The sequence below is a fragment of the Dromiciops gliroides genome, chromosome 4, assembly GCF_019393635.1.
Source record: "Dromiciops gliroides isolate mDroGli1 chromosome 4, mDroGli1.pri, whole genome shotgun sequence".
Lineage (NCBI taxonomy): Eukaryota > Metazoa > Chordata > Mammalia > Microbiotheria > Microbiotheriidae > Dromiciops > Dromiciops gliroides.
In genome coordinates, this window is record NC_057864.1 from 126668239 (window position 1) to 126812417 (window position 144179).

The 144179-nt window shown below is 38.9% G+C and overlaps 2 protein-coding genes and 1 pseudogene across 3 annotated transcripts; 2 read left to right on the forward strand and 1 right to left on the reverse strand.

Annotated features, from left to right (window-relative positions):
• Window positions 1-16458: 16458 nt before the first annotated feature.
• On the forward strand, window positions 16459-82320 carry FBXO28 (F-box protein 28). Of its 2 annotated transcripts, XM_044001152.1 has the most exons (5): window positions 16459-16743; window positions 37463-37572; window positions 54430-54568; window positions 69878-70073; window positions 76530-82320. In XM_044001152.1, exons 1-5 carry the CDS (start codon window positions 16477-16479, stop codon window positions 76922-76924), a joined length of 1107 nt encoding a protein of 368 aa, XP_043857087.1. In that variant the 5' UTR covers window positions 16459-16476; the 3' UTR covers window positions 76925-82320. The 2 variants fall into 2 exon arrangements, with proteins under 2 accessions (XP_043857087.1, XP_043857088.1); XM_044001153.1 differs by lacking the exon at window positions 69878-70073 and having other exon boundaries at window positions 76530-76691.
• Window positions 29622-30628, reverse strand: LOC122753625 (annotated as a pseudogene).
• A 10749-nt stretch (window positions 82321-93069) lies between the features above and the next one.
• On the forward strand, window positions 93070-104262 carry DEGS1 (delta 4-desaturase, sphingolipid 1). Its single transcript, XM_043962898.1, has 3 exons — window positions 93070-93404; window positions 97756-98498; window positions 103654-104262. The coding sequence occupies exons 1-3, from the start codon at window positions 93323-93325 to the stop codon at window positions 103798-103800; spliced, it is 972 nt and encodes a 323-aa protein (XP_043818833.1). The 5' UTR covers window positions 93070-93322; the 3' UTR covers window positions 103801-104262.
• The last annotated feature ends 39917 nt before the right edge of the window (window positions 104263-144179 follow it).

Genomic DNA, 144179 nt, shown 5'->3' on the forward strand with positions numbered 1-144179 from the left:
CATGTTCACAGAAGAAATGAGTCCCTCAGCAAGGCTACATCTCTCTCCTCAGGGGTATAAAGGAACACCTGCAGGGTCAAGTGATTCTTCTGTAATGCTATCAGCTGGATCCCCCATTCCTGTGTGTTTCCAAAATGTTAATCCCCCAGTGATTAGTGTCCCAGATTCACTTAACCAATTAAAACCTATTAGTTTTTTTAAAAGGAACATTGATTGTAAAGATATAGCAAGAACAGAAGTTACAAAGCATTTCCCTCCCAATAACCTGGGGTCCATTCTCCCCCTAAGACCTTAAGCCCTGGGAAGAGAGGGCTCAAATTTAATGCAGTTTCTAAAATACATTTGTCCTTATCCAGTTCACTTCCAAATGTGGCACAGTCAACAAATGAATCACTATCACTCCCTCTTGTCTTTCTTCACTATATATGAAGGCAAATAGGTTGCTCAGCACTTCTTTCCTTGTGACTGGCTGCAAAATCTTTCATGAACTCAGGTTCCCAGACTTCTGGGACTCTCTGACCTTTCAAAATCTCACATGGTTGTAGCTGTCTCCAATACTCCACCTTAAATACAGGAAGAATAGCTGCAACAGAGACAGAAACAACAGCAGACCTGTGTTTCATAAGTCACATGGTAGCAGCCCTAGTGGGAAGATAAGGGCAATAAGACTTTTACAAGGGCTTACAGCAATCCTTGCCTCCTTACCTAAACAGAGCTAGTGCCATTTTGAATGCATCCCAGTTCCGGCTTAGTGGCTGACCATCAAAACTATCTCTTCCCTATCTGGTTACAGATTGGAACCAAAGTTCCAAATTGGGGAGCAAGGCCCTTCCATCATACCTCACTGTGCATTTCTGGAAGCAGGATTGCCAGCTGGCAGCAGTCCAAGCACACTGAGCACCAACTGGGCATGGAGCTCCATTACCAGACCCTATTATATATATAAATCATCCTATAGTTTTCGAAGCTGTACTACTTGCCTGTGGTTCTTCCTATTATCTCCTGTACATAAAAAATGTTCCGATGACCTTTTCTTTTTCTTTTTTTGGCGGGGCAATGAGGGTTAAGTGATTTGCCCAGGGTCACACAGTTAGTGAGTGTCAAGTGTCTGAGGCAGGTGCTTTATCCACTGAACCACCTAGCTGCCCCCCCCCATGACTTTTTCTTTGCTATCCTGTCCCTCTGTCTTCTGTACTTTTTTTCTATTTAATCTCTTCCACCAACCACTCCTCATTGGGAAAAAAATACTTATAACAAATATACACAGTCAGTCAAATCAAATATGTTCATTGGCCATGCTGAAAAATGTATGTTTTACCCTGTATCTTGAGTTTAACATCTCTTTGTCAAGAGATGGATAGCATGCTTCCTTAGTCTTCTGGAATTGCATTGATTGGATTTCTCAAAATTTTCAAAGTTGTTTTTCTTTTTATAATGTGTTAAGTATTCACATGTTTCACCCACTTTGCTTCAATAGCTCATATAAGTCTTCCCAGGTTTCTCCCTTTCATCATTTCTTATGGCACTCAATATGATTCCATTACATTCATAGTACCATGATTTGCTTAGCCATTCTCCAATTAATAGGCAGTCCCTTAGTTTCTAGTTCTTTGCTATCACACACACACACACACACACACACACACACTCACACAAGCTGCTATAAATATTTTTGCACATATGGTCTTTTTTATCTTTCTTTGATCTCCTTGGAATATATATATAGTAGAGGTATCTCTTAGTCAAAGAATATGTATGGATTTATGACTTTAGGGCATTGTTTTAAATTGCTTTCCAGAATGAATTCACAACTAACCTCCATTTTAATAAGGGGAACGACATACACACATATATAGTTATATACAAAATACATATAATGTAACCTCAGATAGAAAAACATTCATAGCTGGGGGGTGGAGTACAGGAAATGCTTCCTGCTGCAAAAGGTCACTCGAACTGAGTCTTGAAAGAAACAAGGGATTCCAAGAGATGGTGATAAGGAGAAAGGGCTTTTCAAACATGGGGCACTGCCAGCACAAAGGCATGAGGAGTTAAATGAATTACCATTTGTGAGGAATAGCAAGAACACAATTGTGGCTTGACCACAGAATACATAGAAGAGAATAAAGTATAAGAAGATTGGAAAGATAGAAAGGAGCCAGGTTGTAAAGAACTATACATACCAAATAGAAGAGTTTATATTTGATCCTAGATGTAGCAGGGATGCCTCTACAGCTTATTAAATAAGGATGGGGGTAGGAGAGGACAGCTACAACCTTGTAAGATTTGAAAGGTTAGAGTGATGAAATCTGGGAGCCCAAGTTCATGCAGGATTTTGCAGCTAGCCACAAGCTTAATGAAGAGACTGGTGATATGGTTAGACTTGTACTTTAGGAAAATCACTTTGTTGGCTATGTAGAGAATGGATTTGAGAGCATAGAGATTAGAATTCAGGAGACCAATTAGAAAGCTATTGAAATGGTCCAGGTGAGAGATGATGAAGGCCTAAGCTAATGTGATGGTCATGTGGGTGGAGAGAGAGAACTGATGTAAGAGATGTTGTAGAGGTAGAAGTTACAAGATTTAGCAATGATTTGATATGTGGGGAGAATGAGGAATCAAAGATGACACCAAGGGTATGGCCCCTGTTTTTGCTGTTCAGTTATTTCAGTCCTGTCCAACTTTTTGTGACTCCTTTTTGGGTGTTTTCTTGGCAGAGATACTGCAATGATTTGCCATTTCCTTTTCTAGCTCATTTTACAGATGAGGAAACTGAGGCAAACAGGATAAATTGACTTGCCTAGGGTCACATAGCTAGTAAGTGTCTGAGACCAGATTTGAACTCCCAAAGATAATCTGACTCCAGGCCCAGCACTCTATCCATAGTGCCACTGACTCTGGGTGACTAGAAAGGTGGTGGTGCCCTGAGTAGTAATAGGGAAGTTAAGAAGAGGGGTGTGATTCAGGATAGGGAATAATGAATTCTCTTTTGGACACGATGAGTATGAGGTGCCTATGAAACATTCAGTTTGAAATAAAAAGTTTTTGATTGAGGGAGTTCAGAGTTCAGTTCAAAAGAGACATTGGTCTGGGAGCCAAGATGGTGGATAGAAGCCAGGAAGTTGCCTGAGCTCTCTCAAATTTCCCTAAGAAACAACATTAAAATAAGAATCTAAACATATTCTGGAGCTGCATAACCTACAGAAAGACAGAATGAAACAATCTTCTGGTTTAAGATAACCTAGAAGGTCTTCAGGAAAGGTCTGTCTAATCTGGGTAAAAAGAGAATGCAGCTCAGCACAGAGGATATCTGGGCAAACCAGTAGAAAGCTTTCAGCCACAGTACACATCAGTAGCTGAGGACCTTCAGTGCTAGCTTAGCAATCTAGTGGCACAGTAGGCCAGTTGTGAGGCCTCCCCAGCTTCAATGAAGGAGGCAATCTGTCAACTGGGGTATCCACTACCCAATTGACCCAACTAAGCTGAGCCACTCCAGTACAGTGAGCAAGCTGTAAGCTGTTGAGACCTCAGAGCAGAAAGCTAGTAACTGGGTCCCTGGTCCCAGCAAAAGAAACTTGGGATAGAGCATGCTGTACCCCAGAAGCATAGCTCAACTTTAAAAGGCATTAAATAGGCTAAAATATGAATAAGAAACAGAAAAGAACCCTCGCCACTGAAAATTACTTTGGTGACAGGGAGAACCAAAATATAAACTCAGAGGAGGACAACAATGTCAAAATGCCTACATGTGAAGCCTTAAAGGGGAAGAGTAATTGGTCTCAAGACCAAAAAGCCCTCTTGGAAGAGCTCAAAAAGGATTTTATAAACCAAATAAGAGAGGTAGAAGAAAGATTGAGAAAAGAAAGAGAGTTACACAAGAGAGAGTCAATAGCTTGGGAAAAGAAAATAACACCTTAAAAAATACAATTGGACAAATGGAAAAGGAGGCACAAAGGCTGACTGGGGGAAATAATTCCTTAAGAATCAGAATTGGGCAGTTGGAAGCAAATGACTCAATGAGACAACAGGAAAAAGCAAAGCAAAATCAAAAGAATATAAAAGTAGAAGAAAATATAAAATACCTCTTCAGAAAAACAACAGACCTGGAAAATAGATCCAGGAGGGACAATTTAAGAATAATTGGATTGCCTGAGGACCTTGATCAAAAAGAGAGCCTGGACAACATATTTCATGACATTATCAAAGAGAACTGCCCCAATGTCTAAGAACCAGAGGAAAAAGTAGCCATTGAAATACTCCACCAGTCACCTCCTGAAAGAGACCCCAAAAAGAAAATTCCAAGTAATATTGTAGCCAAATTCCAAAAGTATCAAGTAAAAGAGAAAATACTGCAAGCAGCCAGAAAGAAATGATTTAAATATCAAGGAGCAACAATCAGGATTACACAGGACCTCTCAGCTTTAACATTAAAGGATTGAAGGGCTTGGAATATGATATTATGGAGGGCAAAGGAACTTGGACTGCAACAAAGAATGTACTACCCCCCAAAATTAATCATAATCTTTAAGGGGAAATGATGGGCATTCAACAAAATAGGAGACTTTAAAACCTTCCTAATGAAAACTGAACTGCACTGAATAGAATATTCAAGCTACAAATACAAGACTCAAGAGAAACATAAAAAGGTAAAATACAGGGGGGGAAAGAACCACTTTATTCAATAAGGTTAAAATGTGTGTATCCTGGGGGGCAGCTAGATGGTGCAGTGGTTAAAGTGCTGGCCCTGGATTCAGGAGTACCTGAGTTCAAATCCGGCCTCAGACACTTGACACTTACTAGCTGTGTGACCCTGGGCAAGTCACTTAACCCCCATTGCCCTGCCAAAAAACCCAAACACACACACACACACACACACACACACACACAATGTTTATATCCCTATACGGGAAGAAGATACTTGTAACTCTTGAGAACTGCATCTGTATTAAGGCAGATAAGAGGAGTACACATAGAGGGTGTGGGCATACTTTGATTTTGATGTGATGATATTTTTTTAAAAACTTAATTAAGGGGTAACAAAAAGGATTATAATCTGAGAAGAGGAAAGGGAAGGCAGAATGGGATAAATCACATCACATGAAGAGGAACAAAAGACCTATTAGAGTAGAGCGAAAGAAGAGAGAGGTGAGCGTTGTTTCAACCTTCCTCTCATCAGATTTGGCTCAAAGAGGGAATAACATCAAAAGAGACATTGCCTAATCAGTCAGTAAGCATTTATTAATCACCTACACTACATGCCAAGCATTGTACCTAATGCTTTCTCTGGCTAGCTGCCCCCCTGAATTTGGATAACAAAGAGCTGAAATAAACCCTTATGTTATAGAATTAAAAAAAAAAAAAAGGCAATCTGACATTCCCAGGGAAATGGCTGCACAACAACTGAACACCTGCAGATGGCAACAGAGAGGAATTCAACAGATACCAGAAGAGAAGAGCACAAAAAATATCCCCCTTCAGTGAAGAAAGGATCTTGCACTCTAAGGATATGGGCAAGGTGGCACAATGGATAGAGCACTGGGCTGACTAGCTATGTGACTCTGAGCAAGTCCCTTAACCCTGTTTGCCTCAGTTTCCTTATCTATAAAATGATCTGAAGAAGGAAATGGCAAACTACTCCAATATCTTTTGCCAAGAAAACCCCAAATGGGTTCAAGAAGAGTTGGACATGACTGAAACAATTCAACAACAACAAATGGTATCATCTGAGGATACCAACAGTCCAGAGACTCTACCTCACCAAGCTGCCCCCTGAGCACTGGCCAATCCTGGGTTTATAACCAATCTACTTGCCCAGGAAGGCTGCCTTCATTCCCCTTTTGGTCCCTTGTTTCCTCTAGCTTGCACAAGACTGCCTCGAGTGTTGGTGCCAGCATGTACTTTACCTTTGGTGGTTAGAAATTAAGCTAAAGTAATTTCTGGAAAGAAATTTGTCCAACATATCAGGCAAGAAGGCTGAAGTGTAACAGTGAGTGACATTAGGCAACAAAAGCCCCATCTAAGTGTGGTCCTAGCTGTAATTAGTCATTTCTTTACATCATTCATTTTGAACAAGACAATGCTATAGCACCTGAATGTGGGATCAAAGGACTTGGGTTTGAATCCCATTCTGGCCCCAGTTTCATCACTTAAAAAGGTGGGGGGTGGGGCCACTGGGGAGATAGTGGTGTCACACTCAACTAGAAAGGGATACCTGATACCATATTTTGACTAAGAAAACCTCAAATTAACATTATTATGTTTCATTGTGTTTTTAATTATTTTGTTAAAAATTTCTCAATTACATTTTTTGGGGGATTGTTTTTTTTGCAGGACAATGGGGGTTATTTGACTTGCCCAGGGTCACACAGCTAGTAAGTGTCAAGTGTCTGAGGCTGGATTTGAACTCAGGTACTCCTGAATCCAGGGCCAGTGCTTTATCCATTGTGCCACCTAGCTGCCCCTCTCAATTATATTTTAATCTGGTTTGGGCCTCACTGAAGTTTTTCTGGCCTAGGCCCTGAGTTTGACATCTTTGTCCCTTCCAGTCTAAATCTCTGATTCTGAGATGGAGGTCACAGGAACGAAACAATCCTGAAGCCTGACTCTATTTCTGAGGAACAGCTATTGGACAATCAGAAAATGATGATGATAATGTAGATGGCCTTCATTGTTCTTGGGTTTTGTCTAGTTTAGTGAAAGGCTACGCCTAGATAATAGACTTTGCCTTGAGCAAAGTGAGTGAGGGTCTTCCTCTGATGTCATCTGTAGAGTCCATTTTAATGTGTACCACCTTCAAATCGTGTCAACCAATGGAATTGAATGATGCTAACCAATTAGCTTTGATCAATGTGTAAACCCACCTCTATCAAAAGAGAAGAAAAACTCTTGAAAAAGACCAGGAGCTCTCTCTGCATGTACCCTCCGCTGTTGACTCTCCCTGTTAGGACAGTGTGGGTTTTCTAGGTCTTCTAGTAGGTCTCCCTGAGACCACATACTGTCTCTCTGAGAGATAGCATGGGTCTTTTGGGCTTTTCTCCTGCTCTCACTATCTGTCATGCTAAAGCTCTCTCCCTGCTTTCTCTACGATGTGGTCAATCCTTTAGTGGTGTATATATAATATTAATTAATGTAAAGAATTAATTGTTATTTGAGGTTTTTATGCCTCAGTGTGCACTGGCCTGGGGCTCCTCAAACCACACAGTGCTCCACCCACTGGTTGTAGCCGTTGCCATGGCGCTGGCACCTCATGTCATCACCACTCACCAATGCCTACATGGGCCTGGCAAAATTATAATGATTGGAAGCCTAGTGAGGGCAGTCATGTGACTGTCAGAGCGGCCATCCCATTGGCTGGGGACTGTGGGGGGGGTGCTGGGAGAAGGGAGGTGGGTTTTTTTTGGTTTGGCATTCTAGCTGGAAGCTGGAAGGCAACAGGAGCAGGGCTGTGTATTCTCAGCTGATTCCTGGGCGGTGGTATTTTTTCAGGTTGTATAATTTCCCTTTCCCCATTTTATTTCTTTTCCCTTGATCCTACTGATCCTGGTTGTGTGGTGTGTTTTTTTAAGTTCGTTCTTGTTAAAATAAATCCTGTTCTGTTTTGATGGAGGCTGCCGGTCAGAGGTTCATTTTGGAGACAAGACAGCCAGGACCAAGTTTTATGTTATAGGCTGAGCCGAGATTTCAATTCTACGTGGATTCCAAGTGTATTCCTTGGACTATGATTCCCAGGATCCAAGTTTCTCCAGATTTTCTGCTTCTTTATGCAGTGAGTCAAGCATTAAATGGGTACATCTTTGCTCACTTAACTACAACAAATTCACAAGAAGATGAGGTTTTGCCAGTAGAGAGACTCAGAGCTCATCTTAATTGGGCAGATCTGCAAATCTACTTGACAACAAATAGGTGGACTTGCAAGAAGGGGTAAAATCCAAGATGCTTCCTGACTCTCTGGTAACCATAGGAAATACAGCACTTAGCACTCCCACCCAGTAGGACATGTGCAAACTTTTTAGGTAAGAGTGGCTCTTCCTAATGAATGGCTATTAGCACTGACTGGTCCTCAAAACATGTGTTTCATATGAGCAGTAATTACCAGAGGCCTATGGCTACTAATACAATCCCCTTTTCCTCCCTCATTTCTCATAACTCAAATTTCAGGATCTTTCCCCTTTCCTCTGCCTCTGCCCCCTCCCTTATCAGGGGGTACTTAGCCTTGCTGTATCATGGACCCTTTTGGCAATCAATGAAGCCTATGAACCCCTTGTTAGGGTAATGTTGTTGTTTTTTTCATGTAAAGGATAGGATTACAAAGGTAACCAATTATATTGAAATATAACTATCAAAATATTTTTAAGGACCAAGTTGATAGACCCAGGTTAAGAACCTCTACTCTGTATTTTCTCACATCTTTCATTCTACTGTAATAGATTGATATCTAGATTTACCTAATTACATGAACTGAAGTGCTACTTCCCTCATTAGATTAAATCTCTTCCATGGGTTTCTGATCTATAATTGCCCATCACTTATCCTTTAATACTCCAGGACTTCAATTCTTCAGGGCATCTGTGATTACATTAACATGGTTATTCCCTCAATCGGTACAATCATTCATTATCATTTCTTTATGTATATTTTTCCCATTTTCCCATTTATATTTTTCCCAACTAACATGCAGGAACTGTTCTAGGTCTTTTTCTATTTCAGGGATGTCAATGCAACACTTGAAATGTCCTCGTGTCACTTCCCCAACTCTTGTTACTTATCTAATTTTCCAAAAATTTATATATTCAATGTTATCTCTTGAGTAACTTCTTGCAGGTGGCATGGAATTGTTTTTTCCTTAGCACCTAACACATGGTAGGTACATGATAAATGCTTATTGGTTTGGACTGGAAATAAATTACAGCCTACTCCGGTTAGTTCTCAAAGTGTATGAATCTTTCTTTTGTCCCACTGCTTAAAAATCAGGATATTGGAAAACATTAGGTTTCAACCATTTGATCACCCTTGTGTTTTCTCATTTTCAAACATAACAATTTTCAGTCTGCCTTTGCAATGAAACCTAAATCCTTGAACACTAAATTCAGAAGCAAAACTGGAAAACATTATGCCTTATCTAGCTGTATCATTGATGAAGGATCACTGGCTAGCCTGTGTGAATACTAATGACTTATTAAGATTCCAATGACTTTATAAATGAAGTCATTCTACCATGATGATGGAAGCAGTATTTAAAATAATGTTTAGAAGCCAAGAGACATGAAACAAAGGCCCCAGTAATTGCCTTGTTTTCAAATTGTTAAATCTTTGGTATCTGTATTAGGCCAAGAGGACTAAGATGAAGCAACATGCTATCCTCCTTTCTTGGTACATCTTAAAATCATATAGGTATCATTAACCCCTATGGATTAAACCATTCACTTCCCTAATTTTCTAACTGAAGTGATCCAGAAACCATTTTGCTTCTTTTTTTCTCATTTCAATTGTTTTTCTTTTTGGGGGGGTGGGGGGAGGTTGGGGCAATGAGAGTTAAGTGACTTGCCCAGGGTCACACAGCTAGTAAGTATCAAGTGTCTGAGGCTGGATTTAAACTCAGGCCCTCCTGAATCCAGGGCTGATGTTTTATCCACTGTGCCACATAGCTACCCCCATTTCAATTGTTTTTAAATTTTTGTTGTATAGCATAAACTTTTCAACATTAAGGAGATAATACACTTTCAAATATAGGGATAAGAATTAGACCTGATATTTCTTTTCTATTAGGAAATTCCTACCAGTGTAGGTCAGCACCTTCTCTGCAACTAGAGCACTGAGGATAAGGAAGAAGATAAGTGACTTGTCCAGAGTCAAACAATATGTATTAGGGGCAGGATTTAAATCCAGATTTGTCTGGTCTATCCCACCATACTGCTTCTGACCACTTGAAATATATGGGGATTGGGGCAGCTAGGTGGCACAGAGCTAGGTGGATAGAGAACTGGCCTTGGAGTCAGGAGGACCTGAGTTCAAATCCAGCCTCAGACACTTGACACTTACTAGTTGTGTGACCCTGGGCAAGTCACTTAACCCCAACTGCCTCATCCAAAAACCAAAAAAGAAAGAAAGAAAGAAAGAAAGAAAGAAAGAAAGAAAGAAAGAAAGAAAGAAAGAAAGAAAGAAAGAAAGAAAGAAAGAAATAGGGATTAAGAAGATGACTTTGAATATGCTATGTATTTTTACACAAGACTAGTTTATTCAACAAGCATTTATTATTGTACCATAATAAAAAAATGAAAATGAAGATTTTAGAGAGGTATGGGAAAACCTGTATGAACTGATGCAGAATGAAGTAAGCAAACCAGTAGAACAATACATCCAATGACTATAATATCATAAATGAAAACACAGAAAGGTAGTCAGATGGATTGATTGTGATCACCAATCTTGGGTCCAGAGGACAGAGGATGAAACATATTTTCTTCCTCTGGTTAGAGAGATGAAAGGCTACAAGTCAGCTAATAAGCATTTATTAAGCATTTATCACCACTTAGCACTCTCCTAAGCACGGAAATACAAAGAAAGGCAAAATAGTCTCTGCCTTCAAGGAGTTCACATTCAAACAGAGGAGAAAACATGCAATTTTGTATATACAAGATATATACAGGATAGCTTGGAAATAATCTCATTGGGAAGTCACTAGCATTAAGGTGAAACCAGAAAGGCTTCTCAAAGAAAGTGGGAAGCTAGGCAGTAGAAATAAATATTCTCTGGAACCCAGAACTGCTAAAACTACATATTTTGTTTTGTCAACCAATTTCCAAAATAAGCATTGGTTTCAACTGTTGAAAAAAAAAAAGTAGGGGCAGCTAGGTGGCGCAGTAGACAAAGCACCTGACCTGGATTCAGGAGGACCTGAGTTCAAATGCAGCCTCAGACACTTAACACTTACTAGCTGTGTGACTCTGGGCAAGTCACTTAACCCCAATTGCCTCACAAAAAAAAAAAAAGTATAACATGGGGGGGGGGAGGTGGGATTAAAATCTCTTTGAGAAATAGAAAGCTCATATCCTTTTAGCCTAGAATGTGGTTAAAAGACAGAACAGCTGAAGAGACTGAATTGTAGGAAGTAATTCAAATTGTTGAGTTTTTCAAGTTACATTGTTTAGAGCAGCTAGATGCTAACTAATGGAAAATGTTGCTTTCTGCAGAGAAGAGTTAAGGGTTAAGAAAGGACACTCATTCAAGGCAATCTCCACTCCCTATTTTTAACAAACTCAATACTACATACCAAAATCTGGATTTACAAAATAAAGAAATTAAGTTGTGATTTATTCACCCTACAAAAGTATTCTCTAAGGGACTCCATATGGCAAATTCCACTGGTTCATATAAAGCATGATTCTCTTTGTAAAAATTTAATTTAGCTGTTGTGAGTTGTTTCAGTCACGTCCAACTCTCTCTGACCCCATTTGGTGTTTTTTTGGCAATGATACTGGAGTGGTTTGCCATTTCCTTCCCAGATCATTTTATTGATGAGTAAATGGAAGTAAACAGGGGTGACTTGCCCCAGATCACACAAATAGTAAGTGTCTGAGGCCAGATTTAAACTCATGAAGATAAATCTTCCTGATTCCAAGCCCAGGGCTCTATCCACTGTGCCACCTAGCTGCCCCAATTTACCTACAACTTCTAAATTTGCAATTACATCCAGAACTGCTCAGAACAGTTGAATTTTACAAATCCTACTGGAAAAACAAAGTAGACAAAGAATACACATTAAGCAGATCATGGCATGCTGGTTGATGGGCAGCACTGAGTCAGTCTATCAGTATATATATTACAAGATCATAGATTTAGAGATAGAATGAACCTCGGAGGCCATCTAGTCCAATCCTCATGTTATAGATGGGGAAATTGAGGCCCAGTTAGAATTATAAATCTAGAGTTAGAAGAGACCGCAAGAGCTAGGTAGTCCAACTTCATCTTTTTATAGTTGAGAAAACTGAAATTTGGCGATGTTATGATTTGTTTAAGATCAAAGAGGTAGTAAGTGGCATAAGAGGTGGCATATCATTCCAAGACCTCTAACTCCAAAACCAATGGTCTTTCCATCACACTGCCTCTTAGTGCTTCCCTTAAATGGGTACTGCGGATGAACAATGAGTTGAACCCAAAAGTGACTAATAGGAAGAAAAGAGAGCTAGATTGTCTTTGAAAAATGATGGATGGGGCAGCTAGGTGGTACAGTGGATAAAGCACCAGCCCTGGATTCAGGAAGACCTGAGTTCAAATCTAGCCTAAAACACTTGCCACTTACTAGCTGTGTGACCCTGGGCAAGTCACTTAACCCTCATTGCCCCACCAAAAACAAACAAATGAAAAATGATGGAGCATCTTCAATGACCTGAAGTTTTATCCCAGACACAAAAACCATTTTTTAAAACACTGGTGTTCTGATGAAGAAAGGCAACAAGACATAGTGAAGAGAATACTGAATTTGTGGTCAGGAAGACTTGCACTCAGATCCTTCCTTAAGCTGTGTGTCCCTGGTGGTAAATTGCTTTAACAATTCTCTAAGATTACAAATTACAGAGGAGTTGTAAATCTGCATTGGTGAGGTAGTTTCCACACTGGGATTGGGGGGGGGGAGGGGTCTCCTACACCAATAAAATCACATCTAAGCAAAAAAATTCTCCTGATGATGTTATGTGGCGATGAATTATGAAATACCACAGTCTCTGAAGAATCAAAATTGAAAATGACTTAATGGGCAATGGAGAAAAGCATGGTGGGTATAAGTAAACTTTTACCAGTATATTTATCAATGAAATGCACATAAGAATAAATAATCAAGGTAGAAAGCTTAATACAGATTTTTGCCATAGTCCAGGGTGATGTAGCTAATAAGTGTCTGAGGCTGGATTTGGACTCAGGTCTTCCTGACTCCAGGCCTGGCATTCTATCCACTGTACTACCTAACTGTCCCCCATCAGTGGAGAAAGAATGCCAAATCTCTGAACCTAATCTTAATAAGTCCTGACCCTCTATCACCTTGTCATCTCAAATTAATCTTCTCTGCTTGTTTTTTCACATACTCTTTTCCCCCATAAGCATTTCAATGCTCTATTACACACACACACACACACACACACACACACACACACACACACACACACTACTTTTATAGCTTTTTGCTCACTTCTTTTGTGAGCCTTCAGACACTGCACTTTTCTGACACTACTCCAGGACTCCAAAATGAACACCCTACAAGCAAAAGCTTATGCTCTCTTCCCAGAGGAGGAACCAATTGTATCTAATTGTATTTTGTTATTGTTTCAGGAACTTTGTTTTATAATAGGATACAAAGAAGCAAAATGGTTGAAAACACTTAGCAAAATAATTAAAACTCAATACATACCTGAAATATCATCATTGAATATTTGTTGACAAGATGCTCAGTAGGAATAGTTAAGAGGGAATTATGCCTGACCTCAAGGGATTTTAATCTAAAAACCAAGGACTTTGCAATTTACAGCCTCCTGGTCTAGAGGCTAACACAAAAGGAAATACAACACACAATTTTTACACAAGTGTACAACCTTCTTAACAAAAATTCTCTTCTTCATGATATGGAGTCATTTCTTTTGTGATAAATCTAATGGGGGGGCAGTTGGGCGGTGCAGTGGGCAAGTCACTTAACCTTCATTGCCTGCCCCCACCCCAAAATCTAATCAGGTATTGAAGTAAGGGCCAAAAGCCTTCAATGGACATACAGCCAATGTCTTTGTCCCTGTTCTGTTCCAAGTTTGGAAAAAGTAATACATGATGATCTTCAGTTTAGTTTACTTTTCATAAGTTAGGGAGATTTAGCTATTGTCTTTCATTCATTTGCCATGGGGGCAAGGTCAAATGGTTTACCCTTGTGTGTGTGTGTGAGAGAGAGAGAGAGAGAGAGAGAGAGAGAGAGAGAGAGGGAGGGAGGGAGATAATGAGTTCAGTTTTGAACCTATTGAGTTTAAGATGTCTATGGGATATCTAGGTCAAGATGTCTAATAGGCAGCTGAAGATGTGAATCTGGACATCAGAAAAGGTTAGGGCTGGACAAATTCTGAGTTATCTGTATAGAGATAATTGAAACTAGATGACAGTACATTAACTATGAAAGATATGTTTTGCATGTAATTGAATGTATTCATTGATGAACATGGTAATTGCTACATATTTACGTACCTTAATTTTCCGGTTATCCATGCATAATTTTACTGCTTGCATATTTGATTACATGTGTTATTTATGCATATCCTTTTATTATGTGGGCTTATTGATATTATTATGTTTTGTTTTACTGATTATATGTATTTCCCCCTCTCCGGGCAATGAGGGTTAAGTGACTTGCCCAGGGTCACACAGCTAGTAAGTGTCAAGTGTCTGAGGCCGGATTTGAACTCAGGTCCTCCTGAATCCAGGGCTGGTGCTCTATCCACTGTGCCACCTAGCTGCCCCGATTATATGTGGTTTTGATGGCTATGAATGTACTATTGTGGTATGTTCATGTGAAATGTCCTGTGTATCATTTAGATCTTCAATCACTAGAGCTATCCAGGGTTTAGTACTATATACAAATATGTCCAAATGTATCCCAAATGATTTGCAAATATGTAACTAGGGAGAGTTAAAGGAGTTAGTGTTTAAAAGCTCCAGACTTAACAACATAAAAAGGAGCTGAGCATGAAATATTTAACTTTAACTAGGTGGCCACTTCAGAACTTACTTTTATTAGGGGATTACTTCAGTCCCTGGAGTGAATTAGAAAGTAATGTCATTGGACAAATGATGATTAGCCACACCCCTAGGTGACCCTTAAGAGATGATCCAATCCAAGAATCAATCAGTTCCAGGGTTTGTAGGCAGAAGCAAGACTTGAGGAACCCATTTCCTGACGAGATGCGTGATAGATGTATGGAGCTAGAGGAGGGAAGGCACCAAGAAGCAGAGAAAGCAGAAATATAGGTAAAGCAGCCTCCACAGGGAATGGGTCCAAGACGCCTGGAGAAAGGCTGTGAAAACCAAATAGTCATGAACACGACCTCCACCACCACCACCACGGTTCCCAAAGTGGTTATTCTGATTCTTCTTTCCCTTCCCAGGCTTCCTCATGGGACTCTGAAGTTTTTCACTATTAAGTTACTTTGTTACTTTGTCTTTATCAACAGTTATCCACAGACATTTGCTATTCTGAGGACACTTATTAGAAAAAGGCAGTTGAGAGGGGCAGCTAGGTGGCACAGTGGCTAAAGCACTGGCCCTGGATTCAGGAGGACCTGAGTTCAAATGTGACCTCAGATACTTGATACTTACTAGCTGTGTGACCCTGGGCAAGTCACTTCAACCCTCATTGCCCTGCCAAAAAAAGGAAGAAAAAGGCAGTTGAGAGAAGAGACATTTAATCAAGAAGTGTTTTGCCCCAGCATATCTCCGTTTGGGGGCTAAAAAAAAATTGGGGGGAGGGGGAGAATTGCATATTCTTTTATATCACCTCCCTAACAGAAAAGTGGCATATATACTAGGAAATCCATCCAGGCAATGACTCAGTAGTAGGATGGGGGGAGCACAAAAAAGAGTGGCTGAACACCCCCACTTACCACCCCATCTCTCCTAGAACTATCCTTAGAGAATTGCCTGGGTGATTGTGAGGGAGGAAGTGGCTTGCCCATGGATACACAGCTGGGGTACATTAGCCAGGACTTGCACTCAGGTCTTTCTAACTCTACTGCCAGGCCCTTATCCACACTCTCTCAAAGATGATAGGCCATTTAATAAATGTTTGTTCCGTGAATGAGAGGCCTCACATTTTAATGTCCCCCAAGCCTGGCACCTTCTCCCTCCTCCTGACTACTGATCTCCCTGGCTTCCTTTAAGTCCCAACTAAAACCCCACCTCACAGAAAGGCTTCCCCAGCCCCACTTAATTCCAGGGCTTTCTTTCTATTAATTATTTTGTATTTATCTCGTATGTAGTTTGGTATGCATTTGTTTTCAGGTTGTCTCTCCCTTTAGATTGTAAGCTCCTTGAGGGCAGGGCCTGCCTTTTGCCTCTTTTTGGATCCCAGGCGCTTAGTAATTCTTCTGAATTGAACCGAAGCTGGAGGCTAAGGACCTAGGTTCAAATCCTGACTCTGCCCTTTACTATTCGGGTGGGCTAGGGCTCTTGTTCTCCATGCAGAGCTTCTCCTGTCAAATGAAAGGAGTGCTTCGGCCTTGGAAGTTCCCTTCCATCCCGAAGCCCCTGAGCCCCAGGACGAGCCCCACCCACCTAAAGTGACCTCGCCTTTTGGGGGAACCCCACTTTTCTGGGCTCCTCTCTCTCTCACTGCGGTATGCCCCCACCCCTCGGAGGAGAGCGGGGGGGGGGAGGAGGAGGAGGAGGAAATGACGTACAGGAAGTGTCCCTTTTCCCCTTGCAGCAGGGGGAAGGCATCAAACCCTCCCCCCCAAGATGGCGGCGGTGACGGAGGAGTGGATGGCGGAGGAAGGAGGCGGTGGCAGCAGCGGCGGCGGCTCTTCCCTGGCCGCGGGGGCCTCCCAGCGCCTGTCGCCGCTGCCCCCGCCGCAGCCAGCGCTGCTGGGACCCCAGTCTCCGGCCTCCCCGTCCTCGGCCTTGGACCAGCTGCCTCACAACAACACCCTGGTGGCGCTGCCCATCGTGGCCATCGAGAACATCCTCAGCTTCATGTCCTACGACGAGATCAGCCAGCTCCGTCTGGTGAGGTTCCCCCCTCCCCCTAAGCCCCCTCCCCCAACCCTGGCCTCGGCTCCTCGGGGCAGGCTGGGGGGGGGGGAGAGGGACTCCAACCCCCCACACACCCCCGGCCCAGCGTCCAACCACCGAGAGAAGGGAGGGAGGGGCGTGCCCGGCTCCCCCTCCCCTCCCCTCGATTCTCGGCCCACCCCTACCTGGGGAGATGGCGAACCCCTCCTGGACGGGGACAGCCTTCTCACCCCCACCCCGCTTTCCCGGCCCACTGCGAGAGCATCGCTAAGGGGAGACCTAGTCTTCCGCACCCCGCACTCCTGCACTCTAGTCCCCGCCACGTCTTGGGGGTCCAGGCTTGAAGACTCTCCCCCTCATTTTCATCCGTAAGGTTGCTTGGTAAAAAGAGGTACTGGGATTGGACGGCTTTATCTTGCGAGAAGGCGAGGTATTGTTCCCCACCCCAGTTCCCTGTCCCCAATACTCTAGTGAGAGTGGGCTAAACCGTCTCTGTCATTTCCCAAGAACCCTGTGAAGGGGTCAGGACACGACCGAGCCACTCGGTTCTGTTTTCTTACCCCAACACCTAGTGCCCTCTTGATGCAGAAAAACATCCCTGGAAAATGGGCTTTCAGACATCTGCTGTCACCCTCGACACTTTCTCCTTACCCACAACCAATTTGCCATTTGTCTGTCTTGCTCTCCTATGCAATATCTTCTAACTACAGTCATTTATTTTTAAAACCCCCCCCCCCGGTTTTAGAATCTTTTCTATCCCATGATTGTGTCTAGCTTCCGTCCATGAGTTTCATAAATAGAATCTGTCATTGGAACTTGACTTCACCTAAGGGGTTTGGCTCGGTATTTGACAATGATTCAGTTCACCCGTGTTTTGCTTCTTTTCGGTGATTTTCTCTTTGAATGGGATTAAGGAGATTAAAGAAGGTTGGGCATTTTGATGTGTGGTGTGAAAAACCACAGATGAGTAGAAGCTAAAACTAAGCCGTTTGTTTTCAAGAGGACAAAGAAATCACACTTGAGTGTGCGTAGTGCTTTCTCTTTTGCAGAAATAGGATAGCTTGTTGTATATGGATATTTAGAATTTTACTAGAATCTTGTCTTTATGGAAATCATACCAATTTGCAGAAGAAATCTCCTGAAATCACAAGAGAAATGCTAATCTGAAATAATAACCAGCTTTCTAATCAGCACAGTTATCAAGCTGTGTCGATCTCTGCAGGATACAAAATTCTTCAAAAAATATTCTTCAAAAATTAAAAAAAAAATAGGTTGGCCCTGTATTTCAAGTAAATTTCTCTGTAAATTTATGGTATTTAAGTATTCCTTAATTTCCCCCTCAAAATGGAAATTATTGCCTGAGATCATGTACCTTTGTGATTTCTGGAAATATACATAACAGTACTTTTGGCCAGTGGCTTTGAAAATTTGTATTGCTGTCAATTTTCAATCTTTTTTTTTTTGGTGAAGGGGGGGATTTTTAAAGTTTAGAATGTTTTTAAGACTTCTTTAGAGGGGAAAAAAGAGTTTGTCTTGATGTTAATATCAAAATATCTCATAATCACTGGAAGTGAGCAGTCTGATATAAAAACTCTAGCTTTCTTAATTTTTTAATTGACAAGTTTAGTCTTTACTTCAGACATTAATACACAGGTCTGCATGTAAGGATTTCCTTCCACCCACCCCCCAATCCCTTAATATTCTGCATCCAGTTTCTCTCATCTATCTTCAAAAGTGATTCCCCCACCCCCACCCCCCAGATCTTCACATCGCACATTCTCATTCTTCTATGTAAAACATGACATAGTGCTCATGTTGTTTGATTTATCCTTTTGGGGGGAGTTGAGGTGAATCCTTAGGTACAGGCCTTTAGTTTGGAGCCTCTAGTATAGCATACCATGATCCCATATCATTTTCAAAGGAGGGTTTTTTTCCCTTGCCAGTAGATGTCAGCACTACCTTGATTATTATCTTTCTTTTTGTGGAAATTGACAGGAAAAACACCTAGTGTAGCTTTATTTGCCTTTTCAGCTAAAGTAACATTTTATACAATAAGCTTAGTTTACAACCCCCCCACCCCCAATTCAGTATATGTATTGGCACATAGGTTTCCTTGTATTATAAATTAGGGGGTTTTGAGGGGAATTATGTCTATCTAAACTATGTAATATTTGGCCTGGTTTGAATAGCTTCCTTATAATTATTGTTCTGTCACTTTAACAACTAGTAGTCTTTTCTGGGTTATTATGGCACCTTTCTCCTGTTGCCACTTTTTGAAAATTTTACTTAGGTTAGCATCTTAATGAGATGGTAGTCAGACCTAGGTAACAAGGGACACATTCAAATTATTATTCATGCCATCTTCCTTTAGAAGATCTAATGGAAGAGGTTGAAATAGCTAAAATGAGGGGTTTGCATTATTTGTATAATTTAACAAGTTGACAGACTTTCTTTGTTTTTCCATATGATGGATTATTTGAGATTTGACTGTTTATACGATGGATTCCAAAAACATTGTTAACTCTTTAGTTATATTGAGATTTTGTTGTAATCCCCCCATTTGTGTGTTTGTTCTCCCCTCCTCTAGAACCTTGCTCTAGTAATCATGCTTTCTCACATATTTTCAATCTCTCCCTTTCTGGCTTTTTATCTGCCTGTAACATGTCCATGATTCCCTAATCCTAAAAAACATTTGCTTAACTCTTCTGACCTATTAAGCTACCATCCTGGCTCTCCTCCCTTTCAATATCAAGCTTCTTGGGGAAAACTATCTATACTAGATACATTATTGCTCTTTTACCACTCCCACTTTACTGAAACTATTCTCTCAAATGTCAGCAATGGCCTGCTTGTTGCCAAACCGAAAAGTTTTTTTCCCTCTTCCCTTTGCACTCTGCAGGTTTTGACTCTATTGACCAACTATTTCCTCAGATAATGTCCTTTTCCCTTGGATTTTGATACATTACACACTTCTGGTTCTCCTATCTCTGTAACCATTCTGTCTCCACTAACTCTTCTTCCCTCCCTTTAGTCTTGGTATTCCCCCAAAGTTTTGTGCTCAGTCTTCTTTATCTCTATCTCCCATTCACTTTCATTGCTTTCCAGGTCTCTCTAGCCCTGACTTTTCTGTCAATGATATCACCATTCACCCACTTGCCTATGTTTGAAACTCGTATAATTATTGATTTTGCCCTTTCCCTCAGATGGGCCTCCATGCACTGTCAAGTCCTGTTGATTTTCTCTCTACATCTCTCAAGTCTTTCTTATCCGTATTCCCAGTGCTAACACCCCAGTACTGGCCCCCATTACCCAACACATCAACCACAGTTCTAAGCTTCCCAGTTCTACTCTTCCCTCCAACATATCCTGCTGCCAGCTTAATTTTCCTTATGGACATATCTGATCACATTACTCTTCTGCTGAAAACAGTCCATTGGCTCCTTGCTATATAGTAAATAAATTTCAAACTATTTAAACTGCTATTCAAAGCCTCCCATAATACTTTTTGAGCCTTATCTCATACTATTCCAAGTATGCCAAACTGAAGTACTCACTGTCCTCCATTTTTGTCCTTTATCCATGCTATTATTTTGCCTGAAATGCCTTCCCCTGCCTCTTTATTTGAAATCTGAACCTTCCTTTAAGACTCAGCTCAAAAGCTTCTTTCTCTCTTTTCTTTCTCCTCCATTCCCATTAGTAACAATTCTTCCTCCCTTTGGACTTCAAATAGCACTATTTCGAACCTCTCTTTTGTTACTTGCATCTATCATTTTCTAAGGGATGGGGGAACAAGTGTTTATTAAGCACCTTCTGTGTGACAGCCACTGTGCTACTGTGTGTACCTACACTGTGCCAGGCACATGGTCTCCCTTGAGATAACATTTGTATTACAATTGCTTATGAACCTTTACTACTCTACGAAATTAGAAATACTGTGAGGACTAGTACTGCTTTATTTGAGCTTTGTACCTTCCCCAGCTCAGTGTTCTGTACATAGTAAGCACTGAATAAATGTTTATTGATGTTAAGCTATAATGAATATTGCTTCATTAAGTGCACATAGCCCTTGGAAATCTTGGCTATACAAATATTTTATTAATTGCCATAAGGATATCCCTTGCTCAAAACATACCCTGTTATATATAGAAATCCAGATTTATTCAAAGTGTTCCTCATAACATTCTTGGTGGGGGGGGGGGCAATGAGGGTTAAGTGACTTGTCCAGGGTCACACAGCTAGTAAGTGTCAAGTGTCTGAGGCCGAATTTAAACTTGGGTCCTCCTGAATCCAGGGCCAGTGCTTTATCCACTGTGCCACCTAGCTGCCCCCATAGCATTATTTTAAATAGTATTTCTCTACCCCCACCTTCCCACTCTCGATGCATTTAATGCTATTTGCTTTACACAGATTTTTTGGATGACCCACTATCAGTTGGGCATGTACTTTGAATTGCTTTTCTAATAGAGCTAATTGGTTTTGTGCTGACCAATATTCTTTATCTATTGGGATGGGAGACAGAAGAGGTCCATGAAGGCTACACAGAATCTCTTAGTTAAAAGTGACCTTAGAAGCAATGTAGTCCAACCTGAAACTGAACGGAATCCCTGACAAGTGGTTGGTCATCCATTTTTTGAAATAATTGGCTCATTGACATAGAAAAGATGGAAATTAATTTTGAATCTAATCATGGATCCAAATGTACCATGCTTTGACTTAGTTAAGAACATGGGAAATGTGGAAAGTTTACTTCTTAGAAATATGCTATAGAGAATTTCTTCTAGACCTGTATTTTTTAGTGTAGTCTTTTTTGGTTTTGTTTATGGAGAAATGAGCAGGCATAGAATAAAGCACTGAGGAATATAAAGATAATTTGTTTGTCTTTGAAAAACACAGACAGCTTTATGCTTTATTCCCTGAAGTTGACTTCAAAGTGTTAGCTTGGGGTATCTATTGGTGGCCTAAAATCCAGTTAAATGAATATTTGGGGTAGCAGATTTCAAATTGCTGTAGATAATAATTCAACAGTTGTATGTGTGTGTCTGCACATACTCGAGCACTCTCACATGCTTTCCATATGAATGGCACTGTGTTAGAATTTGGAAGATATTTGAAGGTTGACTGTACTTTGCTATTATAAAAATTTTTTTCTTTTAAGTTGAATAAACATAATTAGATCAGGCCCGCTTTTTTATTATGGTCTTTAAGAACTTTAATTCTGAAGTAAAGATATTATTCAAGTATATTTCATGTAATAAAAATTTGAAGTCCAGACTTCTTGCTTCTTACTTGTGAGTTTAGGTCAGTATCTGAACATCTTCTATAGCAAAGCTTCTTAAACTGTGGGTCTCAACCCCATATGGGGTCGTGTAACAATGTGGGGGTTATAAAAAATTTGGCAGTAAATGTTTGATTTGTATATCTATTTTATATAACTATATACCCAGGTCATGTAAAAATTTCTTGGGCGAAAAGGGGTCACAAGTAGAAAAAGTGTAAGAAGCCCTATTCTATTTGAATTGTTTTTTTTTTTAATTGGAATTGATTTTGACCACATTCAGTGCAGTTCAACAAAAAAGTCCATACTTGAAACCTTTCCAGCTTGGTAAAGCAGAGTTCATGCTCTTGAGAATTCACCGCCACCTGTACTGCACAGTAGTTTCTGGGTAGAACTTTAGTGAAGGCTCTTATTAATAGCATTATTTTTATGCAAATAACATACTCAGCAGACATTCTCCATGTTATGCTTTTTTACAATATTAATTGATAGTGTTTTTATATTTGGTCTTTTTTTTGCATTAATTATATATCAATTAAAAGCATTCATATTTGATAAACATACCGGCATTTGTTTAAAAGTGAAAATATATGAGGAATAAGTCTACTTGTAACTCCATATCAGTATTTCTATTTACCAATTCTGGTCATTTGCAAAGTATGATTAAATGAGCAGCTTTAACTCATTCCACATTATTGAGAGTATTTTTCTTTAAAAGTTACTATGTAGGGGCAGCTAGGTGGCGCAGTGGATAGAGCACTGACCCTGGATTCAGGAGGACCTAAGTTCAAATCCAGCCTCAGACACTTAACACTTACTAGCTGTGTGACCCTGGGCAAGTCACTTAACCCCAATTGCCTCACACACACACACACCCAAAAATAAAGTTACTATGTCAAATACGGCCTCAGATACTTGACGCATACTAGCTGTGTGACCCTGGGCAAGTCACTTAACCCTCATTACCCTGCAAAAAAAAAAAAGAAAAAAAAGTTACTATGTACAGAGTAAGACAATACATGTAAAATAATTTAAGCATATTTAGAAAGTATCATGTCAGCAAATGGAAAAGAATAAAGTGGGCAGTTAGGTGGCACAGTGGATAAAGCATTGGCCCTGGATTCAGGAGGACCTGAGTTCAAATGCGGCCTCAGACTCTTGACACTTACTAGCTGTGTGACCCTGGACAAGTCACTTAACCCTCATTGCCCCACCAAAAATTTTTTTAAAAAGAACAAAGTGAGTTAGGCAAGTGCTAGGGAAAGTCATTTGGGGTTAATTATGGAAAGGTTCTTTTAGAAAGTGAGTTTTTACCCAGATTTTTAAGCATAGGCTTATGAATTAGTAGAGTAGCAAAAATTCTAGGTAGAAATGTCCCATATAGGGACAGATTAGCTTGTTTTTACAGATAGGGAAACTGAGACCCAGAGAAGTAAAATGACTTTTTTTTAACTTTTAAGTCTCAGCTAAAATACCACTTTCTTCAAAAACTTTTTCCTAGTCTCTCAGTACTAGTGCCTTCCTTCTGAGATCACTTCCAAAGTTATTCTGTACCTATCTTGTATGTAGTCTGAATGTAGTATATAGTATGTTTGTATGTAGTCTCTCTCATTAAATTGTGAGCTCCTTGAGGGGAAGGGCTATTTCTTGCCTTTCTTTTCATCCTCAGTGCTTAGCATGGTGTCTAGCACATAGTAAGCAGTTAAGAAATGCTTATTGATTTGACTTGTTCAGTCACAGCTAGTGACAAAACCAGGACTAGGTGTCCTAACTCCTGATCTTATACTTTTTCCTAGTATTTTTGGTGCCAATGTTAACAGCACTTAGGTTAGAGAAATACATACTTATCTTTTCAGTAATAAAACAATTCTTATTCTAATCTTTGAAAAATATAAAGAACATAGAATGAGTTTGACTAACTAGTTGAGAGTTAGTTGGAGATTTTACAAAGGTGTCACTAAATTCTTGAATAGGAAAAGAGAATATAAAGAGAAATTTGTTTTCCTACTATTTAGAAGGGGAGATTGAAGTCAGAGTAAGAGCATCCTAGGTGATATTATAAGCTAGATATGAAATAATGTCACCACCTGGAATAAATGTATTCAAAGAATGAGATATTATCACTATCTGAACTTACGTGATATGATTATAGACATGTTAGAAGCAACTCTGTCTAGAGTGCTTCTTGAAAGCATTGGGAGATGGTGGATTGAATGTGGGTAGCAAAGAAGAGAAATTGACTTCAAAGTGTTTAGCTTGGGGGCATCTAGGTGGCACAGTGGATAGAGCACCGGCCCTGGATTCAGGAGGACCTGAGTTCAAATCTGGCCTCAGACACTTAACACTTACTAGCTGTGTGACCCATGGCAAGTCACTTAACCCCAATTGCCTTGTAAAATAACAAAACAAAAAAATAACAAAAGTGTTAGCTTGGAGTTTCTGTATATTTATTCCTTAGGTTACAGATATCCAAGTTATAAATTTTTGCTACAAAAAGTATTCTATTACCTTTCATTTTGATTTATCAAGAAAAATTTTGTTACAATGAAATTTCTTCATTGGTGAATGATTCATTGTTTTTAGATATAGAATTTCTCAGCATCTGAGATAGATACACTAGTGCAAGTAATGTATCATAAGTTTATGTCATATCACCCAGTGAAGTGTTCTCAGTTGTGCCATCAAACAGATTTTCAAGGAGAATCATTGTTTCCCCTCTTCTGTCTTTTCTCCTCGACAACCCCCATCCCCTCAGCAATTCTAGGCAGGACTATAATCCAAAGGGCTTGTTTTGAACATGGTGTTTACAATGAGACTACCTCTGCTTTATTGAGAAGATTGCTTCAGAACTAAGAGTGATTCAGAGATGAGATGAGCAGAACCAGAAGAACATTATAACACAGTATCATCAACATTGTGTTGATCAACTGTGATAGACTAGATTCTCCTCACCAATCCAATGGTACAAGAAAGTTCCAAAGGACTCATGATGGAGAAGGCTCTCCAAATCTAGGGGGAAAAAAGGAACTGTGGAATTTGGATGCTGATTGGACCATACTGTTTCTTTTGTTTTTGATGTTGTTTGTTTTTCTTTTTTGAGGTTTTTCCTTTTTGCTCCGACTCTTCTCTTATGACTAATGCAGAAATATGTTTAATGTTATTATACACATACATATATATATGTATGTGTGCATGTGTGTGTATATATAACCTGTATCAGATTACCTGTCTAGGGGAGGGAGGGAGAAAAATTTGAAATCTTATATAAACAAATGTTGAAAACTATCTCTACATGTAACTAGAAAATAATAAAATACTTTTTTTAAAAGTGATTCAGAGAAGGCTACCATATTTTTAAAATGAGTTTGGAAATTATTTTTTAAAAACTTTTAAAAATGATTTATTTATCCAGCTTTGTAAAAAAGACAGGTGCAATGCAAACTATTTGGAGAGATTAACTAGTACATGAGAATGGAGGTATTTCTATATTTACAGGCTACTCAGAGAAGGAAAAAAGAGCAAAATATAGTAGTCCATCAAAGCCTGAAATCATGACTAGGCTGGAAGCCCATGGATACATCACCTCTTGCTCCTTCTCTAGGCTTCCAGCACACCTAAAGCTTTTGCTTACATTCAGGAAGTTGCCTTTGTGCTTGATGAGAGATAGGCCCTGGGACATAGCACGTTCTAGATATGCTGGATTCCATTACCTCCTAGCTTCTAGCTGTGTGTTTAGGGGTGGCCCAGGCTACAACTCCTTCAGGAGGAGTCCAGGCTCAGTTCTCACAGACTGAGATGGGGGGGGGGGTCTAAGAGCTCAGCAACTCATGACTTCTGGCCAAGCTTCCTGAACATGCCATTTCCCAACCCTTTACTTTACTTCTGAAAGCTCCAGCACCTTCTTGCTTGCCTCAGGTGGGCCTCCTGAGAACTCAACACTTCTTGCCTCAGCTTCCAGATGCTTGCCAACATGCCACCATAGCTTATGCCTTCTGTGCTTTGATTCACCTGACAACCCTCAGGACACAGCAACACCATTTGCCACAAGGCAGGACAGGATCTTTCCCTAGCTGCTGATGCTCTCCCTGGATTCATTCCAAAATGGTTAGCATACTCTCACCCCCATCCCAGTGATACTAAAGACATAACCATAAAAGAACAATTATTTTTGCCCACACACCCCAATTCCAGCTGTCTAATCTCATTCCCATTCACTTCATTTCTACCCCCACCTTCAATGTCCTGACTTAAATTTACCTGTCCCTTTCTATTATACCTTCTGGGACTTCCTCTCCATAATGAATAAGTTTCCTTTCATTTTAAAATTCCTCTCTTCTTCCATTTTCTGCCACTTACTGAGACAGGCTCCCTCAGGATGACACTGCATCAGGGGGCAGCAAGGTGGTACAGTGGATAAAGCACCAGCCTTGGATTCAGGAGGACCTGAGTTTAAATGTGGCCTCAGACACTAGCTGTGTGACCCTGGACAAGTCACTTAACCCCCATGGCTTGGGGGGGGTGGGGCAGAGGATGACACTGCATCCCTAAGCTAACCTTTCCAGTACTGGTTGTATTTCATTTTATACCTTACCAATTCAGTAGTTCCACTGGGGGAGTAAAAATACTCTGCTCTCTTTTGTTATTTCTACATTTTCTCTGTATCACTCAGCAACTTCTCTTCCTCAAAGATTCAAACTATCCAAATTTATCACCTAATCCAGATCCTGAACCTGATGGTTGTTCTCTACTAACCTCCCAGGACATTCTCCCTTTTTTCTAAGTGAATTCAGTGACAACTTTAGTCTCCTGTTTTCCCCATGGTTCCTGCCTTCATCTTAAGGGACTTCCACATACATGTTAATGTTCCTTTAAACACCACAACATCCTGATTCCTCAATCTACAAAACTCCCACATTTTACTCTTCCACTCTGTCTCAGCTACAAAAGGGGATGGCTATACTTCCAATCACTGCCATCACCCAAAAGAAATCCATGTTCAAGAACTCCTCAATTCTTTTATATGATCATAATCTTTTATCAATCTGTCTTTCTCTATATCTTACTGTACTTAAGCTTATTCTTCATCTTTACTGTGACTTGTACCACCACCCCTACTCTGGCTACATTATTTTTTCTTCCCATTCTTTACTCTCTAGAGAACAAATTCAATTCCACACCATTCTGTACTCTCAAACCTTTTGTTCCCATGTCCTATTACTGCTTATTTCTTTTTTAAATAGTATTTTTTTTTCAAATTACACATAAAGATAGTTTTCAACATTCATTTTTGTAAGGTTTGGAGTTTCAATTTTTTCTCCCTCTCTCTACCTCCTCCTTCCCAAAACCAGCAAGCAATCTGATATAGGTTATACATTATAATCATATTAAACATATTTCCACATTCGTCATGTTAAAAGAGGAGAGTCAGAACAAAAGGGGGAAAAACACAAGAAAGTAGAAACAACAACAGAAAAACAACAACAAAAGTGAAAATAGTATTCTTCAATCTGCATTCAGACTCCATAGTTCTTTTTCTGGATGTGGAGAGCATTTTCCATTATGAGTCATTTGGCATTGTCTTGGATGATTGTATTGCTGAGAAGAGCTAAGTGTAGCACAGCTGATCATCACACAATGTTGTTGATACTGCACGCCATTAATTTCCAATTTTTTGCCAACACAAAAAGAGCAGCTGTGAATATTTTTGTATATGTGGGTACTTCTTCCTTTTTTATAATCTCTTTGGGATATAGACCTAGTAGTGGTATTGCTGGGTCAAGGGGTATGCACAGTTTTATAGCCTTTGGGGCATGGTTCCAAATTGCTCTCCAGAATGGTTAGATGAGTTTACAACTCCACCAATAATGCATGATTGTTCCAGTTTTCCCACATCTTCTCCAACATTTATCATTTTCCTTTTTTTGTCATTAGTCAGTTGGATAGGTGTGAGGTGGTACCTCAGAGTAGTTTTAATTTGCATTTCTCTAATCAGTAGTGATTTAAAACATTTTTTCATATGGCTGTAGATTGACTACTTGTTTTGCCAAATCCTAATCCTGATTTATTTCTACCATTTGCCTGCCTGTTCCTTCTTATGGGCTGCTGATCAGACTTGAAGAAAGTCATGAAACCATGCTTACTAGGTCCACTACAAATTTGTTATCCAATTTTGTCTGGATCTTTACTACAATAGAACAGTCCTAATACTCTTCACTAATTGATTCTCCATCCATATACCACAGTAACTGCTCCAAACCTCTCTTCAAACCTCCCCTGCCACTCTTCCCTCAACCCTCAGCTAAGGACCCCATCTCATACTTTATGGAAAAAATTTTTAAAAGGTAAGAGCCTTCTCTTCTCATCTCATATCAATGACAACATCTTCCACTACTTCCTGTTTCACTCCATTCTTTGATGAAGAGATGACCCTTCTCTTTGCAAAACCTCAACATAAACCCTTAATCCCATTTTCTCTCATATTCTCCAAGATATTGCCCCTACTCTTTCTGATCATGAGTCTCTCCCTAACTACTGGTACCATCCCTTTTCCCTACAAATACATTCGCTTCTCCATCATCCTTAAAAGACCCTCAGTAGAACCTATCATCCTTGCTAGCCATCCTATATCTCTCCTTCCCTTCTCAGCAAATGCCTTGGGGAAAAAAATCATTTACCACCATCTTTTCTCCTCTTTTTTAAAACTCCTTGGGGTCAGGCTGTGGACCTTGTCATTCAACTGAAACTATTCTATTCGAAGTTACCAATGATCTCTTAATCACTAAGTTTAATGACTTTTTAACAGTCCATTCCTTTTTCATCTGTGCAGCATTTGACAGTATTGACTACCATCTCACCCTGGATATTCTCTCATCTCTTGGTTTTCATGATACTGCCCTAGCATTCTCCTGCCTGTCTGACTGCTCCTTTTCAGTTTCCTTTGCTGAATCTCTAAGCAATGCTCACTAACTGTGAGTGTCCTCCAAGGCTCTGGGCCCTTTCTCTGTATGTACATTGTTTCTCAGCAGTCTCATCAATTATTTCTCTGCGGATAATTCCCATACCTCTATTTCCAGCCTTAGTCTCCTATGCCCCAGTCCTGCATCACCAACTGCCTATTGGACAATTATAGCTATGTGCCCTGTAAACATCTCAGACTTATTATCTTTCTCCCCAAACCCTCTCCTCTTCCAGACATCCATATTTCTGACAAGAGCAATGGTATCCTTCCCTCACCTAGGTTTACAGGTTCCAAATCATCTTCAGCTCCTCATTCACTCTTTTTTTTTTTTTAAACCAAAGCAGTCAGAGAGCCATGTTTATTCTGAGGAATAGGAAGGGCCTCTCCCCAATCACCCAGTTTCCTAACTAACATGATCAGGAATTCAGAGAAAGGCCCAGGCCCATGGGTGCCCCCCATGCCCTTGGGTGTCCCTGTCCCCAGGCCTTAAGGCAGGTAGTCTGATACAGATGTAGAAAAGGTACCTCTCCCAGACACCAGAGCTGGACCACCAGCCCCTGAACCACAGAAGGGCCAAGCTGGCAGAGGGTACAGGGTGGAAACAGAGCCCACTATGGCCAGGATTCTGGCCAGGAGCACTCACTTGCCCTCACCCATGATCTTGAGGTACTATAGAGCATGACAGGCAGCTTCCTGGGTGGGTGCTGAGCCATGGCACACCGTGGCTGGCTGTGTGGACAGTTCCACCAGGCACTGACAGAACTCACTCAGATTCAGTCCATCAGTGTTCAGGTTGCTGATGTGGAAGGCTTGTTCCTCAGAAAGCTTGCTGGAGACATTGCAGCAGCCCGGGCCCAGACTGCCAAGAGGGCAGCTTCGGAGGGACAGGATCTTCTCCCCAGCAGAAGTGCAGCCTGGGCAAGGCCGTCCATGTGGGAGCTAATGCCTATGGAGAAGTAGTCATCATCAGGCTCAGCCTCAAGCCCATCCCTGGGGTCCAGGGGCACGGTGTGCACCCTCAATAGCATCTTGGCGGCTGCATTGTGCTTGGCCAGTTTCTTGGAGGTGCCACTGCCAATCTTGTTGAAACATTCCACCTGGAATGTCACGGTGAATTCCTTTTGGTGTGCTGGGCCTGACTCCTGGGTCACTGTGTACTTGGGCAGCCGCCAGCCCTTCTGTACCACCAGCTCCTGTAAAGCCCCCACAGCATTACATTCAGACTGCTAAGGAGAAGCAGGAACCTTGACCTCTACTGGGGGGCTCCTTCCATCCTTCAGAAGTGACTCCAACATGTTTCCTCCCTTCAAATGTTTGAGGGCCACCTCAGCTGCTTTGTGCTTGGCAGCTTTCTTGCTGGTGTCACCAACAGTGACTCAGAAGGTGAAATTGGGCTGGTGGGCTTGACCCTTGGCTTTGAGGAGGTTGTACACGGGAGTCTTCCTAATTCTGGTCCCTTACTCCTGCAGAAGGCTAACTGGGGTCTTGCCAGAACTGGCCACCAGCATTTGCTCTGGGGAGTCCATAGCTTGTGATGATCCCGAAACCCTGCTCCTCCTCACTCATTCCCTCCTCGGTCCCTGTGGGTGCCACCGTGACTGCAGGCTCCTCACCCCCAAGCCTCCACCACCACTACCAATGAGCATGGCTCTTGCCACATATACAGATCAGCTGCCAAATCTTATATGCAACTTCCACAACATCTCTTGCATATGTTTCCTTTCCATTCACATAGTATTCAACATCAGGCCATGATCGCCTCTCCCTGGATTTATGCAACAGCTTCCTAATTACTTGATCTCCTTGCTTCATGTCTCTCTCCACTACAATCCTCACAGCTGCCAAAGCACTTTTTCCTAAGGTATAGATCTGACTTTGTCACCCTTTCTCCATTGGATAGGCTCCAGTGGTAGCCTATTGCCTAGGATTAAATATCGACTCTGTCATTGAACTTTCTTCATATCCTGACCTCTTTCCATGTTTCTAGTCTTATTCATTACTCTCCTCTATCAATTCTGTAATCTAGTCATACTGGTCTACTTGCCATTCTTCACACACAACACTCAATTACATTTCAGTTTCTTTGCACTGGCCATCTTCCACGCCTAAAATGCTCTCCCTCCCCACCTCTGCCCTCTTAGAATTCCTGGCTTCCTTCAAGACACAGCTCATACAACAGCTTCTATAAGATCCCGTTCCCCATCCACCCAACTGCCAATGTTTTCCCCAATGAGGTTACCTTCCAGCTACCCTCTGTTTGTATTTGTGTGTGTGTGTATATATATGATATATAGAAAATATATATTTATATGTACACCCCTCATGTATGTACATGTTATCTGTCACATTAGGATGTAAGTCACCTGATAACAGGGACTGTTTTTGTTTGGGTTTTTTGGTATACCGATTCTTAATATAGTGCTTGGTAAATAATAAGTGCTTAATAAATGCTTCTTGAGTAATTGATAAATGCTATATTAATTCTTTCCATTGGTAAAATAGCAAAAGGAGGTCAAGCTAAAAGTCAGACTAGCCAAAATAAAATTTGTTTTTATTTTATATACTTGGAATTTATTGCTACAAAAAAATAATTTGATAGTATTAATTTGATTAATGGTATCAATTCATTATTGGCAGTGTATCTCAGCCATCCTAATTCATTATACTGTGAACTTCTTATATTCACAGGTTTGGCTAGAGGTGTGCTGCATGACACTTCTGAAATGTTCATGTTTACTATCATTTAATTGGCCAAATTAAAACATTCTGACAACATTAATCATAATCTGTGTGATACACAGAATTCTTATATCTTGGACAATCATACCCATGTGAATAGCATAAACGCTACCCATTTTCTCACAATGACCCATTTGGGGTTTTCCTTGGCAAAGATACTGAAATGGTTTGCCATTTCCTTCTCCAGCTCATTTTACATATGAGGAACCTGAGGCAAACAGGGTGAGGTGACTTGCCCAGGGACTTCACAGTTAATAAGTGTCTGAGACCAAATTTGAATTCAGCAAGATGGGTCTTCCTGACTCCAGGCCAGGTATTCTATCCACTGCGCCACCTCAGCTGCCCTCATTGAGAAACTACCATCACATTTACTTTGTATATATTTTTGTACCAATTATATAAGGTACATGTATTTTGTTATTTTGTCCAATAGACTATAAACTCCGTGAGATAAGGGACTATTTCTTTTTTTGTATAGTGGCTTTAGGACTTAGCATAGTTCTGGCACACAAACAGTAGTTTTTTTGTCAAATACTGAATCCTTATCCCAAAAGCTGGAGTCTTTGGTTTATCAAACAGTAGATCACCATAGTCATTTACTAATGTGTCTCCTGTGACTAACCTATTCCGTTGATCCACCACTCTATTTCTTAGCCAGTACCAAATAGTTTGGATTACTGCCGTCTTATAGTATAGCTTCAGATTTGGTATGGCTAGCCCACCTTCCTGTGCACTTTTTTTCAGTAGTTCCCTCGATATTCTTGACCTTTTGTTCTTCCAGATGAATTGTGTTATTATTTTTTCTAGCTCTATAAAATAATTTTAGGTAGTCTGGGTAGTGCACTAATAAGTAAATTAATTTAGGTAGGATTGTTATTTTTATATTAGCTTGGCCTATCTATGAGCAATTGATATTTTTCCAGTTATTTAGATCTGATTTTTATTTGTGTGAAAATTGTTTTGTAATTGTGTTCATTAGTTCTGGGTTTGGTCTTGGCAAGTAGACTCCCAAATATTGCCTATGGTCTACAATTAATTTAAATGGAATTTCTCTTTCTATCTCTTGCTGCTGAACTTTGTTGTTATATATAGAAATGCTGATGATTTATGTGGATTTATTTTATATCCTGCAACTTTGCTAAAGTTGTTAATTGTTTCAAGTAATTTTTTAGTTGATTCTCTAGGATTCTCTAAGTATACTGTTTCATCAAGGAAACACCCCGTGTTTCTTGAAGAAACAAAGGGGGGACTGTAATAATGGAATGATGCCACCTGCTGGAGACCTTACTGTAGCAAAGCTCCACCATGAGGAGAAGGCGTCTGAGTGCAAGACATCTGGCTCTTTGGCATCAGGAAGTGACGTTTGCTTGTGGGAAGAAGAGGGGGTGAGGCTGGTGCTCTCGCTCTCTTTCCTCAGCACTTGGGTGGAGAAGGGAGCTAGAAATGCACTCTCCCTTTAAATAGATAGATGAATCTAGGCCTTTCTCTTTCTTTTCACCAAATTCTTATTCTCCTTAATAAATGCTTTAAAGTCTAACTCTTGCTAAAGCTTATAATTTATTGAAGACCACTCATTAGATATTTTAGACAGACTAGCTAGAATTTTAGCCCCTTACAATACCATCATGTCATCTGCAACGAATGATAGTTTTATTTCCTCCTTGCCATGTTCTAATTCCTTCAATTCCTTTTTTCTTCTCTTATTATTAAACCTAACATTTCTAGTACAATATTAAATATAGAGGTGATAATGGACATCCCGTTTCACCCCTGATCTTATTGAGAATGCCTCTAATTCACCCCCATTACATATGTTTGCTGATGGTTTTAGGTAGATACTGCTTATCATTTTAAGGAAAGCTCCATTTATTCTTATGCTTTCTAGTGTTTTTAATAGGATTGAGTGCTGTATTTTGTCAAAAGCTTTTTCTGCATCTATTGAGATAATCATATGATTTTGGTTAGTTTTGTTATTGATGTGGTCAATTAAGTTGATAGTTTTCCTAATGTTGAACATGAAGTCTTTAACTAGGATGGGGACTTTATGAATGAGGTGAAAGATTGGGTGCAAGTTATAGTGTGGAGATAAAAGTAACAAGACTTGATAACTCATTTGGTATAAGGTACACTGAATAGTCCAATGGCTACAAGATTGTGAACTTCAGTAACTGGAAGGGTGGTGATATAATTAGGGGATGAGACATGAATGATGATCCAGCAATAGAGACTATAAAGGAGTAGTTGGACAGACAAGGAGGAAGAGGGGGATGGAGGAGGAAGAGAAGGAGGAGAGAGACAGAGAGAGAGAAAGAGAGGTCACAAAAACCCGAGAAGAGAGTATCCAGCAGGATGATCAATAATGCCAAGTATTAGAGATAGGTTTAGAAGGTCTAGGATTGAGATTTTTAAAGAGGAAGATCTGAGTGTGTTTGTAGGCAGGATGGAAGAATCCAGTAGGTAGGGAGAGACTGAAGAAGATTAGAGACTCAGAAGCAGTCAAATGTGGTAGCAGTGTGAGGTAAATGTAAGAACTACAACTATTCTGGTAAGGGCTCATGATTTGACAAAAAAATTTGAGAAAACTGGAAAGCCGTCTGCCAGAAATTATTTTTAGACTAACATCTGACACAGTATTCCATAATAAGCTCGAAATGGATGCATTACCCAAATAGAAAAGGTTATTTCAAAACAAATTACAGGAACAAGGAAGGAGATCCCTTTCACTACTGTGGATAGGGGAAGAACTTTTAACCAAACAAAAGATGGAAGTGATCAGAAGAGATAAAATGGACAATTTTATTTACAAAGTTTTGCACAAACACAGTGCAGTTGGAAGAGAAAGGATGAACTGGGAAGTTTTTCTTGCAGCAAATTTTTTTGACAAAGATCTGTTTTAGAAAATGGAAGTAGCTTAGTTGGCTCTTATAGGGCTGATATTTAAAATATATACAGAACTGATAAAATATATGAAAACAAGAGCTATCTTCATTAGATCAGTAGTCAAGAGATATGAATAGGCAGTTCTAAAGAGAAGAAAAACAAATTATCAATAATCATTTGAAATAATTATTCCAAATCACTAATAATAGAAATGCAAATTAAAACATCTTTTAGTCTCTACCTCAAGCTCATCAAATTGACAAAGATGACAAAAATGGAAAATGACGATTTTGGGAGGGCCTGTCAGAGGATAGTTATACTAATACATTGTTAGTGCAGCTGTGAATTGATCCAGCCATTGAAAGCAAATTGGAACTATCCCCAAAACGTTATTAAATTGTGAATACCATTTAACCCAGTGATATCACTACCACTAGGTAAGTGCTCCAAAGAGATAAAAAAAATATAGGGAAAGGACTCTGCATGTTTAAAAAATATTTATAGTAGTTCTTTATATGGCCAAAAAACAAACAAGGAAACAAACTGGAATCTAAGAAGATGTAGGAAATGTCTGGACACATGGTATATGAATGTAGCAATATTATTGTGGCATTAGAAATGAACAAAGGAACAGTTTCCTTGAAACGTAGGAGGACTTTATGAACTGGTGCAGAGTGCAGTGACCAGAAGCAGGAGAACAATTTGTACAGTGACTACAACACTATAATGGAAAAACGGCCAAGAAAGACCTTAAGAACTATGCTAAATGTAGTGGACCAGTCATGGCTCCAGAGTACTGATCCTGTATCATGCTTCCCATTCTTGACTGAGCATCCATAGACTAATATTTTCAGACACAGGTCAATGTATAGATTAGTTTTTGTTTGACTGTACTTATTTTCTACAAGGGAGTGCTTTGGGAGAGACGAGTTAATGGAGAGCATTGGCAGATGGGGATAATGAGACCAAAAAAGTGTCAGTGGAAACATTTTTAAAATATACAAAGGAAGCAAAAAGAAATTGAGAAGGGGACCATAGTCGGGACAGTGTTATAGGAGTCAGACTTGTAGAAGAACCTAGAATTAATTTAATTTATTATTTATTAGAGGATCACAATGTTATATAATGCCCTCATTTCATGTTTTTTTTGTGTAAGGAAATGTTCCTATTTGTTGATGTTTGACAAGTCCATAATAACAAAAAAAGGTGTGTGGGAGGAGGTTATTTTTAATTAGAAAGAGGGGATGATTTGGGAGGGGGGCAGTATGCTAGAGAAGACTAGAGAGGATGGATTCGAGGCACCGGTTAGAGAGGTTGGTCTTGTGAGATGAAAAGCCACCTCTGCATCAGAGACTGAAATAAAGAGGGAAGGATGCAAGATATTGTCAGGGGGAAGAGTTGAGGTGTAGAATAGGGGGGAAAAGACAAGAAGTTCTAAGAGAATGACTTCTATTTTCTCAGTAAAGTATATGGCTAGGTCTTATCCAACACTGTGGGGATGTGGAAGACTGAAAAGACATTTGTTTTTGTTTTTTTGTTGGTTTTTTGTTGTTTTTGTTTTTTTGCAGTGGAATTTGGGTTAAGTGACTTGCCCAAGGTCACACAGCTAGTAAGTGTCAAGTGTGTGAGGCCAGATTTGAACTCAGGTCCTCCTGAATCCAGGGCCGGTGCTTTATCACTGTGCCACCCAGCTGCCCCCTTTGAAAAGACTTTGAAACTACCTCTTTGAGGAATGCAGTAGCCAGTTAGCAAAAAGTAAAAGAATGCCCGGCAGTGAGGACCGAGTTGAGATTAGGAAATATAAATTTATAGTGATCCTTGAAATGCCTTCCTCCCTCTGCCTAGGCACAGAAGTGTTTCCTTAGGAATTCCATGAAGTAATCAAGCTGCTGGATCTCCCTGGCTTCTTAGGCATAGATGTTGGCTGGAATTCTTTCAATTTCCTACCCAAATTTACCTGTCCTGGAGCAATGCCCCAATCTCCACTTGTGATAAGTCACCAATGTTCATTATTATATTATTTCTTTTCACTATTTTCCTTCTATCTAATGAGCTTTTTCCCTTAATTTACTCAATTTCCCTGACACTTCTGGTCAGAAGTTTGTTTTTGTTTTTAGTGAGGCAGTTGGGGTTAAGTGACTTGCTCAGGTCACACAGCTAGTAAGTGTTAAGTGTCTGAGACCAGATTTGAACTCAGGTACTCCTGACTCCAGGGCTGGTGCTCTATCCACTGCACCATCTAGCTGCCCGGTCAGAAGTTTGAATACTTCCGTTTCCCCCTTACTAGTCCAGGTGTTCAACTATAGACAAAGTAGTTACTCTCAGAATTTCAGTTTCCTTAACCACAAAATGAGGATGATATCCCACGGGATTCCAGATGAGCTTTTGAGGTCACTTTCAGTTCTAAACCTGTGATTTTATGATCTAATTAAATCCTATTAGAACTATGACTAAATCTAGAACTTTTTAATCTAACCATTTAGCAACCATTTATTTGTATGTCACCATATGGAGCTTTGTTATAAGAAGCTACTCCCCTTTTACAAGGATTTTATCTATGCCACAGAACATAATCTTTTAAAGACACACTCAGGATATTACAGTAGAGATTGTAAGTTCCTTGAGGAGCAAGGATTGTTTCATTTTTGTCTTTGTTATTTCCAGTCTAGCACATAGTAGGGACTAAGTGTTTGGTGAATTGAGCTGAAGTATAAAAACTAATAATATCTTAACATTATTTGCAAACAAACAGGAAGTATATTTGGATTGTTGTGAGAGAACTTTTTCACTGACGCTGAATTCAGTACTGAATCTGAATTAATAACATTTGTTTTTTTCTTTGTTCCCCCTCCATTTTGTAGGTTTGTAAGCGAATGGACTTAGTCTGCCAGAGAATGTTGAATCAGGGATTTCTGAAAGTGGAAAGATATCACAACCTGTGTCAAAAACAAGTTAAAGCACAACTACCAAGGTATGTAGATAGTAGACCAAAGACTTCATAGTTTGTATGTGTTTCTAGGCCTTGGCAAAGGTCCAGATGTTTCAGGAGTGATGCCCAAAGGTTTTCTAACAAAGGGTACATTAGCAATTTCTGCTGCTGTTTGGCCTTCTTTTTCTTTTTTTTTTTAAATTAAATTTAATGTTTTTCAATTAACAAAAAAAAATTCTCTTTCCCATGTTAAAAAGAAAAAAAAAACTTGAAACAAATATGCTTAGTCAAGAAAAATAATTCTCACATTGGGCATGTCCAAAAAATATATATCTCAGTCTGCACCCTGAATCTGAATCTATCACCTATTCCTCTTTTTGTAGGTGATGGATAGTGTTTCATCATGGGTCCTGTGGAAACATAGTTGGTCATTGTGTTGATCAGAGTTCTTAATTGGCCTTCTTTAATAGATTTTTTAAAACACATAATCATGGTCCAGCATGATTAAGGAAAAGCTTTATTTATTTAGCTTTTTTCTTTCATTTTTCTCCTAAGTCAGAACATTTGGTCTTTTTTTTTTTTTAGGACATTTGGTCTTTGGTCATAAAGGGTTTTATTAAGCAGTGAAAAGGCAACCAAACATTGGTTTGTGGGGCAGCTAGGTGGTGCAGTGGATAGAGCACCAGCCCTGGATTCAGGAGGACCTGAGTTCAAATCCGACCTCAGACACTTTACACACTTACTAGCTGTGTGACCCTGGGCAAGTCACTTAACCCAATTTCCTTACCAAAAAAAAAAAAAGTTGGTTTGTGTACATATATTTAGTTCTAATAGGCTAAAAAAAAAAACCCAACTAACAAACCTCTTTACCTTTTTATTTAAGTAAACATCTTACAAATTATCCTATTACCACTACCTTTTTACTATTTTAAGAGCTATTATCTATTTTTTGGATTGTTCATATCTTTTGTCCCTTTTTTTTTTATAGTCTATCACTGTTAGCAACTATTCTAGTTGGATTAGGGGGAGATTAAATGCATTTATTTTACTACAATTATCACTGGATTTCAGTTACTTTGATTTATTATGATGGGTCATGAAGCAAATGAGATAGAAAAACAAAAAATAGGGAGTTCTATATTGGTTTCCAATAACCTATATAACTGGTAAGAACAACAGCCTGCACTACCATCATCAGTGTGCACCACTTTTAAATAACAAAGAAGTATAAAATAATAATTTTTACATTTTTTTTTTTGGTGAGGCAATTGGGGTTAAGTGACTTGCCTAGGGTCACACAGCTAGTAAGTGTCAAGTGTCTGAGGTCGATTTGAACTCAGGTCCTCCTGAATCCAGGGCCAGTCCCTCTATCCACTGCACCACCTAGCTGCCCCAAAATATTAATTTTTTAAAGTATAAAAAGAAAGGTCTTGGTGATCCCTGATCCCCCAAAACAAATTTTCCTGAATTTAACCAAAAAAATAAGTAAAGCATCAAAGAATTATAAAGCAGCCATAGTATTCCAAAGGATAAGAGTTTTGTTAAAGTTAAATACTTAACTTTAATAAGTTAAATCACATTCCCCCTTGAAAAAAATAGCTAAAGAGAAAAAATTCCAGTAAGACAAAATTTATTTTAACATTTCAGATATTAAATTTGAATGACCTGAATTACCTTTTAAAAGTTGTGTGATAAAAATATTTATAGCTGCTCTTTACGTGGTAGCAAGGAATTTGGAAGTTGAGGGGGTGCCCATCAATTGGGGAATGGCTGGACAAGTTGTGGTATATGAATACAATGGAATACTATTGTGCTGTAAGAAATGATGAGCAGGAGGAGTTCAGAGAAACCTGGAGGGTCTTACGAGAGCTGATGATGAGGAGATGAGCAGAACCAGAAGAACATTGTACACAGTATCATCAACATGATTGAGTGTTGGTCTACTGTGATGGACTATATTCTTCTCACACAATGCAATGGCACAGAAGAGTTCCAGGGAACTTGTGATGAGAGGATCTCAAATCCAAGAAAAAAAAAAAAGAACTGTGGAGTATAGATGCTGAATGAACCATACTATTTCTTTTGGTTTTGGTGCTGTTGTTTTTTTTTCTATTTTGAGGTTTTTTCATCATTGCTCTGATTTTTTTCTCTTATAACAGACTAATGCAGAAATAGGATTAATGTTATTATGTGTATATATATATATATGTGTGTGTGTGTATATCTATATCTATATAGATATAGATATAGATATATAGATATATAGATATAACCTATATCAGATTACCTGCTGTTTGGGGGAGGGAGGGGGATGGAGGGAAAAAATCTGAATTGTAAAGCTTGTATAAACAAAAGTTGAGAACTATCTTTACATGTACGGAAAAAAATAAAATACCTTATATGTAAAATTAAAAAAAAAAAGTTGTGTGATAGGATAGCAGTGATACAGTGGATAGAGCCACCAATCTGGAGTTGGGAGAATCTGGGTTCAAATCAGCCTCAGACACGTGCTATCTGTGTGACCCTGGGCCTAGTTACTTAACCGGATTGTCTCAAAAAAAAAAAACAAAAACAAAATACCTAAGTGTGTCATAGATTAAAAAGAAACCCATCAGTTTACTACCTACAAGATTTAATTAAGAGGTTAGTCTAAAATATACTATACAGTTTCCGGAAGGAAGACCTACTACATTCTGAGATAGCCCATTCCACTTTTGGATAGTTCTAATTGTTAATAAGGTTGTCCTTTTCTCAAATTCAATGGTCTTCTTTGCAACTTCTACCCAGTGCCCTTTTTTCTGCCCAATTGGAGTGAGTCTAATCCCTCTTCACATGGTGGTAGCCTTTCATTGACTTGAAGACAGCTATCATATTTCCTTTAATTCTACTATTCTCTGGGATAAACATTTGATCAGTTCCTTAAACTGATCCTACTATGGCATGAACCTCAATCCTATAACCACATGACCCCATGTATCACTTTTCCAGTGGACCTGATTTTGTCTACATACAAACACATGTGCGCGCACATACACACACACATAAATTTCCATATTATGTGAAAAGATCTATATCTCTACAATGATGCAACAATTTCTCAAGTGTCATACTAACCAAATACTGAATAAACAAGAAATAGCTGATTTTTTAAAAAGGAGAAAGAAAACAATCACCAAGATGAGAAAACAAACACAAATAGATTACTATCACCAGGGAATATTCAGTACACTGTCCAACTTATATGTGTTCTTCCCTCTATTGTCAAATATGACAAATCTAATGAAAAGACTAACAAAGAAATCACATATCTGAATTCATTAAATAAACATATATGTAAATTACTAAAAGGAAAAAAAAAAAAAAGAAAACAAGTAGTCCAAAAGGAAAGTAGAAAAGGTGATTAATATAGTTAAGTTCAGTTTTCAAAATAGATTTATAACATTTGCAAACCATTATCAAAAGGAATTTTTAAAGGAGAAAGAATGGGGAATACTACAGTGTTACTACTATTTGTTAAACCCTGTTGTTTGTATAGTAACGCTAGATATGACTTGTACAGTCTTGAAGTAGTTGCTGTCAAAGAGAGCCAGCACCCCACAGGTATATATAACTTACTACTTTGTAGGTGCTGCAGGTTCCTGTAGGTCCAAAAGACAAAATTCCTGGACCCAAACACCATACAGTTGTAATATTTTGTTGATGTATTGATTATCTTTGTGCTCCCCTCCATTAGGGCTTTACAACATGGCCCCCATGTATCACCTTTCCAGAGGGCCGTTTGTCTGTCTGTCTGTCTCTCTCTATATATTACACACACACACACACACACACACACACGTATATGTATAACATGTTGGTAAATTTCCATATTATATAAAAAGATAAACCAATTTCTCAAGTGTCATACTAACCAAATACCAAATAAACAACAAATAACTGATTTTTTTTAAAAAGGAGAAAAAAAAACCATAATCACCAAGGTTAGAAAACAAGCACAAAAGAGATTACTATCACCAGGAAATATCAAGTATAGGTATAGTCTAACAAATTTCTTGGATCCGTGTTTCATTGACTTAGGTACAATTTCCCACCAGCACATATCAAAACCTATTCATGACTTTTCAGTCGATGTGACTCTTGTCTGTTTTTTTATAAATCTTCTGTAAGAGTTCACAAGTATGCTGCCTCCCTTCTTCCATCTTTTATACATTTCCTGAATATAAATGTAGAAGTTGGTTTATCCATTATTAATTGTTTATTCTTAGTACATGATCAGTCCACTTCCTTTTTCAGTTATGTCTCTCTGATGACATGCTTTAGAATCAACAAGTATTTATGTAAGTACCTACAGTGTGCAAAGCTTTTATACTAGGCACTAAAGATAGTGATTAAAACACAACATTCTCTGCCCTTACAGAGCCATGTTCCACTGAGAAGAAACACATGCACACAAATAAATGAATACAGAGTAAATTCAGGGAGATAGGGAGGAAAACTAAAAACTGGGCAGGGGCAGAGCCACAGCTAGTGGTGCAGTGGATAGAGCACGGCCCTGGATTCAGGAGGGACCTGACTTCAAATCCGGCCTCAGACCTTTGACACATACTAGCTGTGTGACCCTGGGCGAGTCACTTAGCCCCAGTTTCCTCACCAAAAAAAAACCAAAAACTGGCAGGAGGCGGAGATCAGAAATGCATTAATATAGAAAGTGGCAGTTGAGCTGAGTCTTAAAGAAAGCTAAGGATGGGGCAGCTAGGTGGCGCAGTGGATAGAGAAACCGGGCCCTGGAGTCAGGAGTACCTGAGTTCAAATCCGGTCTCAGACACTTAAACTTACTAGCTGTGTGACCCTGGGCAAGTCACTTAACCCCAATTGCCTCACTAAAAAAATAAAACAAAAAAAACCCAAAGCTAAGGATTCAAAGAATCAGAAATGAGAAGGTAGAACATGATATACACAAGATAAAACTTTTGCAAAAGCATAGATGTGTTTACAGGGAATAGCAAATAGGCATATTTGGTTGTAACACAATATATATTATGGGGAGTAACGTGAAACATTAACCAGATTGTGAAAGGCTTTATAGACACCAGACCTATATTTTGTCCTCAAGAGATAGGGAACCAATAAAAATTACTTGATCAGAGGAAGTGAGATGGTCAGGTCTTGCTTTAAAAATTCCACTTCAGCTACATGTGTAGTAGATAGATTGGGAGTGGGTGGGAGGGATATCAGTTGAAGACTAGGGACAGGGAAAACACTTTATGCCTATAGTAAAGATGGTCCACTAGTTGGTGAGGTTAGAGTTTGGGAATAAGATAAGAGATAGATATGTAGATATGTGATAAAATCCACTAAGAGAGAATAGTTTATGGAGGGAAGAAGAGAACAAAACACCAGGACACAGGTGGGATGTACTTACACATAAAGATGGTATATAGACAATGTTCCAACTGAGGTACTGATAAAAGACCCCAAACAAAAAAGGTAGAAGGAAACCAGGAAAGGAAGAGAAAGGAATAAGCATTTTTTATAGCTCTATTTGCCAGTACTGTGCCAAGTACTTTTATAAATATTATTTCATTTGACCTTTGCAACAACACTGTGAGGTACTATTTTTTTTACATTGAGGAAACTGAGGCAGAGGTTAAGTGATTTAGCCAAGGTTACACAGTGTCTGAGGCTGGATTTGAATTTAGATTTTCCTAACTCAGACCCAGTGCTGTCTCCACTGTGCCACTATAATTTCTCAGAAATCGACATTCCATAACTCACAATCATAAATCCTAATAAATTAGACAGATTAAATGGATATTGACAAGACTATAAATTACTGAAACTAACACAAATGGATATTCATAAATTAAGTATACCTATCTTGGAGGAAGAAATAAGACATTATCAATAAATTTTTCAGTGGCTCTGATCTCATCCACATGGTATTCCCTATACTAGTATAGATTGCATACTATCCTTGCCTTCACATTGTGAACAATTCTTGTGCATATTTCCCCACTATCTCCAAGAGGAACCCTCCAGCAAGCTGATGTTCTTTTCTAGGCATTAAAATTTCTTGGGTTTCAAAGTGTAGTAACTAGCCTATCCATCAGCCATGCCACCATCTTTACCAGTCGTACATTTTCTTAATGATGTCCTTTATGCTACTTCTTGCTTGAAAGTGATTCTTGGTACTTGTGCTGTAGTCTACTGCATTCTCCCATTGCCCTAAGGCTTGTGAGGTCATGTTTTCTGTGATTTACAACAGTAAAGAACCACTGGGGAAATATTGATGTTTTTAAAAGCTGAAAAAGGTTTTCTTTACTGTTTCTGTCCTTTTATTTGTTTCTGCCTTACTAAATAAATACTAAAAGTCTTAGTATTTAGGGGTAAAATTTACCACTTTTCTTGTATTTGATCATTTTCTTTGATAGCTTTTAATTTTTAAATTGTTTGGCATCAAAGAGTACCTTGATTTAAAGTACTGTAGTTTCTCAAATACAGTCTAGCTGCTTTTCTCCTCCTCATTCTGGGCCCAGCTCACTGCCTATTTGCCTTACCCGTAAAACATTAATGTACTGATGAATTAACTTTATAGACTGCAAATCCAACTGCATTGCATAGTCCAAGCAATAGGCATTCCTTATTCACTTTGTTTTTAATTTGAAAGTTGTTAGACTTGTCTCTTTTTAGTGGTTCTGTATCTCATGGAAGTAACCCTGTAATATGCTGGGTGAGATTAGCACAATTTCATGTGAAAATAGGAGTGCCTAGAGGAATTACTATCCATAGAGAATGTCTTTTCAGTTTGGATTCTTCAAAAAACATTTTTGTGGTTCCTTCTTTTAGCCTTGCTTGATATTGATAATGATGTGGTCACTGAATAAATTTATCTCTGAGATTGTACCCTATCAATGAGTCTTCTGTGATCTTATGTCCATGGTAGACACTTTGTTGGAGAGACCCTTTAAAGTTGCTTTTTGCTCTGCTGAACAAAGATACTTTAAATGAACAACAAACACTGTCTATACCCTTCAGTCATTGTGCCTTTAAAGTTGTCTTCTGTGGCAAGTCATCTTCAATAGTGAGACAATACACTGGAAAAATGGGAAGAAACCCTGAGAGTTATATGAACTGATTTCAAGTCCCAGCTCTGCTACTAATTACTTGTGTGACCTTGAGTAAGTCACTTAACTCTGTGGACCTCAGTTTCCTCTCTGTGTAAAATTAGGGGGTTGAACTATGGTTCTCCAGGATCCATTCCATCTTCAGATCTGTGATCTTATTATCCTATGTCCTGTCTCATATTTTCCATAAAGACTATTCCTTATATGTACATAGATTATTCTCATAATGATTTTATGTAGAGGAGAAAGTAGGCATGTAGGTTGGTACTTGCTGAAGTTTTGTTTCTTCACTTCTTTTTGTTCATAATAATGCCATTCGTGATTGTTTTTTCCATTCACTTCATACCTTCCCCCTTGAGATAGCTTGAAAGTCATTCCCTCAGGACTTTCAAAATTGTCATCTCCAACACCAGTTCCTTTTGTGTATATTTGGTATGGCTGACTCACTCTTCCTGACTTCATCTTCTAAGTGCTGTATCTACCTATTCATGTAGCACATCAAGCACTGTGGTGATTGAATCTAAGTGCAGTTCCAGTGTCACCAATCATGATAAGAGGTTACTGTAAAAATGACGATGTATATTCTATTTTTAATGTATTTGTTGTCCTCCTTTTGCTTTCATCTATAAATGTACTCAGGGTGATCTGGCCTAGTTGAATTTCACCCCATGCTTTTGATAGTCTTGTTTTTCACTCTGCTTGTTGCTATTTTGTGAGGCAGTGTCACTAATCATTTTCCATTTTCCTCCACAATGTTTTGAAAATGAACTCTAAATTAGCACTACCCCTGCCTACAGCATTTCTCTTCTTGGCAGGGAAGCCAAGTATTTGCCTGCTAAACTTTTCCATAGAATCTTTGGGCCTTCTTGCTGTGGAGATTGTTTTGCATCATTCAGATTACTGTATTAAATGGTGGTAAATAGAGACTTAAACTTAATCCTTGTCTTAATTTTCAGGGTCAGAATCTGAATTAAATGCATCATATTAGACTTGTTAAAATTATATGGGGGGGAGCTGGGTGACGCATTGGATAAAGCACTGGCCCTGGGATTCCAGGAGAGCCTGAGTTCAAATCCGGCCTCAGACACTTAACACCTAGCTGTGTTACACTGGCACGTCACTCTAACCCTCACTGCCCTGCAAAAAATTATATGTATTATATTCTCCTCTTTGATCCTTTCTTTTAGTTTGTATTGATTTTGACCTTTCGCTCCAACTAATCAATTATCTAAACTACATACCAATGATTGACTCAGATAAATCCACTATCACTAACCAGTCATTTATCTGTTAAGATCTAGTTAAATTTCATTTTTTTTATGATGTGCTTTGGTGTGTTCTAGCACCTTCCAACTTTCTCTGTTGAAGAAGACATTTAGTTTGGCCTCTTTGTTTTTGAGCCAGGAACCATATTTTTCAGCACATTTTTTCACTGACCACCTTGCATAACATCATATGTGTCAAGATTCTCTTGCTTTGGTTTAGAGAATCTTGTTCGAATTTCTCCTTTTTCTTCCTTTAAGGCCATGTCTGTTTAAAAGTTGGCAGTCATCTTCGTAGTAGTCTTTTCACTTATGCTATCACAACACTGTAAGACAAGATACCCATTTGTCCCATAAATTATTTATGTTCCCTTGGGCATATGATTATTCTAATTGATTTGTCTCTTCAAGGAGAATCTGAGCATCTTTCCATTAGATATAACTTCTTTATCTCTTGGCTTCGTTTATTGGGTTGTTTGTTCAATAGTCTGTCAGTTGTTAATTGTTAGATGAAGATCTCACATTTACAGTTATGTGTATATTTATAGTCAGTTTATACACTATTCTGCCTTATCATCTTTTGCCCCCCTTTACTACTCTCTCCACTCTAAGAACTGAGGACTATTTATTTCTCTATTTTATTTTTTGTATATCCTATTGGAGCTTCTCCCTTACGTCATAACCTTTGTGAAGAATCACTGAGTTCCCTTACGCACAAAGTACAGAGGTAATTTTTTTCTAAACATTTAAAGACTAAATAATTCCTTTAATAAGTAGATTATTCATGAATATAGAGGAATATAGAATACCTTTACAAAGAAATTTAATTTACCACTGTGTTTTAAACCCAGCAAAAACAAAATTGAAAAAGAAATTGGGGAAATTTGTCTAGCAAATAAAGAGGCTCTATTACTATAAAAAGATTAGTTGGGGCTGCTAGATAGCGCAGTGGTTAGAGCACCCGGCCCTGGAGTCAGGAGTAACTGAGTTCAAATCCAGCCTCAGACACTTAACACTTACTAGCTGTGTGACCCTGGGCAAGTCACTTAACTCCAATTGCGTCACTTAAAAAAAAAAAAGATTAGTTCACAGAATATATAATATATAAAAATTAAATGTCATGTCTAAGAGTGATTTATATTGGATATGTAAGACCATTTCAATATTAGGGAAAAACCTCATAGGTTCACAGATAGAGAATTGAAAGGGCCTCAGAAGTCATGTTGTCCAAACTCTCTCATTTTACAAATCAGAAAACTGAGGCATAGATCTTATTAAGTGACTTGCTCAGTGCCACACTGGTAGGTAGTACATGGCGGGCCTAGAATTCAATACCCAAGTCTTGTGATTCCACACTAATACTCCTTCCACTATTCCATGCTACATATAATTCTACTAAATTAACAAAAAAACTCAGAAAAAATAGTATGATATGAATAGATATAAAAAATAGTCTTTGAAAAAATTCATTCATTGATAATTTTAAAAGAATAAAGTAACTTTCCTTCAACAAAACTAAAATTAATCTTGAAACAGAGACAACATGGTGATTGAACTGATTATTTCCACTAAAATCAATATAAAACAAGGGTTTCTTTGTTTCAAATAGAAGTTACCATATGATTTGACATAGTGTTGGAAATGCTAGTGATCATAACAATTAGGAAAAACAGACAGCTAAATTGTTGTACATTGGCCTAATAGAGCACTTAGAAAATCCATTGTTCTCAAAATAGAAAAGAAAAAAACAAGTTCCTCAAGGTAACATGTAAAATCAAAAATCATTTGTGCTTTTATATGCCACCATATCAGGCTAATAAAACACTGGAGTTTTTTTTAAAACCCAGTATTGCAACCTAGAACATTAAATGTTTGATATTTAACTTGACCTCTATAAAGAAACCATAAATCTTTTTAACAAAAAAAACAGTCTAAATAATTAGGGAAGCTTTCATTGTTTATAGTTGAACCAGAAAAAACAGTAAGAATGACAATATAGTCCACATTAATATACAATTGAATATTATAACATTAAATTATTAGTGGACTTCATAGAACTGTAAAAAGTTATAATTAAGTGTTCATATAAAAAAGCAATCTCTTAATGATATATTATTATGCTATACAAAATCACAATGACAAGCAATTCAGAGAAACCTAGGAAGATTTATATGCACTAATACAGAGTAAATCCAAGAGAACTTATACACAATGACACAGCCATGTAAATGAAAAGATCAATAAGAAGATCACTGAGAAAACAGAAAAACCACTGAAGATACTAAATGAAAAGTACTTCCTCCCTCATAATAGAGATGTGAGGAACTACTAGAACAGCATTTTGTATATATTGACAACTTAATTGAAATATCCCAGAAATAAAACCAAATGATATGTGTCTAATAAACCTTCAGAAAGTAGAAATCAGGAAAAAAAGATAATACATTAATAAATACAGCTGAGAAAAGGGGTTGCCAACTGTGGTAGAAGATAAATTTAGATACATTCCTCATATCATATCTTACATTCAGATCAATCCATGCAATTCTTGTCCTTTTCTCACACCCTTTACCTTAACAAATTTCATCTGGATCATGGCAACCATAGGAAAGATAGAAGAAAATGGAATATACATACACATACACATACATACATACATATATGTCTGTTATAGGAACAGATTTTTATCTATTAAAGATATAATATGTTTTGGGCAAGTTAGATGAATTTACTTAAACACGCTTCTTAATAACAGAAAACAATAAAAAGCAGATTCAGAAAATAATTTGTGGCAAATAAAACATGTAAAAGCTTAAACGTCTAAAATTTAAAAGGGAACTGATAATAATGAAGGGTACCATCCAGTAAGTAAATGGTTAAAGTATATGAACAGAAAATTTAGAAAGGAAAACTGCAAATTATAAATAATTATCTGAAAAAATGTTCACTAATAATCAAAAGAATCAATATTTTAAAAATTGAGGTACCAGGGGGCAGCTAGGTGGTGCAGTGTATAAAGTACTGGCCCTGGATACAGGAGGACCTGAGTTCAAATCCAACCTCAGACACTTGACGCTTACTAGCTGTGTGACCTTGGGCAAGTCACTTAACCCTCATTGCCCCACCAAAAAAAAAAAGACATTAAAAAAAAAAGTATAACAACTTGAAAAGATACATTGAAAAAAAATTGAGGTACCACTTCTCATCCAATTAAGTTAGCAAAGTCACTAAAAGCAGCAAAATTTAATGCTAGCAAGATGTAGAAAAAAAGTACTCTTATGAATATAGCTGGTAAAGTATTTTTTGTGTTCTTTTGGTTTGGTTTGGTTTTTGCGGGGCAGTGAGGGTTAAGTGACTTGCCCAGGGTCACACAGCTAGTAAGTGTCATGGGTCTGAGACCAGATTTGAACTCAGGATCTCCTGAATCCAGGGCTGGTACTTTATCCACTGCGCCACCTAGCTGCCCCCTGGTGAAGTATTTTTGAAGAGCAACGTGGGGGTACACCACAAGACTTAGAAAATAGTACTTTAAAAAGTATTTTTACTCACTTGCCAATTTTTTAAATTTTTATTTAATTTTATTTCCACAGCATCTCATGCAGGGGGCAGCTAGATGCACGTGGTTAAAGCACCGGCCCTGGATTCAGGAGTACCTAGGTTCAAATCCGACCTGACACTTGACACTTACTAGCTGTGTGACCCTGGGCAAGTCACTTAACCCCCATTGCCTGCAAAAAAACAAAACAAACAAAACAAAAAACACATCTCATGCATCTGTCTCATTTTCTTTTCTCAAATAGGCACTATTCTGTTTCAAACCATCATCATCTTTTGCCTGAACTACTATAATAGCCTTGCTAATTGTTAGGAAATTTTTCTTTACATTGAGCTAGAATTTACCTCTCCAAATTTCCCCCATTGCTTTTTCTTTCCTTCCTAGGTAAGTAGAAAAAGTCCAATCCTTCTTCCACATGACAAGTCAAGTCAACAAGCATTTCTTAAACACTGTGTGCTAGGCACTGTGCTAAACAAAAATCTAGACAGTCCTTGCCATCAAGAAGCTTACACTCTTTTTTTTTTCCCTTTCTTTTTTTTTTTTTTTTTTTTGGTTTTGTTGGGCAATGAGGGTTAAGTGGCTTGCCCAGGGTCACGCAGCTAGTAAGTGTGAAGTGTCTGAGGTTGGATTTGAACTCAGATCCTCCTGAATCCAGGGCCAGTGCTCTATCCACTGCGCCACCTAGCTGCCCCCGTAGCTTACACTCTTAATAGGGGAAGACAACACATAAAAAGGGACCTGACAATTCGGCACAGGGCTACTTACATGGGAGCGTGGTGGTGAAATCTGGAGAGTCAGAAGCAGAGCCAGGAGAGAAATGAAGGATGACTAGCCTCAACCCTTCTTTAAAATGGGGTTCCCGAAAGAACTTAGCAGTGGGAGATGGGGACTGCAAGGATAGTGATTTTCTAGGATGAAAAGGCCACAGGGGATGAGGAAACTTCTAAGATGAGAAGGCAGCGGGGGCATGGTAATGAAGTCCAGAATCATAAACAGAGCTGGAAGAGGATAGTGATTCAAATACTTGAAGAGTGTTCGGCCATAAGAAAATAGATACGGATACAGAGGAGTAACAGATAAGGCGTTATTGACAGTTACCCTCACTGTCTCAAATCTCTGCCCTCCCCTGTCCACCTTCCACATAACTGCGAAAGTACAGGGCTAACCATATCACATCTTCTCCTCCCACCAATAAATTTAATTCTAGTAGTTCCTTGTTACCTTTATCACAAAGCTTCTTAACTTTTTGTGTGTAATGGACCCCTTTGGCAATCAGGTGAAGCTTATTTACCCTTTCTCAGAAGAATGTTTTTAAATGCATAAAATAAAATACATAGGATTAGAAAGGAAACCAATTATATTGGAATACAGTTAGCAAAGTAGTCAAGAACCAAATCCACAAACCCAAATTAAGAATCTCTCTTCCAAAATCAAATGCAAACTTCTCTCATTGGTACCTAAAATCTTTTACAGCTGGGATCCAACCTTCCTTTTCAGCCTTAATACACATTACTTCCCTTCATGGACTCTATAGTATGGCAAAATTGGCCATTATAGTTCCTCACATAGGTCATTTCTCATCTCTGCCCTTGCACAGACTGTGTGTCCTGTGCTTTTAACGTAATCTCTCCTCACTTTGGCCTCTTAGAATCACCAGTTTCCCTCCAAACTCAGCTTAAGCACTTCCTTCTACATAAGGCATTTCCTGACTACCCCAGGTGCTAGTGCCTTCCCCCACCAAAAATTACCTTCTATTTATTTATTTTTATTTTACTTTTGTGGGGCAGTGAGGGTCATACAGCTAGTAAGTGTCAAGTGTATGAGGCCAGATTTGAACTCAGGTCTTCCTGAATCTAGGGCCAGTGTTTTATCCACTGTGCCACCTAGCTGCTCCCCCTACTATTTATTTTGTGTGTAACTTATATATTTTTATATGTGCACGTAATTACTTCTGATAAAATATAAACTCTTTAATGTATAAGACCTTTCATTTTTCTTTATATCTGTAGGGACTAACAGTGCCTGGTGCTTAATAAATGCTGTTGATTGAATAATACAATTAGCATTATTCAGGAATTAGGCACATGCCTAAAGAGGAGTTTCTAATAATTAGTAGCTTTTTAAAAATGGTACATCAATATGATTTGGATATCACAATACCACTAAGATAAATATGAAGAACAGAAAGCCATATGAAATAATACAAAACAAAAAAATTGGAACCAGTAGACTAGAAGACATGTGAGCCTCATCTATGTAGAAGGAGAAGCATACACACACACACACACATTAATAGACAATGACTGGGGCAGCTAGGTGGTGCAGTGGATAGAGCACCGGCCCTGGAGTCAAGAGGACCTGAGTTCAAATCTGGCCTCAGACACTTAACACTTACTAGCTGTGTGACCCTGGGCAAGTCACTTAACCCCAACTGCCTCACTAAAAAAAAAAAATAGACAATGACCCAGGGAATCTGAGACTTGGAAAAGGCTTCAGGGACCATCTAGTTCAACCTCTACCTGACTTTGTACAATATCCCCAAAGAATTGATGTATTCTTGAAGACTTCTACTGATAGGTAACCTATTGCTTTCTTATACTCCAAAATTCCTCCTTAAGCTGAGCTAGAATCTGCAAATATTTCCCACTGTTTCTAGTTCTTTCCCTGAAGCTAAGGAGAATAAGTTTGGCTTTTCTTCCACATGATAGTGATTCCACGTGAAATACTTGAAGACAGCTATCATGTCCCATTCTAAGAACATTGATGAGGATTCAGAGGGAGTAACTGTTAAGTTGTTATGGACATTTTATATGATGGAATTCAGTTTAAAGATGTAAACAGATACAAAGTTTTAAAACAGTGGCTTCATCTATTTTTAGTGATTAGGGTAAAAATGACCTGTGGTATCTCTCTTACACCACTGCAGATCATGACCCTTCCTCATAAGTTGCTGTAATCAGAAAATTCATGACCATTATGGACTCCCTCACTTTACCATATCTTGAAAACCAACATGCCCACTGATCCCTAGGAACCTTCATGGTTCTATCCAATGGTCATGATCTGAGTGTGAGCTGCCTTAATGGGTAGATGCCAGCTGCTATTCAGTTTGGGCATTATAGGTGCTAGATTTGGAGTCAGAGGACCTGGATTCAGATTCTGGCGCTACCATTTACTACTCTGTGACCTTACACAAATCACTTACCATCCCACATGACAAATGAAGGTGTTAGACTAGAGAGACAGTGACAGAGGTGATAGAAATCTGGCCTTGAAGCCAGGAAGACAACTGAGATGCTTTTGAACTCCAAACCTATGATCTTGTGATCATGCTATTGACAAACCTAATGATGCACCTCTCTGAATTTAGCAAGATTGGTTCTCAGATGAATGGGTCACAAAGCTCATATATATCAGGTATGGGACCCGAGTACAAATCCCTTAATCTCTCAGTGCTTTAGGTAGCTCTCTAAGACTATATGTTGCAAAGAAGGCCTGAATTAGTAGGAATTTCCTCACTGGAGAGTTCCCTATATTAGGTGAAATCACCGGTCCAGCTCCATCTTTATCTCTAGACTAGATGACAACTAAGGTCCCTTCCAACTCCAGATCTCTGATCCCTTGATCTGATCCCTTAGCTGCCCTGGAATAAGCCTCTCTGAATTTAGCTAGATTGATGCCCAAATGGTAGACATGAAGTCTGTACCAAGGTCATATTCAAAACTAGAGTCTTAGGTAGGAACTTTGAGAACTCAGCACCACCTCCATTCTAGTATGAGGCATTAAAGGAGGAGTTTAGTGGAAGAGAGGGAACACAATTCTTTTTTTAGTTGTGGGGGTTTTTTTCTCTTCAAATCAATCAATATGCATTTATTAATTACCTTCTTAGGGGCTGAGGATACAAAGACAAAAGTGAAAACATTTGTTTTAAGGAATTTTACAACCTAGCCAGGAAAACAATATGTACATATATAAGTATATACAAAAGAGATTCAAGACGATTGGAACTAAGGTTGTGGGGAAGCATTAGCAGCTTCAAGGATCAAGGAAAGGTCTTGGATTTTGAGAGAGAAGTGTGAGGTGGGTAGGGCGAATAGCCTTTTCAAAGACATGTAATTGGGAGGGAGCATTCCATGTGTGATAGACTAGTTTAACTAGACTGGAAAGGTAGGTTGAGCACATTTGGTGAAGAAATGTAAATGACAGAGTTTATATTTAATCTGGAGGTAATAAGGAATCACTGGAATTTATTGAGTAAAAAGGTAATAGGGTCAGATTTTAGGAAAATCAGTTTGGCAGCCATGGGAAGGATGGGTTGGAAAGAGATGAAACTCACCCAGAGATACCAATTAGGAGGCTATTGCAAGAGTCCAGACAAAAGTCAGGCCTAAACTGAGGTGGTAGTTATTTGGGTGCAGGGAAGGGAACAACAAGGGATAGAAACAAAATTTAGCAATTGAATGTATGAGAGTGAGGAATCAAGGATGATATCAATGTAACCATTTAGCAATGAATACTAGCACATATGATATCTGGATGTAGTGAAATTTATTATTGATTTTTTTTTTAAAGTGAGGACCTGTGATTTGACAAGTGTAGGCACTCTGATGAGGAAACTCCCTCTACTAAAGCAGATTGTACTATAGCTTATGGTCTTAGAAATGCTTGGACTAATGAGATACACGGTGGTTTGTCCAGTGACACACAGCTTATATATGTCAGTCAAGACTGGAATTTAGGCCTTCCTGAATCTGAGGCCATCTCTCTAACTGCTAGGCCAGCCTGCATCTCTGCATTAACCATTTATTTATAGTAACACATTAACTATGACCTAATCATAATTTAAATCATTCTTTAAATAATATGGCATATAGTAGTAAGGTTGTTTCACTAAAGCACTTAGGCTGCTTGAAATTTTAGTCTATAGTGCTATTGATGGTTGCCTTTTCTATTATAGGAGAGAGTCAGAAAGGAGAAATCATTCATTAGCTCGTCATGCGGACATCCTTGCTGCTGTAGAAACAAGGCTCTCACTGTTGAATATGACTTTCATGAAGTATGTGGATTCCAATCTCTGTTGCTTCATTCCAGGAAAGGTAAAATAATGGCTTACCCTAGAACTGGGAGACTTAAGTACTGCCAAATGGTGGATCCTGTTTTTGTAAAACTGTTTTGACAAAATTTAGGATTTTACCATTTTCATCAGAAATGTCCTCTGTCACTCAACAAATTTCTGTTAATTGGTTTGGTATACACACACACACACACACACACACACACACACACACGTCACTGAGTATGTCATCCTTCAACCAGCCAAAGTCTTAAGGATGTCCCTAAGTTTATTACTGTTCCTATCAATAGAACTTGTGTTTTTCATATTGTAGTATAAGGAAAAGTGTTTCAGAAAGACACACTATAGAGTTCCAAACCTGGAGTTGTGGGGGGGGAAATGCCTTATTAAGACACATTTAAAACTAAGTCCAGCTGATATTTAACATAGAAACAGGCACACTATGCCTCTTTCATTAATATATTTTTTAAACATCCCAGGAGTCATTGTTGTATGTATGCCTCAATTGTCCCACTTAAAACAAATAAGAATATTTGTAAAGCACTTAGCATTGTTCCTGGCACATAGTAGGAGTATATAAATGTTGGTTGCTGGGGTTATTATTATCATCATTACTTTGTGACTTCAAGTCTATATGATCTAAAGTCAGGTAGACATTGGGATATGAAGTTGAAGTTTATTTTGCTGCTTATTAGAATTTTTGCAAAAAGCTTTCATAAGAAAAAAAGGTTGAAACTAGCAGTTGGGGGCAGCTAGGTGGTGCAGTGGATAAAGCACCAGCCTTGGATTCAGGAGGACCTGAGTTCAAATTCAACCTCAGACACTTGACACTTGCTAGCTGTGTGATTCTAGGCAAGTCACTTAACCCCCCATTTCCCCACAAAAAAAAGAAAGTAAGAAAAAGAAACTAGCAGTTGATGAGGTTTAGGGATTATATAAATGTGAATTGTCTCTGCCACCCTTTCTCTCATATGACCCATAGATAAGTGACAATACAATTTGTCAAATTCCGCTCAGATATTTACTTTCTGTTTGATCCCATGTGATTTGCCCAAAGTCAAACAGATGGTAGGTAACAGGCAGCTACTTGAACCAGGACCTTCGATTTGAAATCCAGTATTCATGCCATTTTATTATGATGCTCAACAGTAAAACCTATAGCCTCAAGTGCTTATATACAAATGCACTAAGTATATATGAGAAAGTTGACTCTAGTGACTGAGGTAAATTGAACCTTTTACATAGCTATTAAAATTGATGGGGGGAAAATTGATGGGATTGGGGGGCATCTAGGTGGTGCAGTGGATAAAGCACTGGCCTTGGATTCAGGAGTACCTGAGTTCAAATCCAGTCTCAGACATTTGACACTTAACTAGCTGTGTGACCCTGGGCAAGTCACTTAACCCTCATTGCCCTGCAAAAATTAAAAACAAACAAAAAAACACAAAAATATTGATGGGATGGGTTTGGATGATGGGTAGGATGATGACTAGAATACAGCTCTAGTAGGTAATATCTTATTCAAAAGAAATAGAATAGATAAAATGGAATGAATGGAAGGAACAAAAAAGCATTGTGTAGTGTGTATATATATATATATATTTAAATGAGAAAACCTAGAGTTGGGTGAAAATGGGAAGGAGAAGCATGGTGACAGGCATTTTGGTTAGCATTAATGGAGAAAGGAGAAAAAGACACCAGGGAAAATGTGTAATTGAAGCAACAGCCAAAACAATGCAAGAAAACCCAAAAGAGGGGTCAGCTAGGTGGCGCAGTGGATAAAGCACCAGCCCTGGATTCAGGAGGACCTGAGTTCAAATCTGGCCTCAGACACTTGACACTTCCTAGCTGTGTGACCCTGGGCAAGTCACTTAACCCTCAATGCCCTGCAAAAAACCAAACAAACAAACAAACAAACAAAAAAAAGATAAGCTCGACTAGATAATAAACATCCACTGTCTGAAAATTAAAGAATCAGATTCATTTTTTAAAGCCCCAAGAAAAGTAGTTAGGAAGACTTCATTACAACCAAATACATTTTTCTGAGGCAATATCGAAGAAAATGTTAAAAAAAAAAAATGCAAAAGAGCCTAAAAGACATTGAAACTTTAGGGAAGGCAGCAAAGAACAAAATAATTGTAAAAAAGAAAACCCCAATAGGGGCAGCTAGGTGGCGCAGTGGATAAAGCACCGGCCCTGGATTCAGGAGTACCTGAGTTCAAATTCGGCCTCAGACGCTTGACCATTTACTAGCTGTGTGACCCTGGGCAAGTCACTTAACCCCCATTGCCCAGCAAAAAAAAAAAAAATCAGTACTAAGAAAACCCGAAGATAATGTAAGTATGTTGGAAGAATGAGCTCATTTGAGTGTAGTAAAAAAAATATTTAGGAAAAAATACATAAAGTCACAGATCTATAAGATGAAATTTCAGAATTATCAGTATATTCTGAACACAGCAAAAAAAAGAAAATTAATCTGGACATTTTATTTCAAGAAATTTTCAAGTAATATATATTTCAAGCAATATATTTATTTCTCAAATAAATATACATATTTTTCAAATAAATACATTTTAAGGAATTATTCAAGAAAACCTTCCAGAGCTATTAAGAACACATAACACTCAAAATAGAAAGAATTCACAAAAGTCCTCCAAGGAGAAAAAATTGAACTCATCTAGACCCATCATTGTCAAATGGCCCATAGATATTGTTAATTCAGCATGTCCAAAACTGAAGTACTTCCTTCTTCCTCCCCACCTCCACCCTAACCCGTACCCCAACTTCCTTATTACTTTCTAGGGTACCACTACCATTCTCCCAGTCACCCAGGCTTATAATCAAAATGCCATCTTCAACTTCTTACTCTCTCTCATCTCTCATGTCAAATCATGTTCATACTACTTTGTGTGTGTGTGTGTGTGTGTGTGTGTGTGTGTGTGTGTGTGGTAATTGGGGTTAAGTGACGTGCCTAGGGTCACACAGCTAGTAATTGTTAAGTGTCTGAGACCGGATTTGAACTCAGGTCCTCCTGACTCCAGGGCCGGTGCTCTATCCACTGTGCCATCTAGCTGCCCCCATACTACTTGCAAAACCTGTCTTGTATATGTCACCTTCTCCTCTGACACTGCCTCTGGTTGGCTCTTGAAGTCCTCATAACCTTGCCCCTTCATGCTTTTCCAGTATTCTTACACTATTTCCTACCATGCACTTTCCAATCCAGTGATATGGGCCTCCTTCCTGTTCCTCCCATAAGACACTCTGTCTCACAACTCTGTGCATTTTCACAGACTATTCTCCATGCCTAGAATTTCTCCCTCCTCATCTTCACCTCCTGGCTTTCCTGGGTTCCTTCAAGTCTCCACTAAAATCCAACTTCCTACAGCAGTCCTTTCCTGGTCCCTTCTAATACTACTGAGATTACCTTTAATTTGTCATGCACGTATCTTTTATGTACATAGTTCTTTGCATGTTTTCTCCCCATTAGAATATGAACTCCATGAGAACAGAGATTTTTTTATACCTTTTTTTTTTTTTTGGTATTCCTAGGAATAAACACAGCACATAAAACAGAGTAAGCGCTTAATAAATATTTATTGACTTGAACAAATAAAAAGTCCTTAGAACTTCTAGGAAGAAGTATCAAATTAATTTTATACCATCAAGTACCATTCAGTATCACCAGAGTTTTCCACATCTTTCAAAAACAGAAGAAGCTAAAGAAACTGGGATATGACATAATTTAACAAAGCAATGTTTCAGTTACATACACAGTTGTGAAATTAAGTTATATTATTTTCTACTAAGCATAGCAAAAAATAGAAAAGTAAAATCTAATATTTGTAACATTAAACGTAACCTGTTTCACTGTTAATAAAAAAATTTAGATATTTCAGTTGAAATGCTTGTCATGTAATAGTCAACTAAAAAATGGCTGTAGTAGTGGATGATATTCAATAAAGTTGAATTAAACCAAACTGCATTGAGAAATAGGAGTATTTAATATCCTAAAAAAGAACAATTATTATTATTTTTCTATTTTAAGTTTATATATACCAAGTTAAATTCATAAAATATCTTACACTTTTATAAGACCTTTAGTAGCAATGTCAACACCTAATTGGTTCTCCTTACACACACACTGCTAGTGCCCCCCCTCTGAAATTACCTCTCATTTACATATACCTTTTATGAACATAATTCTTTGCATGTTACCTTCCATGAGAATATGATCTCCTTGAAGGCAGGTTTTATGTTTTTACCTTTCTTTGGCTCCCCATGATTTCATACAGTACCTGGAACATCATAAGTTGTTAATAAATGCTTGTTGAATGATGAAATTTGTTTTGCTTGACTGACTATGCATATTTGTAACAAGAGTTTTGGTTTTCTTTTTTTCAGTGGGAGCTGGGATTAGGGGGGAAAATACAGATTTTTGTTCATTAAAAAAATAATTTAAAGAATAAATGTTTGTTTTTCACTGACCATTGTCAAAATATAATAATCAAGCAAAAGGATACAATTACAGATAGGTATAGTTATGCAAAACATTTCCAGATTAGCCATGTTCTCCCCACACCCTAAAAAAAAAGGCAAGAAAAAAAATATGCTTTCATTCTGCACTCTGAATCCTATTATCTCTGTCTGGAGGTGGATGGCATGTTTCATCATGAGTTCTTTGGAATTATGGTGGGTCATTGTGTTGATAAGTTACTAAGTCATTCAAAGTTAATTATTTTTACAATATTGCTGTTACTGTATAAATTGTTCTCCTGGTTTTGCATACTTCACTTTGCATTAGTTCATACAGGTCTTTCCAGGTTTTTCTAAAACTATCCCCTTTATCATTTCTTATAACATAGTATTATTCTGTTACCTTCATATACTATAATTTGTTCAGCCATTCCCCGATTTATGGGTATCCCCTCAGTTTCTGATTATTTGTGAAGAGCTGCTATATATATTTTTATATGGGTCATTTTCTTCTTTCTTTGATCTATTTGGGATAAAAACCTTATAGCAATATCACTGGATAAAGGGTAAGTACAATTTAATAGCTTTTACAGCACAGTTCCAAATTGTTTTCCAGAATGTTAGACTATTTCACAATTCCACCAACAGTTCATTAGTGTACCTATTTTCTCACATCCTTAACAGCATTTGTCCTTTTCCTTTTTTGTCATATTATCCAATCTGATGGGTATAAAGTGGTACCTCAGAATTGTTTTAATTTACATTTCTCATATTATTAGTGACTGAGAGCATTTTTTCATATGGCTATTAATAGCTTCCATTTCTTCCTCTGAATTGCTTTTCATATCCTTTGACAGTTCATCAATTAGGAAATGGCTTTCAATGTAAATTAGATGCAGTTCTTTATATGTTTTAGAAATGAGACCTTTATCAGAGAAATGCTGCAAAGATTTTTCCCAGTTTCCTGCTTGTCTTCTCCTCTTAGCTACATTGATGTTGTTTGTGCAGAAACTTAAATTTTATGTAATCAAAATTATCCATTTCATTTCCTGTGAACTTCTCTTTCTTTTTTCATCAACTCTTCCCCCATCCATAAATTTTATAGGATATTTCTTCCATTTTTTATTAAATTGCATATTTATGTATATGCATATATATAAAACATATATATCACCCTTTATGTCTAAATCATGTACCCATTTTGAGTTTATCTTGCTATATGTTATAAGATATTGGTCTGTGCCTACATTTTGTCAGACTGCTTCCCATTTTTCCTAGCAGTTTTTTTAGTGAGTTCTTGCCCCAGTAGATAGGATCTTTAGATTTATCAAATTTATCAGATTCTACATAGTGTATTTCTAATCAATTCCACTGATCAAATTCTTATTTCTTACCCAATACCAAATTGTTTTGATGATTATAGACCAATAATAATTTAAATTTTCTCTCCTCAATCTGTTTTCTGCTGGTTTTTGTTGGCAATATACAGAAATGTTGATGATTTGTGTGGGTTTATTCTATATCCTGTAACTTTACCAATATTCTAAATTAATTAGTGTTTTAGTTGTCTCTCAAAATACACCATCATATCATCTCCAAAGAGTGAGTTTTATTTCTTTATGCTTATTAATATTTTTATTTTATTGTATTGCAATAGCTACCATTTCTTATATTATATTGAATAGTATTGGTGATAATGGACATCCTTGCTTTACCCCCAGTCTTATAGGAAAAGATTCTAGATTATTCTAGTACTACTTACTATTTTATTCTCTTTTTTTTTCTTTTTTTGGGCAGGGCAGTGAGGGTTAAGTGACTTGCCCAGGGTCACACAGCTAGTACGTGTCAAGTGTCTCAAGCTGGATTTGAACTCAGGTCCTCCTGAATCCAGGGCTGGTGCTTTATCCACTGTGCTACCTAGCTGCCCCCTGCTACTACTTACTATTTTAAAGAAAGCTCCATTTATTCCACTAGTGTTTTCTTTTCTTTTCTTTTTCTTTCTTTCTTTTTTTTTTTTTGTGGGGCAGTGGGGATTAAGTGACTTGCCCAGGGTCACACAGCTAGTGTCAAGAGTCTGATGTCGGATTTGAACACAGGTCCTCCTGAATCCAAGGATGGTGCTTTATCCACTGTGCCACCTAACTGCCCCCTAGTGTTTTCTAATGTTAACAGAAATGGGTATTGTATTTTGTCAAAAAAAAAACCTTTTCTGTATCTATAGAAATAATTGTATGGTTTTTGTTGTTAATATGGTCAATTGTGCTTATAGTTTAACAAATATTAAACTAGCCCTGCATTCCTTGCATAAATTCACCCTGGTCATAATATATTATTTTTGTCATCTACTGCTATAATTTCCTTGCTAGTGTTTTATTTAAAATTTTTGCATCAGTATTTATTAGGGAAATCAGTCTGTTTTGACTATCCCAGGTTTAGGTGTCAAGACTGTATCTGTGTCAAAGAAGGAATTTGGTAGGATTCATTCTTTACCTATTTCTTCAAACAGTTTATATAATATTGGAATTAATCGTTCATTAAATGCTTGGTAGAATTTGCTTGTATATCCATCTGGTCCCAGAGTCCTTTCTTATGGAGTTTATTTATGGCTTATTGAATTCTTTTTTTCTAAGATAGGGTTTTTTAAGTATTCTGTTTCCTCTTTTATTAGTCCCTGGACAATTTACATTTTTGTAAACATTTATCCATTTCATTAAGATTATCAGTTTTATTGACATATAGTTGGGCAAAATAGCTCCTAATAATGGCTTTTATTTCCTCTTCATTGGTTGTGAATTCACTTTTTTCATTTTAAATTGGGTAAGACAAATTTTTGTATCCAACTCTGTGTATATGTGTATTCTCTACTCCTTGAATCAGTTCAACACCTATGCCCTCCCCATTGTGTAACCTCTTCCTTGCATATCCCAATTATGTGAAATAATTTTCTCCATTTTTCCTTTCCCTTCTCCCCTCTTCCAGTGCATCTCTCTTTATCACCCTTCTATTCTTTTGAGATCATCTAAACAGAATCACACCCAGGCTCTTTGTTTAGTTAGGGAGGGATCCCTCTATGATCCCTGGTGATGATAAAGTTCTGAGAGAATACATGTATCATCTCCCCCTATAATAATGAAAACACTTTCACCTTTTTTTGTCCTATGATTTGTCACTCATATTTGCCTTTTTATGCTTCTCTTAAGTGTTATCTTTGAATGTCAAATTTTCTATTCAGCTCTAGTCTTTTTATCAGGAATGCTTGGAAGTTCTATATTTCATTAAATGTCCATTTTTACCCCCGTAGGTTTATATTCAGTTTTGCTAGGTAGCTTATTCTTGGTTGTAATCCTAGATCTGTTGCCTTCTGGAATATCATATCCTTTATAGTGGTGGCTCCTAAATATTGTGTGACCCTGACTATGGATCCATTATTATTGAATTCTTTCTTTCTGGCTAGTTGTAATATTTTCTCCTTGACTTGGGAGTTTGGGATTTGGGCAAAAATATTCCTAGGAGTTTTCATTTTTGAGGTCTCTTTTAAGTGGTGACCAGTGAATTCTTTCACTTTCTGTATTACCCTCTGGTTCTAAGATATCTGGGCAGCTTTCCTTTGTAATGTCATGAAATATGTGTAGACTCTTTTTTTCATGGCTTTCAACTAGACCAATAATAATTCTTAAATTTTCTCTCCTCAATCTGTTTTCTGAGTCAGTTATTTTTCCTATCAGATATTTCATATTTTCTTTTAATTTTTTCAGTCTTTTGACTTTGTTTTATTATTTGTTGATGTCTTATGGATTCCTTATCTTCCATTTAACAAATTTTAATTTTTAAGGAATTACTTTTTTTAATGAGGTTTTGTACATTTTTTAAGCTATTATCTTTATATAAGTTTCTTGTATAATTCTCATTACTTTTCTTGTTTTTTTTCCCTCTGTCACTCTTATATGGTTTAAATAATTTTTTAACTCCTTTTAATTTCTTTTTTAAGCACTTTAACTCTTCAAGGAATTTTCAATGGGCATGTGTTCAATCTGCATTTTTCTTTGAGGCTTTGCTTGTAAGTGTTTTTAAGTCTTCTATTTGAGTCTTGAGCTTCCCTGTCACCATAGTATCTCTTTATAGTTGGGTACTTTTTTGTTTGTTTGCTATTCTTCCAGCCTCCTTCTTGACTTTGGACTTTATGTTAGTATTGGACTCTGCTCACTTCTGGGGAGATATCTGGCCTAATTTTCTGCTGCTTTTACAACTCACTTTGGGAGCATTCAAGTTTTCAATGTTTCCGTAGTGGTATAATCTAGGGAGAGGTCTTTTCATAGCTCCCCAGGTCTGAACTCTGTATGTTTGTGACCCAGGTTTGAATCTATTGGTTTGTGAGTGGCTGTGTTTCAGTAAGCTATTGCTGTACTTAGTAACCGTTAGGCTGCTGGGAGATTCTGTAGGTTCAAAGCAACTGAACTCCTAGCTCCACTTTGGAAGGTCTCTTGCCCTGGTTTTTCCACTGCAGACTTAGTGGTAGGCTAAAGGTTAGAACTAAGTTACTGCTCTGCTCTTTTTCTCAGAGCCACAAAGCTAAGTTTCTGGAATTTGTGTGTAATACTCAACTAGGATCCCATGCTCAATTACAGCCACATCTCTCCACCCTGAATGTGTGACTTGGAACTCAGTAATAAGTGAGTTTATTTCTGTAACCATCTGTGTGTATGTGTTTTTTCTTCCGTTTTTTGACCAGTTCAGATGAGAGTAAGGTTCACTTAGTTGTCAGCCACTCCTCCCTATCCCATTCTTATTGTTTGTAGTGATGTCCACCTATCTATTTTGTGATATTAGGAAATAATAATAAGATGTTTTTCCATCCCCTCCCCTACTGTATTCCTCTTCCTTTCTCTTCCCAGTCTTATTTTATGATAATCAAGACGTAACAGAACTACTCCTAGGCCTTGTCTAATTAGAATCCCTCCATGACCCCTGATGATTATAGCTTTCAGAGGGGACCTACACATCATCTCCCCATATACAATGTCAGCAGTTTATCCTTGTTTAGTCATTTATCATCGTTCAATCTTATTTACTTTTTTAATGTTTCTTCTTTATGTTTCTCTGTGTTTGAACTTTAAGGTTTGTATGCAACTCTGGTATTATATCAAGAGTGCTTGAAAGTCCCCTTTTCATTAAAAGTTCCTTTTTTACCCTATAGGATTATACTCAGTTTTGCTGGGTAATTTCTCCTTGCCTAGAATCTATATTCTTTGCCTTCTGAAATATCACATTCCAAGCTCTCTGCTTCTTTACAGTGGTGGCTGCCAAATGGTGTATAATTCTGATGATAGTTCTTCAGTACTTGAATTCTTTCTTTGTGGGTGCTTGCAGTATTTATTTATTTATTTGTTTGTTTATTTATTTTGCCTGGAAACTCAGGATTTTGGCTATAATGTTTCTGGGAGTTTTCTTTGGGGAATTTATTTTGGGAGGTAACTGATGAATTCTTCCTATTTCCCTTTTGCTCTCTGATTCTGAGATATCTGGGCAGTTTTCTTTTAAGATTTCTTGAAAGACAATGTCTAGGCTCTTTTTTTGGTCATGGTTTCAGGTATTCCAGTGATTCTTAAATTTTTTTTCTCCTCCATCTATTTTCTAGATCATTTGTTTTTGAAAGCTATGAGACACCTTACATTTTCTTCTATTTTTTCCAATCTTTTTATTTCATTTTAATATTTCTTGTTAGCTCATGGAGTATTGACTTACCATTCAATCAGTCAATCAATAAACATTAATTAAACATCTAATAATAAGGTAGCAGGCACTCCAAAACACTGAAACTATCCCCTTTATCATTTCTTATAGTATAATACTATCCTGTCATCTTCATATATTATAACTTCTGCAGCCATTCTCCAGATGATGGGCATTCCCTCAGTTTCAAATTCTTTGTGAAGAGCTGCTATAAATAGTTTTGTACCTATAGGAACTTTTCTTCTTTCTTTAATCTCTGGTCTGTAAAAATGATTCACTGTGATTTTTTTTTCTCATATTTCTCCATCAGGATTCTGTCTGGTCCATTTTCTAGATCTATTTGGAAGAGTTTTGTGTGGGGAACTCACTATACTGTTTCCTGCTATTCTGCCATTTTGGCTCCACCTCCAAAACCTTACTATGTTAACTTTTCTAATGATGATATAAATGTATGTTATAACAACACTTAATATACCAATTCATATGTATGAAAGAAGCAAAAACAAATTGAATTTAATGGTTTGGGGTTTTTTTTTGGTGAGGCAATTGGGGTTAAGTGACTTGCCTAGGGTCACACAGCTAGTAATTGTTAAGTGTCTGAGGCCAGATTTGAACTCAGGTCCTCCTGACTCCAGGGCTGGTGCTCTATCCACTGCACCACCTAGCTGCCCCAAATTTAATGTTAAATAAAGTAATGAAACCATGTTGGCAAAGTTATGTGAAACCAGCATTCAGTTACATCTTTGGTAAGACTATAAATTAATATTTTTCAAGATCAGTAATATTACAAAACTAATTGTAGCTCCATTGACCCTAAGGATATAATTAAAATTTAAAAAAAAAACCCTTAGCTTGTTCCAATATAGTCCTAACTGCTTTATTTGTAATAGAGGAAAAATAGAAAACAATCAGTATGTCAAATGAGAAATGGACAAATTAATTGTCATATGTCAATGTAGAGAGATGTTTGTCATTAGGCAATTTTAAAATGAAAATTCAAAGAACATGAAAAAGCACAAAAAGAGCAAAAATGGAATAGCAACATATTCAGTGACTACAACCATTTAAAGGGAAGAAATTGTATATGTATATGGTTTTAAAAGGACAAATCAGAAGAGAACACTAAGAGGATGTTTTCAAAGTCCTAAATATGTTTATTATTAAATAGTTCTGATTACGTGATTATAAGAGAATTCATTTTTGTTTAATTATTGTGCTGTGACGTATTTTAATGTATTTAAATAGTCAGTGCTCTTAACATGTCCTCTAGGTGTTAACTGGTTTAGACGTGTCAATCTTTCCTTAACAAGGTGGCAATAAGGAGAGCAATACTCTTAACATGGCTCTCCCACCCCTTGGAGGTTAGTTTTTCCTTAAGAGATATTGAAACCATCCAATCAATACTTGAGTGACTCAGGGGCCTAAAGGCTTAGGCTATTGACATCACTACCTGGTCTCCTAAGTATAAAACAGCCCCAGAGTAGGGGCGGCTAGGTGGCGCAGTGGATAAAGCACCGGCCCTGGATTCAGGAGTTCCTGAGTTCAAATCCGGCCTCAGACACTTGACACTTACTAGCTGTGTGACCTTGGGCAAGTCACTTAACCCCCACTGCCCTGCAAAAAAAAAAAACAAAAAACAAAAAAAAACAGCCCCAGAGGAACCCAGGCACTTTCTGATGTTTGGCCAATTGACCAGAATGGGCAGCTTGGACAGAAGAGCTTCATTAAGCTGAATCAACTCGAGGTGTCCACAATCCTTAGCCTTGTGCAATATCCCTCTTGCTATGGCTAAGTAAATCTCCTTTTGTTGACTGTTGAATTTTGTTCCAGAATCAAGCATGAACAAACTACAAAGGGACTGCCCTGAGTCAGGCCCAGTCAAGAAGAGACAAATGGGATTCAGAGAGACCTCTGATATGAAATGGGGCAGCAGCAGGAGTGGCCAGAACAGTGGCCAGGGAGAAGGTTGGAGGAGCTGAGGACAGAGCACCCCAAGTCAGAGATTAGGCCAACATAGAAGAACACATAGAATGTTCACTATGAACCCAACTCACTCCAAAAACCGTTTATCTTGAGGTCTTCAGATAAAACTAGTGTTCTGAAATCACAACTCCCAGAAGAGTAATGGGAATCTCTTGTACTTTAGGGTCATGGTAAGCCTTCTGAGGGTTTACCATTCTCATCTTTTTATTTTTATCGTTTGTTATAATTCGGTTGTTGTGAAATCGTTTAGTTGTGTCTGACTCTTTGTGACTCTATTTGGGGTTTTCTTGCCAAAGATACTGGAGTGGTTTGCCATTCCCTTCTCCAGTTAATTTTATAGAAAGGAACTAAGGCAAACAAACAGGGTTAAATGACTTGCTCAAGGTCACATAGCTAGTAAATATCTGAGGCAGGAGTTGAACTCAGGTCCTGCTGACTTTGGGCTGGCACTCTATCAACTGCACCACGTAGTTGCCCCCTTGTTATAATACTTCTAATCTGATTTTTTTTGTTGTTCAGCTGACTAAAAGTATAGAATCAATACCAGCTCTCTGGGCTGTCTAGTACAGACTTCTGGGACTCTGGGTGAGGGCCCTGCTCACATAGAGATAAATCTACATGAGGTAACAATAAACTCTTTGTGCCCCCTGTTGCCCTGACATAAGTGTTAAGTGGAAAAAGAGAAAAAGGGAGATGCAGAACATATGACAGTGTATATCCTATCTGGCCACCAGAGGTCTCTACTCCAAGAAATGACCTGCAGGGAAAAGATTTGCAGGCTTAGTGATTTCAGGAAAGAAAGATATGGCAATATACGCTTTTAATGCACTGGCCCAGCACTAATTACTCTCTCCCTATTTGTGAGATTAGACTCCTCACTTCTCTGAAGATACCAGAAACTTAAATGGGGAGGAAATCTCAGAAGTTTCCGTTGAAAGACAGGGTTGCCCAAATGTCTGACTCCTTTTCCTAAGACTAGCAAGCAGCCTTATGCTGGGAAAGAAGTATTTTAATTATTTTGCCCTTCCCCTATATACAGATGTTGTTTTGACTGTAATCTTATTGAAGTTGTAAAATTGAACTTCCATTTTATTCTTTTTGCTTGCCTATTTTGCATGCTAAATTCTAACTTGTGAAATAAGCTGTGTTGCTATCTTACTTTGCATTATAAAATATTTTATTAAATGTTCTCCAGTAGAATGAAGGAAACTTTAAACAGGAGGAAAGCTAAAGTAAAAGAATGATAACCCAAAGTAGGACAGAGTAATAAATTAAATTTCAGGTTATCTGGGATCCAGACAGTGAAGACAAATGATGATTTTTTTCCCTCTGCACTCTATTTTTATGAGAGGCAAATGATGATTGAAACCCCCTACCAATGCCAAGAAAAATCTGATTTAGAAGTTTATTTCAAAGACAAAAAACAAAAAAACAAACCCATAATTTGCTGTCTAAGGAACAAACTACAAGATCCTGAAGTAGTTTGTATGTGATACAGTGTGTGTTTTATGGTATCACATATGTAGTACCTTAGGGTATTTAGGTAAAGTACTCTGGTTAACTATTTCCCCAACCGTAATTGTGATTTCAAGCCTTTGAATATACTTTAGATTTGAAGTAAAAATAGAAAATAGGTGCCATTTATTTTCCTTTGTTCTACCTGGAGTACCCTGTACTTCCTAATTCTTTGCCATATGCCCCTCCCAGCAGCCAGACCTTCCTTCCAAAATCTACTCTCAGTTGCTGCTTCGGAAGGGTTAGTGCTGCCCTGAATGGTAAGAACATAAAAGCGTAAGAACTATCACAGTGGGTTCGATCTATGGTCCCTATAGTCCAGGATTCATTCTCAGATGGGGAGTCTATTAAAAAAAAAAAAAAGGTATCTGCTCTTCTAAATCTTTAAGGCTTGGGGGGGCAGCTAGGTGGCGCAGTAGATAAAGCACCAGCCCTGGATTCAGGAGTTCCTGAGTTCAAATCCGGCCTCAGACACTTGACACTTACTAGCTGTGTGACCTTGGGCAAGTTACTTAACCCTCATTGCCCCACCCCCCCCAAAAAAATCTTTAAGGCTCTTCTTTTCCTTTCGCATTAAAACTCAGCATCTGCTGCTCTCCTGAAGGACAGAAACATGAGATACCTATAAAAACCTGATCAATCAATTAGTAAGCTTTTCATGTCTAATGACTTGTAGGTTTTGTTTGATTTTTATTAATATTCATATATTGCCTGATACTTCTAAATCTGCCTTAGTTTCTTCTAAGCTCTGCTAATTTGCATAGCTTCCATAAATATATCCTATTCATTTTGAAAATCAAAAAGTAGGAATATCATTCGGTTGTAAGGTCAAGGACATTTGAATGATCTCTGACACTCCTTCCCCATATGACCCATGGGTAAGTGACAGCATTTTTACATGAAGTGTACCCAATTTTAATGTTTGTATGAAATTTGCTTTGGGCACTGAGTTAGTAGGGAAGGGTAAATAGCATATCCATCTGATACGTTTCTTGGAATTTTATCAGAAATTTATTTTTGTTCACATTAGGTTTTTCTCACATTTATTTTAAATGCCTTTGTAAAATACTGTGAAACAGGATCCTTAACCTTTTGTGTCAGAGATCCTCTTGGCAATCTCATGAAGCCTGGTGTCCCTTCTCAGAATAAGAAATAATAAATGAATGTAACATAAAATCCATGTGATTACAAAGGAAACCAATTATATTCAATTCTCAAATTATTATTTTAAAACCATTTCCTAGAACCCCTGCTGTAAAAGAATAATCCTGGCTCTGTCACCTGCTATCTCTTAACCTCTATGATCCATAGTGTTTTCCTCTGTAAAATAAGGAAACTAAGATTACATGAACTCTGGGGTTCCTTCAAACTTTAAATCTGTAATCCTCTGATTCTTTGATATATACTTCCTAATTCTGAATACTTATAGCTGGTTTGTACTGTCAGCACAAATTCATTTAAAAGTATGAATTTATCACAGTCTTGTGATAATGTACCTGAAAGAAACTAGCAGGTGATAGTGTGATAAATGGCCAATCCATTAATCACATTAGCAATTCTGGAGCAAATTACTCTTTCAATTTAATTATTTTTTAAAATCTAGAAAACTAATGAAAATTCATTATTTTAGGTAATTGATGAAATTTATCGTGTGCTGAGATATGTAAATTCTACCAGAGCCCCACAGCGGGCTCATGAAGTCCTCCAAGAGTTAAGGGATATTTCCTCCATGGCAATGGAATACTTTGATGAGAAGATTGTCCCAATTCTAAAGAAGAAGTTACCAGGATCAGATGTGTCTGGGCGACTCATAGGCTCTCCTCCAGGTATATACTATTTATATTGTATCAGATTTTCCACTAATATTTAACTGTAAGATTTTACTTAAAAGCAGTCTTTTCAAACCAAAATAGATACTGTGTAATTATAATGACTAAGCTTGACCCCAGAGAAGAGAAAATGAACTTCCCTCCTTTCTTTAGAAGTGGGAGAAGATACTGTGGGTATGGAACACTACAAATATTATCAGACTTGGTTGATATGGTAATTTTGCTGAACTGGGTTTTTAAAAAAATAATCTTTTTCTTTTTAAAAAATCTATGTATTTAATTCTATGTAAATATATTTAATTCTGTGTAGTGGGAAGGGATATTCTTGAAAATAAGTGATATGCTGTTTATGATCTTCTCCCCTTCTCTTCATCTCAAAACCATGTGACATCATACCCTACTCTGCTTCTTTCCACTAGTTTCTGATAATGAGATAGCCTCTCATTTTGCCAAGGCCAACCCCAAAACATATACCTTTGATCCTATCCCCTCCAGTCTTTTCCAGCAGATTGCCTTCTCAAACATCTCCCTTCTCTCTCTAATCTTTAACCTCTTTCCCTTTCTACTGGTTCCTTCCATATGCCCTTCAAACATGCCCAAGTATTCCCTACCTTAAAAAACCTTTACTATATGCTACCATTCCTTTATGCTATCATCCTCTATCTCTCCTCCATTCTCACCCAGACTCCTTGATAATCTTGTCTACACTCATTGCCTCTACTTCCTTTCCTCTTGCTTCTTAATCCTTTGCAGTCTAGCTAATAAGTTCATCACTTAACTAAAACTGATTTCTTCAAAACTACCAATAAATCTTAATTACCAGATTTGACGCCCTTTTCCCAAGCCTCATCTTTTTTTTTTTTTTAAATCTTGGTGCCCTTTGACACTGGATATTCTATCCTCACTGTCAACTGTGGGTTTCCCCAAGGCTCTGAGCTGGACTCTCTTGTCTATCCTGGCTACACTCTCACTCTTGGTGACCAAATTTAACCCTATACGATTTAATTATCAATTTTAAGATAAAATTCAGACTTACGTAAACAGCCTTAGTTTTTTCCTTAAGCTTTAATCCTGGGCATCATCAACTGCCTCTTGGACATTGGATAGACCCATAAGTATATCAAACTCAACATGTCCAAAACAGAACTCACATCTTTCCTATCAAACCCATCTTTCTTCCAAATTTACCCATTCTTCTCTTTAAGATTTATCATTTTAATGGTGTCCTTAACTCCTCACCCTCCTGTACCCTATTTCTCAATTCAACTTGCCAACTCTTGCCATTATTCATTTACAACATCCCTTATTTCAAACCCGTTCTCAGCCACCACCTTAGTTCAGTCTCTTATCACTTCCCCTCTAGACTATTGTAATGACCTCCTAATTGGACTCCCTACCTCAAAGGCTTCTCACCATTTTACTTCATTCTCTATATAGCTGTCACAGTCATTTTACTTTCAAGGAGATCTGACCATATCACTCGCCAACTCAGTCAACTTCAGTGGTTCCCTAATGCCTATAGAAAAAAACATCATTTCCTCTATCTTCTAAAACCTTTTATAACCTGGCCCTGATCTATCTTTCCAGCCTCACTGTGTATTTTATTTAACTACCTTGTATATATTTGTATTTATCCCATGTATACTTATCTATATAACTTGTCTCTCCCATTAGAATATAAACTTCTTAGATTTGGGATTAATTATTGTGTCCTCAGAGTCTACTAGCAGTGCCTGGCATATAGTAAAGACTTGTTGATTGACTGATGTAAAAATAAAATATATCAACAAAAATTGTATTAATTCAGCAAGAAAACCCTATTCTTTAATTTTAGTGTTTTCCCTAGAGACTACCTCAGGTTCAATTCCATTCTAAGAAAATCATCTTAGAACCTTTTGGACATTAATTATGAATATTAGTCTAGAGACTATGATTTCATTGATATAAGGACCTCCCAGGAGAAAAAACTTCCTCTACCAATAGAGGAGTTGCCTAGAGCACTGAAGGGTTAAGTGTCTTGCTCAGAGTCACCCACCAGTACATACTATCCAGGATTTAAACCGGATCTCCAAAGTCAGCTCTGAATCCACTAAGCCACACTGCCTTTGAATCAAGCACCAACTGTAATAACAACATAGGTTGGTAATTATTTTGAATAGTTTAGAATTTAATTCTGGTTGGGGAAAAGTAGGGAACTAAATGTCATTTTAATGTAACCACATTATAACATCATAACCCGGCCCCTTCTTCCCTTTCCAGTCTCTTTGCACTTTATTTTCTTCCACATAGTCTACAGAACTGCAGCACTAGCCTCCTTGTTCCTTGTTCAAGACCCTCCATCTTTCCACTCTGCATTTTAACTGGATGGTTCCCTCACATCTGGAATTCTCTTCCTCCTCATCTCTGCTCTGCCTCCTAGCTTCCCAGGTTTTCTTCAAGCCCCAGCTAAAATCCTACCTACTGTAAGAAGCCTTTCCTGATCCCCCCTTAAAGCTAGTTCCTTCCTTCTGAGATTATACCTAATTTACCCTGTATTTATCTTGTACTTACATAGTTGTTTTCATTTTATCTAACCCCTTTAAAATCTGAACTCCTCGAGAGTAGGGACTGTTTTTGCCTTTCTTTGTATCTGTAGCATTTAACGCAGTGCTCAAGATATATAAGCTTGAGATATATATATATATATATACACACATACATACATATATATATATAGTAAATAATTAGTGATTCGTCTGATCAAAGAAAAACTGTCATGGTATTGATTTTTGGTTAATATTTGCTATAACAGGTCAAGGTCCAAAAGGTATGATGGACTAATTTAAACAGCATGAAAAATGTTTATGATTGCTACTTCAGTGCTTTCATAAACTTATTAAAGGTGAAGTTTTTGGAAGAAAAGGGAAGTAGACCATGGAATAGCAGGAGGCTCGGAGAAAAGGCTTAAAGAAATACCATCAAGGGAAAGGAAAGTTTAGTATGTCTAGCAAATGATTAGTCCTGATATGGAAAATCAAGATAATAATAATAGTTCTTACTAGCAGGTGGAATTAACATTCAAATGGTTTCATTCTCAAGCATCTAGCTAGAAAAGAACACCAAATCAACCTCATTCTCTTGATGATTTCTCATGGGTTCAAACTATTATGTTGATATAGATCATGATCAGATCTCCATACAGAAGCTTTACCTCTCTCCTAAACTCCAGTCCCGCATCCCTGTCTGTTGGACACTTGCAACTGAATTGTTCTATAAGTATCTCAAACTTAACAATGTCCCAAAGAGAACTCATTATCTTTTCCCCAAAACCCTCTCTCTTCTTCCTATTTTTGCCATTTTGGTTGAGGGCACCACCATTCTTCTTGTTACCTACATTCACAATTTTGGAATCATCCTCAACTCTTCCCTCTCCTCCAGCCAAATCTTGACAGTTCTACTTCCACATTAATATCTCATATCCCCTCTTTCTGTCAGTTCACATAGCCACTGCCCTAAGTAAAGCCTTCATTGCTTCTCACCTAGAACAATCCAATAGGCTCCTGTTTGTTCTCCCAGCCTTTAGTCTATTCCTTTCTAGTCCATCCTCTTCATAACTGTCAAAGTGAAATTCCCTTTTCTCTTATTTTAAACATTTATTTTTACAAACATTTATTATCTTTCCCTCCTATTCCCCACAGCTGAAATCTTTTTTAAAACAAAAACCTACATTGACCATGTCCAAAAATGTATGTCTCTCTCTACGTTTTAAGTCCATCACCAATTTGGTAGGAAGTAAGTAGTTTTTCATCGACCAAAGTTCTAAAGTCTTTCATGGTTGTTTTTATTTATAATGTTGTTACTGTATAAATTATTTTAGTTCTGGGCACTGCACTCTGCCTTAATTCACAGGGATCTTCCCAGTTTCCTCTGAAATTATCCATTTAATCATTTCTTAGTTTACAATAATATTCCATTATATTCATATACCATTTTTGTTTATCCATTCCCCAGGTAGGTACCTCCTTAGTTTGAGGCTTCTGTGAAGAAACCAACTATGAGTATTTTTGTACATATGGGTCCTTCTTTATTTGATCTCTCTGTGGTATAGGCTTAGTAGTGATATAGCTTGGTCAAAGGGTATGCACAGTTTAGTAACTTTTTGGACATGGTTCCAAATTGCTTTCTAGAATAGCTGGACCAATTCACAAGTCTACCAACAATGTACTAGTATGCCTGTTTTCCTTTAGCCCCTCCAACATTTGTCAATTTCTTCTTTTGTTAGTTTTGCCTATCTGATGGATATTAGGTAGAACCTCAAGAGTTGCCTTGAGTTTCTCTAGTTATTAGTGATTTGTAGCATTTTATATGGTAGTTGATAGCATGGGTTTCTTCTTTTGAAAACTGCATTTGTGTATCCTTGGATCTGAGACCTTTATGATGAAATTTGCGAGAGATTTTTTTCCCCACTTAGCTGTTTCCTATCTAATTTTAACTGCAACTTTTAAATAATCAAAATTGTTGATTTCGTCTTCTCTAATTTTTGTTTAATCATGAACTCTTCTCCTATCCAAAAATCTGAAAGGCAATTTATTCCTTGCCCCTATAGTTTGATTATGATGTCACATTTTGTATTTGTCATGCATCCTTTTGTAATTTATCTTGTTTTACAATGAGAGATGTTGTTCTAAACTTAATTTCTGCCAATTTTTCCCAGAAATTTTTGTCAAAGAGTGAGCCCTTGCCCCAGTAACTGGGGCCTTTGGGTTTATGTTCCCATGTTTGTTTCAGTATGTTGTGTTCCTTAATCTGTTCCATTTATCGACCTCTCTTTTTTAACTAGTACTAAATCACTTCAATGATTACTGCTTTGTACTATATTTTGTGATCTAGTGCTAATGTCTGACCTTCCCCCCTTTTTTCACTCTTTTGAGATTTTTTACCTCTCTTCCCCTCCAGATGAATTTCATTATTTTCCTAGTTCTACAAAATAATCCCGTGATAGTTTGATTGGTGTAAGCAAAGTAAAATGTCTAAATCAGAGATCTAACCATATTACTCTCCTGCCCAAGAAATTTCCATTGTTTCCCCCCCCTTTTTTTTTTGTGGCAATTGGGGTTAAATGACTTGCCCAGGGTCACACAGCTAGTAAGTGTTAAGTGTCTGAGGTCAAATTTGAACTCAGGTCCTCCTGCCTCCAGGGATGGTGCTCTATCCACTGTGCCACCTAGCTGCCTCCATGGCTTCCTATTGCCAATAAGATAAAACACAAATGTCTCAGTTTGGTTTTTAAAACCCTTCCCATAGGGGCAGCTAGGTGGCACACTGGATAAAGCACTGGTCCTGGAAGCAGGAGGACTGAGTTCAAATGTGACCTCAGACACTTGACACTTACTAGCTGTGTGACCCTGGGCAAGCCACTTAACTCTCATTGCCCAGCAAAAACAAAAACAAAAAACTTTCCTCATCTGCCTTCAGCCTACCTTTCCAGGTGTGAAAAAACCATGGGAATTTCATGGTTCCAGCTCTTGGCACATAATAAGTGTTTAATAAATGCTTACTGAATTGAACATAATCTTATCCAGATACAGAAAGGTATCCCAGCCCTATATGGTCTACTTAAACAGCAATGTAAGAAAGCAGAAAAAGAGTACTAGGCTTAGAGAGCTACATTTTGGTCCCAGCTCCCTCACTAGTTGTGTGTGCTTAGATAAATGACTTCACCTCTCTGGCCTCACCTTCCTTATCTGTAAGAGAAGTGGTATGAATGTGGTGATTTCTAAGGTCACTTCTAGCTCTAAGAGTCACTGACTGATTCCATAAGTGAAAGGTCTGTGTAAAATGTAAGCTTATTGTTTAATGGGGTTTATACCTTAAATGGGATTAAGTGATGTAATGTTTGTGTTTTATGATATTCACCTATTTTATAACAACAATTCCAATGCCAAATGTCTTCCCCAAACTCCCTAGACTATCAAAAACTGTTATGGTCCTGTATAGCTTATCCATTACATATCCTTTCCCTTGGCTTAGAAGTTGGTTGTAGTCTTCAGACATAATTCTTATTGCATCCTGCTGATATCCCTAAAGGCCTGTGTGTTCATTTCAGTAAATCATTTTACTTTTATTAAATAGTTCTATTTCCCAGTTTTACTTGTAGTTTTTTATAAAATTGAGCAATTGCTAAAGTAGTGACAGTGCTTACAAGTTTTACTTTCACAAATGTCATTAAATTTTTTTCTACAATCTAAATATTGCCATGATAATTTGGAGCTTTAGAATTTAAAACTAATTTACAAAATCAGGTTAACCTGCTTATTTGTACTGTATAGGCTAAGTACATTATGTAGAGCTAGAAATGAGAAGAATAGAAGATAGTATTCAAAGAGCCTTGGTTATATCAAGTATTCATTCTATAGAAACTAACCTTTTAAGAAATGATTAATTTGTGTCTCTTATAACTGTCTCTTGCCACAGTTCCAGGACCTTCTGCAGCCCTAACAACAATGCAGCTCTTCTCCAAACAAAACCCTTCGAGGCAGGAGGTCACTAAACTCCAACAGCAAGTGAAGACAAATGGTGCTGGTGTGACTGTACTTAGGCGTGAAATTTCTGAGCTTCGCACTAAAGTGCAAGAACAACAGAAACAGCTTCAAGATCAGGACCAGAAACTGCTAGAGCAGACCCAGATCATAGGGGAACAGAATGCTCGTTTGGCAGAGCTGGAACGAAAGCTTCGAGAAGTCATGGAAAGCGCAGTAGGAAATTCCCCAGGGTCTGGGCCAAGTGAGGAGTCCCCTCGGAAACGGAGAAAGGCAGTGGAAGCCATAGACTCTCTTAGGAAATCCAAACGCCTTCGAAACAGAAAATAACTTGAAGTTCACTTATAGCTCCAAAGGGCACGGCTTGGCAGCCTGTGCAGTCAGGCTCACGCGGATCCTTGGGTTCAGCAGCATGGCGTCCTTTAGGCTGCCCAGTCTTCAGAACACAACTTAGACTTTGACATTTACTCATTGTTGGAACGTTGCCCCCCTTTCTGTCTGGGTGGACTGATGCACAGGATGTTTTTAATTTGCAATAGATTTGTACTAACTAGATTCACTCTATCATGTTTTGAGGAGTTAACCTTTTTCTCTGTGCAGATGATGTGTTAAAGTAAATTTATTTGTGTTTCTGCATATATGCACATTAAATAAGGATCTTAAATAAACCCTATCTTGACAGACTAGAAATTAAGTTTAAGTACAGAAAATGTCCTGTTCACTTGAAAGAAAAGACCTACTTTTTAAATGGACACTATCTTGTATAAAAAACAAGTCGACTTTTTGTTACAAGTGACCTTTGTCTGGAATGTCTGAAAAGTAGTTAATGCTTTTTGGTATCAAAGTAATGGGTGATTGAAAAGGACTTCTACAGTATTGACTGCAGAAGAGACCTCTACAGTATTGACTATATATTTTTGTAGACTACTGGCAAGGGACTCATCCAGCGATTATATACACAGTTTCAATTCTCTGTTGGAACCAGGTCCTACATTTGCATGGATAGATGCATGCACTGCCTTTTCAGCTCACTCAAGAGCACTTGCACTGGTATTGACTTTGAACCTCTAGATTTTCCCATTGATAAAGAAGCTTCTAAGTTTTTAGTTCCCTAGTTAACATCCACTCTCATTACAGCAGGCAGAGGTGAGCTTGAGCCTTTAATGGGGAAATGCACCAGTTCATTTGACCTCCATTTATATGGGGGTTGAACAGTACTGATGCCTGTTGCATTATCCATTCTCTAGAGAGTTCAAGTACTCTGGCTAAGGCAGAAACCCAACTTTTAAGGCTCTTTTTGTATATGTAGGACCTCTGGTTACTAGTACTGTCTTATTACACTACTGTGTCAGCCCATAGGTCAAAATGTGATGACTGAGTAGTGGACACTGCTTATCTGTATAACTCATCAGTAAAGCAAAGTCCATTCAGGAAAATGGTTGTACGATGAAAAGACATTTACATAACTTCATTGGGGGAGGGGAGAATAGCCAGGGGAAGCTTTTTAATACTAATAACTATATTCAAGCTTTCCTTATCCTAAAACTTTAAACAAAAGCTTTAATTTCTTTTGCACTCCTGTTTTAAACTTGTAACTGGAAAAGCATGTCTTGCACTGTTCAATCTTCTGATTGGTCACCTTAACAACCTCTATGTTGTTGTGTACAGTGATTATTTTTCCCAGTTGTATATTTTTGAAACATTATACAGTTTTATTTTTTAATGTACTAGATAGCTATCATTTGACTTAAAAATTCTTTTAAGCAACTGTTGCCTTTGGGCTTCAGTGAAATTAAAGTGCATTTAGGTGTAGCATGGAAAAATCTCTATTTCCTTGTGGGAAGTTTGACATCTAAATTAAGTCTAAGGTATGGGTAAGAATCTTAGCTTAATAAAGCACAAGGTTACCACCTTTTTTGCATCCGTCCAATGTTATGAGGTTATACTTCTTAGTAATTAACCCAACAAAAGTAAAATTTTTCCTCTCCATTCATAATTCTCCTTAAATTTGTAACAGTAGTACCTAACTTGGAAAGCCCATTTACAATGTATGTTTTAAGTAAGGATCCCTAATAGCTAAGCTCCTCGTGATTTTTTTTTAGGGAGATATAAACTAACAATTTCCAAAAAACATATTTGTCAACACAGATAAAAGTCCCAGATTGGAATTCATCTCAGCTAGTTTTCTTTTTTGTTAACAAATTATCTGTAATGTCATAGCTGGGGTGGAAGCCTGTTGAAATACTTTATGGCCTTTGCTAAAGACTGCTTTTCTAGAATTCAGGAGACTTTGTTTTAAGTAACAGAATACATATTTATCAATTATGATGATTATGCATTTAACAGTCTTAGTTTTTTATTAAGATGAATACTTTAACAGGTCTTAATGAATTACAAAAAGTCTATACTCCTGGGAAAGGTTTGTTTGGTACACTATCCGCTTCAGGCTTCACCATGATTGAATTTTTATTTCTTAACTCACCTCCATTCTAACCTTCCTCTGTTTCTGTAGAATGTCCTGAGTATATCTAGGCTGTTTGACCATTACAGCCTCCCCTTAGTGGATATGAACAGGTGGTTTTTGTAATAAGCAATCAGCATATTAGAAAATAGCTGATGATCAACAAATCACAATTTCTAACATTAAGCACATTAAAACCAGATCAAGCCAGTTTGCTGTTTACAAATTACCCTTCCATGGTGTTTCCATCATATTGCAGAAATGTTTTTTAACTACAAGAGCAAAAGCAACATCCTTTAATTCTAAGGAAATCAGCTCTTGTATGCTGTTTATAATTTTTTGTTGGATGCTACTTGTTTTGAGCAAAAAGTCCTCTTAAAAGGAATTTAAAATTTTTTTTCCTCTTTTATTGGGATTTTGGACATTTAAATTTAGCACTTTCTGAATTGCATTTGTTAACAGACTTTTACATAAGGGAGAAAGGAGTGGGGTAGGCACTGCAGACACCATTGCTCATTTTTTTTAATTGCAAAAATTCTAGGAAACTGAAAAAATAAGATAGGAGATTTTTGTGTACATTTCTGGAAAACACTAATTACTTTGATCCACTAAAAGTTGATGATACATTATATATACAGTAATTTCATGAAAGCTATCATATTTTCCTGACTTGTCATTAACTTGAATGGTAAACAGTATAATATAAGTATGTTGTACTAGGAAATCACTTGTCAGAATAAATAAGTTTGTACTGCAGTATCCCAGCTGTTTTCCAGAGCCTTTTCCAGGAGAGCTTACTTCTCATTGAAATTATTTTCTTTTTATGGACCACACTCACTAGTAAGTTCATTATGCTAAAATGAATTTTGAGGTATAATATGGAAAAGGCATTCACAAATTTAGGATTTTCAGCTCTAGGGTCCTTTCTTTCTCGGTGTTTTTCTATGTGGACATTATTTATTTCCTTATGAGGTAGTTTACAAATTTCATGTTATGAAATCTATGTGCATTATTTTTTCAAGCTCTTGGTTGGGAGAGGCAGTGTGGTTCAGTAGAAAGGGTACTAGATTTAGAGTCACAACACCTGGTTTCAAGTCTTAACTGCTACCTGTGTTACTTTGGGCAAGTCACTTCACCTGTTAGCCTCAGTTTCCTAATTTGTAAAATTAAGGCTTTTGACCAGATGATCTTTAAAATCCTTTCCTACCCTGAAGCCTAAGTTCTCTTCTTGTGTTTGGGCTCCACAGATGACAGAACAGACATTTGAACGTGTTACTAATCATATTTTTTTAAAGACCCCCTGTAAGATTCCCTGAAACTCAACTTGATAGTCACTATTGGAAGCAACTTTTTCTATAATCATGTTTTTGTTTTTGTTTTATAGTATTGAACTTTTACAGAAGCTGGCCTTAAACTACTTAGTAGCTCCAAAACAGATAAGCTTTTGACCTAAATATTAAAATGCTAAAGGAAATATTCCGTTTGGCTCCCAACATAGGTAAGGCATGGAAGGAAAGTAATGCTTAAATCCAGTGAGCTAAAAGAAATGTTACAACTTACTGAGTGAAAATAGATGAATGGCACATGAAAAGACTGTGTAATTTGCATTACATCTGCTTATGGATCATCAAGTCAATGATACTGTTTGACTGCATTATTTATGCCATTTCACAACCTGCACTTTAATCTCCAAAGAAACTAAATGCACAATATGCTGGCCAATTAAATTAGTTTTTTGGAGGTGACTTCCTTTTTTAAGTTTTTATTCAATAGCTATAATCATTTCTGAGAATACTTATATATTGCCCTATTTCAAACAGCATGTAAGTTTGTGGTGTTAGGAAAGTGAAAACAACATAAATCTTAAGACTTAGTGCACAACATAATATCTTTATATCCAGTTCTGTATATGCTTGGGTACCCTATTATCAGGCACCTTTAAAAATCCATGCTAGAAATAATTGTTGAGGTTAGAAATTAAAAGTTCCCTGAAAAGCAACTTTCTGTACAGGGAGGAAGCTCAGAAGTCTGGTCATGCTCTGAAACTCCTTGGATATGGTTAGCTTCTAGTGATAAAAGTGTAGCTTTTTCAACCCTGCCAATCGTCTTTATTACCTTGGTCCCATTTCCTCAACCAAGAAACCAACATTTTCTTTGAAATCAAAAGGGTAATAATGAAAGTTACCCTATAAAAGCTGCATAGCAACTGATTGACTGTTCTTGACTTTGATTAGTAAAGGCTTTTAATAATAATAATCATGTTGATAAAATGAGTACATTGGTGATAAAATTGCAGGCTGGAGCCAGGTTATTTTGATTGATCAATGTTGATGTCGCCTCCATCTATGCAGAAAGCAACCCCTCCATGCCTTCTCAACCTGTGCAATTCCTGTCAATATCTTTCCTGAAGTCCTCCAGAGAAGATCCATCCATAGAGTGCCCTGTAGGCCTTCTTCTAGGTTTGTTTGTTTTTTTAATGTGATCAATGTAGCACTCAGGCTATCCATTTCTTGTCTTTCCATCTTGCTACATGACCAGCCTGCTTTTTGCATGTTGTCACGAATGTTTTTTATACTATTATTTCTCATGGGCAAGTCATTGTTGACAATATGCTGCAACCTAATTATACTTATTCTGTATCTTTCTGTTGCCCTTTTTGTTTTCTTATAATTTTGACCCTTCCAAATCTGATTCATAATCTACAGCCATATAACATCAGTAGATAATATTGATGTTAAAAATATGGATTTTGGCAGCACCAAACAGTTAGGAATCATTGAAAGTACTGCATGATTTCCCAAATGTGATCCAGCAGAGTCTCTTCTTCCTGCTTAATTCTGGGCTGAGCTCATTGTCCATACTAGTCTTTTGAAAATTGGCCTTTTACACCCCCTAAAATATGTAAAAGTTCATATGTCCCAAAAGTTTGTATTGAGTTCCTAATGTGTGGTGAATATTAAAACTAAACTTACTGGTCTTAATCAGAAAGGACATGTGAGATATTATAAGTATTGATGTGTTTTTTAGGTTCTTTGACCTTATAGAATATGTGGTCCTTATTCAAAGTCATACCAAAGGACATTACTGGTCATAAGAGTATAACATTTTTTATGTGGTACCATTTCTGTTTACCTGTGTCACAATGAACTAGAGGTTTAGTTTCTGGCATTTTAAATGTTTGTGACCTAATGCAATCATTGGAAAAGTGAAAAACACCTCCCAGGCATACATCAGGGTACTTCAATAAATGTGTTATTACCAGTTATAAGTGTATTTTTATTTCGTACACAAAAGAAAATGGAGATAAACTGTCCCTGCAGATACCTTATTGTTAAAATCTGTGACCTAAGACTCTTAAAAATGGGCAGGGGGTGGGGGTGGGGGTGGGGTGGGGTAAAAAACATTTGAAAGATGAATAGCAGTGAACTTAATGACAATATATTCAAATTCCTTAGATTCATTCCTGGCTCAGAAGAAAAACTGTTAAGGTTCCTAGAACCAAAAGGAGCAAGACATGCACTTAACATAAAACCAAGAAATACCAGTTTTGTGCAATGTAGCAACCACCTCCAAAATATATTTCATAGGATTCTCTCCTTGATGGTGGATTACTTAGGACTAAGGTCCATGAGAAAAAGAAATACTCTAGCAGCAGCTATACCGTGGGATGTGCTTTTCCTATTTGCCTAGTTAGATGTTCAAATTAGAGACCAGGGATGTCTAGCACCATTGCTTATTCTAGTCATTTGAACATCCCAGAAAGTATGAAAATAGAGTGGCAACTGCTGTTACATCTTGGATTTCAGGAGGCTCATAATAAATTCTACTTCTCCACATACAAAGTGGAAAGAGAGTGATCCTATGAATTTTTCATTGGGAAACCAAATAGCCTACCCTTTTTTACCTTTCTTTTAAAAATATGAATTTTGTGTTCTCAAAAAATATTCCTATGCTGAATTGGACATTGATGATCCTCTAGAATAGGAAAAAATGCAATTTAAGAATCACTGAAAAGAATAATAATAAGAGCAAATACATTAAGAAGTGGAGTCCTAAATATGTTGTATCTACATCTAAACTTATAGGCTTTCAGCTTTTATCAGGGTCTACTTTAGATTTACCATTTCATGAGCTTTATTATATTCATAGAACTGGAAGTTACCTTAGAGATAGAAAGAAAATAGGTTTAGTGATTTACCCAAGACTGCACAGCTATTAAGTGGTAAAGCTAGAATGAAAATCCAAGTTTGCCCACTCCTCATTCACAACACTTTCTTATCCCTTGCTTCAAACTTGGCAAAAAGCACCATACACTGAACCAAGTGGGAATTTGAGGAATCAGAAAAGCTCAGTCTCAGAGTTGGAAGGGACCTCAGAGATCACCTAATCCAACCCATGCCTAAAGTAGTCACCCAGCCTTTGCTGAAAACCCACAACCTAACAAGGCAACTCTTTCTACTACAGGATTGCTAATGGTTAGGTAGCCTCTCCTTGTATAAAACTTGCATCTACTTCTGCTACTTTTACAATTGCTCCCAGTTCTGCTGCCTGTGCTAAAGTAAAACAAGTTTAATCTGCTTTCCAAGTGAGTCCTTCAAAAACTTGAAAACTGGGGGGCAGCTAGGTGGCGCAGTGGATAGAGCAGCACCAGCCCTGGAGTCAGGAATACCTGAGTTCAAATCCAGTCTCAGACACTTAACACTTACTAACTGTGTGACCCTGGGCAAGTCACTTAACCCCAATTGCCTCACTAAAAAACAAAACAAACAAACAAAAAACTTGAAAACTTTCAATAGGTCTGACCATGTCAGTCCCTTGCTCAATAAGCCCCAGTGGCTACTTTCCTGTTGTCTCTAGAATCAAACACAAACTCTTCTGCTTAGCAGTTAAAGCCCTTGACAATCTGAGTATAGCTAACCTTTCCAGGCCTATTATACGGTATTTCTATTCACTCACACTCTGGTCCAACCAAATTGACCTTCTTGCTATTTCTCACAGAGAATGTTCCATCTCCATCACCATACTTTTGTAGAGGCTGTCTGCCAAGCCTGGAATGGACTCACTCCTCATCCCCACTTCTTAGGATTGCTTTCTTCTTTCAAGACTCAGGCCAACTGCCACCTCCTTTGCAGTTCTGAACCATCAGAACTTCCCATCTGGCTGACAGTGCTAAGGCCAGCAACAGTTTAGTTGCTTAGACTCAAACCCAGGTCAAGAAACTGCAGTTTACACTAAGCAAGATAAGGTGATGTCCTGGATAGGACCATTTTGGCAGCACTGAAAGGTTGCAAGTCCCTAGCCTAAGCTGTCCCCAAAAGCCTGAAATAGCACAACACTGCCCATGAAAGCAACTATAGGACTATAGTCTAGACCTTCCCTCCATAATTGCACAGAGCCTGGCCCTAACCCAAAGTCCAAAGAAGTCAGATTGGAAGAACGAACAAACAAACAAACAAATCCTATCTTTAAAAGCTATTATTATTATTATTATTATTATTATTATTATGGGGTGGCTAGGTGGCACAGTGGATAGAGCACCGGCCCTGAATTCAGGAGTACCTGAGTTCAAATCCCACCTCAGACACTTGACACTTACTAGCTGTGTGGCCTTGGGCAAGTCACTTAACCCCCATTGCCCCACAAAAAAAAAAAAAGCTATTATTATTATTATTGGTCTTATGTCACTCAAGATATAAACTCAGAAGTGAATGATTCTAGAACATCTATAAGCTAAGCCTCAAAGTAAAACACATTGTGGGCAAAAATTCAACATGATTTCCTACAAGATATAAGAGTTTTGAAAAGTTTAAAAAATGTTTTTATCAATAAAATGAAAGCATTGGAAAAGAAATTAAAACTATGGAAGAAAGAATTGGAAAAAATAGTTGAGCCCAAGAGGTACAAAACCTTATCCCCAAGCATCAAGCTCCCTGAAAATTAAAATGGACCAAACAGAAGCTGATGACTCCATGAGAGAAATAAACTATTAAAGTAAAAATTACTGAAAAAATAAAAGAAAATGTATGTAAGGTTTCTTATGCTAAAAACAACTGACCTGGAAAATAGATGAAGGGGACAGGGTGGGGATAGTGGTGGTATAAGAATTATTGAATTATCTGAAAGCCATAACAACAAAAAAAGAGCCTAGATAACACCTTCAAGAAATCTTAAAAGAAAACTGCCCAGGGGCAGCTAGGTGGTACAGTGGATAAAGCACTGGCCTTGGATTCAGGAGGACCTGAGTTCAAATCCAGCCTTAGACACTTGATACTAGCTGCTTGACCCTGGGCAAGTCACTTAACCCTCATTGCCCTGCAAAAAAAAAAAAAGAAAAAAGAAAAAAGAAAAGAAAAGAAAACTGCCCAGATCTCTTGGAACCAGAAGGCAAAGGAGAAATAGAAAGAATCCAATAGTTAACTCCTGAAAGAAACCCCCAAATGAAAACTCCCAGGAACATTATAGCTGAAATCTGGAGCTTCCAGGTCAAACAAAAAATACTGCAAGTACCCAGAAAGAGAGAAGTCAAGTACTGAAGAATTACAGCCAGAATCGTGCATAATTTAGCAGCCACAAAAATAAATGAAATTTAAAAAAAATTTTTTAAATAATAATTAATTTAGCAGCCACCACTATAAAGGGTTGGAAAGCTTGGGATATGATATTCCAGAAGGATTCTAGGATTCTAACCAAGAATAACATCCAGCAAAATCAAGTATAATCCCACTGGGTGGTTGGGCGGGGGTTGGGGGGAGGGAGAGAAGGGGGAGGCGCATGGATCTATAATAATAATAAAGGACTTCCAAGCATTCCCAATGACCTGACCATGGCTGTGTGGAAACTATGAGGTTCAAACACAAGAGTTAAGAGAAACAGAAAAAGTAAACATGAATGAACAATGATAAAGGGCTAAATAAGTAAAAACTTGCATTCGAATAAGAAGAGGTGATACGTGTGCCCTCTCTGAGCCCAGTCATCGTCAGGAGCCATACAGGAAGTCTGATCAGATAGAATGACTAGGAGTTTTTCTGTTATGTCTTGACCTTGAAAGGAAAATAGAAAGAAAAAGGAAGAGAAATACATTGGTAGGTGGGGAAGGAAGGAAAGGAAGATAAGAGAAAAACATCTCAAATAATTGGGATCAAAGGCTATAAATACAAGGAGGAAGGAGTCGGGATGACAGCTAATACTTGAACCTCACATGTGAATTGGATGAAGAAGAGTAGAATACACCTAAACGTACACAGAGTTGGGTATAGAAATACATTTTACAAAAGAGGGAAATAGGAAGGAAAGGGAAGAAGGGGAAATAAGAGGGAGAATAGATTAAAGGAGGATTAACCCCAAAGAAACTAATTGTAAGGATCTACACAATGAATTTATAGTTCTTTTTGGCAAAGATTTAGAGTCTGAGGGGTGGCCATCAATTGAGAATAACTGAACAGGTTATGGCACATAAATGTGAAGAAATACTATTGTGCCATAAGAAATATGAAGGCATAATTTCAGAGAAAACTGGGGAGACTGATATGAACTGATGAAGAGTGAGAGCAGAATCAGGAGAATAATTTATACAATGGCAACAATATTGTAAAGATAACTTTGAAAGACTTAGGAACTCTTATCTGCGTCATGACCAACCTGGATTCCAGAGGACTATAAATGAAATATGCTATGTACCTCCTGATAAGGATGTGAAAGATGTATGTGTGTATACAGATGTTACATATTAATATACACAGAAATGTTCATTATATATAACAGACATAAATGTGTATATATATATATATAAACTTTAGACATGGCATATCTCTCTATATATAAACTATATATATATTTTACATATAATATGTTAATATTATATACATAAACATCCACTATCTATAATACACACATAAATGTGTGTGTGTGTGTGTGTGTGTGTGTGTAAACTTTAGAACTGGCCAATGTGGATGTTTGTTCTGGGTGACTATAGACATGTTTATAACAGGGGTTTTGTTTTTCTTTCATTCTCAATCAGGGTAGGGCAGGGAAGAGAGGGGTGGATTTTTGCTCATTGAAAAAAAATTTTAATTTTTTTTTAAAGGATCTTCTTATAGAAGGTGGGCCTTTAGCTGAGACTTGAAGGAAGTCAGGGAAGTTAGGAGGGAGAAATGAGGGTGGAAGAGTTCTAAGCATGGGAGACAGCCAGTGAGAGGCAGAGTTGGGAGACACAGTGTCCAGTTGGAAAAAAGGCGAGGAGGCCAGTCAGTGTCACTGGATTTCAGGGAGGAAGATAGCAAGGTGTCAGCAAACTGGAAAGGTAAGAAGAGCCCAGGTGATGAAATCCTTTAAGAGTCAAACAGGATTTTCTATTTGATCCTGGAAGTAATAGGGAGCCACTGGAGTTCACTGAATAAAGGAATGACAAGGTCAGATCTGAGCTTTAATAAGCTCAATTTGACAGCTGAGTTGTGGGGGGACAGCTGAGGCTGAGAACCCAACCAACAGGCTATTGCAATAGTCTAGGCATTCGGAGAGGGGCCTGCACCAGAGTGACGGCAGTGTCAAAGGAGAGAAGGGGACGGACAAGAAAAAAATATTACTCAGGTAGAAATCACAGGGCTTGGACTACTCATTTGATATGAAGGATGAGAGTGAGGAGTCCACGATGATCCCCAAGTTGTAAGTTTGGATAACTGGGAGGCTGGTAGTACTCTCAACAGTAACAGGGAAGCTGGGTAGAGGGTTTGAGGGAAAAGATAATGAATTCTGCTTTGGACAGGATGACTTCAAACTAGCAATTAGAGATATGAGACTGGGGGTTAGCAGAGAGGTTAGAACTAAACAAGTAGATATGAGAGTTATCTTCATAGAGATCAGTGAAACCATCTGAGCTGATGAGATCACCAACTAAAATAGCAGACATGCAAAAAAAGAGTCCAGGAGAGAGCCTCAGGGGACCCCAAAGGTTAGTGAACATGACCTAGATGAAGATACTGGAAAGGAGAGAGAAGGACTGATCAGATAAGAAGGAGGAGAATCACCACTAAAACCTTGAGAGAAGAGTATCAAGAAGACTGATCCATAGGGACAAAGGCTACAGAGAAATCAAGAAAAGGCCATTAGATTCGATAATTAGGAGAGTATGATTAAATTTGAATAGAGTAGTTTCATTTGAATGATGAATTTGGAAGCAAAACTACAAAGAATTAAGAAAAGATTAAGAGGGGGCAGCTAGGTGGCCAGGAGGACCTGAGTTCAAATCCGGCCTCAGACACTTAACACTTACTAGCTGTGTGACCCTGGGCAAGTCACTTAACCCCAACTGCCTCACTAAAAAAAAAAAAGAAAAGAAAAGATTAAGAGGCCCACCCAAGTCTTTTCTTTAGGGTACATATTTTCCAACTCCCTAAAGCATTCCTGGGGAGATTAGACTAGATGACTTTTGAGTTTCTTCTAAGCTCTAGACTGATGATTCTACCACTTCAAGTCCTTCACTAGCCTGATCACCTTCTGTATGATGCTGTCCAATTTCTAAATGTCCTTCCACTACACCCAAAGGACTATAAGACTGTGCATACCCTTTGACCCAGCAATACTACCACTAGGTCTGTATCTCAAAGAGATAATACAAAGGAAAAAGGGCCCACATGTACAAAAGTATTTATAGATGCTCTTTTTGTGGTGGCAAAGAATTGGAAATTGACAGCATGCTCATCAATCAGGGAATGGCTAAACAAGTTGTGGTATATGAATGTAATAGAATACTATTATGCTGTAAGAAATGATGAGCAGGAGGATTTCAGAAAAACCTGGAAAGACTTACATGAATTGATGCTGAATGAAGTGAGTAGAACCAGGAGAACATTGTACACAGTAACAGCAACATTGTGGGATGATCAACTGTGACAGACTTAGCTCTTTTCAGCAATGCAATGATCCAAGACAATTCCCAAAGACTCATGACAGAAAATGTTCTCCACGTCCAGAAAAAGAACTATGGAGTATGAATGCAGATCAATGCATACTATGTTCGCTTTTTTTTTCTTTTTTCTTTCTAATGGTTTTTCCCTTTTGTTCTGATTCTTCTTTCACAACATGATTAATGTGGAAATTTGTTTAACATGATTGTTCATGTATAACCTATATCCAATTGCTTGCAGTCTTAGGGAGCGGGGAGGGAAGAGATGGAGGGAGAAAAATTTGGAACTCAAAATCTTATAAAAATGAATGTTGAAAGCTATCTTTACATGTAATTGGGAAAAATAAAATACTATTAAGTGGAAAAAAAAACCCCAAATGTCCTTCCGAAAAATGTGCCCAGGGGGCAGCTAGGTGGTGCAGTGGCCCTTGATTCAGGAGGACCTGAGTTCAAATCTGGCCTCAGACACTTGACACTTACTAGCTGTGTGATCCTAGACAAGTTACTTAACCCTCATTGCCCCACAAAAACAAAATATCATGTGATCATTTTTCTCCTTTATATCATTTCATGTTTTCTATACTTGAAGCTTAGCATATATGCATATAACTGAATGGATAATGTTATAAACACATATATGCACATATGTATATAATATATATGGACATTCGATAAATTGAAGCTCTATCCACCGCGCCACCCAGCTGCCCCTTCAATTTCTTCATATGTAAAATATGGATAATAACAACACCCACTTTACAAGGTTATTGTGAGGATTAAAAAAGTTAATATTTGTAAAATTCTTTGCAAACCTTGAAGCACCATATAAAAGCTTATTGTTTTTGTTGATGATAATGATGATTTATATCTGATATGAGTAATTTATGGGGAAGAGGAGAGAATTAACTCTATAAGAAAATATTTCAAAGCAATCTGGTCTACTACCCATCATCATTTGATCCTTATTGGAGGAAATGTTCTATCTAGATGCCTTTGTGAACTTTTATACAGTTTGAATGGAACAATTTCTATCCTTAAGCATAAAATTTTTTAAAAAATACTATGAAAATGGAACTGGCTTATATTCTTATGGGAATACTTCAGTTTGTTTGATCAGGAGAGAACAGTGACTTCATGAGGGGAAGCAGGGCTCTCCCTGGTAGGCAGAAAGATGCCAAGTGTAAATTCCATTTGTTCAATGAAGGATTTTTTATGAAAAAAATAAATGAGATCATTAATAGTCTTCATTTTTATGATTATCTACCTTTGTGACCAGGGGGTCACTTAAAATCTATGCCAGAAGAAAATCAAAGGGAAACATGTTACTATTTGTGCAACATCTAGTAACCTTATTAGACAATTGCATGGCTTGAGTTAGTTCCAAATATTCTCATTAAGTTGTAATGAAGCAATGATGGGTGAATGGAAAAAGCATTTATTAGTAATTAGTTTGATTGTCCAAAGAGTAGCTCTTTTCTTTTGTATGCTACTTACTATTCTGTAGCCACTTATTAGCTGTGTGACCCTGGGCAAGTTACTTAATCCTGTTTGCCTCGGTTTCCTTATTTGTAAAATGGGTTGTAAAAAAAGTAGAAACAGTATGGTTCAATCTGCATTCAGATTCCCCAGTTCTTTTTCTGGATGTGGAGAGCATTTTCCATCATTAGCCAGGGCTTCTTTATATTAATGAAATTATAAATCCAGTCCCTGCCCCAATCCTAAGTGAAAAAAGTACCTTTGTCAATAATCTTGCCCTTGCCTTCTGAACAAAACGATTCCAATATTTCAATGAGCTAAGCTTAATTGAGCCTCATTTGAAATTTGCAGAACATCTTGAGATATTGGAAATCTCTAAGGATTTGTCACCAGATTGGTTGAGGTTTTTCTAGAATAACCTGTATGATTACCTCAAGGCAAATTACTGGACAATAGGAATGAATATAGAGAGCAGTCTGTTAACACTGTCATTTCATTCAGTCTTTGCAGTTGTCTCACTCTTTATAACCCCATTTGGGATTTTCTTGTCAGAGATACTGCAGTGGTTTGCCATTTCCTTCTCTAGATGAGGAAACTGAAGCAAACAGGGTGAAGCGACTTGCCCAGGGTCACACAGCTAGGAAGTGTCTAAAACAGGATTTGAACTCAAGAAGAAGAGTCTTCCTGACTCTAGAACCAGCACTGTAGTCTCATCACCACCTAACTGCAATAGGCGCCTTTAAAAGCCTAAACTTAATACAATTAAGTCATTAAAATGTTTATAGACTTCTATAACAACCCCATAACTCAAATAATGGTAAGATTATGAAACAGAATGTCTACTTTAGAAGTCTGTCGGGGAGAGGAGGGGGGTGGAGGGGAGAAGAAGCCTGTGAGGAAGGCTTCCTCAGAAGAAAAGGAAGAAAGAAAGGAAAGATGGGAGGAAGGAAGGAAGGAGAAAAGCAAAGAAAAAAGGAAGTGAAAGAAAGAAAAGAAAAAGCCAATCTGTATAACTCAGGGGAAACTGCCCTCCAGAGCCCATAGTTATAAATAAACAAAAGAACACAAAATGGGCTGGTTTCCCCCGAACATTAGGGCTTCTTTTTGCCTCAATTACCTGAAAAATCTATTTCAGTTCTCTTACATTTTTTCCTGAGTTGATCCAGCCTAAATCATTGCCTTCCTTGTGAGAAGGGTTTTCGTTAAACAGGCAAAGATGGTTCAGTAAATTCTTTATAAAGAAAGTCGTGGGGCAGCTAGGTGGTGCAGTGGATGGAGCACTGGCCCTGGAGTCAGGAGTACCTGAGTTCAGATCCAGCCTCAGACACTTAACACACACTTACTAGCTGTGTGACCCTGGGCAAGTCACTTAATTCCAATTGCCTCACTAAAAAAAAAAAGTCATTTTTGGTTTTTGGTTTTTAGAGGCATGGATATAGTAGCTAGTTATCAAAATTACATTAACTCGGGGCAGCTAGGTGGCGCAGTGGATAGAGCACTGGCCCTGAATTCAGGAGGACCTGAGTTCAAATACACCCTCAGACATGTGACACTAGCTGTGTGACCGTGGGCAAGTCACTTAACCCCAACTGCCTTACCCCCCCCCAAAATTACATTAACTCTTCGTTCCCTCCATCTTCCACCAGCCTTGGCCCACGTCCCTCCAACCCGCAGCTTTGCTAAATCAACGACATAATCAAATTCTTGATTCTTTTCCGCAAAGAAAAGGGTAGTGGCTGGTATGTATGTGGAGGGGCCCAAGAATCAAAGAACCTTCCAATGTGTTCACTGGCGGCGTGAAGGCCAAATGTGAGTGTGTGCAGAAAAGAAAAATGAGTTCCCCTTTGGGCTTGACACAAAGTGTGTGTGCAGGGGCTGAGGGTGAGCTCTGTTGATTGATAAGCATTTATTAAGAGCTTAGTATGTGCAGGGCTCTGTGCTAAGTCAAAAAGCATTTATGAAGCACAAGTACTTTTATTGTGCTTGGCACGATATTAAACGCTGAGTAAACCAAGAGACAAGGGTCTCTGCCCTAAGGAAGCCAACAATTCTAATAAACGAGAGAAAATCGAGGCAATCCTCCCGCTCCACCCAAGTGGGTGTTTGTTTTTTTGGGGGGGAGGGGGCAAAAATGTAGTTAGGTGGTGCAGTGAATAAGGCTCTGGATCTGGAATTCAGATTCGACCTCGGACACCACCACCACCCCCCGCTCCCCAATTCGCCTTGGCCTACCTCAGTTTCCTCATCTGTAAAATGGGGTGGTTGTGGGGAATCAAATGAGGTGATACTTATAAAACGGTCCTGGAAGCACTAAATACGAGGTAAGATGGGTGACTGCGGTCGGAAAAAGTAAATCCTGTGGCAGAGGCGATGAACCGAAACGGGGAGGGGTCGCAGTAGCGGCCCCTGGCCCTTCCAGCTCAGCCGGAGGCCAGACTGAAGGGTCCCACTGTCCCGCGGGGAGGGAGGGATGGGGACAGAGCTGGGGAGAGGAGGAAGCAGAGCGGGGGCGGCGGGAGGAAGAGCAGAGATGAGGAGGGGGTGGGGCGGGGCTGTAGTACTGGGGGCGGGGCCTGGCCGAGGAGATGCGGCGGCTGGGATAGGGCGGGGCCACTCGCGCTCCTCCCGGGGGCGGGCCTCGGCGCCTGTCAGTCAGCCCCGGACGCCGGGTGGTGCTGCGTGTCCGGGCTTGGGCCCCACCTCCGCCCCCTCTTCCTTCGCTGGGTCCTTATCCTCCACCTCCTGCCGCCATCAGACACGAGCTCGTCCGCTCGCGGGAGGTGTTGCGTCCATCTCTGGCACGCGGACAGCCGGGGTCCGAGGGAGTCGCGCACGGGCCTGGGAGCAGCCTCCGCTGGGAGAGAGGCCGCGTGCAGCCGCCGCCGCCGCGATGGGGGCCCGTGTGTCGCGGCAGGACTTCGAATGGGTCTACACGGACCAGCCGCACGCAGACCGGCGCAAGGAGATCCTGGGTGAGAAGGCCGGCCGCTGCGGGCCCGTTATGTGCGAGCCCTCCTCCGCGCCTCCCCTCGCCCCCGGGCCCGGTTCGTCTCAGCCCGCCGAGGCTGGGCGGGGTTGGGGACCGAGCGCTTCCCCCTGGGGCTGGGGCCCGTTACCAGCCGCGCCCCAGGCCCGGAGCGGGGCCCTTCCCCCCGCTTCCCGACCGTCTCCATCCTGCCTGCCCGGGGAGGGAAGGGGCGTCGTCCGGGGCCTGCCCGCAGTGGACCCTCTCCTCCCCGGAGCCCCCTCAGTGGGGCGAGGAGAGGGGATCAGTTCCGACGGGGCGGGGGTGTTGGATCTGCGGCCCTGGAGTCTCCACCCCCCTCCTCCCGCTCCCCTCCCCCCCTGCGGAGAGCTGCCACCCGGCGAGCGCGGGCCCGGGAGGAAAGGGGCCCGGGTGCTGGGTTTCCTCCCTGGACGCCTTCTCTCCCCCCAACATCCTTTTTTTTGCCCTGCCCCCGAGATTAATGACGAGGCCTGGGGGAGAAATGGCCTTGTGGCGCCGCAGTGATCCCGCTGCCCTTTCTTGCCTACTGAATAAGGACCATTGCGGTCAGCAGAGGGTAACCGGGTTTCCACGTATCGATCTTCCCGGAGCTTCAGAGTAGGTCCAGGGGTTGTTGAATCGACAAGTTCTGTCCCCCAGACTTTATAGCCAAAACAAACTGCTGATGCCCTTTCGCTTTTATCAGCATCTCGGAGACGTGCTAGGACCTGAATTTGGGTTTGTCTTGATGTCATTTACTGGTGAGGTACTATGAAGATACAGGCTTGATACAGAACTTTTAAAAGAGCTCGGTATGCTTTCATACACACATTAGAATTATTGAATGTCAGGGCTGGATGGTTTAGACCCCATCCGGGCCGATTCCTTCTTCTGCAGAGGAAGAAAGCTGGAAACCCAGAGAGGAAATCAATCTCCCAGTCAATGAACATTTGTCATGTGCCAGGCACTGTACTAAGCACTAGGAATACCAAAAAAGGCGCAAAAGACAGTCTCTGCCTTCAAGGAACTTACAGTGTATTGGGGGGAGACAATTTGCAAAGTTATATAAAAAGCAAACTATATACAAGATACATAGGAAAGACCTAAAAGAGGGAAAGCACCAGAATTAATACAGGTTAGGGAAGGCTTCCTGTAAAGGGTGGGATTAAACGAAGGCATTAAGTCAACAAGCATTTATGAAGCACTTACTATGTGCTAATTCGAGAAATAAATTGGCAAGTTTTGGACAAAATCGGCGTAGAATCCAGTTCCTCTTTTTTCGGAAATGCTCTTTTGCCCTTCACTAGGTCTTGATTAACTGTCAAAAGTAGAATAAAAAGGCCCGGCACATGACAGTTTGGACAGCAGCTATGTTTGGAGTCATTGGGTGACCTCTATTCAAATTCCAATTTACCACTTTCGTACAATGTCATCTTAGGAAAGTCATTTCATTTCTTATGCACCTAAGTTTCCTCTTCTGTAAAAAATGGTGGGCTTAGACACCGTAGCTTCAGAGGTCCCTTACAACTCTAAATCTCAAGTTGCTCTGTGTAGGTTGTTTGGCTAGTGGTGGCCATTATGATGTATAGAGCATTTTTTTATCCAAGATGTTTTTCTACAGTTAACCCATATCTTTAAAAAAATTAATGGGTGAGAAATTGAAATGGGCAGTTTCTGTCTCTGACAATAGTTGGGTTTTTCTTAGCCTTTTCCCTCCATCTTTACCACCAAGAAAGTACATAGTGCATAACCACTGTTAAGTGCCTCAAATTCACTGAGAATCCTATTCAAGGTTATAACTATGTTTAGAGTTGAGTTTTGGGGGCAGCTAGGTGGCTCAGTGGATAAAGCACTGGCCCTGGATTCAGGGTGACCTGAATTCAAACCCGGCCTCAGACACTTGACAATTGCTAGCTGTGTGACCCTGGGCATGTCATTTAACCCTTATTGCCCCATATAAAAATTAAAAAATAATAAAAAATAGAGTTGGGTTTTTTCCCCTCATAAAAACAATTTGGAGAAGATTTTAGATCCTCACTTGGAATGTATTTTGCCTATTTTTAAAAACAAATTTTAATGATATCTTTTGTTTTTATATCACCTTGTTTAAATCAATGTTGTATTAAGTTCACTATAAGCATCTATCAATTTAAATGCTGCTATAGAGGAGGTAAATGCAGCAAAGCTTCCTTTATTTGATTAAGAATTGCCATATTTTTTACAAAAAAGGTTTTCCAAATATTAGAAATTGGTTACCTGTTTAATAGTTATAACCCTTAGAGAACAGGTGTGCAAAGACATGTGGGGTCAAATAAAGATGAATAAGACATGGTTTTTGTCTTCAAAAAACCTGAAATGTAGCTAGAAAGAAAAGACATACATTATTTTTAAAAATTGTATAAATTTAATAATACTAATGAAAGTGAACAATCAAAATAAGGAATAAGATATGCAATAAAGCTGCAAAATCTAAATGGATTTTTTTTCCTTGTCAAAATGTTGGTGTAAAAAATAGTTTAAACATTTCTGACACAGAACTCCTTTTTGCACTCCCCCCATTGTCTGCCATTCTTCTTAATTGTTTCTTTTTGGATTATGGTTAAAGAACCATCTCTTCCCTCACCCTTACTTCACTACAACTAACCAGTTGCCAAGTTCTCCTCTCAGTTGAACCTCTACAGGGTCTCTAGACTCTACTCCTACCACAACCACCCAGAGTCAGGTCCCATCACTTTTTGGCTGAGCTGTCAGGTATTTCTCTTCAATTCTCTTAAGTCTCAGCTTCCTCAGCTGTTAAATTAAGGTGTTAAACTGGATGTTTTTTAAGGTAGCTCTTCCAACCCTCAACCTACAGTCCTGTGACTATTATATTAACTTTCTACCTGGTCTCTCGACCTCTCTCTGTCCATTACCCAAAGAATATTTCTAATGTTTCTCTATGATCATCTTCCATGTTCAGAAAGAAAAAAAAAGTTGTTTTTTCCATCTGAGTTATCTGGAATGCTCTAAAAGACTTGTCAGAAAGATCTAGTCTCTTAAGAAAACTCTGTTGTCATCCCAAGTCAAAGACAGCCACTGCATCCAGCCTTGAAGCAGTTTTCTTTTGATCAGGTAGTGCTTCTGTGCATAGAAGAAAATGAAGCGTATCAGTATCACAAATGATAGAATCATAATTTAGACCTGGAAGGGACCTTAGAGGAGATTAAGGCCATCCCTCTCACTGTTAGAATGCCACCATCTTTAAACTCCCTTTCTCAGGTTCCCGTTTCTGACATACAGCTGGATCCAGATTGATGTGAATAATGTTTTCCATTAGTGGTTGAATGTATTCTCCATTGTACATGAAAGTGACTTTATTGACTTTAAATATAATATTTTTTCAAAATCCACTTGCTTGTATGTTGAAAACAGAAGACCAGAATCAAGCAGATCAAAGTACAGTGTCATCCTAGAATAATAAGTAAGCACAATTTTAGGATCAGAATTTCAGAGCTGCAGGTATTTTTTTTTAATCACCTGTTCAGGGGCAACTAGGTGGTGCAGTGGATAAAGCACTGGCCCTGGATTCAGGAGGACCTGACTTCAAATTTGGCCTCAGACACTTGACACTTACTAGCTGTGTGACCCTGGGCAAGTCACTTAACCCTCATTACACCACAAAAAAAAAGAAGAAGAAGAAAATCACCTATTCCAGAGCCTTTCATTTTGCAGATAAGGAGACTAAGGTTCAGAGAATTGGATTGATTTGCTGAAAGTTATATAACTATTCAGTAGCAGAACTCCATGTAGTGAAAAGAGTCAGAAACCTGGGTTCAAATCCCATCTCCAGCTGCCACTACCCCAGTTTCCTCTTCTGTGACTTATTACAACTTTCCTTAACGGAGGCAGACACTGGAGACCTGTGTGACCCTGAGCAAGTCATTTAATGCCTGCTGTGGTTTGATATCTGTAAAATGGGGATAATAATAGCACTTACCTCCCAGTGTTGTTGTGAGGATCCAGTGAGACAGTCAGTATTCATAAGCGCTTGGCCAACCTTGAGTACTATATAAATACTAGGTAGAAGGATTGAATCAGATAGTGTTTAAGTACAATAAAGCACTATATAAATGTCAGGCATTATTTTATTTACCACTATCATTCATATTATAGAATAAAAATTTACTGACACCACACCAAGTTGTGTGCATGCACTACATTGAGTCCCAACTTTGTTTCTGACAAAAGAAAAATTATATAATTTGAAAATTCAGATGGGAGAGTTCATTTTGTTTGGAACACTGATCTATTTTAATACTTAGTCTCTTGTTCCTAACTCTTTTTTCTTCTTTTCACAGCTAAATATCCAGAAATAAAATCTTTGATGAAACCGGATTACAACTTGATATGGATTGTGATTTTGATGGTTATTGCACAATTAATGGCATTTTACTTAGTTAAAGACTTGGACTGGAAATGGGTTCTGTTCTGGTCTTATGCCTTTGGGAGCTGCATTAGTCATTCAATGACTTTAGCTATTCATGAGATCTCTCACAACCTTGCATTTGGCAACTACAAGGCTATTTGGAACCGGTATTTTGGAATATTTGCAAATCTTCCTTTTGGTGTTCCATACTCGATTTCCTTCAAGAGGTACCACATGGATCATCATCGCTACCTAGGAGGGGATGGCATTGATGTGGATATTCCTACCAATTTTGAGGGCTGGTTTTTCTGTACCCGTTTCAGAAAATTTATGTGGGTTGTCCTGCAGCCACTCATTTATGCTTTTCGACCAATGTGCATCAACCCCAAGCCAATTACTTATTTGGAAGTTATCAATCTCTTGACTCAATTGAGTTTTGACATTTTTATTTACTATTTTTTTGGAATAAAATCTCTTGTGTACGTGTTTGCAGGTTCAGTACTTGGCCTAGGTTTGCACCCCATTTCTGGACATTTCATAGCTGAACATTACATGTTTTTAAAAGGACATGAAACTTTTTCTTATTATGGACCTCTTAATTTAATAACCTTCAATGTAGGCTATCATAATGAACATCATGACTTTCCCAACATTCCTGGAAAGAACCTTCCATTGGTAAGTTTTTTCTCATTCGTTAACATCATTTGTTTCTATATGTAACTAGGAGAATTTAGAATGATTACGCCCAATTTACCTAATTTGGACAGGAATAGTGTCAAATAGGTTTTTATAATCTTAGCTAATTATTTTAAGAAAACCCTAAATTGTATGTGATGAGTCCACTTCAGTAAGGTCAGTGAGGAATAAATTTCTGTCTTTCCAGTTTGGTTTATGCAATTTCTAGGTCTTTAACTTTGTTTCTGCCTGGTTCATGAGTAAGCTAAAAAGCACTTTTGCTACTAGCAAGAGAGTACTCTCAATGAAACTTCCAGAGGGACACTTTGGTAAAGCACATTGGTTTTCCTGAACAACTGTGAAAAGCCAATGTTTCCCCTTCTTAAGGTACTAACAGTATACAGGCCTTTAGAGAGGCCAACATTGAGGCCAACAGAGGCTCATGACATTGAGGACTGGAAGTGACTTTTTTTTGTGTGTGTGTGCAATTGGGGCAATTGGGGTTAAGTGACTTGCCCAGGGTCACACAGCTAGTAAGTGTTAAGTGTCTGAGGCCGGATTTGAACTCAGGTACTCCTGAATCCAGGGCCGGTGCTCTATCCACTGCGCCATCTAGCTGCCCCCTGGAAGTGACTATTGATGATGAAGCCCAACTCTCTCCTTTTACAGATAAGGCTACTGAGGCTCACTAGTGAGCCAAGGTCATCTGTTTTGTCCTTTGAATTGAAGAGGACCGATAATATCATGGGATGATGTCTCCATTCAAAAGTTGACTTGCCCAAGATCACAGAACTAGTGAATAGCAGGCTGCAATTTGAACCCTCAAGCCTTTGGCTCCCAATCCAGCACTTTTCCCACTACGCCTTCTTTGCTGTTATCTTGAAGCCAGAGGTGACTGAGAAATTCCTAGGCTCCACTAATCATAGTCACCTCTAACTAGATAAGACAGTTGGAGGAGCTTTGAGAGCTCTCATTATGGGTTTAAAGAAAGTGTGCAAAAAGCTTTGGGTTCTGAATTCTCCAGGCAAAATTCCAAGAACTGCCCCCAACCAAAGGGAAATACCTATAGACTAGAAGTATTTAGAACATCTAAAGAATCTACTCCTGTGTGCCAAACTTTCTTGGGGAAGACTAGATTGTTCAGAAGTGTAAAGTCTAGATTAGCAAATGTTACTTCATTTTACCCTCTTTATTAGCTAATTGACCTCTCTTTACAGAAAAGGGGGTAATGTCCTACATAATTGGTCTCTCTGGAAGCAAATTAATTATTTGTGTCCATTTGATAGGACTTAGCACATTTTCTCCTTTCTCTCCAGAGTGATTTATTTTCTTCCTAATAGATTCCCTTGCTTTAAAGTTATAAGAAGGGATTTCTGTCATTAGGATGAGTAGTTGACAGGTATTTTTTGTTTTATTTTCTTTTGTTTTTAAAGCCTAGGGACTTTGCAACTTGTAAAATCTTAAAACAACAAAATAGTTGTGGTGTAATCTAATACCATTATGCAGCTGCTCTGTCATTATAGCCATGTGCAAGTCTGAATAGCAAATGTGTGGGGCCAGGCTTTCAGCTTTGTACTTTTGTTTCCTCTTTCCTAATAGGTGAAATGAATTCTTTTTTTTTTTCTTTATGGTTCAACTAGAAAAGCTCAACACATTTTAAATTGAAAGTTTCTGAGAGATATCACTTTTCTTGTAATCTACAGACTCGATGTACTATGGAAACTTGGTCTAGTTTAGGTAGAATTAGCATTTTGATCACTAATTGTCACCAAATGCGATGATACCAAACAAGGATTCTTAATTTCCTACTCTGCTCTTTCCTCTGTCTCCTAGTTAAAGCAGCAGACTTCATAGCAATCTTCTAATCTTCCCCATTTATAAGAGAACATAGTCTGTGGCTTTGTGGATAGAGTGCTGGACCTGAAGCCAGGAAGGCCTGAATTTAAATATGGCCTTAGACACTTAATAAATAGCTGTGCAACTTCTGTTTGCCTCAGTGTCCTCATCTGAGAAATAAGGGCAATAATAGCACCTAACCTCCCATGGTGGTTGTGAGGATCAAATGAGATAATATTTTAAAGCACTTAGCACAATGCCTGGCACATAATAAGTGTTACATCAATCTTAGCTATTATTTTTATTAGCTGTCCTGGACTTGTTGCAGCTAGCAGTTATTTCATTTGAATTAGAAAGGGAGAAACAACCTTATTGAGTTCAAAGATTTGCTGAAGGTCATGTGACTACTTCAGCTCTAGAACCAGTATCTTCTTAATCTTAACCCTTTTTTTTTTTTTTTGGTGAAGCAATTGGGGTTAAGTGACTTGCCCAGGGTCACACAGCTAGTAAGTGTTAAGCGTCTGAGGCTGGATTTTAACTCAGGTCCTCCTGAATCCAGGGCCGGTGCTCTATCCACTGCGCCACCTAGCTGCCCCTCTTAGCCCATTTAAAAAAAAAATACTAAGCTTGAAGGTATGAGATGGGGTTCAGCTTATAATTTTAAATTCCACAAATATTTTGAGAATTATTTTGTAAAATGTGAGGTCACTCATATTTGTAACTCAATTTAGGGGCTAAAGTTAAGGATTGGGTAGAATAACATCTCATTATGTTTTTGATCAGCAGTTCTTTTAATGAACAGTTGGAAATTACCTAGATCAGATTTGTTTATGCTTAAAATTTCAGAATTATGTGATTCGCTATTTGTGAAGATTTTGAATTAATACAAGATTGATGTAGGGACTATTTTTTTTCTGTCCCCAGCACCTGTCTGATGCGGGATGGATTTAGGGTCAAATTGATCATGAGTTGTCCCAAAAGAATTACAAGACTCAGTGACTCAGTTTACCAAGTTTTATCGCAATATTGTGAGTGAACACAGGGAGAGAACCAGAAAAGTAGAAAGGTGTCTCTCAAATAAGGAAAGAAAGACAGTTATAGTATGGATAAATTGATTATCAGTCTCATAATAATATCCATCTTAGGGAGGTACAGGGGAAGGCTTATCCTAATTTGGAGTTCCTGAGGGCTTGAGCCAACCCCCAAGGTGGGTACCATTTTCCATGGAGGTGTGTTTTGGGGGTTTATACATCATAAGGTGAATCTGGGGACAAATTTGGCCTTTTCTGCGCATGTCACCTTTTGATTCCCATGCTTAGTTTCAAAATATTTTCATTTGGCAGTTTGAATTTTCTATGCCCTATCTGTGTATCATTGTTATAGTTAAGGTCTCTATGACCTTCCTTGTTATGTTCTTGTTATGGGTACTGAGTAATGTGGGTAACGAGAACCTAGGCCCTGACTTGTATTAATGAAGACTCAAGTCTTAAGTTATCCATTAACTGGGGTCTGACTCCCTCTTGGAGCTCAGATCTAAATTATAGCTTGGGTCTTGGGTTTTTCTGTTAACCCCTTTTTTGCCTCCTACATCATGTCTACTTAGCACGGTACCTTACACCCACATAGAAGGCGCTTAATATTTTTCTAATAAGTATTTCGGTTAACAAACATTTATTACTGGGGCAGCTAGGTGTCGCAGTGGATAGAGCACAGGCCCTGGTGTCAGGAGTACCTGAGTTCAAATCCAGCCTCAGACACTTAACACTTACTAGCTGTGTGACCCTGGGCAAGTCACTTAACCCCAATTGCCTCACTAAAAAAAAAAAACAAAAATAAAAAACAAACATTTATTACTATTGTACTAGATACAGTGCTAAGTGATGGGGAGGCAAAGAAAGGCAGAAACATGGTCCCTGCCCTCAAGAAGCACATAGTCTAATGGAAGAGACAACATACTGTTGAACTGTTTATTCAAGATATATTGTAAATGAATGGTTATCTCAGAGGGAAGGCAGTTAGGGGAGAGGAAACTCTACTTGTAACCTTCTGATAAGGGTAAATCACTGAAGCTCTCAGTGCCTGGGTAATGACTCTGACTGGTGGTTCTCAAAGTGTCTTCCAAGGATCCTTGAGCCCCTTTCGGGGAAATCAACACAATTTTCATAATAATATGTTTCTATTTATTTTTAATTGAATTAGTTTGTTTTATAAATTTGTTTAATTTTAATAATGTACTAAATGTTGATAGACATAACCCATATAAACAAAAACTCTGTAAAAGGCCCTCAGTAGTTTTAAAAGTATAAAGGATCCTGAGACCTAAAAGTTTGAGCACTGCTTCCTTTTTTTCCCCAAAGAAAAGATACCTTTTGTTCCACCTCTGTAGAAAAAACTTGATAGGACTTTTGGATAGTTGGGAGAATAAAACTGAAGCAGGAACCTTCTGAGGGGTGTTTGAAGTACCTTAGTGGTGCCTAAAGTTGTGCCTTGGGAGTGTATATTAATCTTCCTCCACCTATTGGGAAGTATTTAGCTGCTGTTCCTGGATAAAAACACTTATACATTATGATAATCTTCCTTTTCCATGCAATTTATTGTTCCAACCTTATTAAAATCCCTTTGGTGCACCTTTTATCTTCTTCATTATTTATTTATGTATCCAAATGTAATTCTAGGAAATTGAAATGATCCTATTAAATGGTCATTCCAGGAGCCAAACCTCCTTCATCCTACTCAGTCCCATGAGTTTTCAAAGTAACCACTAGAGGTATTTGTTAAGGCCTACTGTGTAAAGGGCACTGTGCTAAGGACACAAAAATAAAATGAAAAATAGTCCGTTGTGCCCTGAGTACTTGCCAGGTATGGCAGGGGAATGGGTTAGGTCTTTGAAGAAGACATTGGAAACTTCAGAAACTCCAGACCTGACCATTGCCCAGTTTCTTTTTTCTTCTAGGTGCTTACTAAAAACTTAATTTGAAGTTATAATAGTAATACCTGACTTAGTAACTAACTAGTTTTTGGTGCCACTAACCATTCCCCTCTCCTACCTCCACATTCCCTCTTTTTGCTAAAGAGGCTGTCAGTCTTTCTGGACAGATTTACTATTGTAATGCAAACTACTTTGAATTTAGCTTTGTGTTCTGAAGTTAACCTTAGCTTTGAGACCTACCTGTCTGCCTTACAATCAGAGTCATTATAATCCCTAAAATAAGGGAAAATATTTTATTATTTTGATCAAGACCTGTTAATCACATAAAGTGTTATAATGCCTTATCTTTTAAGTATATATGTGTTTCTGTTTTCTATTTTTTTACTGCAGGTGAAAAAAATAGCAGCAGAATATTATGACAACTTGCCCCAGTACAACTCCTGGATAAGAGTGCTCTATGATTTTGTGATGGATGATACTATCAGTCCCTATTCTAGAGTGAAGAGACATCTAAAAGGAGAAGTGAAACAAGATTAATACTCCAAACAAAGAAGAACTCTTCATAGTAGCTTTAAAAATGGTATACACATGTGTATATTATTTCCTCGATATTTATATTTTGAATTATTAAACTTAAGACTAAGGAGAGTTAGAAGCTGCCCCTGTACAGTTTCCAAGTAGGAGCTCTACAAGAAGTTTCAAGACTGACTTGATTTTAACTAATTAACATGCTTCTCCCATGTCTTAAACTTGTACCTGTGTGACCTGAATAAAACCATGCTTCTTGCTTCCATGCCATTACATGTAGGTTTTTGAAACTATATTTAGCAGTGTTAACATATTGGAGGACACATATTGTAAAAAGACTTTTAAGAAGTTCCAGTTCTATTAATTCACTGCCCATTTCGTTCATCTGTATATTACCTATATTGTCTGCAGGGAATGGTCATAACAAAGTTGAGCTTAAACACATATAATAAACTGGATTATTAATCACAACTATTTCTTCTTTTCTTGCTTTTTTACATTGCTTGGTAAGGGGATGGGGAAGAGACTAAGTAAGAAGACTACCTAGGGGCAGCTAGATGGCACAGTGGATAGAGCACCGGCCCTGGAGTCAGGAGTACCTGAGTTCAAATCCAGCCTCAGACACTTAACACTTACTAGCTGTGTGACCCTGGGCAAGTCACTTAACCCCAATTGCCTCACTAAAAATAAATAAATAAATAAATAAATAAATAAAATGTTTAAAAAAAAAAAAAGAAGACTACCTAGCTCACTAAGTCCCAAATATTGAAATGAGAAATACTGAAAGAAAAGGTTCTTAGTGAAAGGGAAAAAGCAGATTGAAAGTTTTGGTGAATAAGTGCCTTTAAAAGGTTTAGGGGGCAGCTAGGTGGTGCAGTGGATAAAGCACCAACCCTGGATTCAGGAGGACCTGAGTTCAAATCCAACCTCAGATACTTGACACTTACTAGCTGTGTGACCCTGAGCAAGTCACTTAACCCTCAATGCCCTGCAAAAACAACAACAAAAAGGTTTAGGGCTGGGCTAATCCTTATCTTTACATTCATGTTAAGGTGACATTCATCACTCAATAAATATTTACTAAGCACCTACTATATGCCAGCCACTGTACTAAGCCCTAGGGATACAAAAAGAGACAAGTAACAGTCCCTGCCCTTAATGGGTTTATAATCTAATGAGAGAGACAACAGGTTTTGCTCCTGAAGTGTCCATTTAACAATTTCATTTTCCTAGAATTCTATTTGCATCCACAAATAAGCCAACAAAGCAAATAAAAGGAAATTCAATAAGGTAGGGAAATAAATTGTATGGAAAAGAAAGATTATCATAATGTGACTGAGTATTCCAGAACTGTGGCAAAATACTTCCTGGTTTTTGGTAGGAGATTAATGCATATAAACAGGACACAACCTAAGGCACTAAGATCCTTCAAACAGACAAAACAAGCTATGTTCAGAATAAGTCGGACATAATTAACAGAAATAAGACCCTAGAATTAAGAGGAGTTGGGAAAGCTTCCTATAAAAGATGGGATTTTAGTTGAGACTTAAAGGAAACTAGGTAAGTTAGTAGGTGGAGCTGAGGAGGGAAAGCTTTCCAGGCATAGGGGACTACCAGAGAGTGCCCGTCACCGTGAAATGGACTGTCTTGTTCCTAGATCAGCAAGGAGACCAGCGTCACTGGATCAAAGATGACTTGGGAGTAAGGTGTAAGAGAAGTCTGGAAACACAGGAAGCGATTGGTTATGAAGAGTTTGGGGGTTTTTTTAATTCTTTTTTTTTTTTTTGCGGGACAATGGGGGTTTGCCCAGGGTCACACAGCTAGTGTCAAGTGTCTGAGGCCAGATTTGAACTCAGGTACTCCTGAATCCAGGGCCGGTGCTTTATCCACTGTGTCACCTAGCCGCCCCTATGAAGAGTTTTGAAATCCAGAAAACTTTGGATTTAATCCCAGAGGTTATATTTAGGAGTCATTTGAATTTATTGAGTAAGGGGGTGGGGAATTTACATGGTCAGACTTGTACTACAGGAAAATAATGTAATTGGAAGATAGATTAGAATGGGAAGAGACTTTGAGGCAGGCCAATCTACCAGCAGTCTATGTGATAATCCAGGCCCAAGGTGATGAGTACGTGCACCAAGGCAGTTGCAATATCTGAAGACAGAAGGGTGTATTTGAGAGATGTTTGCAAAGGAGGTGATAGAGTAGGATACCTGTTAGACTGAGGGACTGAGAGGATGATGTTGCCCACCACAGAAGTAGAGAAGGTTAAGATTAGGGGAAAGATAATGAGTTCTGTTTTAGACATACTGAATTTAAGATACCATCTAGGTTGAGATAACCGAAAGGCAAATTAGAGATGTGAGACTGGAGGTCAGCAGAGAGTTTGGGGCAGGATAGGTAGATTTGAGAATCCTCAGCACAGAGGTGGTAATTAAATCCTTGGGAGTTGATGAGATCACCAAGTGAAGTAATATAGGGTAAGAAGTGAAGAGGGGTCCAGGAAGAAAACCTGAGGCATGCCTGTGGTTAGAGGTCGTGATCTAGATGAGGTCGCAGCAAAAGAGACAGGAGTCATCAAGGAGGAGGAAAACCAGGAGTGAGTGTTGCCCAGAAAACTTAGAGGAGAGTACCAAGAAGGAGAGGGTGATCAACAGCGTCAAAAGCTGCAGGGAGATTGAGGAGCATGGGGACTGCCATTAGATTTGGCATCTAAGAGATCCTTGGTTACTTTGAACATTGTTTGGGTGAAATGATAATGGTGGAAAGCCTTTGTTAAGGGCTAAAATTCTAGCTAAACTGTCTAAAATATCTAATGAGTGGTCGCCAATAAATTATAAGCTTTAGCAAGAGTTAGACTTTTAAGCATTTATTAAGGAGAATAAGAATTTGGTAAAGAGAGAGAAAAAGGCCTAGATTCCTATCTATTAAAGGGAGAGCACATTTCTAGCTCCCTTCTCCGCCAGAGTCCAGAGGAAAGAGAGCGAGACTGAGCGCCAGTCTCTTCCTTCCTCCTCCCACTAGCCCGCGTCACTTCCTGACTCCTGGTCTTGCCCTCAAAGACCTTCCCTTCATGGGCAGAACTCCTCTACAGTAAGTATCCAGCAGGTGGCGTTATTCCAATCGTTACAGTCCCCCCTGTTGTTCCTCAAGAAACAAAATGTTTCCTTGACGGAACAGTAAAAACAATATAACTATTGCTAACTAATAATATGTGAACAACAATATAGAAAAGGAAGAGAGGAAAGTTTTGTCCAGAGGGGCGATTTTTTTTGTCCTCATGAACCGACGCTTTGACATTAGTCTTGCAAAGGGAGGGCCTCTGCAGAGAATACATGTTACAGATGGTGTATATTATAACAGAAAGAGAAAAAAACCAACAAAAAGAACAAATCAAAACTGTTCATTTAAAGTCTCTGAAAGTCTTTTCTCAGATGTCCTGTAGGTGTAGTCATGGAATGGAAGTCTTTTCAGGGGTTGATGTGTGGATGCTGGTAATCAGCCAGGAAAATTTCCTACAAAATTGAGCTTAACACAACTTTAAAATAGCTTTGTCAATAATCAAATCAAACAATGAAAGTTCTCAAAAACATGTCTAAGGGAATTCAGAATCTTAGTTGTTACACATGAAACATATAATAAAACAAAAATTGAACCATTCTTTAAAATTATAATATTACTATAGTCCCCCCCTTATGGAGGGTAATTGAGAAGACAATTGCTGCGATATTAATTATTAAAAATAATTTTTTATCTTTGTTTCATCACTTTTTGCATCATCTGCCTAATTATCCTCATGCCATTATGAGAAATTAAAAAATCTAATATAATTGGTAACAGATGTCAAGGCCAAATTCAACACTGTATTTATCATGACACCTGAGATAATTATGGGGGTTACCATAAAAGAACAGAGAAATGATGGGATATGAGCATTCCCACACTTGAGCAGTATGTACTGCCCATACAGTATGCCAGGCTTAAAAGAGGTGGATGGAATATATGTCCATGCCACCGAACATATTGGAAGAAACTGAGTCAGACTTAATCAGATGCATGGGATTGAGATGTCCATGGCATCAGGCATATAGGAGGGAGCATAGAAGCCAGGTGTAGAAGTGAGATGGGTGGGATCAATACTTCCAGCCATCTGTACAATATTGTGGGGAAAAATAAAATATTAAACCAAGAGAATCCAACCTCAACATTTGTCAAAAGCCGTTCCCTTGGCCATACCTTGACTTCATGCATGTCTCCCCTCATGTGACAGTTCAGTGTCTGCTCTTGCGTGTATTCCTCTTGTGATTGGATGGCATCTTGGCCAACTGGCATCTGATAACTCAGAATAAAGGCAATTCATGTCTTAAATGATAAGTTCCCATAATCCAAGTCTCATATGTATTTAAAAATTGAGGATAATAAATGATTGCAAAAAATGTGAATACATCTTGACTCAGAACACAATATATAATTATGCAACAATTTCAAATAATACCCCTTTTTTAAAAACTTAGTATACAATTACTTTTGTGAAAAATCTGAATATATTTAAATACAAGTTAAAGCATAACAGAATCTCAAAGAACTTTTTTTTTTTTGAAAAAAGAAAACTTTTACAAATGTTCCCCTCTTTTTTTTTTTTTTTTTTGGAATATGCTTATCAAAAATAATACTTCTAGAATCAATTTACACTTGCCATGGCAAGCAATTTGCTAGGGAAATGCTTTAAAGAGTTTGATCAAATAATCAGTTGAGAAAAAATAACAAAAACAAACAACTCAGAATATGGGAGCACAATACTCCTAGAATTAACATTGTATTATGAAATCAAAACCATGTTTCAAAATTAGATAGATGAATGAATAGAAGAAGATACATGTGGAACAATAAAAGACAATGAAATTCAAACTAGGGAAATCTAAATGAATATGAACTTAATATCAATAAGAGTATTATAAAATATAAACTGGACCACATGACTATAAAAAGCTTTTACAAATATTCTCTTTGTTTTAGAAACTAAGTATAAAACACAATCTCAAATGCATGAAAACCTCTACGAAAATAAACCTATACCATTAATTTCAAAATGTACATATAATAGCATAGAAATCCTATGTAACCTCTGAACTGATACTATTACTCTGAGTGAATTCAGAACACTTTTGATTCCGATATCTAAAATCCCCAATACTCATATCAATACCTTGCTGCTTACTTCTACATTTCTGTAAAATATATACCCTTCCATGGCAAAAGAATCGGAGTCTTGAACTATGTTGATGATTGTCATTCTTATTCGGCTTAAGTTTTTCTTCTTTAACCCCTCTATATTGTCTGTCAGCCTTTTCACCATACAAATGCTTTATAAGATTACTAATGAAAGACAAAAGCAGGTTAGCAAAATTATGAACAAAACAAGCATATCTGGAATTTAAAGAGTTTTCTAAGATTGTCTCAAAAGCACAGCCAGGCCGGGGAAGGGCTGAGCCTGAAGCTGCAAATGCAGGTAGAAAAAGTTGAGCATGCGCATCAGATCTCTGGACTTCCCAGGCAGGGGAAGCTATGGGCTTGGCCATGGGAGGAGTAGAGGGTGGGGTTTGGAGAGGAGGGGAGGGACCAGAGCAATTAGAATCAGACTTGATTTTGAACTCAGGCCTGGATTCCTCTTCCCCCACTTGGCCTCCAGGTGCTAGGGGATTAAAAGCTTCTAGAGGGTGGGTCATTGCCTCCAGGCATGCAAAATTAAAGCAACAATTAGTGTTAGAACTGGGAAAAGCTGCAGGAATCTCTTCAGGTTTCTCTGAAAAAGCATGGTTGGGAGAGGGAGAGATATTTCCTTGTGTGAGTAAGTTGCTGGCTCTTTTAACAAAAATAAAAAGAAAAATAGAAAATCCACAAAAACAAAGCATTAACATGATCTTATCTCCCATTTGTCTGGTTAAACAGACTAAAATAAAAAATAGGGTAATTAGGGAGTTTAAAAGGTCCATTCGAAAAAATTTAAAGGAAAACACAGCCAGTGCGCCAGTACTTAGCAGTTAAAGGGAGAGGGAGGGGAAATTTCTTACCCAACCAGCAGATCAGAAGACTGAGGGTTAGCTTTCCTCTTCGTGGTCAGCCATCTGTTAAGGGCTAAAATTCTAGCTAAACTGTCTAAAATATCTAATGAGTGGTCGCCAATAAATTATAAGCTTTAGCAAGAGTTAGACTTTTAAGCATTTATTAAGGAGAATAAGAATTTGGTAAAGAGAGAGAAAAAGGCCTAGATTCCTATCTATTAAAGGGAGAGCACATTTCTAGCTCCCTTCTCCGCCAGAGTCCAGAGGAAAGAGAGCGAGACTGAGCGCCAGTCTCTTCCTTCCTCCTCCCACTAGCCCGCGTCACTTCCTGACTCCTGGTCTTGCCCTCAAAGACCTTCCCTTCATGGGCAGAACTCCTCTACAGTAAGTATCCAGCAGGTGGCGTTATTCCAATCGTTACACCTTATTTATTGCAGAGGTGAGAAAGTGGAGGAGTCTACTGTAGACAGCCTTATCAGGTAGTTTGGTTACATAAGTCAGAAGAGATAGAGGACAATAGTTAACAGACATGGAAGGATCCAGTGAGTTTTGTTTTTTTTTTCCGGGATGGGGGAGATATGGGCATGTTTGTAGGCAGTAGGGAATGAGCCAGTAGAACATTAGAACCTGAGTTCAAATCCAACCTCAGACACTTATCACTTAAGTGACCCTGGGCAAGTCACTTAACCCTCATTGCCCCCCCCCAAAAAAATTATGAGCTCCTTGATTTTAGCAAAACATAGATAGACTTACACAAATTAATGAAGAGCAAAATGAGCAGAACCAAGAGAGCATTGTATACAGTAGCAGAAATATTATTATTTTTTTTTTGCAGGGCAGTTGGGGTTAAGTGACTTGCCCAGGGTCACACAGCTAGTAAGTGATAAGTGTCTGAGGTGAGATTTGAACTCAGGTCCTCCTGACTCCAGGGCCAGTGCTCTATCCACTGCGCCACCTAGCTGCCCCTGCATTAGTTTTTCGTGCTGAATCACTCATTGAACACTGGGCTGGAACTAGTGTTCCTTCCAAAGCTCCTGGGTCCTGGACTGTTTCCATTATGGTCCGGGGAAATCTGGAAGTCAAGGTGGTGGAGGTGGTGGTGGGGGGGTTGAATTTTCCTGGCCCACATTGTCTTCTGCCTCTCCTCTAGGGTACCCCACTGTTTCAGTTGGGTTGGCTCTCTTGACCTGGTAGCAGCAGTTAGTTGATTGGCAGGTGGAGGGGGAAGCTGGCTCCACAGGAGCTGTCTCCCCAGATAATGGTCTTTGGTGCTGGGCTGGAAGCAGGCCAGTTGCTGGTAGTGATGAGGAAAGTGAGCTGGGCTGGAGGCAGGTCTAATGGTTACCAGCACATGATTTGGCCTAAGGTTCTTGGATTTAGGGCCCTGGTAGTGTTCAAGGTAGTGAGTGGTTGTGGCAGTTTTACTCAGATGATCTTCCACTTGTTGATATTAAGCACCTTGCTTAAGCACTAGGGGTACAAAGGCAAAATTGATAGTTCTGCTATTAAGAAGCTTCCATGGGGGCAGCTATAGGTGGATAAACACCAGCCCTGGATTCAGGAGGACCCGAGTTCAAATCCAAACTCGGGCACTTAACACTTACTAGCTGTGTGACCCGGGCAAGTAACTTAACCCTCATTGCCCCGCAAAGATAGATAGACAGACAGACAGACAGACAGACAGACAGACAGACAGATAGATAGATAGATAGATTATAGATGAATGAATGAATAAATAAATAAATAAATGAAATAAAAATAATAAGAGCTTCCATTCTACTGGAATATTGCTGAATATCTTCACTATGTCCCTATGGATTTTAGTCTGCTATATAAAACAATAACATGGACATATTTCTCCATGAATGGTTCAGAAGTGAGAAAAGGCCACAATAAATTCGGGCAAATGCCTTAGGAAATTTTCCACATATAATTGTAGCATTGGTGCAGTCAGCTAAAATTTACCCAATTTGTAAATTTCTATCCTGTGTATAATTTTGAAAATGAGTTGCAATTACACCATATAATTATAGATTTGAAAATTAGTTCAGGTTAAAGAATTTAGTAACAAATAGAAGAAACAAAATCCTCCTTTTAAATCCTTGTAAGAGTTTTGATGTTCCATGGGCGGAGTTGAGGAAGAGAAATTTGTGATTCTGGATGATTTGCAAGTACTCAGGTCTTGTTTTGTAATGCAGATGTGACCTCTGAAAACACTTGAACGGCAGAACCGAACTTTAAAAAGAGAGAAGAAATTAAATATTCATGTTACCCCCAGGCACTGGAAGTTGGGAGTCTAGCTTTAGCCAGAGGATGTCCTGTCCAAGTTAGAAAAGAGGATTAGGAAAAAAAGGATGGGTTTGTGGTTTTCCGTTTGATGATCTAGTAGTTAAATGAAGTGAGAATTGTAAAGTGCTTATCAGGTAGTATTACTTTTGCTTTATTTGTGGTTTTTTCCCCCCTTAAAGAACCTTTTTTTTTCTTTAACTGCTATATTGGAAATTTGGAGCAGACTTATAAAAAGTTTATATAAAATGAATGAATTGCCTACACTTAATTAATTAATTACTATTAACGTAGAAGAGGAAAAAGCTAACAAACTGCATAATATTTATGCAAATAGTTTGATGTATTTTGCAATAGTAGCAGGCAATGGAACTTACTATGTAGGAGTGGAACCCAAAGGAACTCTTAATTGCTTCTTACTAGTTGCTGGTGATCATCTTTTCATATTGGTTCCATATGTTGACTTGAATACTTCTGCTTTAATTGACTTTGTAAATCAGAAGACAAAATTTGTGTTAGAAATTACTATGGATTTGTTGCACATACTGATGGGTCAGTGTGAGGGAAAAATTCATCCTCTTCTCAATAATTCTCAGGAACTCAGCAGCGAGGTGACAAAGGCTTTATTTTCTTCTCATGAGAAGGAGGCACCCTAGTGTGCAGCTAGTGGGTGCCCCCAAAAGGGGGCTCGCAGACCCTGTTTTATACCCTAGTCCCTAACGCAAATGGACCTTCCCCTTTTTCATCACTGGTCGGGGTTACAATCTACGCGCAAAAACTAGCTAATCGGAACGCAGTATTCCCACCCCACTTCCTTGTATGGGCATAACTCAGGAGTGGACCTTATACTTCCTTATATGGACAGAACTCTGGAGAGGACCTAATTGAGACCAGGGCTCCTTGAACCATGTGACCTTGCTAACCTGAGGGGGAGGAGGGGATCTGAGACCTTTGTCCTACAAACAGGTCAGGGAAGTATGACTGACTGTTATATCCACACTGAGAGGAGACAACTACCCATTTCTCACAGTCAGCAACCCACCAAAATGGGCTGGCTGTCAGCAGGCTGCTTATTAGTGTGCTCAAAAATTACTTAGGGTGGTCACAAAAAATGGCTGTAGTGACAATATGTTGACCAAATTGGTCTTTGGTGGATACAAAGGAGCACTGGAGGAAGGAATGGAGAAGTGGCTACAAAGGTAGTGTTTGGACTTTCCCTGATAACCACATTGTTTTTCTGCCTTTAAAGAGCAGTTTTTTTGGCTCATAGGGTCATAGCCTTCGAATAGTGCCTGGCATACAGTAAATGCTTAAGAAATGCTTCTTGATTGATTAATTGACATTATAAGGACAAATAGAATGAATAGACAATTCTGGACTCTAACACTACCAAATCCTAATTTTTTCAGGTTTAGAAATCTTGACCTCATATTCACTGATGTGTTTATTAGCTTTGGTTTTGAAGGCCTTGGACAAAAATTTATTGTTCTCTATAAGGTGACGGGGAGGATTTTCTCTAAAGAGAGCACTACTTGACCACAGTTAAGCCCCTTGTATACATCACCTCTTTGAGGTTGATGGCTTTGGCTTGCATAGAGATCATGTGTGCCTTTGCTTTCTATTCTGCCAGATTTTCCTCCAATTCAGCATTCACTTTTTTTTTTCTTTTTTTGTAGGCAATGAGGCTTAAGTGACTTTCCCAGGGTCACACAGCTAGTAAGTATCAAGTGTCTGAGGCTGGATTTGAACTCAGATCCTCCTGAATCCAGGGCCAGTGCTTTATCTACTGTGCCACCTAACTACCCCTTTCCTCCAATTTAGTATTTCTTTTTTTCCAAATCTGTTATTCTTTCATTTATTTCTTTAGGTGAAACTCATCACCATGGATTCATTTTCCCATCCTACCATGCTAATTATTTCTGCTTTGAAAGCTATGAATCCTGGCCTTTACTCCAATTTAATTTCTTATATCAATTTAATTTCTCTTTTGAGCCATTTTAGAATTTCTTGTTGTTGTTCCATTTCTCTTTGGATTCCATAGGATTCTAGATTTCATTTGGTATTGGTTCTCTTTCCTTTGTCTTATAAAATTTGTCAAGAAAACTTTGTACTGTATACTCTTTGAGGATTTAATATTTATCCTTCTAGTTTTATGAATTTAAAAAATTCTGAACTTAACAAACACCAAATAAAATTAATATTTTCACATACAAATTAGAACAAAGAAAAATTGTATGGAGTATTAGGTATCTATTACTTCCAGCTTGCTCCCCTCCTCTTTTTTAATTAACAAGCATTTATTTTCTTTCCTTCAATATTGAAAAAAAAAGAAAAGAAAAAGAAATCAAAATACTTATAACAAGGGGCACTCAGATGGTGCAGTGGATAGAGCACTGGCCCTGGAGTCAGGAGTACCTGAGTTCAAATCTGGCCTCTGACACAACACTCACTAGCTGTGTGACCCTGGGCAAGTCACTTAACCCCAATTGCCTCACTAAAAAACAAACAAACAAACAAAACCGAAACAAAATATTTATAACAAATATGTATAGCCAAGCAAAACAAAATCCTCCATTTTCCATGTACAAAAAAAGTATGACTCATTTTGCATCTTGAATACATTATCTTATTGTCAGGAGGTGGGTTGCATGCTCCATCTTTGCTCCTCTGCAATTGGAGTTGGTTGGTATATTGATCAGCATTCTTAAGTCTTTCAGAGTTGTTTGTCTTTATAATGTTGTTATTGTATAAATGTTCTATTCCTGCTCACTTCACTCTGCCTCAATTCATGGAGGTCTTCCTTTGAAACTGTCCATTTTGTGGATAATTTTGATTACACAAAATTACAAAGCTTTTGCACAAACAAAACTAATGCATCCAAAGTTAGAAGGAAAATAGGAAATTGGGTAGAAATTTTTTATAGCAAGTTTCTCTGATAACAAGGCCTCATTTCTCCAATATATAGGGAACTGAGCCAAATTTATTTAAAAAACAAAAAACCAAGATCCATTACTCAACTGAGAAATAGTCCAAGGATATGAACAGGCAGTTTTCAGAAGAAGAAATCAAAGCTATGAAAACTCACATAAAAAAATACTCTAGGGGCATCTAGGTGGCACAGTGGATAGAGCACCAGCCCTGGAGTCAGGAGGACCTGAGTTCAAATCCGGCCTCAGACATTTAACACTTACTAGCTGTGTGACACTGGGCAAGTCACTTAACCCCAATTGCCTCACACACACACACAAAAATGCTCTACATCTCTACCGATTATTATTTGTCCTTCATTCTCAAAAAGGACCCTAACATCAGGGTGATGTCATGACTTGCAGTGAACTGGATTTAAGTGAGGGAGGACTGTGCAAAGTCATCATCCTCACTCTCTCTTCCAGAGCCATCTCGGTCCAGTGCAAGATATATATCAGGACAACTGGTCCCAGATGCCTTAAACATCTGGGTTTAAGTGACTTGCCCAGGGTCACACAGCTAGTATGTGTCTGAACTCAGATCCTCTGAAATTCAGGGTCAGTGCTCTCTCCACTGCACCACCTAACTGCCCCATCTCTACTGATTAGAGAAATTAGAGATACCACCTCACACCTATCAGATTGGATTGGGTAACATGACAGAAAAGGAAAATGTCAAATGCTGATGGGGATGTGGAAAATTTGGGGCAGTAATGCATTCTGTTGATCAAATTGTAAACTAGCCCAATCATTATGGAGAACAATTTGGAACTATGCCCAAAGGGCTATGAAGAATGTTGTGATAGGACCAGTGTCTACCAGGGTTTCCTCACAATATGGGTTAGGCATAACCCTCTCCCTTCTCTCCTGGGATTGGGAATAGCTTTCCCCAAAAGGAGACAAAGCTGACCTCCCCACTCAATTTGAACTCTCTCTACAATCACAATTCATCTCTTAACTACTAATTCCAACGGGTTTTTTTTCTCAGTCCTCATCCTTCTTGATTTCTCTGCAGTATTTGACACCCTCCCTCATCCTCTTGCCGCTGGATTTTCATGCTTCTGTTCTCTCTTGGTTGCCCTTTTACCTGACTGGCCATTCCTCAGTCGATTTTGCTGGATTACTGTTCATGTCCCACCCCCTAACCTTTGGTGTACTACACAGCTGTTCTTGGTGAGCTTTTCTTTCTTTCTATATATTCCCTTGGTCATCTTATTAGCTCCCATAAGAAAGCTATCATCTATCAATGACTTCAAAATCTTTATTTCCAGCTATAGTCGATCTCCTGAACTTCAGTCCCACATCACCAACTAGATGTCACATTAGCATCTCGAAATAGAACTCTGTAATCCACCTTTCCTTCAAACACCCCTTTTTCTATCAAAAACACCACCCTCCTTCCATTCACAATGGGTTTTCAACTACCTAGTTATTCATGATTCTCTCTTCCTTCTTCCCCATATTCAATCAGTTACTAAGTCATGTTAATTTTGTATAATAAGGGGGGGTAGCTAGGTGGCACAGTGGATAAAGCACCAGCCCTGGATTCAGGAGTACCTGAGTTCAAATGTGACCTCAGACACTTGATATATACTAGCTGTGTGACCTTGGGCAAGTCACTTAACAAAACAAAAACAAAAAATTTGTATGATAAGAAGAACTAGCATTTATAGATCATTTTAAAGTTTGCAAAATGGCCTAATGTTATCTTTTTTTTTTTTTTTTAGGCAATGGGGGTTAAGTGACTTGCCCACGGTCACACAGCTAGTAAGTGTCAAGTGTCTGAGGCCAGATTTGAACTCAGGTACTCCTGAATCCAGGGCCGGTGCTCTAACCACTGCGCCATCTAGCTGCCCCTAATGTTATCTTTACAACAACCCTGGGGCATAAGTGCCATTATTAATCTCTATTTTACAGATAAGGAACCTGAGGCAAACAGTTAAGTAACTTGTTCAAGCTCACATAGCTAATAAGAATTTGAGACTGGATTTGAACTCATGTCTTCCTTATTCCAGGTCCAGTGCCCTATCTTCCATACCACCTAGTTTCCTGTATCAACACCTCCCATCCATCTCTTTTTCTCTACTCACACGACTAATGGTTTTAAAGTACTGTCTTCTAGTTTCTCCCCTGCCCAAGCTATCCTCAACGCAGCTGTCAAAATCACCTTGCCAAAGCAAAAGTCTGAACATGTCCTCATCCTGCTCAATGGCTGTAGCCTCTAGGATAAACAAACAGCTCAGCCAGAAATTTAAAGCCCTGGTGATCTAGCTCCATTCTTCCTTCCCACATTTACTGTGCTTCATTCCCCTTCATGTAACACAGTGTTCCAGCCAAACCGATCCCCTTACTGTTCTCTGATTCTAGGCCTTGGCCCAAACTGGCTCCTATTCCTTGAATGTTCCATCTCTTCACCTCTGCCTCATAAATCCCTCGATTCCCTTAACATTCAGCACATCTGAAAAGATCCAAACATTCTGAAGAGCAATTTGGAACTATGCCAAAGGGCTACAGAACTGTGCATACCCTTTGATCCAGCAATACCACTGCTAGGTTTATATCCCAAAGACATTCCCAGAAAGAGAAAATAACCTATTTTTACAAAAATATTTATAGCGTCTTTTTTTGTGGTGGCTAAGAATTGGAAATCAAATGCCCATCAATTGGGGAATGGCTAAACAAGCTGTGGTTTATGACTGTGATGGAATATTATTGTGCTATAAGAAATGACAAGCAAGATGATTTCAGAGAGGCTTGTATGAACTGATATACAGTGAAGTGAGCAGAACCAGAACATTGTGCACAGAGACAGCAATATTGTTTGATGAAGAGCTGTGAATGACTTACCTATTCTCAACAATACAATGATCCAAGGGCAGCTAGGTGGCACAGCGGATAGAGCACCAGCCCTGGAGTCAGGAGTACCTGAGTTCAAATTCGGCCTCAGACACTTAACACTTACTAGCTGTGTGACCTTGGGCAAGTCACTTAACCCCAATTGCCTCACTTAAAAAAAAAATACAATGATCCAAAACGATCCCAAAGGACTATTGATGAAATGTACTATCCACCTCCAAAGAAAGAACTGATACTGATGGAACACAGACTGAAGCATGCTATTTTTCACTTTCATTTTTTTTCTTTTATTCAAGTTTTTTCTTGAACAAAATGACTAATATGGTGTTTTACATGATCATACATGTATAACCTATATATGATTGCTTACAGCCTCAGGAGGGGCAAGGGGAGGGCAGGAAGGAGGGATAAAATTGGAACTCAAAACCATAAATAAAAATCTTAATTACTGAAAAAATAAAGATTTGGCACATGTGCCACCTCCTATTGGGAGTTGTTCTGATCCCTCTTCATTGTTAGTTCTTGAACCATCCTCAGATGATCTAGCATATGATATATGCTTCTATTTAAATATTGTATCCCCCAGAAGACAGTAACCTTCTTGAAAGTAGACATTGTTTTAAATTTTGCCTTTGTATGCCCACTGTCTTGTTGTTCAGTCGTTTCTGACTCTGTGTCCTCATTTGGGGTTTTCTTGGCAAAGAAACCATAGTGGTTTGCCATTTCCTTCTCCAGCTCATTTTACAGATAAGGAAACTAAGGTAAATAGTGACTTGCCCAGGGTCACACAGCTAGTAAGTTTTCTGAGGTCAGATTTGAACTCAGGAAGATGAGTCTTCCTAATGCCAACCGTACCACTTGGCCAATATAGCTTTAACTAGCTCCAGCATCCAGCATGATGTTTTTCATAGTAGGCATCTAAAAATAAATGCTTGGTGGATTAGGTTAGACTGCCCTTATCTGATTGTTTAGGGGTTCTAATTTGTGAACTGTGGAGACAGGTATTGACTGATAATGGCAATTTGATATGTGATTTGTAGAAGGGCTACATTCCAGATTAATAATAACACTTTGGGGGCAGCTAGGTGGCGCAGTGGATAGAGCACCGGCCCTGGAGTCAGGAGTACCTGAGTTCAAATCTGGCCTCAGACACTTAATACTTACTAGCTATGTGACCCTGGGCAAGTCACTTAACCCCAATTGCCTCACTAAAAATAATAATAATAATAATAATAATAACACTTTGACAGAGCCAAATTGGGAGGCTCAGGCTCTGGTGAGTAATACAGTTAGGTTGCAAAATATGAAGCTTCACTGGCCAGTTGATGTCTTCATGGCTTCTTAATCCTAGCTCAATTACTCTAAGGTGTTAGAAAGAATAGTGAAGGGGGGGGGCAGCTAGGTGGCACAGTGGATAGAGCACCGGCCCTGGAGTCAGGAGTACCTGAGTTCAAATCCAGCCTCAGACACTTAACACTTACTAGCTGTGTGACCCTGGGCAAGTCACTTAACCCCAATTGCCTCACTAAAATTTAAAAAAAAAAAAGAATAGTGAAAGGGAAGAGGACCTTGGTAGACAGTGTAAGCAGAGTGGACCAGCCAGTAGGACAAATTTAAGTGTCTTTCCCTAAATGGAGTAGGACACAAAACTAAGATTTCTCTGTTGATGCACACACAAGAGATCACTCCAGCAAAAACCCTAGTCTAAGGGAAAGGAAGCAAATAAAGGGACCATTCTAATGATGGGAAGGAAAGTTGCTATAGATTGAAATGATTTGGCAAAGTGCCTTCAGAGGCAAGACTAAGACCCACATTGTTAAATTAGATGATGATAGGATCATAAATCTTTAACTGGAAAGGACCTCAGAGCACTGGACTTGGAATGAGGAAGATGAGTTGGAATCCCACTTGATTCCAGGCAAGTCACATAACCTCTTTCAGCCTCAGTTTTCCCTTCTGTAAAATAAGCAGGTATAATAATAATAACATCTACCACAAATCATAGATTTGTTGAGAGTATCAATGAGATACTATATGTCAAACACTTTATAAAACATAAAGTGCCATATAAATGTTAGTCAGCCCACCATCTTGTCCAAGTCCTTTATTTTACAAATAAGAAACCTCAAGTAAGTAATGGGCATCAGAGATAGAATATGAACTCGGGTCTTATTACCCAGATCAACTAGAGTTTGCCTTTATACCACAAAATGATCTCATAGGTTATGGGATCCCTAGCTCTCTCTCTCTTTTTTTTTTTTTGGTGAGGCAATTGGGGTTAAGTGACTTGCCCAGGGTCACACAGCTAGTGTCAAGTGTCTGAGGCGGGATTTGAACTCAGATACTCCTGACTCCAGGGCTGGTGCTCTATCCACTGCACCACCTAGCTGCCCCTTCCCTATCTCTTTTTGAGAGCTGGAGAAAGCATAGTATTGGCCATGGTTGGATGATCCCCCTTTGTTAAATCAGATGATAAACTGTCTCCTGCTGCCCAGCTTTAAATCCCTCCTTCTGGGGCAGCTAGGAGGCACAGTGGATAGAATACCGGCCCTGGATTCAGGAGGATCTGAGTTCAAATCCGGCCTCAGATACTTGACACTTACTAGCTATGTGACCCTGGGCAAGTCACTTAACCCCAATTGCCTCACCAAAAAAAAAAAAAAAAAAGAAAAGAAAAAAGATTAAATCCCTCCTGCCATCTTGAGAGTAGTAGTGGTGACCAACAATGGTACCCATCCACTCTTCAGAGGGAAATAGTGGGCCCAGTGGAAATATAGAAACTGAGTCCCAGACTGCATGTTATGCACAGAAGGGTCCCTTTAAGAGACCAGCACCAGGGAAGACAAACCCCTAATGCAGAGGGATAAGGATCTTGGACACCAGAGTCACAACACCATTCTTGGTGAATCCTGACCAAAGAAAAAATATCATTCGGTTTGCCTTTAGACCCATTTGCACCTGTTCCTCCCCTATCTATCGAGGGCAATTCCATTCATGTCTACCACTCAGAGTACAGAAGAAGACTGAGTGACTGGGTGGGCAACATTTCTCTTGAGTCCACCATTTTCCACTGGCTAATGTGAGAATACCTCTGTGGGAGTGTGGAAAACAAGCCTTTGCTTCAGTACCTCCAATGAGGAGGAAGCCACCAGTTCCTGAAGAAGCCTGTTCATCTTGTAGATAGCTCTAATTTTTAGGAAGTATTCCTTTACATCAAAATGAAATTTGCGTCATGGCAACTTCCACCCTTTCAGCCTTTGATTCTAGTTCTGCCTTCTGGAATGAAGCAAAACATACATACCTGTTCTTTTTTTTGGGGGGGGGGAGTGAGGCAATTGGGGTTAAGTGACTTGCCCAGGGTCACACAGCTAGTAAGTGTCAAGTGTCTGAGGCCGGATTTGAACTCAGGAACTCCTGAATCCAGGGCCAGTGCTTTATCCACTATGCCACCTAGCTTCCCCCCTTCCTCCCCCCCATTTTCACCAAACTTATATTTTGGGGGCAGCTAGGTGGCATAGTGGATAAAGCACTGGCCCTGGATTCAGGAGTTCCTGAGTTCAAATCCGGCCTCAGACACTTGACACTTACTAGCTGTGTGACCCTGGGCAAGTCACTTAACCCTCATTGCCCCGCAAAAAAAATTTTTAAAGCTTCTATTTTAGTAGGTGAAGGCAAAACATAAAGAGGAGTTAGAATGTGGGGGGAGGGGAATGGAGAGGGGGAGAAGGTCCAGGCATCTGAAGGTGTGGAGGTAGGACAGCCCAAAGATTGAGCCAGAAATGTAAAGTGAGCAATTTAGCTGGGCCTTCTCACCATATGGCAGTTTCAGGTAGGAACTTGTATGGATCAGTGGGTGGGCCTCAGGGTAGAGTCATCCCCAGGGGGCCAGGCGTATGCAGTGCTAATTTCATGTTGAATCAGTTCATAAAAGTTTCTCCCATGCTTTTGTCTGTATTCATCGTATTTGTTGTTTCTTATAACATAGTAATATTTCATTGCATTCATGGATCACAGCTTGTCTAGCCACTCCCTAGTTTTTTGCTCCTATAAAAAGTGTTTTTGTCATTGATCTCCTTGGAGTATTTGTTCAGGAATAGAATCTCTTGGGTGAAAAATATGGATGTTTTAGTCATGATCTCCTCCTTCCAAATTGCTTTCCAGAGTGATTGAACTAATTCGCAGCTTCCACCAACAGTGCATTACCGTGTCCAGCTCTCCACAACTGCTCTAACTTTGCCATATAGATTTGAACAGGAGGAAGTTTATTCAGTATTAACATGGGAAGGATAGTCAGCAAAGATACTGCATTGATTTTGTTGGGTACAGCTCTCCAACCCTTTGCTTTTGTAATAATGGACCCAGTGGGCAGAAAAGTGTGTTGATTCAGAGGGCACTGCAAAGTTTGTTAGACCCAAGTAATACCAAATATTCATTAGCTGGAGGGGGCAGCTAGGTGGCAAAGTGGATAAAGCACAGCCAGGGATTCAGAAGGACCTGAGTTCAAATCCAACCTCAGACACTTGACACTTACTAGCTGTGTGACCCTGGGCAAGTCATTTAACCCTCATTGCCCTGCCCCTCACCCCCCAAAAAAATTTCATTAGCTGGGTTTTTATACCTTTGAGGACCAGGAAACTAGGTCAAAGTTTTATGCTTTGGCCCACTGGTCCAATTAAGTCTCAAATTCCTTTTGAGGGGAAAACTAGCTTATGTAGTTGTAACCTTCCAATTTGTTTAGGCCATGCATGGTGAATGTCTAGCTATAGCACCCAACCAAATTATCAGTAGATGTTGCTCCTACAACATCTGGTTGAGGTCAAATGGAAGAAAAGGCCATGGGATTTCAGGAGATTGAAGAAATGAGAGGCCAACTGTTAGACAAGAACATCAACGTGTAGGTTAAAATCCCTTGATATAAAAGAGCAGAAATTCAAATACATGTGTGCCAGCTCATTGAGAAAGGAGAGGGAAAGATGTCAGTGGATAATTTCAGCCAGGCTTTGGATTGGTTATTACATTTGAATAGAATACATTACAGAGTGATAGTGGCAGAGGGGCTATTCTTTGTCCTTTGTTCTCAAAGAGGACCACGACATCAGGGTGATGTCATGACTTGCAATGAATTGGATTTAAGTGAGAGAGGGTTGTACAAAGTCACCAACCTCACTCTCTCCTCCAGAACCATTTGGGTCCGGTAGCAACATATATATTAGGACTATTAGAGATGGCCCCTGATGTTTAAGGCAATTGGGGTTAAGTGACTTGCCCAGGGTCACACAGCTAGTAAGTGTCTGAGATGAGATTTGAACTCAGGTCCTCCCAACTTCAAGGCTAGTGATCTAGCCACTGTATCACTTAGCTGCCCCAGCAGAGGGGCAGTCGGGAAGTAACTAACAATGGTAAGCAAGAATTATTCCACTTCCCCCTTTAAGACCAGTGTGTTAAGAGGTATGAAAACAACCATCAGTCTTGGAAAGGATGACCAGAGATACAAGATAACCTTAGAGGGGAAGATGGTAGCAAATGGGGAGACCTGGCAAGGCCTGGATCTTGAAGGAAGCCATGGATTCTTTTTTCTTTTTGTGAGGCAATTGGGGTTAAGTGACTTGCCTAGGATCACACAGCTAGTAAGTGTCAAGTGTTTGAGGCCGGATTTGAACTCAGGACCTCCTGAATCCAGGGCCAGTGCTCTATCCACTGTACCACCTAGCTGCCCCAGAAGCCATGGATTCTAAGAAGCCGAGGTGAATACAAAAGAACAGAAAATGGGGGGCAGCTAGATGGCGCAGTGGATGGAGCACCAGCCCTGGAGTCAGGAGTACCTGAGTTCAAATTCTACCTCAGACACTTAACACTTACTAGCTGTGTGACCCTGGGCAGGTCACTTAACCCCAATTGCCTCACTAAAAAAATAAAAGAACAGAAAATGGGAGGTAGAATATCATGTATGAGAAAGAAAAAGCAGGTCTTTGTAGCTAGACTAGAATGTGTAGGAGGGAATACTACAGAAGAGGAAGAAGACTGATAAAATAGGAACATAGGTATTGGGTTGTGAATAGCTTTAAATAGTGGAGCATTTCATACTTACAGTGAGATAATATTTGTAGAGCTCTATGTGAATCTTAAAGAACTATATGAATGCTAAAAAAAAAAAACCTAGATAAATGCTAGTTGTTGTTATATTTGGTCCTGAAGGTAATGAAGAGCCTTGGAATTTATTAAGTGTGTGGAGGGGGTAGGGAGGGGAGGTTCAGCGACGTGGTCAGACCTATGCTTTAGGAAGATCACTTTGACAGCTGAGTAGAGGGTGCACTGGAGTGGGGAGAGACTTAGGGCAGAGAGACCAACCACCAGGCCACTGTGAGAGTCCAGGCTTGAGGAGATGAGCGACTGTGGTATCAGTGCCAGAGGAGAGAGCGGGGCCTACTGGAGGGAGGTGGAGGTAGAGCTGAAAAGATTTAGTCACCAATTGAAAATATGGGTGAGTGAGAGTGAAGAGGAGGAGGACAAAGTGGCAAACTCAGATGACCAGAAGGATGGTGGTGTGATCTCTTTCTCTGTCATAACATAGAAGTTCACAAGGGAGGGCTGGATTCCCAGGGGAAAGTTCTGTTTTTTATATGTTGATTTTACAATGACAATGAGACATCATTTGAAACCTCCATTACACAGCTGGTGATGTGCAAATGGAGCTCAGGAGAGAGGCTAGGGCTGGATCTATAAACCTAGAAGTCATCTGCATAGGGTTAGTAATTGAAACAGTCCCTGAGCTCAAGAAACTCATAGCCTAATAGTGGGAAATAACATGAACACATGTAAGTGTATAGAAAAATTTTGTTGTTCTGTTGTGCCCAACTCTTTGTGACTACATTTAGGATTTTCTTGGCAAAGATACTGGAGTGGTTTGCCATTTCCTTCTCCAGCTCATTTTACAAATGAGGAAACTGAGGCAAACAGGGTTAAGTGACTTGCCCAGGGTTACACAGCTAGGAAGTAGCTGAGGTCAGATTTGAACTCAGGAAGGTGAGTCTTCCTGACTCCAGGCCTGGCACTCTATCCAGTATAACACCTAGCAGCCTGCAAAAATAAAAATGGAGTAAATACAAGGAAATTTGGGGAGATCAGGAAAAGGACTCATGTAAGAAGTGGTGTTTGAGCTGGTTTTGAAGGAAAATAGGAACTTTAAGAAAGAGATGTAAGGAAGGAGAGTATTCTAGGCATGGGAGAGATGACCTTTGCAAAGTCATTATGTAATAATAATAATAATAGTTAAACATTTATGTTTGCAAAGCATTTTAGAAATATTATCTCATTTTATCCTCCAACAACTTTATGAGGCAGGCACTATTATTACCCCCATTTTACAGATGAGGAAACTGTGGCCAACAGAGATTAAGTAACTTGAGATAACATGGGGAGTCACAAGGCCAGTATGCATACGAGGCAGGATTTAAACTCAGCTCTAGACTCCAGGGCAAACACTCATTCACTGCACCCAGGAAACATCTATAAGACATTGCCCCTTTCATATGAGGACATTTTGTTTGCTGAAAAAGGCAGAAAAGGACATTTGTGTAACAAACACTGATAAAATCAGCTTGAGAAGAAATCAGCCTCAGATAGAAGGTTGAAGGGAGATAGTGATTCTTTGGAGAAGTAACCCTTAGGTAAGTGGCAGAAGACCTTCCTGAACTCAGAGCACTGACTGAGTCATGGCTACAGGGCATTGTGGGCCATCAGTTGGTTTTTTTTTTTTTTGGCCGGGCAATGAGGGTTAAGTGACTTGCCCAGGGTCACACAGCTAGTTAAGTGTCAAGTGTCTGAGGCTGGATTTGAACTCAGGTCTTCCTGAATCCAAGGCCAGTGCTTTATCCACTGCGCAATCTAGCTGCCCCCCATCAGTTTTTTAAAACTCTTCAGAGTTTTAAAGATTATAGCTAATAAGTTTAAAATCTCCTTTGGAACTATGAAATGATTATATAAGGACTAACAGTATTGTTTCTGACCAAATGGTGACATTTCCGAGTTCCAGGCCCTAATATGATACATTAGAAGATAAAAGATGAGGCATCAGAAGAGTACAAAACTGGGGGGCAGCTAGGTGGCTCAATGAATAAAGCACTGGCCCTGGATTCAGGAGGACCTGAGTTCAAATCCGGTCTCAGTCACTTGACACTACCTGTGTGATCCTGGGCAAGTCACTTAACCCTCATTGCCCTGCCCCCTCCCCAAAAAAAAGAGTAGAAAACTAGAGGGGTAAGAGAAGACCATTTGAAGGTAGCAGTAGGGGCGGAAGTTGAGGCCAGGAGGAACGGGGGTGCAGAAGGCAAAGGAATCAATGAGAGGATCAAAAAGAGGAACTAACAAGCAGGCTATGGAGTTATTTTGCTACGACTTGTACTGTTTGTAAAAGGGCTATTTTTTGAAATGTCTTTCCATCCAACCTCCTCCACTAACCTCCTAGCCTGGCCTGTTCCTACCTTTAAAAGAAAGGAGAAAAATCCATCACATCCACCTCCTGGTCTCCTCTGACCTCCCTGCAAGGGAAGGAGGGAAATAGCACTTCTTTGTCTCCTTTCACCAGAGACTATCCCAACAGTAGTTACCTCCATCCCTTTTTAGGTAAATTCTTCTCCCTAACAGCCAGAAAGGACTCTCTATAGAGGCTAAACCCCTGGGGGTGTTGATAACCTAGCTGAATTCATTCCTAGGTAATAAATTCCCATCCAATTATGCCCTTCCCAGTCTAGGGATTCGGAACCCTCCCTGTTATTATTCAATTCTATTCTTCAACTCCCATTACCGCTCCCTTATTTTCATAACATTCAGCCCAAACTGGTCTCCATTGTCTAAAGCTACCCCAGCCCTTCCACTGCAAGCTGTGGAATACTTGCTCCTTAAGGTAACAAGGGTATTTAAGTTATTTAAGGCTTTCACCTTAAGCCTTTTACTCTTTCAATACCTCTATCTTCTACCTCTTATTGAGACCTAGCTCTCCCTCCTAATTATGGAGCATCCCTGACCACTTTTTCTAGTACTGGTTTGACTTCAGATTAGTCTCTTCAATTACCAGTTGAGGTGGGGAAATTGGAGTAATCCTTGCCCCCTTATTTCGACTTTCAACCACAATTCAATAACCTCTCCTCCTTTGAGATTCACTCAATCTCTATTTATCATCCGATCAAGATTTTGTTAGCTATTATCTACTGAACTTCGGGGACCCCCTTCTTTCTTCAATGGGTATATTGCCTTGTGGGGTATAGGAGCATTCAAGGAGGACTAGCCCCTTTGGTGTGAGGGCTTGATGAGCCATTCTCAGGGCTGCTCATCCACCGTTGATGGCCAGCTGGGACTCAACTCTCACCTGTGGCTCCAAAAAACTGCAGCATGCACAGCAGCCACACCCTGATAAACTTTCTAGGCAGACAGGCTACACCAGGTTAAAGGTAACCTACAGGCCACAAACCCATAGGTGATTTGGGGAGGGGGGTGTCTGCCTCAAGCATGTGAAGATTTCATTCAGTAGAATGGATGGATGACAACTATTTGTTCCAATGGCCATGAAGGCAGCTGAAGTAGTCATTATAGAGTGCTTAGATCTTGGACAGACATCAAAGATGTCAGAGTCATTCACAGCATCCTAGGCCACTGGACTTTAATGATTCTGGAAGAGAGAGTGAGACTTTGTGCAACTCTGCCTCTCTTAAATCCAATTCACTTGCTCTGAATCAAGACATCACATGTGATGTCATTGGTCATCTTCAAAAATGAAGGACAAACTCTAAATCACTATTAAGTAGAGAAATACAAATTAAAACAACTCTGAGGTACCACATCACACCTATCAGATTGGCTAATAAGACACAAAAGGAAAGTGATAAATGTCGGAGAAGATGTGGGAAAATTGGGACACTAATGCATTGTCAGTAGAGATGTGAACTGATCCAACCATTCTGGAGAACAATTTGGAACTATGACCAAAGGGCAATCAAATTATGCATACCTTTTGATCCAGCAAAATCACTACAATGTCTGTATGCCAAAGACATCATAAAAAAAGAGAAAAGGACCCACATGTACAAAAATATTTATAGCAGCTCTTTTTGTGGTGGCAAAAATTGGAAATTGAGGGGATGCCCACCAATTAAGGAATGGCTGAACAAGTTGTGGCATATGAATGTAATGGAACACTATTATACTACAAGAAATGATGAGCAAGCAGATTTCAGAAAAACCTGGAAAGACATGAACTAATGCTGAGTGAGATGAGCAGAACCTTGTATTGCATGATAATCAAATATGTTAGACTTAGCTCTTCTCAGCAATACAAAGATCTGAAACAATTCCAAAAGATTCATGATGGAAAATGCTATCTACCTCCAGAGAAAGAACTATGGAGTCTGAAGGCAGATTGAAGCATACTATTCTCACTTTTTTTGCGTGTGTTTTTTTCCCTTTTGTTCTGTTTCTTCATTAACAACCTGACTAATGTAGAAATATGTTTTACATGATTGCACATATATAATCTATATCAGATTGCTTACCTTCTTGGGAAGGAAGGAGGGAGGGGAGGGAGGAAGAAAAATTTGGAACTCAAGATCTTTCAGAAATGAATGTTGGGGCAGCTAGGTGGTGCAGTGGATACAGTACTGGCCCTGGATTCAGGAGGTCCTGAGTTCAAATCCAACCTCAGATACTTGACACTAGCTGTGTGACCCTGGGCAAGTCATTTAACCCTCATTGCCCCCCCCACAAAAAAAAAGAAGAAAAAAGAATGTTGAAAATTGTCTTTACATGTAATTGGAAAAAAATAAAATACTATTACTATTAAAGTTTTTTGAAGTGAAGGACAAACAACAACAAAATGACTGACTCATAGTCTCTCCTCCCCAACTCCCATCCCCATACTAGGGGATTTCAACATGTGCATTGATACTCCCTCGAACATCCTAAACAAATAGTTCCTCAACATATTCATGTGCCAAGAGCTGCCTCTCCACCCCACTGACACTACACACACACAGAAGGCCATACCTTTGATGTTGCCGGCACTCACAAAGGTTCCACTTTCATTTTCTGTAACTCTGAAACAGTCTTATCTGATCACAGCCTGTCGTTAGTGCTCCTCTCCTGCCTGGCAATCACTAAGCCTGTTCTTCCAACTCTAGGTGACCTTCAATCTACTGCTAAAGCTTTCTAAGCAAAGTAGTGATAGGAGTAGATCTAACTTTAAAGGAAGAGTAGTTTGGCTGTGATATGTAGGGAGTTGGAGAGGAGGCCCAAAGAAAACAATGGAAACAATCCAGATGGATGATATAGTGCATCTGGACTAGGGTGGAAATAGACGGAATCAAATGGGTATGTTTTGGAGGTGAAATTTAAAAGAATTTGATGGATATGATAAGTGTAGGAGAGAAAAGCATCCAGAGTAATCTACGGTTTTGAAAATGGACGATGGGGGCGGCTAGGTGGCGCAGTGGATGAAGCGCCGGCCTTGGATTCAGGAGTACCTGAGTTCAAATCCGGCCTCAGACACTTGACACTTACTAGCTGTGTGACCCTGGGCAAGTCACTTAACCCCCATTGCCCTGCAAAAAACAAAAACAAAAAAAAAAGGACAATGGAATTCATAGTGTCTCCACAGACGAACATAGAAAAGGGGAAAGGATTTTAGACTCCATTTTGTATCTATCATATTTGAAGTGCTGGTGGGACATTGACATGGAGTTAAGATATTTGTAATCATTTGGAGAGATGGATCTGTTCCTCAGAAGAGAAGAGGGGTTATGGCTAAAGGTAGAACTTTGGGAGTTATTTGCATAGAAATGGTAGATGAAGCTGTGGGAGTGAACAAGATTGACTAGGGAGAGAGTGTGGAAAGAGAAGAAAAGAGTGTCAAAGACAGGTGCTTGGAGGGGTACCTAGCTTAAGGTTTCAAGGAAGACAGTGAGGAACTAAAGCAAGAGTTTGAGAGAGTTTTGTTAGAAAGGCAGGAAGCAAACTAAGAGTGTATCATATGTACTCTTCCTGAAGGCTTACATTCTAATGGGGGGGGGGTAGACTTGGGAGTCTTCAGTAGATGAAATAGTTAATACTTTCAAGTGCTACAAAAGTCAAGAAGAAAGAGGATTGTAAAAAGGATTTGGAGATTAGGAGGTCAATGATGACCTTTGAGAGAACAGCTCAAACAGTAGCAGGGATACAAAGCAGATTTAAAGTAGCTAAGGAGTGAGTAGAGAGGAAGTAGAGGCAGTGGGTATAGACAGACTTCTATTTTAGCAATAAAAGGGAGAGAGATGGTAAGGAATTCTTAGGATTGGGGTTCTTTCATAGCCTCTGTTTAAAGATCCTTTTTAAAAATGTATTGAGAATTTTATTTCCCCCCCCAACTACATGTAAAAACTAATTTTTAATGTCCATTTTTAAAACTTTGAGTTCCAAATTCTCTTCCTCTTTCCCTCCCCACCACCCATCAAGAACACAAGCAATTCAATATAATGTATACATGTGTAGTCATGCAAAACATTTCCATATTAGTCAAGTTGTGAAAGAAAACAGACAAAAAAACTTAAGAAAAAGAAATTTTTAAAAATTATGCTTTAATCTGTATTCAGACACCATCAGTTCTTTCTCTGGAGATGGATCACATTTTTCATAAGCCCTTCAAAGTTGTTTTGGATCACTGTATTGCTGAAAATAGCAAAATCATTTACAGCTGATAATCTTACAATATTGCTGTTACTTTGTATACAGTACATTTTACTTTGCATCAGCTCATGTAAATCTTTCCAGGTTTTTCTGATAGCATCCTGCTTGTCATTTCTTATAACACAATAATGTTCCATCATAAATAATCTCATCTGAAGCTGTGGAAAAATTGGAACACTAATGTATTGTTGGTGGAGCTGTGAACTGATCCAACCATTCTGGAGAGCAATTTGGAATTATGCCCAAAGGGCTATAAAGTTGTGCATACCCTTTGACCCAGCAATACCACTTTTGGGTCTTTTCCCCAAAGAGATCATGGAAAAGGGAAAAGGACCCATATGTACAAAAATATTTACAGCTGCTCTTTTTGTGGTGGCAAGGAATTGGAAATTGAGGGGATGCCCATCAATTGGGGAATGGCTGAACAAGTTGTGGCATATGAATGTAATGGAACACTATTATACTACAAGAAATGATGAGTGAGCAGATTTCAGAAAAACCTGGAAAGACATGAACTAATGCTGAGTGAGATGAGCAGAACCAGGAGAACATTGTACACAGTATCATCAACATTATGTGTTGATCAACTGTGATAGACTAGATTCTTCTCATCAATCCAACAATACAATAAAGTTCCAAAGGACTCATGATGGAAAAGGCTCTCCAAATCCAGAAAAAAAAAAAGAACTGTGGAATATGGACGCTGATTGGACCATACTATTCCTTTTGGTTTTGGTGCAGTTGTTTTTCTTTTTTGAGGTTTTTCCTTTTTGCTCTGATTCTTCTCATAACATGACTACTGCAGAAATATGTTTAATGTTTTATATATGTATATATATATATATATATATATATAAAACCTATATCAGATTACCTGCTGTCTAGGGGAGGGGGGAGGAGGGAGGGAGAAAAATTTGAAATTGGAAATCTTATCTAAACAAATGTTGAAAACTAAAACTAATTAATTAATTAGTTAAATGTTTTTTAAAAAAAGAAAAATAAATAATCTCATCCTACAATTTGTTCAGCCATTCCCCAATTGATGGGACTCTCCACAATTTTGAATTCAACTTTTTGGTTTTTATCCCTTTTTTTTTTTTTTTTGGATACTGACCTAGTAGTGGTATTACTAGGTCAAAGAAGATACTTATTTTTCAAAAAAGAATTTTATGTCTATATACAAATGGTAAAAATTTAGATTCAACAACTGCAGATTAAGTGCTGACTAAGTTCAGAGCTTCCATTAAAGTCCTAATCAGATGTCTCATTGTACATGATGTGGAGCTGACCTTGGGTCATTAAAGTCTATGTTAGATGGAAGATGGAAATACTTTGAGTACAGCCCAAGGGCCAGCTGTATATGGCTCTCATGAAAAATGGACACTAGATTATTAGAATGACTCATTTCCAGAAAGGTCACAGCAATTCATGAAGTCTGTCTACTAAGGCATGCAATAAGGTACACTGGGTGAAGGGTAGAGGTCGTGATCCATAGTGGTAGGTGTGCCCACATGAATCATAAATCCATGAAATACAAAGTTCTGACTATACATACCTATAAAGCACTGCACTGGGTCTTGGGGATACAAAGATGAATCAGACACCGATATGGATCCCTTGAGAAGCTTTCCATTGAACAGGGAGATAACACGTGTACACAAATAATGATGATACAAAATAGAAAATAGAAGTCGAGGAGAGGCATATATACTAATTTAATGGAATATTATTGTACATTGGGAAATAATGAATATGAGGAAGTCAGAGAATTGTAGAAGTTGCATGAACTGATGCAGAGCCAAGAAAGGAGAACCAGAAATATACACATACACAGTGATTATAATAGTTTAAAGTAAAAAATCATAAAAGACATAAAATCTCAGACCAATGCAGCACTCAATCTTTAATGAGACATGCACAAAAGCAGCAGCCCCTGGGTGTGAAATATGTTGTCAAATATGGCCGATAAGCTTTGCTTAGCTATATTATTATTATTATCATCATCATCATCATCATCATCATCATCATCATCATCACATGGGTATATTCTGTTGGTAGAGGTTAATAATTGGGAAATTAATTGGGAATTTTCCCAATAAATTGGGAAAAACAAGCAAAAAGCACTAGTAAAACTTTGGAAAAAGAAAAAGAAAATACTCCTATGGGAAATAGAGACAAGGTGGTAGAGTAGCAGGAATAATTACATCAAACTTCTCCCCACAAAACTCTTCCAAGCAAGTAGAAAATGTACCAGAACAAACCCTAACTGGGAAATTGAGGGGGGAAAAATCACAATAATTTTTCCAGGCCAGGTTAGTATAAGTAAACAGACAGAGAATACTATAGTTTGAGGTCTGGCCAGGAGTGTGCTCAGGGCATAGCTATGTACCAGGGAAAGAGGAGATCCTAGATCCAGCACCAAGTGACTTGAAGTTGCGCCTAGGTGAGGAACAGGTACAAAGTGACATTTCTGGCACTCACTACCCAGTTTTGAGTCAGAGATCCAGGGCAGATTGAAGCCAGTAGCTGAGCCAAGGGCTAGTGGAGTTGGGTGTTGCACACAAATAATTATGATACAAAATACACAATGGCCCTAGGTCATATGCAAGAATAGATCATATTCAGAAGTAAGCAGCAGGGGTGTGTGTGTGTGTGTGTGTGTGTGTGTGTGTGTGTGTGTGTGTGTGTGTGTGTGTGTGTGTGTGTTAGTTCCTCAGAGCAAAGCATTCTTTCCTTCTACCCAATCTAAAGCCTACAGAGCAATAAACAGGGCAGGAATCCTGGAACAAACAAGATCTTTCAGTTCTGTCTCTCTGAACCAGCAGAGCTTTCCAGCTGATGAATAGTGGCCAAGTCTAGTACCATTTTACTCAGACTCCCAAAGGGGTGAACGCAAAGGTCTGTCGTTCAGACCCAAATTCATCAAGAATCACAGAGCTCTGACCAGGGGAGGAAGGGCATAGATAAGATGCTGCCCATCAGACCACTTCGGGAGCACTGAGAGCATGGGGGGGGGGGGCCCAGTCTAAACAGTACCTTAGAGCCTGTGTTAACATAGCACTCAATATCCCAAGAAAGCAATAGGACAAGCCCAAACATTAACTCCAGAAGTACACAGAGTCTGCCCCCAATATAAAATCCAAAGAAGTCATGAAGTAGGCTGGAAGAATGAGCAATCTCCACCACCACCCCTCCAGAGTATCCTAAAATAAAAAGCTGTTATGATGACAAGGATGTTCAAGACAGAAACCAAGACAAGAGAATGACTCCAAAGCATGTACAAGCAGAACCTCAAAGCAAAACAGCTTGGACACAAATTCAACTAGAAATCCTGGAAGAGATGAAGCAAGAGTTTTTTCTTTTTCTTTTCTTTTTTTTTTAAGATTAAAATGTTTTTATAAGAGATGTTTTGGAAGAGATGTAGCAAGTTTAAAAAAAAAACTTTAAAAGCTTTTGTAAATGAAATGAGAGAGCTAAAAGAAAAAAATGAAAAATTAATGAGAGCTATGGCAGAAAGAATTGGAAAGCAAATCAAAAGCTACAAAACATTGCCCAAGCAAAAAGCTCCCTGAAAATTAGAATAGATCAAATAGAAGCTAATGACTCCATATCATGCCGTTCATTGAGAGCTCCCTCTTCTCTCCTCCTCTTTATCTCATAACACTGATGCCTTATGCCACTATCTCTGCCTTCACACCTGACTCAGATGATGAAGTGATCCTTCTCCTCGGCAGGCAAATATCCTCTACTTTTACAAGTAATACCATTAAATTCCATCTTCTCCAATAGATTGCCCCCTCCGTCATCCCCACTCTCTTAATTATCTTTCATCTTTCCTTGTCTCCTGGATGCTACCCTACTGCCTACAAACATGCCAATGTCTCCCAAATAACCTAACTTGATCTCTTCTAGTTATCATTCTATTTCTCTCCTTCCCTTTGTGGCTAAACTCCTTGAGAAGACCATTTGCAATAAATGTTTCTACTTTCTTTCCCCTCACTCTCTTCTTCACTCTCTACAATCTGGCTTCAAACCTCATCATTTAACTGAAACTTTTCTCCCCAAAGTTATCCCTTAATTGTCAAATCCAAATACTTATTCTCGGTCTTCATCCTTTATCTCTCAGCAGCCTTTGACACTAAAAATCACTCTCTTCTCCCTGATAATCTCTTCTTTTTAGGTTTTTGGGATGCCATTTTCTCCTAACTTTCCACCTACCTATCTGGTCACTCCCTCTCAGTCTCCTTCACTGGATCTTCATTCAAATAATGCCCACTAACCATGGGTATCCCATGGATCTCTATCCTAGGATTCCTTCCTTCCCCTCCCCACCCCTACTCTTCCCTCCCCTTTCCTTCCTCTCTCTGTCTCTCTCTCTCTCCTACTTCACTTGATCTCATCAGCTCCCATGGATTTCATTATCTCTAGGCTGATTATTTGATTATTCTCAAATCTACTTATCTATACTTACCCTCTCTGCTAAGAGACACATCTCAAAGTATCTTTCAGTTATCTAATCAGACAGATAGAAAGAATCCACTACTAGCCTATTAAAAAGAACCCCCTAAAATGAATATTCTCAGGAACATTATAGACAAAATCCAGAGATTCCAGGTCAAACAAAAAATACTACAAGCACCAAAAAAGAATTCAAATAACAAGGAACCACAATCCATATCACATATGATTTAGCCATTACAACTAAAAAGGAGAAAAGAGCTTATAGTATGATATTCCAGAAGGCAAAAGATATAGGCTTCCAGCCAAGAATAACTTACCCAGCAAAACTGAGAATAATTCTCTAGGGTGGGGAGGTGGAGAATGGATCTTTAACGAAATAGAAGACTTCCAGGCATTCTCAATGAAGCAGCCAGGGCTGCATAGAAACTCTGAAGCATAAACACAAGAGCCAAGAGAAACATAAAAAGGTAAACATGAAGATAAAAACAAACAAATCATAAGAGATTAAACAAGGATAAGCTGCTTGGATTATTTTTTTTTCTTTTGATGAGGCAATTGGGGTTAAGTGACTTGCCTAGGGTCACATAGCTAGCACATGTCAAGTGTCTGAGGCTGGATTTGAACTCAGGTCTTCCTGACTCCAGGGCTGGTGCTCTATCCACTGCACCACCTAGCTGCCCCTTACTTGGATTCTAATATAGGGAAACTTAGAACTCTATCATCATCATTGTTGTCATTTGTCCTTTGCTTTCTTTTTTTTGGGGGGGCAAGGCAATGAGGGTTAAGTGACTTGCCCAAGGTCATACAGCTAGTGATTGTCAAGTGTCTGAGGCTGGATTTGAACTCAGGTCCTCCTGAACCCAGGGCCGGTGCTTTATCCACTGTGCCACCTAGCTGCCCCATTTGTCCTTTGTTTTCAAAGAGGACCAATAACACCACAGGGTGATGTCTTGACTCATGCATGGATTGAAATGAAGCAGAGTTGCACAAAATTATCAGTCTCACTCTTCCAGAGTCATTGAAGTCCAATGACAAGACAGAAGTCAAGAATGGTGATGGCCCAGGATGCAATGGATGACCTTGGTGTCTTTGATATCTCACCAAGCTCTAAGTGCTCCACAGAATCTGCTTCAGCTGCCTTCATGGCTGTTGGAACCAATTGTTCTCATCTAACCATTTCACCAGGGTAAATCTTCACATCCCATAAGTCACAGACAGGTTTGAGGCCTGAATTACCCTAAACCTCATTTAGCCTGTCTGTCAAGACAGTTCTTAGGAGTCATAGAGAAATTCTAAACAGACAGAAGGCCTGGGAGTGCTTCTGTTATGTCTTCATTTCAAAGGAAAAATGGAAAGGGAGGGAAAAAGAAAGGAAGGTTAAAGAAAATTAGCTCATGATGATGAGTGAGATGAGCAGAACCAGAAGAACATTGTACACAGTATCATCAACATTGAGTGTTGACCTACTGTGATGGACTATATTCTTCTCACCAATGCAATGGTACAGAAGAGTTCCAGGGAACTCATGATAGAAGAGGATCTCGAAATCCAAGAAAAAAAAAAAAAGAACTGTGGAGTATAGATGCTGATTGAACCATACTGTTTCTTTTGTTTTGGGTGGTGTTTGTTTTTTTCTATTTTGAGGTTTTGCATCACTGCTCTGATTTTTTCTCTTGTAACAGGATTAATGCAGACATAGGATTAATGTTATTATGTGTGTATATATATATATATGTGCGTATATATATCTATCTATATGTATATGGATATGATATATAGATATATAGATATAACCTATATCAGATTACCTGCTGTCTAGGGGAAGGGGGAGGGAGGGGAGGGAGGGAGAAAAATCTGAAATTGTAAAGCTTGTATAAATAAAAGTTGAGAACTATCTTTACATGTAACGGAAAAAATAAAATACCTTATATGTAAAAAAAATTTTGAAAAAAAAGAAAAAAAAAGAAAATTAGCTCATTTAATTAGGGTGCACAAGTAGAAGTCTATACAAACAAGGAAGAAGACTAACACTTGTAATCTCATTTTCATATGAACTGGTCAAAGGAAGAATATGTACACATAGTTGGAAACAGAAATACATTTCACTCAACAGGGAAATTAAGATGGAAAGGAGAGAAAGGGCAAGGAGGAATTAATAGGGCAGATTAAAGGAGAGATTAGTCTGAAGAAAAGCAAAACTCTAAATAAGGACATGCAAAAATATTCATAGATCTTTTTGAGGTGACAAGGACCGGGAATGCCTATCAATTGGGGAATGGCTGAGCAAGTTATAATATATAAATGTGATGAGAATACTTTTGTGCTGTAAGAAATGATGAAGGGGATGGTTTCAAGGAAACGTGAGAAGATTTGTATGAGCTGATAGAGTAAGGTAAGCAGAACCTGGAGAACAAATTATACAGCAACAAAACATGGTAAAGCAAACAACTTTGTAAGACATGGAAACTCCAACCAATGCAGTAATGAACCTGTATTCTGGAGGATTAATGATGAAACATACTGCCTGCCTCCTGGTAGACGGGTAAAAGGCCTCAGAGTACAGAATGAGACTTTTATTTTAATGGCCAGTTCAGAGACTTGCTTTGCTTGACTGTAAATGTTTTAAGAAGGACTTTATTTTTCTTTCTTTTTCAATTGTGGGAGGGGGAGGTGAAGAAGGAGAGAAGGGTGATTTTTGTCATTGGAAAAAAAATACATAAAATTGCATTTAAAGATATTCCTTTTATATGAATTTGAGCACACAAAGCCAGCAGCTTATTTCCCTGAATCTAGAAGCAAATGAGTAGAAATTCCTTCAAAATAAAACAGCTTTTCAAGATGGTCAGTGAAGTGTATATATATTACAGTAGCAAAAAATAATTTAATCTCTATTAAAAACATTGCAAATTCACTGAGAGCATCTGGGAAATTTACATCATTCTAGGACATTCTAGCCCAGGTGGAAGAAGCCTGATAGGCCTTCCAGAGGCCCCTGGAGTCAGATAGAAATATGTTCATCTGACAGATACAAACTCCCTGTCTACTTCTTTCCCATGTGCTGTTACCTGGAACCCACCCCACGCTAAGGGTTGGCTTATTCTTTGAATACAATGTAGATGAGACCCTTGGCAGAGTGGGATCCTTTTAAAAGGACCTGCTACATAATACTATTGTGCTGTAAGAAATGATGAGCAGGAGGAGTTCAGAGAAACCTGGAGGGTCTTACGTGAGCTGATGATGAGTGAGATGAGCAGAACCAGAAGAACATTGTACACAGTATCATCAACATTGAGTGTTGACCTACTGTGATGGACTATATTCTTCTCACCAATGCAATGGTACAGAAGAGTTCCAGGGAACTCATGATAGAAGAGGATCTCCAAATCCAAGAAAAAAAAAAAGAAAGAAAGAACTGTGGAGTATAGATGCTGATTGAACCATATTATTTCTTTTGTTTTGGGTGCTGTTGTGTTTTTTTTTTCTATTTTGAGGTTTTGCATCACTGCTCTGATTCTTTCTCTTGTAACAGGATTAATGCAGAAATAGGATTAATGTTATTATGTGTATATATATGTGTGTGTGTATATATATATCTATATGTATATGTATAGAGATATATAGATATAACCTATATCAGATTACCTGCTGTCTAGGGGAGGGGGGAGGGAGGGGAGGGAGGGAGAAAAATCTGAAATTGTAAAGCATGTATAAACAAAAGTTGAGAACTATCTTTACATGTAACGGAAAAAATAAAATATCTCATAAGAAAAAAAAATAAATAAATAAAAGGACCTGCTACAAAGGAGTCCCCATATCAGCCTCCCTTCTTGGTGTGGTATGGTTGACCTCCCTTGCTTGCTTGAGGAGCCCGGGGTCCCAGTTGCCTCCTCGGCCCTCTGTTGTGCTGAGTCAAGCAGGCCTTCTCCTCAGGCCTTCCATAATTTCCACTTCTTATCTATTGGATAGAAAGTGATCACTCCTGAATGTCTGAATACAACGAACAATGGCAGGGCTTTGCTGTCAATCAGATCAACAATCTGTATTGGGGTACTCGCTCTGTGCCTGGCCCTCCCTGTGCTGTCCCCAGAGAGGTGAAATGGCCCCTGCTTTCTAGGGGCTTATACTCTATAGGGGGAAAACAACATGCTTGGGAATGATACCTTCTACATGTCCCAGTTCCTAACTGATAGTACCTTTCCCCCATAAAATTACTTTATGTTTGTCTTGTATGTAGTTTGTGTATTTAGGCAGTATGGAACACTGAACAAAAAACACCTCAGAGGCAGGAAGATATGGGTTTACGTTTCAGCTCAGATATGTTCTAGCTGTGTGACCCTGGGCAAGTCACTTCACCCTATTTGCCTCAGTTTCCTCATCTGTAAAATGAGCTGGAGAAGGAAATGGCAAAACTACTCTACTATGTCTGCCAAGAAAACTCTACATGGGGTCATGAAGAGGAGAAAATGGCTGAATAATGTTGGAAAGAGCCTTGTGGAACACTACTTTTAGAGGACAAGAGAAAGGTGATGATCCAACAAAGGAGGCAGAGAGAACCTTGTTCTGTGAGCAGCTAGGTCCCAGGTTGTATAAGTGGAATATTAAATAGCCATGTTTACCTTTCAGGGTTGGGTTCTTTTTCCAAAATGTTTCATTTTCCTCCTGGGAGCCCTCTGGAAAATGGAATATATGAAGCTCGGCTTCCTTTTGTTTTTGTCAGGGTCTGCATGCCATCCTGGGGTTTTTGAAAGGAAGCTACCTCAGATTCCTCAACAGACCACCCTAGTGTCCCTGGGGTTTGTGTATTCAGGCCTTCGGAGCTGATTAATTCAAGTGTCAAAAGCTGGAAAAAGCCCTCAGGTGTTGAGTTTACCCTTCACTAAGTCAAACAAGGGAAGGCGCTTAAGTAAAGTCAACAGTTTATTTTTTCTGGTCAGACGGAAGCCATCCAGAGATCAAGGATAGAAAAGCTACCTTGGCTAGGGGCCAAAGGCCAAACCTGTCTGCTGAGCAAAAACTATGGCATCTCTACTACCTGCTGGATCCTCCAAAAAGTTTTATTTTCTCCTGTGGATTTATAGAAGAGGTATTGGACTACAGTACAGCCAAAGGAGAGGCAGTTAGGTAGCATAGGAGATAGAGCTCTGACCCCGGAGTCAGTGAGTTCCAATTCCGCCTCAGACACTTACTAGCTGTGTGGCCCTGGGCAAGTCCCTTAACCTTGTTTGCCTTATTTCCCTCAACTGTAAAATGAGCCAGAGAAGGAAGTGGCAAATCACTCCAGTATCTCTGCTGAGAAAACCCCAAATGGGGTCACGAAGAGTTGGATACAACTGAACATCAAAAACAGCCCATAGAACAGACTTCTCTAGATTTTCTCACTCCACCTGAGTAATGGTTATTTTTTTATTTTAAACTCTACTTACTGGTCTAAGTGATCACAACTCCTGCTTTTTTTCTCACGGCCTTTGGGATGGTACTCGCTTTGCCACTAACTTGCTTCCTGACTTGCAGCAAGTTCTTTTCACTGCTCTTAGACTCAGTTTCCTCATCTGTGGAATGGGAGAGTTAAACTTGATGGTTCCTAAATTCCCTTCTAGCACTACATTTCTTTTTTTTTTTAATTTAATATTTTAGGGGGCAGCTAGGTGGCACAGTAGAAAGAGCACCGGCCCTGGATTCAGGAGCACCTGCCCTGGATTCAGGAGCACCTGAGTTCAAATCCAGCCTCAGACACTTAACACTTACTAGCTGTGTGACCCCGGGCAAGTAACATAACCCCAATTGCCTCACCAAAAAAAACCAACAACAACAACATTTAATATTTTATATTTTCCCCAAATACATGTAAAAGCAATTTTAACATTATTTTTTAAAACATTTTAATATTTTAAAAGGGTTTTTAAAAAAAATTTTTTGAGTTCCAAATTCTCTCCATCCCTCTCTCCCCTCCTTCCCTTATTGGGAAGGCAAGCGAGTTGACATAGGTTATAACTAGCATTGCATTTCTATGACGCCTTTTCTGTAAGTGACCGTGGATCCTGAACTGGAGAACTGGGAAGGGATAAAATGAAGAGTTCCCACTCCTACTCTCTTGTTCTCCCTGCTCTCCTTCCCTCTCTCCATTTCCTCAAAGGATAACATGCAGGCCCACAGGCAGCTGTTAAATTTAGGTTGCTCAATCCCAACGACTTTTCTCAATTCTCCTCCTCCTTGACCTTCCAGTAGTTTTTGATACCAATAGCCACCTCCTCCTTTAGCTTTCACTAGTTTCTCCTGCTTCTTCTCTTATCTGGCCGACTGCTTGGGCCCAATCTCCTTTCCTGGGTCGTTGTACATCTCCTACCCTCTGAGCTCTGCCGTCATTGCTATCCTTCAAACAGTCCTGAGAGGTAGGTGCTATCGTTATCCCCATTTTACAGGTGAGGAAACTGAGGCAGGGAGTGATGCAGTGATTTGCTCAGAGTCACCCAGCCAGGAAAGGGTCTGAATTTATGGCTTTTTTTTTTTTTTTTGCTGGGCAATGGGGGTTAAGTGACTTGCCCAGGGTCACACAGCTAGTAAGTGTTAAGTGTCTGAGGCTGGATTTGAACTCAGGTACTCCTGAATCCAGGGCCAGCGCTTTAACCACTGCGCCATCTAGCTGCCCCTTGAATTTATGGCTTTCTGATCCCACCAGCTGTGTTCTATCCTTCTTGCCCCCTAGCTATCTCTGTTGTAGGATTATCTTCTTCTCTCTAGACTCTCTTTCCAGTGACTTCATCTCCTTTGGGCTTAATTATCATCTCTATATAGATGACTCATACATCTATATATCTTGGAGATAAATGTGTGTGTGTGTATGGATGTATGTGTGTACATACATACATTAATTCACACACACACACACACACACACACACAGAGTCCCCAATTCCAGTACTGAATATCCCAGAAACATCTCAAATTCATCATGTCCTATTTAAGGTCCTTCCCTTCTCCTCTTCCCCCTCCCCCACTTTGGCTTTCTCTCTGTTCCTGACCTGTAACACTCCATTTTCCAGTTGTGTGACTTTGCACTGGAATGTACCATCTTCCTTGTTTCCTGCTCATAGAACCAACACCTTATTTCTTTCTAGACTTGGCTCAGTTGCCACCTTCTACACAAAAGATTTCCTGATGCCCCTCAGAGCTAATGCCCTCACTCCCTAATTTGTAGTTTTTTTATTGAATTAATTTATACATGCCCACATGGTCTCCTTTGAGCCAATGTAAACTAGGTGGTCTGGCCCCCAGTCAGGAAGACCTCAGTTCAAATCTGGCCTCGGATACTTACTGGCTATGTCTTTTTTTTCTATTTCCTCATCTGTTTACATGTTATATCCCCCCAGTACAATGTAAATTACTCAAGGAAGGAACTGTTTTTCTTTCTGATCCTTAATTGATAACTAAGACAGTGTTTCGCACAGAGTGGGCCCTTCAGAAATGTTTGTAGAATTGGATCTGCAACCCAAGGTTTCTGTCATGCTCCCACATTGAATGGAAAAATGATAAAGCCAATGAATGTGTTCTCTGGCGTTTTGAACTTAAGATCTTTGGGGTTGGCTGTCCTGTAGTTTCATAATTTGCTAAGAAAATGAATAACATAAAGGGGATCACATAGCCTCCCCCCAGTAAATCAAGTGATTAATAGAAGAGGCTATTTTTTAAAGTATTTTATTATTTTCCAATTACATATAAGGATAGTTTTCAACATTTGTTTTCACAAGATTTTTTTAGTTCCAAATTTTTCTCCCACTCTTCCTTCCCTCTCTCCTCCCCAAGACGGAAAGCAATCTGATATAGGTTGTATATGTACAATCACATTAAACATATTTCTACATTAATCATCTTGTGAAAGAAGAATCAGAGCACAAGGAAAAAACCTCAAAAAAGACAGAAAAAAAAACCAGTCTAAAAGTAGAAACACCATGGTTCAATCTGCATTCATAATTCACAGTTCTTTTTTCTGGATATTGAGAACATCTTCTATCATGAGTTCTTTGAAACTGTTTTGGATCGTTGCACTGCTGAGAAGAGCCAAGTCTATTACCATTGTAGAAGAGGTTATTTTTAAGGCTGCTTGACTGCTGTGTACAAATGATGCTGCTCATTATAAGTGACTTTTAATCTAGTCCTTGGACCAGGCCCACTTCTGGCTGTGCCTTGAGTCAGAAAAATTACATATAACTTCTTAAATATTTCCACGATTCAAACTTCTCACTGATTAACCTCCCACTTTCTCCACCACCTACCTGAGGTCTTTTTGATCCTTCAAGTCAAAACCCCAGTGAATGGCTTTATTGAACTCCAGAGTTGGCACAGTGAGGAAGAGGAAGGACATTCAGATTCAAGAAGGAACAGCCTAGTCATTGGCTTTGTGACCCATTTCACCCTGGTCCCATCCATGGCTGGGTTTAGATACATTGAGCTGGGTTTTTTTTGTTTTGGGTTTTTTTTTCTTTTTTCTTTTTTTGGGGGGAGGGGGGGTTTTTGGGGCAATGAGGGTTAAGTGATTTGCCCAAGATCACACAGCTAGTAAGTGTCAAGTGTCTGAGGTCAGATTTGAATTCAGGACCTCCTGAATCCAGGGCCAGTGCTTTATCCACTGCATCACCTAGCTGCCCCTGAGCTGTTTTTTGTTTGTTTGTTTGTTTGTTTGTTTTGTTTGTTTTTTGCAGGGCAATGAGGGTTAAGTGACTTGCCCAGGGTCACACAGCTAGTTAGGTGTCAAGTGTCTGAGGCCGGATTTGAACTCAGGGAGTCCTGAATCCAGGGCCAGTTCTTTATCCACTGTGCCACCTAGCTGTCCTCCCTGAGCTCTTTTTTAATACCATTGCCAGAAATGTGTGGTTTCCTGAAACATCCACAAACTGCAAGGCCCCTGTTGACATACTTTACAAAACTTGACAGAATCACACCAGTCTTTGGAAAAGGCTCATGATGGATGTGTGTCCAGTGGCATTTCTTTCTTTCTTTTTTTTTTTTAAATTATAAAAGTATTTATTATTTTCCAGTTACATGTAGAGATAGTT

Excerpts from the sequence above, each read along its gene's own strand:
- DEGS1 (XM_043962898.1), top strand. The coding sequence starts at position 93,323 with ATGGGGGCCCGTGTGTCGCGGCAGGACTTCGAATGGGTCTACACGGAC. Across the intron at positions 93,405-97,755 it reads CCGGCGCAAGGAGATCCTGG|CTAAATATCCAGAAATAAAA; the intron begins GTGAGAAGGCCG and ends TTCTTTTCACAG. Across the intron at positions 98,499-103,653 it reads CTGGAAAGAACCTTCCATTG|GTGAAAAAAATAGCAGCAGA; the intron begins GTAAGTTTTTTC and ends TTTTTACTGCAG.
- FBXO28 (XM_044001152.1), top strand. The coding sequence starts at position 16,477 with ATGGCGGCGGTGACGGAGGAGTGGATGGCGGAGGAAGGAGGCGGTGGC. Across the intron at positions 16,744-37,462 it reads AGATCAGCCAGCTCCGTCTG|GTTTGTAAGCGAATGGACTT; the intron begins GTGAGGTTCCCC and ends TCCATTTTGTAG. Across the intron at positions 37,573-54,429 it reads GTTAAAGCACAACTACCAAG|GAGAGAGTCAGAAAGGAGAA; the intron begins GTATGTAGATAG and ends TTTCTATTATAG.